The sequence below is a fragment of the Martes martes genome (genome assembly GCF_963455335.1).
Source record: "Martes martes genome assembly, chromosome: 7".
NCBI classification, from domain to species: Eukaryota; Metazoa; Chordata; class Mammalia; order Carnivora; family Mustelidae; genus Martes; species Martes martes.
Genome location: NC_137894.1, coordinates 98,433,932 through 98,578,110, shown reverse-complemented (window position 1 = coordinate 98,578,110; position 144,179 = coordinate 98,433,932). Strand labels below are relative to the sequence as shown.

At 42.6% G+C, this 144,179-nt stretch overlaps 2 protein-coding genes across 2 annotated transcripts; one reads left to right on the top strand and one right to left on the bottom strand.

The window, feature by feature from the left end:
- Window positions 1-50,965: 50,965 nt before the first annotated feature.
- NID2 (nidogen 2) lies at window positions 50,966-111,244 on the top strand (the record flags this gene model as incomplete). The annotated part of the gene is given in 21 exon segments (XM_080808232.1): window positions 50,966-51,288; window positions 51,953-52,261; window positions 62,220-62,452; window positions 67,456-68,177; window positions 77,706-77,855; window positions 78,297-78,542; window positions 79,712-79,912; window positions 81,214-81,444; window positions 90,519-90,662; window positions 91,380-91,508; window positions 92,342-92,485; window positions 99,711-99,830; window positions 100,577-100,807; window positions 104,249-104,470; window positions 105,081-105,250; window positions 107,466-107,595; window positions 108,043-108,214; window positions 108,706-108,863; window positions 110,075-110,198; window positions 111,089-111,204; window positions 111,207-111,244. Coding segments are annotated over 21 exon segments (4,221 nt in total). The 5' UTR covers window positions 50,966-51,057.
- A 1,068-nt stretch (window positions 111,245-112,312) lies between these two features.
- Window positions 112,313-127,921, bottom strand: RTRAF (RNA transcription, translation and transport factor). Its single transcript, XM_080808229.1, has 8 exons — window positions 127,770-127,921; window positions 126,117-126,241; window positions 123,611-123,710; window positions 118,473-118,559; window positions 117,497-117,585; window positions 115,049-115,117; window positions 112,756-112,804; window positions 112,313-112,640 (listed from the first exon to the last, which is right to left on the bottom strand). Exons 1-8 carry the CDS (start codon window positions 127,828-127,830, stop codon window positions 112,486-112,488), a joined length of 735 nt encoding a protein of 244 aa, XP_080664355.1. The 5' UTR covers window positions 127,831-127,921; the 3' UTR covers window positions 112,313-112,485.
- Between the last annotated feature and the right edge of the window lie 16,258 nt (window positions 127,922-144,179).

Sequence of the window (144,179 nt, the reverse complement as noted above, 5' to 3'; positions counted from 1 at the left end):
GAAAGCCCGACGTGGAGCTTGATCCCAGGACCCCAGGATCATGACCCAAGCCGAAGGCAGCAGCTTTAACGCACCGAGCCACCCAGGCAGCCCCCATTTTTAAAACTTTTGATCAGCAAAAGATAGATGCATATTAAAGTATTTCTAGATGGGTTTAAAAATTGGTGAAACTGGGTAGTAGGTAAATGTGAGTTCCTTATACTGTTCTTTCTACTTCTAAGTTCAAAATTTTCTACCATTTAGGTTTTTAAAAAATAAAGAAAAAGAAAAGTTCTTGGTGAATAGTTGAAATCTAAGTTATCTCTAAATAAGAATAGTTTTTAAAACAATAGGAAAAACAAATCTTGTTTAACATAGAACAGGGACAAAAAAAGAAAACTGGATATTTCCAAAAGAAAATTTAAATGAACAAAATAATCTGACAAACTATCTCGTCTACTTCTGTCTTGCTTGATTTCTCTGTTGTCATTACCAGTGTTCTAGATCTCAACTCCCTCTCTTCCATATGATTCTGGTAACACACAAATTCCGATTTTTCTGACTCTTTTTTCCTAAAACTATCTCCCTTCTGTCTGTATTTGTAATGCCACGTAATCCATGCCATGGTGCAATTTCCCACAATTAATGTGATTTGTAGGACTTCAGTTTGTCTTCCGTGGTTAGGGGTTAGATTTATTTTTCCTGCAGTCACTAACGGAGGCACCTGAATTGCACAAGGAAATCCTGTTTGGATAGTAATCCAGGTTGGGGCACAGCTCACTCCTTCTAAGCTAAGTTGGCTCTTCTCCAGTGGTGAATCTTGACTTTGTCACTTCTTCCCTGACATGGAAATTTGAGGCCTCTTTTTCTCCCAAGCCTATTACCCACCATTTACTTACTATAGTGACTTTAAGCAGAAATGAATTTTTGATTTCTGAAAACTAGCCTTTTTCACAACAACGCTAACTTGGCTGTCTGAAGAATGAGAACTCTCCCAGTACAGACTTCTCCTTCTTTTCAGAGGCAAGGGCTGGGGGGTAGGATGGAGAGGGGGGAGAAACAAATGAGCCTTGTGTTCCGCCCTTAAGGTCAACAGATTGAATGTGGCCTTGTGTGTGTCGTGAATGTACAGTAGATGACATCATGCATATTCAGTGGGCTTTTCCAGCCGGCAGAGTCCCGCTCATACCCAAAACTCTCTTTTTAAAAAGACTCTCTTCTGACTTTTGAAGTTATTTTTCTATCCTGGTGCTTCTCTCTCTCTCTCTCTCTCTCTCTCTCTTTTTTTTTTTTTTTTTTCCTGTCATGGCCATGATTCTTCTTCCTTCTGACTTGCTCTCTTTTCCCCATCTCCTCTCCTCAGTTCTGGGCTCCTTTTTCCGTCCTTTCCTTTCTTTTCCTCTCCTTGACTCTCCTTGCTGTCTCTTCCCACCTTTTTCCTCTCCCTGTTGTCCTTCCCATTCTTCATGCATAAATCTAATAAAGACACCCGACCTCAACTTCCAGTTTTAGGAGGGTACATTGCAACCTTCTCTATCACTTTCACCCACATTCCAATCCTGCATCTCTGTGCTCGTTTCAGCAGCACATATACTCTAATCCTGCATCTCCAATAGACTAACTGGTATTTATACTTGGAGATCCCATTCCTAAATCCAAAATAAAACTTAGAATCTCCCAAAGAGATTCTCCCTCCCATTTTCTTTCATGTTGTGAGTGACACTTCTGGTCTCCAAGTTACCCAGACATGGAACCTCATACCCATCTCTTATTCTTCCCTTAACCAGTCTAATGAGACATCGTTATTCTCTCAATCTTTGAAATGCATCCTCGCCCATCCCTCCTCACCATTTCTACCAGCACCACAGTGATCTGGGCCCTTGTTGTGCTGAATTATAATAATGACTCCTCTACAGTCTATTCCCCCTTTTATTCATTTTTTCCCTTGGGTTCCCTGCACCCAATGCCACCCCAGACGATTCTTGCTCAAACACTGCCTGGCTTGTACCATACCTAAAATGTTGTGTGAATATCTAACCTTCTCTGTAGGAACCCACATCCTCAGGCTGGCATTTGAAACTTTTTGTTATCATTTCTACCCAATGTGCCCATCCTTCTCTCTATCCAGCATAGCGTCCTCCTGGCTGTGTATACACTGTTCGTTTCCTGTCCAAACCTTTCCTTATCTCATCCTCATTTCAGATGCCACACTGTTTCCTCTCCACTGATCTGTGACCCATCCATTCTCCAAGTCCCTGTGAAGACCCTCTGACTTCAGAACGGGTTTATGGATGAAAGACTAGATGCCTGGTTTTTCTTTAAAATAATCCAGTGGCCAATGGGAAAGTGTAGGGAGGTATATATGAGATGACCTGGACACAGGTCGCCATGTTAGGTATACAGGGGTTCCTTAAACCTATTCTCTGTACTTTTGTATATGTCTGAAATCTCCCATTATAAAAAGTTTAAAACTAAAAATGAAATAGAAGCTAGGAGTCTGGTTTTGAAACATGGTGTCCTAGACAAACAGAACTCATCAGCTGTGGGGGAGGATTCCCGCAGACTGTCAAGTTGGTCTTGGGGAGGATTGGTGGAAAAGAGGAGGCTGGTTGTCATGTAACGGCCTATAAAATTAGATTCTACAAGATTTGTGTCTGTTCTGTTTGTTGCTGTACCTAGGCTATAGAATGTTCCTGGCCCTCCATAGTATTTGTTGAATTAATTTTGGAGTCAATAGATGATCTATAAGTCAAGGTAGGTCTGAGAACAGCCTGCAAATCCATTCTGTCAAAGAAAACAGCCGTGTTTCTCTTGGGCTCTAAATCCGTTCACAGTGTACTACAAAAGTACAGATAAAGGCATCAGAAAGCTCATCTATCCAAAAGGTTATCATTGTACACTTCCCATGCTTCATGTGTGAATAAAATAGAGAACAAAGAAGTCTCTACCTTCTGGGGCTTGTATGGTAGAGGAGGTACAGACAAGACAACGCATGGTCCGGAGAGAGAAATGCAGATGAGATACATAGTGTCACGGGAGGACAGAAGAGGCACCCCTGACTCTGGAGGCCCAGGAAGACTGAAAGCGGAAGGATAAATAGACGTTTGCCTTGTGAAAAGGGAAGGAAAGGCTGTTTCAAGCAGAGAAAGCGGCTTGGAGAAGAGAGGAACAAATGAAAGAAGTTTGCGGAGGGTGGATCCTAGAACAAAGGGGACCAGGCAGAGCGGCTGTGCCAGGTAAGACTGGACAAGAACAGAGAAGCCACATCCTACAGAGTATTGGAGGCTAATTTAAGGAATGTGAACTCAATATAAAAAGCTAAGAGAAGACCTTGAAAAGTTCTGGAGAATCTAGAGTGACGAACTCAGATTTTGCATTTTAGGAAGTCCCCTCTGGCTAAAGTTTGGAGAACGGGTGGGAGGGTGGCAACAGTGGAGCCTTGAGATAGCAGAAAGAGTTACAAAGCTGTGGGGTCTTTTTTTTTTTTTTTTTGGCGGGGGAGGGGTGAGAGCATGCATGGGAGTGGGGACTGGGGGTGAGAGGGAAGTAGGGGCGGAGGGAGAGAGAGAGAGAATCCAATCTTAAGCAGCCTTCATGCCCAGCACGGAGGTGCAGGGCTCCATCTCACAACCCTGAGATCATGACCTAAGCCAAAAAAATCAGGAACCAGATACTAAGCGGACTGAGACCCCCAGAGGCCCCTCTAGAGAGCGGTGATGGCAACCTTGCCTATGGATGGATGGGGTGTGGGGGAGAGCATGATACAGACATTTCTAGGTGGATGGGGAGGTCCTTCTTCAAAACAGGAAATGAGGAAATGAAGTAGTTACCTATCTGTGTGGCCTTTCCCCACTCTAATGTAAGTGTTTTTTCCAAATTGCTTTTATTTGGGAAAATAAAGAAATGTCTCAAAAATGTTCCTACTGTATAGGGCATGCCAGTTTAGGAACAGAGGGCAACGTGAAGAAGGGGAAAGACCAGTTGGTGGCCAGAGAATGAAAAAGCTGAATTCTGGTCTGTAAGTATTGCTTTCATCGTTCGCTAACTGCATTTCCTCCTACATACATTCTTCTACTTCTTTAGTTCATTGTATCCTTCATGAAGGTTGAGTTTCTTGAGCACTTCCTATATCTCGGCTGTGGGCTTATCTGTGTGGTTGAGATTCCCAGTCAGATTCTCTGTCACATCTGTTTGCAGGGTCTGCCTGGAAGAGAGGCAAGAGTTGTCCCAGTGATGTGCTTGCATTCTGGTCTGCTTTCAGGAAGAGGGAGGACAGGATGTGTCCCCTGGCAGGGTACCCTACTGGCTTGTTAGATGTTAGCACTCACCACTCCCCATGAAGGTCATCGGCCACCTGCTGCCCTGTCTCTGAAACTCCGTCTCTGCTCCCTGGCTCCTGTCACTATGACAGGAGTTCCTGTCACTCTACCCTGCCTCTCTTGCGCAGGACCCCTTCTGCCTCAAGTTTAGACAGCTCCCATGTGTACACCCCCTTAGTGGGATTCAACTTTTCTCAGCCATGACCACAGATTTCCCTTTCAATCCTATCTTCTCGGTTTTTATTCCTTTTCAAAAAGGATTTTATTTTTAATTAATCTCTACACCCAACGTGGGCCTCGAACTTACTACCCTGAGATCAAGAGTCCCATCTTCCATGGAATGAGCCACCCAGGAGCCCCTGAATTTTTATTCTTTAAGTTATTTGTGACCAAAGTCTTATCTCGTTTTTAAACACAATTATTTCTAGGAATTTGGAAGAAACTGCAACTTGTACTTGGTCCACCATTTTGAAATGGAAGTCTCTTCTCTGGCTAAACCACCCATGTATCTCAGAAGGCAATCTTTGATGGTCACTGGGATTTGTATTTATTCACCCATCTTTGCTGAAATGAACAGAGGACATGGAAATTTGGTTAGAAAGCAGGAACGATGTATTTTGTTAAAGCCGATTTCTTATTAATACCTGAATAGGGAGTCAGAAGTTTGTATTCAAAAGAGTGTTTTTGCTCATTGGAAAATAGGTCACTCAAATTCAGAAACACACTCAATGTCAGAAAAATATCTCTATTCGCCTTTTGGGGTTTGGAATCATATACTCTCCAAATGAGTGAATTTCAAGCCCTTGGAGCTGACAGAGCTGCCTCCTCTGGGCTGAGAAATGGTTTGGTTCCAGGCAGCTGGAGAATTTATGGACATCTGAATCCAGTCCAGCTGAGCAGGAGAGAAGCTTGGGAAGGAGCCAGCCAGGTGCATGACAAAATTAAGACTACAGCTGGAGAGAGGGGATTCCATGAGGGGGAGGGTCAGTCTCAGGGGCTGAGTCAGCAGGGCAGAGAGGATTCCAAGGCCTCTGGAATTCTGGTTGGGCGTTGGTGGTGAAATGAAATTTTGGCTTTGATCCTCTGGGAAGGGGCAGACCCTGTTGAAAGAAATTCCTGTCAGAGGCTACTCTCTATTTCATGGAAAAAATGGAAAAGGGGAAAACAATTGCAAGGTCCTGAACAAAGAAAAAAAGGTATTCATTTGCTTATTTGTTTGTTTAGAAGTATTTTAGTCTATTCACGTACAATGTAAACAGAAACAGGATTGAATAAGTTAGTTAAGAAATCATTGCTTTGTTTCCTTTCAAGAAACCAGATAAAAAGATTCAGGACCACCTGATCATGTTCTAAAATTTAAATGAGTGTGGTCTGCAAAGGGTGGGAGCAGGATATGGTGGGGACAGGGGGTACTGACCATGGAAGTATTAAGTGAGGTGCTTGGACTTCAGGGCTCTCTGGAAGGACCCCTTTCAGGGCCCTGACAATGTGTTCACTTGGTCATATGCTTTTGTGAATTTGTGAAATTTGCAGAGGTAAAAGGAATGTCTCCTTCTACCCTGACTTCCCTCCATCACCATCCTTTCATATCATGTGGCGGCTAAGGGTAGTTCAGAATCTGACTAAAGGGGTGTCAGAGCAAAGATACAGTGAATTTGGTTCAGTGTGATGTTATTTACTTAGTTTGCAGGCACTTCCGGGAATAGTTCTTTCCAGCTGTTTGTAGGAGTGGCTTTCTGGAATGCTTTTTTAAATTTTTTATTTTAATTGAGATATAAATCCTATTACCATAAAACTGAATCTTTTAAAGCATATAATTCAGTTATTTTAGTACATTCACAAGGCTGTGCAACTGTCACAACTATATGATCCTGGGACATTTTCACACCCCATCCTCCCAAAGAAACCCCATTAGTCACTCTCCATTCTCTCCTTCTTGCAATGCCAACCAGCTCCTGATCTCTTAATCCCCTCCTAATCTACTTTCTATCTCTATGAATTTGCTTATTCTGGTCATTTCCTATAAATGAAATCATACAATATGTGGTCTTTTGTGTCTGGCTTTTTTTTTTTTTTTCCTTTTTTTTTTTTTTTACTTAGGACAATGTTTTTAAGGCTCATTCATGTTATAGCATGAATCAGTACTGTATTCATTTTTATGGCTAAATAATACTCCATTTTGTTCATCCATTCATCAGCTGGTAGCCATTTCGGTTATTTCCAGTTATGCTCCTCCTGATCAAGGTGTGAACTCAGCAAACATGAAGGTCCAGGGCCAGTTGTAGTCTCATGGAGGTGGCAGAGTGCCCGATGTTGGAAGTGTGGAGGGCTATGGAAGAGAAACACTTTGAAATACACAGTCAGAAGCTATCATATTAGAGGAATGACTAAATCTATCTCTTCTCCATATAGAAATGATATTAGAAAATTATTGTCAAATAAAGAGGTTTTCAAAATTTGTGCAGCCAGAAAATGTAGAAAGACCTATAGAAGTGTGTCAAGTAGTTGGTTAATTTAAAAAAAAAATTGGGGGGTGTGTTTTGGTATAGTTTTGTTGATCAGTTTTTTTCAAAACATGAACTTTAACACTTTTAAATATAAGTTTACATTTGTAATTTTGATTTCTTTTCTCAAAGCCCCTAAATCATAAATTGTAAGCCCCTCAAATCAGGATCCTCCTTGCCATTAAGAATACTTTTAACGCCTTCACTTTTTTCCTTTTCTTTTCTTTTCTTTTTTTTTTTTTTTTTTTGGTAGTACTACTTCGAGGTGGCCAGGAGCCTGTGTGAGAGATTTCCTTCTAGGGAGTGATATGGCAAGTTGCTCGTTTTGTTGCTTTTCACCTTCTTGTCCGTTCTTTTCTTTCTCAGCTCAGGAACACTTTCAGGAAAAACTAGCTCAGGCAATACCTTTTTACCTCATTAAATATGCAATACCTTGAAGATTTCTATGATTGAATATTGTTAAGCAAATATTTACCTCTAGGCTCCCTTCCTTCTGGGGCAGAGTCTACTTCCCCGCCCCGCCGCTTCCCTTGGTGGGCTTGGTCATGTGACCCACTTTGGCCAATAGGGTGTAGACAGAAGTCCACGTGACAGTTCTGCGCGCCAGAAGCCCTATTAGGTCACATTCTGGAAGCCCGAGGTCTTTCAGCATGGGTCCTGTAAGAAGACGCACAGAGAGACGCGCATCTTTCTGAATCCCATGTTCAGCCGTTGGAGAGCTGCGGCCCCTGACCTGCAGACCGTGAGTGAGAAACATTTCCCGTCTGAGCCACTGAGTTGGGGGTTGTCCGAAACACAGTGGACCTGCCCCGGGAGCCCACCAGTACAGATGCACGTGCCCCATCCGAACAGCAGAGCCAACATCGTTTCTTTCTCAGCAGGCAGCTGAGCTTGGTCCTAACGTTCAAACTTCCAAGATCCTTGACAGCCGACCCTGCTCTACCACCTTCCTAGGTTCCTAATTTAGCATGCTTTCCCCTTTCAAGGAAATCCATTTCTGGATTGAGGACATGCCTCCCTTTTCCCACCTCCGTTCAGCTATAATTTTAAGTACAAGTCATTTCATTGTTTCTCCTCTCTTTAATAACATTTTGGTCATTTCAATTAAACTGCTTCCAAAAGCCGCCCACTGGACTTCTCCTACCGGCTAATCTACAACTTCAGTTTGACACCCCAGTCAAAAATAGAGAAAACTCTGGAACTCTTTGATCGAGCAGTTGCACTTCTCCCAACTACTTGACCTCACGACCCCTGCCCACCTCAGTGCCCCATGACTCCCCCCAAAACTCATCTTCCCAAACCCTGTCTTGTTATGCCTCAGCCCCCCAGGGCTCTTAGAACAAGCATGAAAACAGAGCATATTCTCAAGGAGAAGCAAAAGAATGAATGAAAATATGACTCCTGCCAAGCCCGGGGCTTGCCACCTCTAAGCACAGAATGAACCGTGAACAGTCCCTTTGAACTTACAGGGAAAATATAAAGGAAATTAAAAAGGCCTTTAGGATACTTGACTTGTAGAAGGGCAAATCTAACTTCCTTTCTACTTTTTCTCCATCTGCAACTCTGTCCCTCGGAGAATTGGAGATGGTGTTTTCTTACTTTTTTTTTTCTTTAATGTCTAGAGAAACGGCTCAGCTTTCAAAGTAGAATTATTAAAATAATTTTGGGGTAAGATGTAAAACCTTTCACTTTTTCCAAGTCATCAACCCGCATGGGTGGTTCAGTGGTAGAATTCTCGCCTGCCAAGCCATCAACCCTCCCTGCATTTCCTAAGTTCTCGTAAACTTTAGCTATTGCCTCTCCTCCCTCCTCCTCAGCTAGGCTGTTGGAATAAAAACAGGCTGGAGGGACGTAATTCCTTTTGATTGGGTTTGGGGGTGTGGGGACAAAGGGTGGGGAGAGAGAGACTAGGCAGTGACATCAAAATGGCATCCTGATTTTACTGTCCACTGGACATGGCTGTCATTTTTTATGCTGATGGCTTTAAGTCTTTTATCTGTTGGTGCTATTTATAAAAATCCCTTTAAGAATAATTAAAAGCTTAATTTAATGGCTATAACAGGCAGAAAGGAAAGAGAAAAAGCAGCTCCAGATCCTGAGAAGTCTTCAAAAAAGATAAGCTCTGTCTGTACTTGGTGAAAAATAATGCTTTCAAATTTCCATTATAAGAACATCTGTGCATATTAGAGAAGATTTAGGATATATGAAAGCATACAAAATAGTAGGAATCACCAGAGTCCCATCTTCCAGCCATGATGACTGCTCCCATTTTGGTTGGATTCTCCCTAAAGTCTATTTCTCTGTGTGTGTATGTTTATTCAGATATAGAGCAGAAGATGCAGATGGGTAGCCTTTCGGATAAAAAAAATTGGGGGGGGGGGCGCCTGGGTGGCTCAGTGGGTTAAACCTCTGCCTTCGGCTCAGGTCATGGTCTCAGGGTCCTGGAATTGAGCCCCGCATCAGGCTCTCCGCTGAGCAGAGAGCCTGCTTCTCCCTCTCCCTCTGCCTGCTGCCGCTCTGCTTACTTGTGTTCTTTATCTCTCTGTTGAATAAATAATAAAAATCTTTTTTAAAAAATGGTATGTTTTATCTGCCCCATGCAATATATTTATAATTTAAGTTAGATTTTAACCCACAAAAATGAAGAGATTTTTACATTAAATCCAGATTTAGTCTTTTTCTTGAAAAATTGAACATGGGATTGCCTGGGTAGCTCAGTGGGTTACACATCCAACTCTCAATATCGGCTCAGGTCATCTCAGGGTTGTAGGATTGAGCCCCGTGTTGGGCTCTCCACTTAGTGGGGAGTCTGCTTTTCTCCCTCTCTCTCTGTCCCCCCCCCAAATAAATAAATAAGTCTTAAAAAAAAGAAAAAAGAAGTGTTGAACCTGTATTTTCAAATGGCAGGAGTTGAGGAGAGAGTTGCCTTCAAAAGGAACGCGTACTTGCCAATGTGCCATTGTCCCAATGCAGTTTGTTTGTTTGTTTGTTTCTTTTTTTCCTTCCTTCCTTTTTTTTTTTTTTTTGCTGCCTATTTGGCTCCTATCTGTATTTAAGTTTGATGCCCTTAATGTAGAGTGTTTTTTTTTTAATCATTGCATTCATTTTACATATACAATTTTATGTTCAGCTCTTTTCCCTAAGCAGTTTCTCACTAACCTTCCTCCCTGATTATTCCAGTGTACTTACAGTGTTACGTATCATGTCACACCGTACATGTTTTCTCCCTGATTATACTAACATATATACAGTAGAAAGTATCAAGTACGTGAAAGTATGAAGAGGAAATTAACTATTATTTGGAATTTTTCTTTTTACCTATGCAAATATACTATACATACAATTTTGTATCCAGCTTTTTCACCTTTTCTTGTACTATAAACACTAACACTCCTCATCAACTATATGCAGCTTAGTTAACAATAGTCTTCCCCTGTGGCTGGACATTCAGGTTTTCCCTTTTCTGTCATAATTATGTTATAATGAATATCTTTCTGCTGGAAGCTTTTTTCTTTTCTTTTCTTTTTTTTTTTTAAGATTATTCATTTATTTATTTGACAGAGAGATTGAGATCACAAGTAGGCAGAGAGGCAGGCAGAGAGAGAGGAGGAAGCAGGCTCCCCGCTGAAGAGAGCCCGATGTGGGGCTCGATCCCAGGACCCTGAGATCATGACCTGAGCCAAAGGCAGAGGCTCAACCCACTGAGCCCCCCAGGTGCCCATGGAAGCTTTTTTCTATACTGAGGATTCCTCTGCTGGGATATATTCTTAGAAATGGGCGATGCAATTAAAGGATACAAATAATTTTAAGGGTCTTGATGTATGTTGTCTAATTGTATCCCAACAAGGCTATCCTGTTCTCACATTATGTGAGAATATGCTTCCTGACACCTTTAGCAGCATCAAATATATGTATGTAATACATATAATGTGTATATATATGTTTATATTATATATTCATTATTGATTTGATACAGAAACATAGTACCTTCTATTTTTGATTTGCATTCTTCTCATCCCCAAGAACCCAACTTTGTCCTGTGAAAAGAACAGAACAGCAAGGAGACAGTCTCACTAATTCAAAAGGACAGTCATGGGACCATGGCAAGGGAAGTGGAAGTGAGTGTTAGAGGTGAAGACCTAGAAATTCCCAGCCAAGGTAGAAGAAGCCAGGAGCAGAGGCACCTGAGAGCAGAGTGAGGCAAAGGAGTAGAGACCACAAGAGTCGGCCCTGCAAAAACCAGGAAGGTTTAGACAGCAGTCTACAATCCAGACCTCATAGCTAAAGCCCCAAAATAGCTAAATCCACAGGAAACAGATTTTTTTGTCTTCTAGTGCGTAACGTTTTTAGGTTCAAAGTCCTAATGAGGCCAGTAGTCTGGGAGGCTACTTTACAGTTTTCACCATAGGTAATTTCTCCATTTTTTTATCTTTCTTCCCAGTTCATCCTGCCAGCTTGAAATTCGTCTTGAGAAAGGATTTCTCCAGAACCTACTGCCCGAATCTAAATCATTTATTTAACTTACAGAAGCGTGTAACTAAACTAGAAATCAGGTACCCTGGATCTGGACTGTGGGGCCTGAATTAAAATCACTCAAGACAGGAAGGAGAAATCAACATGGCCAATCAGACTTTGGAGCCAAGGGTAACATCAGGAGGAGCCAGCGTTCACTGCCTGGAGTTATTTATTATTAAGGTGGAGTATAAAATCTTTTCATATATTTTTTTCTGTGAATACTTCATAAAGCTGAAGCTTGAAGGGAAAAGGGAAATATGAAAATCTGAAACCTCATAGGAATAAATGAATATTCTTAGCTATAGTAATATGGAATTAAACTTGAAGGCAGCAGTTTTTTCTAGATTTTCATTTCAAATTTATTTCATCGAAGGCATTTTGATTAGTTTTTATCTCTAGTCCTTAGGATTTGATTCTAATGACTTTACTGTCTGGGAAAATGAGAGTAGGGAACAGGAAATTTATAGATGTCCCTAGCTTACAAAATGTTGATATGAACATTCATCTCTGTATTGGGGCCAACAAACCTTGCCAAATTCTGGCCTGCTTTTATACAATTTGTAAGCTAAGAATACTTTTTGTATTTTATTTATTTATTTTTATTATTTATTTACTTATTTATTTTTAAAAATTTTATTCATTTATTTATTTGAGAGACAGGGAGAGAGACAGGCAAACTCTGTGCTGAGCCCAGAGCCCAATGTGGGGCTTGATCCCCAGGACCCTGGGGTCACAACCTTAGCGAAAGGCAGACGCTTAACTGACTGAGCCACCCAGGCACCCCTGACTTACTTATTTTTAATTAACATATAATATTATATTAGTTTCAGCTATGCAATGTAATGACTCAACAATTCTCTGCATTTCTCAGTGCTCATCATGGTTAGAGTACTCTCAGTCTACTTTATCTCTTTCACCCATCTCTCACCTACCTTTCCTCTGGCAACCTTTTATTCTCTGTGTTTAACAGTCTGCTTTCTTTTGTATCTTTTCTTCTTTGGCCGCTCATTTGTTTTGTTTCTTAAATTCCACATGTGAGTGAAATTATATGGTATTTGTCTTTGTCAGTCTGACTTATTCCACATGACATTATGCCCTCTAGATCCATACATGTGGTTGCAAATGGCAAGCTCTCATTCTTTTTTATGGGTGTATAATATTTCACTATCTAATTTGTATCTCTATCACTTTATATACACAGTACATTTTTATCTATTCATCTATGGATGCACACTTGGGTTGCCTTCATATCTTAGCTATTGTAAGTAATGCTGCTGTAAACATAGGGGTGCATCTATCTTTTCAAAATAGTATTTTCATTTTGGGGAGTAAATATCCAGTATTTTCATTTTTGGGGGGTAAATATCCAGAGAATTACTGGATCATGTGGTAATTCTATTTTTAATTTTTTGAGGACACTCTACACTGCACCAATTTGCATTCCCAGCAGTGCATGAGGGTTCCTTTTTACTTCCCATCTTTGCCAAAACTTGTTATTTCTTGTGCTTTTGATTTTAGCCATTCTGACAGGTGTGAGGTGATATCTCATCGAGGTTTCGATTTGCATTTCCCTGATAATTAGTGCTGTTGGCCATCTTTTCACATTGGCCATTTGTATCTCTTCTTTGGAAAAATGTCTATTAAGGTCCTCTGCATATTTTTAATTAACTAATTGTTTTTTCCCCTCTGCACATTTTTAAATCAGAATATTTGGGGGTTTTTGGTGTTGAGTTATATAAGTTCTTTATATGTTTTAGATACGAACCCCTTATCAGATATATATGTCATTTGCAAATACTTCTCCCATTCAGTAGGTTGTCTTGTTGTTTCAATGATTGTTTCCATTGCTGTGCAAATGTTTGTTATTTTGGTGTAGTTCCAATAGTTTTATTTTGCTCTTGATTCCTTTGCCTGAGGAGACATCTAGAAAAATGTTTCTATAGTTGTCAAATAAATTACTGCCTAGGTTTTTTTTCTAGGAGTTTATGGTTTCAGGTCTAACATGTAGGTCTTTAATCCTTCTTGTGTTTATTTTTATGTATGGTGTAAGTGGTTCAGTTTCATTCTTTTGCATGTAGCTATCCACTCTCCCCAAGACCTTTTGTTGAAGAAACTGTGTTGTTTTCCCCCATTGTTTATTCTTGCTTCCTTTGTCATAAATTAATTGAATTTATATGTTTAGTTTTATTTCTGGGCTCCCTTCTGTTCTTTACAGTTTTTTTAAAGATCTGTGAGTTTATTTTTGTGCCAGTACCATACTGGTTTGATTACTACAGCTTTGTAGGGTATTGTAAAATCTGGAATTGTGATACTTCATTTTTGTTTTTCTTAAGCTTGCTTTGGCTATTTGGGGCCTTTCGTGGTTTCACACAAATTTTAGGATTAATTGTTTTAGTTTTATGAAAAATTTTGTTGGTATTTTGACAGATTGCATTGAATCTGTAGATTATTTTGGGTAGTGTGGACTTTTTAACAGTATTAATTCTTCCAGTCCATGAGCATGGCATATCTTTCCATTTCTTTGTGTTATCTACAATTTCTTTGATTGGTACTTTTTTTTTTTAAGATTTTATTTATTTATTTGACAGAGAGAGACACAGCGAGAGAGGGAACACAAGCACGGGGAGTGAGAGAGGGAGAAGCAGGCTTCCTGCTGAGCAGGGAGCCCGATGTGGGCCTCGATCCCAGGACCCTGAGATCATGACCTGAGCTAAAGGCAGTGGCTTAACCCACTGAGCCACCCAGGTGCTCCATCTTTGTTTGGTACTTTATAGTTTTCAGAGCACAGGTCTTTTACCTCCTTGGTTAAGGTTATTTCTAGCTATTTTATTATGTTTTGGTGCAATTGTAAATGGGATTGTTTTCTTAATTTCTCTTTCTGCTACTTCATTATTAAAGATATGTAACAGATTTCTGTATATTAATTTTGTATCCTCTGGCTTTATTGAATTTGTTTATTAGTTCTAGTAGTTTTTTTTGATGGATTCTTTAGGATTTTCTATATATAGTATCATGTCATCTTCAAAGATGACAAAATTTTACTTCCTCCTTACCAAATTCAATGCCTTTTATTTCTTTTGGTTGTTGGACTGCTGTGGCTAGGACTTCTAGTACTGTATTGAGTAAAAGCGGTGAGAGTGGACATCCTTGTCTTGTTCCTGATCTTAGAGGAAAAGGGGATTTGGGCTTTGTTTGTTCTTTTATTTAGCTCCTTTACATGTAAGTTTAGGTGTTTATTTGAGATTTTTCTTTTTTCTTGAGGTAGGCTTGTATTGCTATAAACTGCCCTTTTAGAACAGCTTTGTTGCATCCCAAAGATTTTAGACTGTTGAGTTTTCATTTTAATTTGTCTCCATGTATTTTTAAATTTCCCCTTTGATTTATTGGCTTGCTCACTCATTGTTTAGTAGCATGTTCTTTAGTCTTCATGTATTTATGTTTTTTTTCCCACATTTTTCTTGTGATTGATTTCTGGTTTCCTACTGTTGTGGTTGAAAAAGATGCATAATATGATTTCAACATTTTCAAACTTATTGAGACTCATTTTTTGGCCTAACATGTGATTTATTCTGGAGAATATTCCATGTGCACTTGAAAAGAATGTGTATTTTTGGATAAAATGTTCTGAATATATCTGTTAGGTCCATCTGATCTAATGTGTCATTCAAAGCCAGTGTTTCCTTGTTGATTTTCTGTCTGGATGATGTCTCCATTGATGTAAGTGGGGCGTTAGAGTCCCCAACTATTGTATTACTCCCCAACTAGTATTGTATTACTGTTTGTTTCTTCCATATATCTGTTAACAGTGGTTTTATGTATTTTTCCTTCCTTTTATATACTTTTTCTTCCTTTTTGCTCCTGTGGTGGGTGCATAGATACTTATAATTGTTATATCCTTTTGTTGTATTGTTCCCTTTGTCATTGTGTAGTGTCCTTCTTTGCCTCTTGTTGAAGTCTTTGTTTAAAGCTGTTTTGTCGGGCCAGAGTATTGCTACCTTGGTACCATGGCTTTCTTTTCACATTCATTTGCATAGTAAATGTTTTTCCATCCCTTCACTTTCAATCTGCATGTGTCTTTAGGTCTGAAGTGAGTCTCTTGTAGGCGGTGTATAGATGGGTCTTAGCTTTTTTATTCATTCCATCACCATATGTCTTTTGATTGGAGCATTTAGTCCATTTACATCAAAAGTAATTATTGGGACACTTGGGTGGCTCAGGGGGTTAAGCCTCTGTCTTAGGCTCAGGTCATGATCTCAGGGTCCTGGGATCGAGCCCCGCATCGGGCTCTCTGCTCAACAGGGAGCCTGCTTCCCCATTTCTCTCTCTGCCTGCCTCTCTGCCTACTTGTGAACTCTGTCTGTCAAATAAATAAATAAAATCTTTAAAAAAAAAAAGTAATTTTAGATAGGTATGTACTTATTGTCATTTGTTACTTGTTTTACAGTTGTTTTTGAGTTCTTTGTTCCTTTTTTCTCCTGTTGCCCTCTTCCCTTGCATTATGTTGGCTTTCTTTACTGTTATGTCGGATTCCTTCTTTTTATTTTTTTTTATATCTATTATGGTTTTTAATTTGTGGTTATCATATGTTCATATGCAACATGTTACACAGGTAGCAGTCTATATTAAGTTGATGGTCGCTTAAGTTCAAACCCATTCTATAAAGCACAAAATTTATATTCCACCCCCCCTATTTTATGTATAGGATTTCACATTTTACATCATTTTATTTTGTGAATGCCTTAACTGAATTTCGTAGATATAATTGATTTACTGCATTTGTGCTTTAACTCTGGCACTGGTTTTACAAGTGATTAATCTACTACTTTTATTATATACTTGCTGTGAAATTTTATCCCTTTCCTAATTTTCTTACTCCTGATTATGGCCTTTTCTTTCCATTCAAAGAATTCCCTTTATCATTTCTTCTAAGGCTGGTTTAGTGATCATGAAGTCCCTTAATTTTGTTTGTCTGGGAAACTGTTGACCTCTCCTTCTATCCTGAATGATAACCTTGTTCTACAGAGTGTTTGTAGTTGCAGGTTTTTTTCTTTGAGCACTTTGAATATATCATGACCCTCTCTTCTGGACTGCAAAATTTCTACTAAAAATTTACCTGATTGTCTTATGGGGTTCACTTTGTATATAAATCTTTTATTTTCTCTTGCTGCATCTAAAACTCTCTTTTTTCATTACCATTTATCATTTTAATTATTGTGTGTCTTGGTGGACCTTGTTGGGTTGATTTTGTTAGGAGTTCTCTGTGCCTCCTGTATCTGGATGTCTGTTTTCCTTCCCCAGATTTGGGAAGTTTTCAGCTATTATTTCTTCAGATAAATTTTCTGCCCCCTTCTCTTTCCTCCTCCTGGGATCCCTATAATGTGAATATTGTTACGCTTGATGATGCTGTTGAGTTCCCTTAACCTAGTCTCAATTTTTGTTTTATTTATTTATTTATTTTGCTGTTTATCTGGGCTTCCTTTTCTACCCTGTCTTCCAAGTCGCTGATCCATTCTTTTGCCTCCTCTAATCTGCTATTGATTCCTTCTCATGTATTTTTTATTTTAATTATTGAGTTCTTCATCCTGATTGCTTCTTTGTAATTTTTTTGTATCTTAGTTGTGGGATTCACTGAGCTCCTCCACTCCTTTTTTCTCATGTCCAGTGAATGTCTAAACTTATGTTTGTATATGAGGAAAGTCAGCTATGTCTTCTGTACTCGCAAGTGGTGGCCTTATAAAGAAGAAGGCCCTGTGGCACAAGGCCCCGGTTCACTAGGACCAGGCACTTCGGGGGTATTTCCTATGTAGGTTGCCTGTGCCTTACTGTTGCGTCTGAGTTGCATTTACCTTCAGTGCAGTTGGCTGCCATGGTCACTTTGCCTGCTGTGGGTACACCAAGAAGCTTTGGTCCCTGTGTTGTTAAGGGGCCAGTCTGGCACTGCTGTGGGTTTGTGATTGGGCAGTGTCAGCCATCAGAGCAGAAGCCTGCCCTCAGCCCATTAGCTGAAGCTGCGGTCACACCAACCTGGGGGGCACTCTGTGTGTTGTCCTCTGAGAGACTTTCACTGGTGGGTGGGCTGGCAGTCAGACCAAATGCCCAGGACTGCAGCTGCACTGATCTGCAGGGTTCTCTGTCTATAATGCAGATTATTTTAAGTTTCAGCTCTTGGGACCCGGTACATTGGTGCATGTGTTTATCTTTCCCTCTCCCCGGTGCAGGAGTCACTATAGAGTGGCACTGTCCTTGCTGGGGTTACTTGCAGGGTGTGTTGGGGCTGGCGCTGATTTGAAGGGATGCCTACTAGTGGGGCAGGCTGGTTGGGGGTGGATCTACAAGAGAATGTGGGGGCGGGTTGCCTGGTGTTACCAAGATAGGTGGAGAGTAATCACACTGTTTCTCCTAAGTATCCTGCTATCTAGTCTGGGGTGTGTGTGGGGGGCGGGGGGTGGTTGGTGGGGATATGAAGAGAAGTGGCACCGGCCAGTACTTTTGTTCTTGGAAAAATCTCCTAAATATTCCCACTCCTCCAGTTTCTGTCCTGAGAGAGTAAATAAATATTCTCATATACCCCAGGCGCTTTTCCAACTGCTGCTTCTGTGCTGTATCTTAAGGGGCTGTTTAAGGGTGGGGACTGTTTTCTATCACCCTCTGGCTCTCCCTGAGCTAAGCCTACTGATATTGAAAGTACCCAGAATTAAGACCTGCTGATTGTAAAAACTCACAAAATTAAGCCCCACGGGTTTTCAAAGGCAAAATATTACAGGGACTTCCCAGTGCAGGTCCCCTGAGCCTGGTGTGCCTGGTGTGGGGTCTGCTCTTCTCCCTTCTTATGGCATCCCTCCTCTTGGTGATTAGTCTTGCCAGGGATTTGGTTCCCAAAAGTGCCTCTGCCCCTCCTTTTCTTTCTGAAAGAAATATATCTATATCTATATCTATCTATTTATATAGATATATCAATATATATAAATATATAGACCATATTTATTTATTTATTTTTTATAGATTTTATTTATTTATTTGACAGGCAGAGATCACAGGTAGGTAGGCAGAGAGGCAGGCAGAGAGAGGGGGGAAGCAGGCTCCCCACTGAGCAGAGAGCCTGATGCGGGGCTCGATCCCAGGACACTGGGATCATGACCTGAGCCGAAGGCAGAGGCTTTAACCCACTGAGCCACCCAGGCGCCCCAGACCATATTTATTTTTAATAGAAGCTTCTTCCACCAAAGTGTTAATTTCCCAAAAGGAGTGCATCTTCCTTTTTCACGTGTCCTTTATTTAAGTTCATAATAATGGCTAACAAATACTTCTTCAATAAATGATGACTATCTATATATGTAATATTTATCAATATATAAATAATACATTGAGTAGATATATTAGAGTAGACTCAATTACTTTGGGCATCTAACATTTATACAGTATTTTATTTATTTATATTTCAATGGCATTTGATAAGAATATATCATCCAGAGTACTTACCTGTGTATAAAAATAATAGAATATTTAAGAAAGATAGTAGACTTATTTTTCTTTTTTTGTTTTCTGGTTTTACTGAAATGCAATTGACATGAAACATTGTAATAGTTTTAGGACTACAACATGATGATTTGATATATGTATGTAGTCTGAAATGATCACCACAATAAGTTTAGTTAAAATCTATTACCTCACATAGTTATAATTTTTTTCTTGTGATAAGAACTTTTAAGATCTACCCTTTTAGCCACTTTCAAATGTATGATACAGTGTTGTTATCTTTAGTCAGCATGCTGTCTGCACTTTACATCCCCAGACCTTTTGCATCTTATACCTGGAAGTTTCCTCTTTTGACCACCTTCATCCACCCCACCCACCCTCACCTCTGGCAGCCACCAGTCGATTTTCTGTTTCTAGGAGTTTGGTTCTTTTAGATTTTAGATATAAGGGAGATCATAGAATATTCATCTTTGTCTGACTTATTTCACTTAGCATAATGCCCTCAAGGTTTAGCCATGTTGTAGCAAATGGCAGAACTTCCTTGTTTTTTTATTGCTGAATAATATTCCTGTGTGTGTGTGTGTGTGTGTGTGTGTGTGTTTGCGTGTATGCACGCATGCGTGCATACACCATATTTTATCTATTTGTCAATGGGCGCTTAGGTTTTTTCCATCTTGGCTAACGTAAAGAAGGCTGCAGGGAATAGGGGGATGCAGATATCTCTTCAACATAGTGATTTCATTGCCTTTGGATAAATACCCAGAAATGGAATTGCTAGATCATGTGATAGTTCTGTTTTCATTTTTTGGGGGGGGATCTCATATTGTTTTCCATAGTGACTCCACCAATTTACATTCCCACCAAAAGTGCACAGAGTTCCCTTTTTTCTACATCCTTGGTAACATTTATTATTTCTTGTCTTACTGATCATGGCCATTCTGACCAGTGTGAGGTGGTATCTCCCTGGGGTTTTTGATTTGTATTTCCCTGATGATGAGTAATGTTGAGTACCTTTTCATGTATCTGTTGGCCATCTGTATGCCTTCTTTAGAAGAATATCTATTCAGGGGCACCTGGGTGGCTCAGTTGGTTAAGTGACTGACTCTTGGTTTCAGTTTGGGTCATTATCTTAGAGTCCTGGATGGAGCCCTGCATCAGGCTCCATACTCAGCATAGAGTCTGTTACAAAGTTTCTCTCTTCCTCTCCCTCTGCCTCTCCCCCATCTCCCCCTTACACACATGCATGCTCTTTCTCTCTAAACTAATTAAATAAATCTTTAAAAAAATAGATATTCAGTTCCTCTGCCCATTTTTTTAACTGGATTGTTTGGGGGATTTTTGCTATTGAATTGTATGAGTTCTTTTTTATATTTCAGATATTAACCCCCATCAGATATATAACTAGCTTACAATATGTTAATATTTAAGCATTGCTCTCTATCAAAGCTACCAAACCTTGCCCAATCCTAGCCTGCTTTTATATAGTCTTTGAGCTAAGAATGGTTTTAAATGTTTAAATGGTCAGAAGAAAATTGAAAGGAAAATAATATTTTATGACATGTGAAAATTATATGAAATTCAAATTTTAGTGTCCAAAAAATAAACTGTACTGGAACACAGTCATGCCCATTTGCTTATATATTGTGTATGGCTGCTTTTGTGCTATAATGGTAGAGATTGGAGTCGTTGCGTCGTTGCCACAGAGACTGTGTGGCCTGCAAAACTGAAAATGTTCATTCTCAGGCCCTTTGCTGAGAAGGTTAATGGACTCCTGCTCGAAAGCATTTAGAGATACAGCCTTATACAACTGAATATCCTTATAGAGGAGTTTTATCAATAGTAGAAGACATAAGAGAGATGTCCCACATGACTTGAAATCAAGTATTGAACTTATGTTGGTTAAATTTATAGTCTTGCTAAATCAGGTAGGAGGAAGAAAGAATTGTTAATCAAATATCAGGAAAAGTATTAAAAATAAATATGATAAATGATTAAGTTGAAGTGGCCATTTATGGTCTAAAATGAAATGCTATAGGTACAAAATAAGGAAGACCTGAGGGTATGGCATTAACAATTTAATGAATGTTTTCAAACTGCAGTGTTAAGTAGTAATGCCATATTCTCAAGAGAAGCAAACACGGGTAAGGTTTAATAGCAATGACATGCTTATCAATTTGAGATCAATACTCAACTCAAGCCTTGGGGCTGCACTTTTTAGTGCTTTGGGTCCCCTCACAACACACTCAGTCTGTAAAGCCTATTGACACATGACTTGATCTATGTTAGGGTGTTGATGTTGGCTCTTGCTTCAAGTGCTAGAAAGACATGGGACTGAGGGTTCTACAAAGATGATTTTAAAGTGGGAAGAAACAGATATATGAAAAATGATCAATCTGGCTTGTTTAAATGGGAATAAAGAAAGAGCAGCTCTAATGCTGTAGAGCAAGGACATTGTGAAACAAAAGACTTGGTCTCTAATGCCCATTCTTGTTCTTCTAGTATGTACTTTAACCTATCTAAACTTCTTGAAGTATTAGAAATAGCATCTCCTTAAGTGATTCTTGAAGGAATGAAGGAAGATAATATTAAAAGGGCTTTGTAAATTCTAAAACACAGACAGATGTGGAGCAGTGTTACTGCTAGGAAGCCAGGCTGTGACAAAACGTTCCTTAAGTACTGATGAATTATTCTATACAGTTGTAAGGTTTGCACACTGCACAAAGAGTTGCAGCCATGGAAGCCAATGGGAGCTGGCCAGACTGCTCTGGCTCAGGCAGTATTCATCAGTAAGAGGAGCACCTTTTTCTCATATCGTGGCATCTTCTGCTCACCAGAATATGTGCACCCATGCAGAGGATATATCTTTCCTCATTCATTCTCATGAAGGTGGAGTTTTTACATATTGATATATAGATATACAGTAGCATTGTATATTCTGACAGTAGTCAAGGGGATAATTCTAGATAGTTTGGTTTTCATCTCCTTAAGAGGAGATGGAATATTTGCTCAACTTACAGCAACAAAGAGCTCAACCAGGCAGAGAAGCTGCCTGTTGATCTGAATTAAGAGCTCAAACTTTAGACCATGCGAGATGAGAATAGAATATTCATCTTTGCAAAATCTTTTAAGAGAAAACAGAAAACGTTCCAAATATTTGCTATTTAATATCTGCCTGACACTCCTGGTTCTCTGAATCTCACATTATCTTGAGATTAAAAGGTATGGAACCTGTCTTGTGCCTTCCCTGTGCTTCACTCACCAGAAAATCAAATTCTATCTTTTTCTTAATGAGATTTGCATTTATCAAACACCAGACTATACTGTATGATGATAATAAGAAAAGCAGAAAATATTCGAAACTTTTTGGAATCTTTATAAATATTTCCTGTGCATTTATCTTACTTAACAAAATTTTTCTGACATTAATTGATTAATTCAGTTAGTCTTAAACATGTTCTGTAGAAATGTTTCCCATGTGATGCTTCTGCATTAGCAAGAAGCTGAGGGTAACAGTGAGCAGTATCGTCTGTAGGCATCAGCAGCAATCATACTGTCTGCTCTGAACCAGGAGTCAAAATAAAACAAACAGGTAAGTTGTCTGCCTGAGCCAGATATAGTTTTCAGTGATCCCAGCATGCTTTATTTCTCAACTGGAAATCCTGAGGAAATTGTATCTGAATCTTTCTGCATCTTTATGCAGAGGACTCTTAGCTTTCAATATATTTTTGCAAAACAATGACCTTGTCATCTGTATAAATTTGTACCATAGAGGATCATCTGTTTTTTTCAGTGATAGCAAATGGCCCACAGCACAATACTGCTTAAAATGCACTCAGGGGGGCGCCTGGGTGGCTCAGTGGGTTAAGCCTCTGCCTTTGGCTCAGGTCATGATCTCAGGGTCCTGAGATGGAGCCCTGCATCGGACTCTCTGCTCAGCGGGGAGCCTGCTTCATCCTCTCTCTCTGACTGCCTCTCTGCCTACTTGTGATCTCTCTCTCTGCCAAATAAATAAATAAATAAATAAAAATCTTTAAAAAAAATGCACTCAGGGACTAAAGGGCTGCTAGAACACTTTTAATATAGAATTGTTTACATTCTAAATGCCTTCCCATAATTATATAATCTTTTATAATAACTCTGTGACACGGACAGATATGATCCTTGTTTACCAAAGGAGGAAACACATTTGGAAAGAAGTTGAATACTGGAATCAGGATCACCCAAGAACTCATCAGCTAAATCAAGTTTGACCCATTACTCTTGTCAAGTTCTTTCTGGGCTACTGTCTTTGAATAAAGCAGGAAAAAAGAAGCTTATTTTTGGCTATTCTGAAAGCAGATACCACCACCAGATCACACTGGATGTTAAATTATATTAAAGTAGTCAACCTCCTTGCTGCTGCCTTTTCCCATATCACATGGCTTAAAAATTATTTTCAGAGGCCTTATGAGTAGAGCATGGGTTAAGAAAGGAAGAGCTTGACCTGCTTTTAATTTTTCTTCATTTCTCTACACTCAGATCTGTAGGGGTTATTTTCATTCCATCATCAATCAATAAAATCCCTCATTTATGTTAAATGCCTGCCCTTGAGAAATTAAAATTGAGTGAAGGGGGCTGATTATACATATTCAAAATGGAAAATATAGGTGTAATCTTAGTGTCTAAAGCTGGTAACACAACTGTGGTCCCATTGACATACATGTCCACCTTGATGGGAATCAATGACCAGAGGTCCAATGTCTTCCAGTGTCTTTCTCTCCAAATAAATCTTGGGATTGCCAGAAGTGCACACTTTTGTCCAAGACCCAGGCTTGGTTACTGAAGGAACAGTGGGTGACAAAGCCAAGGTTCTGAGCTCCTAGTTCTGACAGCTCCCAGAGGTCTCTGTGCTGATAGGGGAAAACTACTGGCTCTGCATGGCCACTGACAGGCTCTACATGTGGACCCTACCAAAACGCAGCTGGGCTGTTCTTCCAAGTGTTGAGAATACTTCTGTATTGTCCTCCATCAATGCAGGAGAGAGACCCCTATTTGTTCAAGTTCTTATTGACCATCTATTACATGCCAGGCACTATTACATCTAGGCACTAAGGGTACAGTGGTGAAGAAGACAGAGTCCCTCTTCTCATGGAACTTATGTTGCCAATGGAAGAGAAAGACAACAAACAAACAAAGACACAATATTATCAAAGCAAACTCAAGATTGAGTTTTCTTATTTTATACTGGGGGTCATCATCAGACATAAATTATGAGTATTACATTATAGTTCAGGAATCCTTGTGTAAACCAACAAAATCTATATTGGACAACTCTTGGTAAGTTATTGTGGAAAGCTCTCAATAAAATATGAGTAAATGATAGAATGGTTTTAAATGCTTGGAAAGACCAGATTATTATGTCCCAAAACAGATGATATTTTAGTATGGTAAGGACAAGAAGACTGTTTTATTATTCAGGAAGAATAGACTTAAGAGTATTGAGGTGCCTGTTTTTTGTTTTTGTTTTTTTTTGTTTTTTTTAAAGATTTATTTATTTATTTATTTGACAGACAGAGAACACAAGTAGGCAGAGAGGCAGGCAGAGAGAGAGAGAGGAGGAAGCAGGCTCCCTGCGGAGCAGAGAGCCTGATGTGGGGCTTGATCCCAGGACCCTAGGATCATGACCTGAGCTGAAGGCAGAGGCTTTAACCCACTGAGCCACGAAGGCGCCCCTGAGGTGCCTGTTTAACGAGAATATGTACTAATAACAATCTGATCTTAATTGGTCTAATTATAGAGGACAAAATCCTAGGAGAGTTAAGAGAAAATCATGCAGTGATTCCTGCATAGTTTTGTGGAAAAATAATTTCGACCAGTTTGCATAATTAGTCACATGTCTCCTTATTTTCTAACGCCCTTGTATCTGTTTGAAGCTCTGAAAAATATCAGTAACAGCAGCTAATTGATGGGGATCTAGAATCCCACTGAAGTATAGAAAGTTTCAAAGTTAAAATATATATATTTTAGTGAATTTTGATAGATTAAATTTAATATTTAGAAAGTTTGGTGGCCATTGCAATTCTTTGAGAAAGGCAAATTTATTTCAGAGAATTCTATAGGAAAGGAAGTAATTGAGAAGAGAGCAAAAGAGATTAACACAAAAGGAATGAAATAAAGAAGAGACAAGAAATCTTAAGCTCAATGATAAGTCCTTTGACCAGTCACAGATGTTCATCCAAAGTGTTGAAAGGAAACTGTTTATACTTAATGCCACTTTATTCATCCATAGAGGGTTGGGAAGTAAACTGATGACTTCCAGAAGTTGTCTTGCTCCTGAAGGACTTTTAGTGAGCCTTGAGTCAGATATACAGTGGTCTTGACTTTAGGATACAAATGGAGGATCCTAAGTACATTTACTGGCACACATGTGTCTGCGATATATGTTTTGGAACTTAACAGTATTTGTGGTTAAGGGTACCTGAAATAACCCCTTTTCGATGTAGTTTTTTGTTTTTGTTTTTGTTTTTTTTAAGGAGGCTCCACACTCAATGTGGGCCTCGAACTCAGGACTCAGAGATCAAGAGGTCCATGCTCTACCAACAGATCAGCCCCGCACCCTGAAATGTATTGCTCATGACCCTGAGATTGAGACTTGTGCTGAGATCAAGAATTGGACACTTAGGGGCGCCTGGGTGGCTCAGTGGGTTAAAGCCTCTGCCTTCAGCTCAGGTCATGATCCCAGGGTCCTGGGATCGAGTCCCACATCGGGCTTTCTGCTCAGCAACGAGCCTGCTTCCCTTCCTCTCTCTCTGCCTGCGTCTCTGCCTACCTGTGATCTCTGTCTGTCAAATTAAATAAAAATCTTTAAAAAAAAAAAAAAAAGAATTGGACACTTAACCAACTGAGCCACGCAGGTGCCCTGCATTTTTTTTTTCTTAAGTAAGCTCTACACCCAACATGGGGCTTGAACACAGTTTTAAGGCTGACCTTCATTGGGGTCTGTTTGAATATACTTGGTCTCCTAAATCTATTCATGTCGTGATAAATTCAACTATGTACCTTTTGTAATGGCAGCTCTCATCTGTTGGACCTATGACCACATATCTTACCTGATCATATCTGACAAGACCAAATAGAATCTGCCAGGGGAAGAGTCAAGCTGAGTCTCATAAGGGTTTATGCAACAACTTGATTTACAATTTTTTTTGCAGTACATATTTATGGAGGTTTTGACAGATCCCATTAAAAAATGGAAAACTGGGACACTTTTATTGTCAGGTACCATTAGCTCATTTTATGTTCATTGAGTTTCAGGAAGGGTATGTCAATAATATATTTCTTTAAATGTTTCTTCAAATACTTAAACTATAAAGTGAGATTTTTTTAAAAGAATCATCCAGGGATGCCTGGGTGGTTCAGTCGTTTAGGTGTCTGCCTTCAGCTCAGGTCATGATCCCAGGGTGCTGGGATTGAGTCCCACATCGGGGGTCCTTGCTCAGCAGGGAGCCTGCTTCTCCCTCTGCCTGTTCTGCCTGTTCTGCCTACAGCTCTCCCTGCTTCTGCTCTCTCTCTGACAAATAAATAAATAAAAATCTTCCCCCCCAAATCATCCAGTTTTTCCTGGATTATGATAACTACATATGGCAGGATTTGATCATCTATTGAATCTGTCAGGTAAACTTCTTCCCAATCAGTTTTGTAAAATCTGATTCAGTTTGGCCCTGCCACTGTCACTTGTATGTGGTTTTTTTTGTTGTTTTTTTGTTTTTTAATGTGTAAGTATAAAAACTTAGAGATATGGTTTGGAAACACATCAAGGGATGTAAAAAATTTTTGAAATAGTATCTTTTCTGTGGAGAAAATTGTTCTTTTTTGTTTTTTGTTTTTTTTAATGTTCAGTTAGCCAGCCTATATAGTACATCATTAGTTTTTGATGTAATGTTCAACAATTCATTAGTTATGTATAACACACAGTGCTCATCACAACACATGCCCTCCTTATTTGAGAATGTCTGTTTTATTCAGAAATCAGATTGAACCACTGTATTTTAATGATAGTAACACCAGAAAGGGATGTTTGTTTTGCATAATTGCAGGCTGGTCTATTTTCTTTTAGAATGGGCACCAGTCTGAATTACTGAGAATTCCTTTAGATATTAGATTGTTCCAATAAGTAGACATTAATTTACTTTTTAAGTTTCAAATTGGAGTTCTCAAAGAGGTTAGAAAACTCCCTTTTCTAGAACAACATATCAAAATCATGCAAAACATTAGCTTAGGCCTCTCTTAATTGTGGCATACTCATGTCTGAACTATCTGAAGAGAATAAACTGTTGATAACAATATCTAGAATCTATTACCCAGACAGCACAAAGTCTACACTGATTATTCGTAAGATGGGAGCGATCACCAAATACATAATTGTCATGACAGTTGAACATCAGTCAAATTAGAACAGAACGTGCTTAGAGCAGCTCTTTGATGTCATGAGATTCTCTTGTATTAGGAAGAGCACGGGGCCTCTGGCTGACTCAGTTGGTAGAGCATTCGACTCTTGATCTTGGAGTTGTGAGTTTGAGCCCCATGTTGGGTATAGAGATTACTTAAAAATTTTTAAAATCTTTTAAAAAAAGGAAGAGAAGGTAGGGTTACTGGGTTGAGATCAAAGCAGCATTTAACTGTTATGTTGGAAAAGAATTTAATAGGTGACAGATAATCAAATGGCCTAAAGTGTTGGTTATTGTTGGGTTGTCTGTTAGCAGATAAATAAGGTGTGTAAGCCTTAGGTGAGGGGTCAAGAGAAACATAAGCAATAGGCTTATGATAAGCTCCTGACTTACGAGTACCCTTAAAATATAACCTTGTCCTTTATGCACAAATTGTTAGAAGGGGTTAGTATAAGTCAAAATGTCCGAAGTAGGGAGTTAGTCTAGTTTTTGCTTAAGAAAGGAAAGGCCCATGGGGCACCTGGGTGGCTCAGTGGGTTAAGCCTCTGCCTTCAGCTCGGGTCATGATCTCAGGGTCTTGGGATCGAGCCCCGCAGCAGGCTCTCTGCTCAGCAGGGAGCCTGCTTTCCCCTCTCTCTCTGCCTGCCTCTGCCTACTTGTGATCTCTATCTCTCTGCCGAATAAATAAATAAAATCTTTAAAAAAAAAAAAAAGAAAAGAAAGGAAAGGCCCATTTGGTATCTGGATCCAGAAAGTGAGCATTGACACAATTATTTCAGTTACTTGTATAGGTGATAGAGCTAATTAAAATATAGAGTATGAAACATACCTTATTATTTTAGCATTGCTCCTTTTATAAGGGGAGGGGATAAATCCTTTTAGTCACCTAGGGACTATCTAGAAAACCTCAAAGGTAGTTTAGATGTAAAAGAATCTTCACAGATTTTTTTAAACAAAATTTGAATTAGGGGTTTAAATTTGGGAAAAACAAGAGTCTCAATTATATCAAAAACTAATGATGTACTGTATTTTGGCTAATTGAATTTAAACTTTAAAAGTCTCTATGCATTTAGGAATAATGATGCAGCATCTATAGGATGATTTGTAGTGGAGAAGGTCCAAAGCCAAGAGATTATTTAGGAAAATTGTCTAGGTATGAGGTAAGGAGGACCTGAACAAGAATCTGTCCTTGAGTTTGCAATGGAAGGGAAAGATGTGCAGCAGGGAATGAAGTGGGAACTGGTAGATCTTAGTGACTGCCTGAGAGAGAAGGCACAGGAGAAGCTGAAGATGATGTCTAACTTTGATCCTCGGTCACTGGGAGACAGCCAGGAACCCAGGACAGAAATGGGTTTAGAGTACAGTGGAGCTAAAATTTAAAAGGCAAGGGCAAAGGCATGTGTAACCTTGTAAAGGAGGAGATAGAGAGTTAGTGTGTTTTTTCATTCATTCATTCATCCATTCATTCAACACATCACCTCATTCCACAATGGATCTGAAACCACTGATAAAATTACATAGAGCATAAACAGACAAGAGAATTAGTGGGTGAGAGAAATAGGCACAGGAAATATCAATCAGATGTGACATCAGCACATAGGTTTGCATGCTAAAGCACTACATTGTATGTTACTAGGTAAATGTAAATGTGGCTGTAGACTTCTCAAGGACCTGTGCAGGTACAGAGGCTCCACCAGTGGAGGGTTTCCAGTATCCGTGAAGACAAATCTATTGCTTGGTGGGAGCACAGCTTTTTATGGTACTGACAAATATTTTCTTGTGTTCACAGAAAGAAGCATAGTGATTTAGTAGATAATGTACTCTCTAGTTTAATCCCTACAGGGACTGATGATGGTGCAAATTTAATAATATATGAATGCTGCTGGCTTTCCCTTTTCCTGTTCCTTAAAGAGTATCATGGTTTTGCTCACTAAGCTTCTTCTCCCCCTCCACCATTTGAAGACAATTCTGCCTTCGCAGATCTTTTCCCCCTAGATTTTGTTGATGACTAATTGGGAGGAAAGGGAGAAGGATGGGAGCCAAGATATATGTGAACTAAGATTGGGAAATAAAACCCTCTAAAGAGTTTTGGAGGAGTTTTGGTTTGAAGAAGCCATGAGGTATGGAAGAAACACAGAAGAACAAGGTGCTTTTCTTTTCTTTTTTTTAAAGATTTACTTACTTATTTTAGAGACAGAGAGAGTGAGAGAGTGGAGCAGGAGGAAAGGAAGAGAGAGAATCCGAAGCATACTCCCCACTGAGCATGGAGCCTGACAAGGAGCTTGATTTCATGACCCTGAGATCATGACGTGAGTGGAAATCAAGAGTTGGATGCTTAACCGACTGAGCCACTCAGGGGCCCCAAAGAGCAAAATGCTTTTAAAAACATTACTGTTTTTAAAACACTCCTTCATAGTGTTTGAGAAATATTAGTCAGGGATTGCTTCATTTAGAAATCTCAGTTGGTTGCTACAGCTTTTTCTGTGGATGTTGGTACCACTCTGAGACTGATGGAGGTGGGTCATGGTGTCATTGGGGATCTACGAGAGGCTTCGGGTGGGAATGTGGACCCAAGTGCTGGACTGAAATCACCAACGCAGATAAGAGCTGAGAAACAGTTTCACTCTGATGGTTAGACCAAGAGCACAGGTGGTCTTAAACATTGGAACGGGAGCCAAACAAGACTTGATCCACTTTGAGTTGCACTGGTGTGTGTTCACTTAACCAGTGTTGTTTCATTAGAAAGAAAATGAGGACTGCTGGGGTGGCTCAGTCGGATAAGTGTCCAACTTGTGATTCTGGCGCACATCCTGATCTCATGGGTTGTGAGATGGAGCCCTGGATTAGGCTCCCTGCTCAGCGGGGAGTCTGCTTGAGATTCTCTCCCTCTGCCTGTCTCCCCACTCACACACACATGCTCTCTCTCTCAAATAAATAAATTTAAAAAAAAAAGAAATAAAATAAGAACAAAACAGGAAGTCTCAAGAAATGACCAATTTGAAATTGTTTTCTATGTCAACATATAGGAATGCCTTCTTTTAAAAAGAGCTCCAAGAAGATGTATAGGCCAGATTCACATTCTGCATGATTGTGATTGTTCCAGTAGCACATTTAATTATAGGACATTTCTTAGTGAGGGCTGAAAAAAAAAAAAAAAAAAAAAAGAGTGTCCTAGCCTCTCCTCCATGCTTCTGTTGCTCCCAAAAGAAGATTCTGGCTTTAGCTAGTGAGCTTCCTTCCTCCTGTCCTGTTGTCTAAGCAGTGTCCTGCCTTTAGTAGACCACTGCTTCTGAGGCTTCATGATGAAAAATCTATAGGAAATGAGGGGTAGGATGGTAAAGAACATTGGAGAGGCAGGATAGGACAAGTCCAGAATTTTCCTAGAGATTTAGGAGTAAAAGACTGAGTAGGAACTATAGGGTAAGATGGTTGATCACAGATGGCATTTTTTCCGATAGCTTTATTAGTTTCTACAACTTCTTTGGGTTATAATTGACATCCAGTAAACTGCACATATCTAAAGTGTACCATTTGATGAGTTTTGCTATGTGTAGAGAGTCATGAAATTATCATTACAATCAAGGTCATGAACTTGTAAAAATAAAGAAAACCATAATGATTAAAAATTAAATCAGGAAGCACTCAAGGAGGAACTCTCACACACTACCATTCATACTCCAGCAGGAAGAGGGGAAGAATTTCTCCTTGTCCAACAACAGACCAACCAATGAGAAATTGCTACACTCAGCCATTGAAGAGCCATTACCTCCTAACTTCCTCCTTTGCTCTATAAAAGCAAGCTGGTCTCCCCTGTTTTCCAGTCTTGCCTCTGGTTTTCTGCAGTTTGCTTGTCCAAAATTACAATTCTCTGGTATTCCCAAGTAAACTCATTTTGCAGCTAAAAGAGCTGGCTTTTTTTTTTTTTTTTAAGGCTAACTAACTTATAGATGACATGTTAGAAAATATTGCTATGAACTGTGTATTAACTTTGCTGTGTTTAAGAAACACAAATTAACAGTCTGCATTATTTTTAAATTGCTTTTTGGTTGCTGGACTATGTTTCTTTGACTAGGACTCTGCTCAGATTCTGGGCCATTGCTTCAGTGGGGTTACATATAATACAGAATTTAGATGGCTGTGTCTTTGAGATTCTTCAATTGAAAATATAATTTCAAAATGTGACTTGAAGGAGAGGAGGCCTAACAGTACAGCCATGTTTGCTGGACAGTCAGCTTGAGCTGAGGGCAAAATTTTTAATCTCCAACAGAATGATGGATTATGTGCTTTTTGCCAGTCTCCATTATTGTAGTAGAACTTTGGAGTCATCTTGGACCACAGAGAGTTGAAAGTTCTAATATGTGGCAAGACTTGGAGTGGGGATATTCTGGATTGCTAATTAAAATCAGATCCAAATGCTTTGACAATCACTAGACTCAAGGGTAAAATTATGATCCTCTTACTGAAATTAAGGAGGCTGACCAAGACAGTTATTTGGACAAAGCCATGGTAGAATGGAAATCATCCTGAAGAGACAATTTTGGGTCCACTCTAACTTATAGATAATCAGCCAAGACTCCAGAATTCTGAAGGTCTGTGGCATGGAAAAGATCATTTTTAGATTGGAAAAATTTTAAAGAATATACTGTTAATTTCCCACCAAAATCACAGAAAATTTTAAATTAAATTCTTGTAGAAATTCTTATTTTAAGCAATGTACCTTTCTGCTGTGCTCACCAGTATAAATTAATTGTAAATTGCACAAAATATACTCGAAAGCGAAGAGGATGTCTGGTTAGAGAGTGTCATGAAGGCAGGGAGTCAGGAAGAGGGTATTGTTTTATAATCTGCCTGTCTGGCTCTGTGACCTTGAACAAATAACATGTCTTTGGATCTCTAGTACGTTGTCTCTAACATGGACATAATATTTTACCTACCTGAAGGCAAGGCATAGGCCAGGTGCACTGAAGCACTCCTTAATTTCTGAGCATCAGTGATCTTGATTCCTTCTCTGTAGAATGAGAGTATTGAATGACATAATCTTTAATGGATCTACTTGTTCTTAATATGCTGTAAATCAGTTCTCTAGGTTTTTTTTTTAAGATTTTTAAAAATTTACTCACTTGAGAGAGACAGAGAAAGTGCATACAAGCAAGGGGAGGGGAAGAGGGAGAGAGAGAAGCAGACTCCCCGCTGAGCGAGGAGCCCCATGCAGGGCTCAATCCCAGGACTCTGAGATCATGACCTGAGCCAAAGGCAGACACTTAACTGACTGACCCATCCAGGTGCTCCCAGTTCTCTAGGCTTTTTGAGAAATGGGGGCAGGCAGGAAGACTGTGAAGAGGACCAGGCAGGAAGCCCAGTCTCAGTGCTGAAGTAAGCACACAGAATGATGAGCAAGAGGATTCTGAGTAGCACTTAGGACCTAGCTATGGTTGTATGAACCCAGCCTGGCCCAGCAACCTGAGATCATAGTGGGAAAACTTGAGGGCTGAAGAGACCTAGACAAGGCCAGTTACATAGGGAAAACTATGAGCCAGACCCTGGGGTCTAGCCTCTGCTTGGGGAGAAGTGAATCCAGAAGGAAGTTGGTGTTCAAAGCAAATGAACCAGAAGGGATATTGCTCTGTAGGACTTTGCTTCAAGGTTACCTGAAGGAGCAGAATTCTGAAAGTCAATTCAGAGAAAGAGTAGACGTTTAGGTCTTGGCAGTGAAAAGCTGCTGTCAGGTGCAGCCTGGGGAAATTGCACTTGGAGGAAAGAAAAAAAAAAAATCTGTGCTCTGGGCACACAATCAATAAGCTGTGAACCTCAGAAAAAGGATTTCACCTCTTGGAGTCCTGTCAGTAGAAAGGCGTGTAATTCTGAAGTCCTGTTTGCCTTTCTGGCTTCCATAGTAATGGGGCAATGGTGGTACAGCTCATGGTCAGAATAAAGAAGCAGCTGCCCATAGAAAATCTTGATTTTACCCCGCTATAGAGTATATCAAAATATTACATGTCTCCAACAGTCTCTCCAGCAAAAGGAGGAGGTGGATGGTGGGGATAAAGAAGAAGTTGTAGAACTTCCCCAGAACACTGGAGGACCTGCAGGGGACCATCTTTTCCACATCCTTCCTTCACCAGCTTATAGGGTGTAGCTTCCGGAACTCCACCAGTGCTCTTAAGTCATGTCTGCTCTCTCCTTTTCCTGCCCCACCCTGGCATGCCCTGGCAACAGACTGAAAAATGAATGGATGACCCTTCACCCAACTGCCCAACAGGACTGCCTTGAGCTATTGTGCCTCCCCCAAAGGACAGCAACAGGAGGGTGACAAGCTACTCCTTTAATGATGTGGGAACTTAGAGAAAGGCTTGGGTGTAGACAGGAATCTAGCCCTGTGGTTGTCTGAATTATTCTACAGTATGGCAAGGGGAACCTCAGACCCAGGTCCTTCATCTGCATGCCTCTGAACTAAAGATTTTTACGTTTTGAATATTTATTTTTCTGGGATCTGTGCTTTTGGATATTTTGAAGTGTGTTACACCCAAATTTTTAGCTCCTCTTTTTTTTTTTTTTTTTTTTAAGAATAACAAAAAGGATGAAAGCTTTAAGATATTCTAAGGAGGAAGATTCTCTTACTGGCATTATATCAAATTCTTTTCTCTGGGGGAGGCCTGCTGTTGGGGCAGGGTGGGGTGGGTTCAAAAGGGTTGTAACATATTCTGGCTTTGGGCCCAACATTGTTGAAAAATGCTCAGAGGAGACTGAGAGCACTTAGATGTTTGGCTTTAAAACTTTCTTTGTTTAGATGTTCAAATTTGTTTAAATATTTTCTAAAACAGAAACAATAAAAGAACTTGAATAGAATTTTTTTCCATGAAGCAAATTCTTTCCTAACTTAGACTGGCAAGTTCACTCTAAAATCAAATTGATGTCTTTATTAAGTATCATGCAAAAAGAAGTGAAATATATATAGGATTTCGTTAAGTTTTAAACTATTCCAGACTCTCCACAATAATAATAACAATCACCATCTACTATTTGATGTTGGGTCCTAGGTCCTGTTTGAAGTGTTTCACATTACCTTATCTCACTTAATCTTCTCTATAGTCTTTAAACTCAGTAGTAGTATTAGCTTCACTTTTAAGGGTCAGAAATCAGAGACCCATGGCTCCAGAACTCGCCTAGGGTACGTTAGTGAGCGTCCAAATTCAGGTTTGGGTGCCAACCTAGATTGATTTGACCTCCAAGCCTGGTCTCTACCAGCAGTGTGCTGAGGAATGTTCAACATCCAGCTCTCTGGTAAGGGAGGGGAGGTCTGCTTTATAGCGTTTGCCAGTTTCCAGTAGTGTAAATATTCAACTATCAAACATTCAACCACCAAACATTCAAGCCACCAGCGTGACCTCAGTGAACACGGAGTGGGGAAGAAATACACAAAACCAGCTCTCACTGCTTTCAGCTCTATCAGCTGCCTTCAGCGCACCACAGCTTACCTTGTAGATTATGTTGTCATCAAATACATTTTGGAGCCTGGAGCAAACTCACGTCACTCACCATTGAGTGGTAAGGTCCGCAGTCTTCCCACTCCTCGTATTCCCACACACTTACTCTTGTAGCACGCCTTCTTGGAGCACTGCCCCTGGGCCCTTCACTTGGCCAAGCACTGCCATAAAGGCTTCCCACACAATTTTCTCATCTGATTTCCTCTGTAGCAGGAGACTGCTGTTGCTTTCCTTCTTTCACAAAATGAGGAAACAGGCCAGAGTTTAAGTACTTTGGTGAAACTCACACAGCTTCCAAGTGAGTGAAGCATAGCTAGACTAAGGCTAGACTTGAGTCTGCCGATCCCACAGATGATGAACTTTTCAGGAAGAACTGGAAAATAAAGGTGAGAGAAGGGTCATGTTGGCCAAGTAAGATTTTACATAGACGAAGTTTATATCATGCAAAAAAAAAAAAAAGTTACGAGTTGCTTGTATCTGGATGGTAGTAAATATCAAAATGATTAGCCGTGTTTTTTAATTTAAAAAATCTGGATAATTTGGGGAAAGGAGTTTGTGGTACGATGAAAAGAAAGTGAAGAAATCGAAGGGTTTGGATTGAGTTCACTTCAGCCAATAGATAGATACATGATCTCAGATGTGTCCCTTGACCCTTCCTAGCTTTGATGATCTCATCTCTAAAATGGTTGAATAGGCATCAACTGCTACAATTTAAATGAATGGCGTTAATCATTCAAATGTTTACATAATACTAAGTTTTGGTGTTAAACAGACATGGCTGAACAAACGGAATTTCGTTTTGTTCACAGCTTCTGAACTTTCAGGGGAAATGTTAAAAATCAAGAATTAAGGGCACCTGTCTTGCTCAGTTGGTAGAGCAAGCAACTTGATCTCAGGGTCATGATCTTGAGCCCTAGGTGAGTCATGGAGCCTACTTAAAAAACAAATTGGGAATTAGATCAATTATTGTGTAATTTGGGTTTTGAGGATAGAAAAAAAATGATACATTATTTCTTAATCTTCAAAAGCTTTAAAGAATATGTCCCAAAAGAGTATTTTTCGTGGAACTAAAAAGTTGTGAATTTATGGATAAATATCTGGAATCAGTCTTCTCCAGGAGAACTTGGTCAGTTGATTGATTCTGTTTCTTAGAACTTTTGGTTCTTGCTGATATTTAGGATAGAAAACCACCTGAATCTAGAGGGACTAAACTGTTGTTCCAGGTCCCTTCTTAGGGCTCTCTAAATTTACTTCGCACAGAAATGGTAGGTGAATCTAGCCACAGGCTTATGAAAGTTTTCTCATACACTGATACATGCAAATCGCAGGCAGTATCAAGACTTGATGCTAAAGGAATTAAATCCTCTACATTCTTTTTTAACCAGAAGGAATGTTGAGAAAGAAAATTATAGCCCTTTTCCCTCATAGATGTGATAAAGTCTGAGCCTTGCAAAAGGGCTTAAGTAGTACAACTTGTGTAAGAAGAATTCTTTGGGTGCAGTTAGTATAAACAAAGGGTCCTTGGCACGAACAGAGAACTAAGCAGCTGCAAGAGATTTGCTTTAAAAACCAAAAGATTAAATGCTCTTAGGAGAGAGGGAGAAGAAATACCCACTAAGGTCTCTGATATTTCCTTTTTCTTTCCTACTTCTGTATTGTCTTCTAGATTTAAATAATGCCTATCTGTGATTAAAAAGACCAAAAGAATCTTCTACTTAAGAATGACCATATTATCAGCATTTTCTCTTTATCTCTCTCAGCTTAAGCAAGCATAGAAGTCTAAGGTTAAGTCACAAGAAATAAATCATTTACATTCCCTTGCCACCATATCTATTCTCCATGAGATCATCAATGAAAGGATAGTGATAGTAATTTGACCCCCATGAGAATATTATGAGTTAGTGGGAGTGATTGATGTAGAAGGTAATTGCCTTGAAATGAAATAATTAAAAGCAAAACAAACAGGATTGCTGAGGGGAGTGGGGTATGGAGAGGGTGGTTGGGTTATGGACATTGGGGAGGGAATGGGATATGGTGAGTGCTGTGAAATGTGTAAGCCGGAAGATTCACAGACTTGTACCTCTGGGGCAAATGATACATTATATGTTAATAAAAATAATTAATTAAAAAAACTAAGTTCAAAAAAAAAGTACATGCCAGAACCAGTTTGTTTATTATGGAAAACACTGGTGAGCAATAATACAGTGTAATAAATTTCTTTGTAGTCTTGCTATTCCTTATGATACAGCAGCTACTCATACGCCAAGTTTCTTAAGACATAAACATGAAATTGACTAGACTTTGTTTCATATTTCCACACAATTCAACTGATCACATCTTTCTAAAACAGACCTTATTGCTGCAACATACCTCTCAGTTCAAAGCTGGGAAATGTGCGGTGTATAATTTCATCAGGAGTTTGTACAACTTTAAGGTTTACTCGAATAGACTAGAAATATAATGGCTATTTCATTGAAGCATATGAAATTTGAAAATGTGATCTTTTTAACATTAAAAACACAGAAAATTTCTGTTCTATTAGAAAATATAACACATTAGATGATTGAAAAATCATACAACTGACTACCATGACGTGGAAGGCTAGCCAAGATTATTGTTTTTTGGTTTTTTTTTAAGATTTTTTATTTATTTATTTGACCGACAGAGATCACAAGTAGGCAGAGAGGCAGGCAGAGAGAGAGAGGAAGGGAAGCAGGCTCCCTGCTGAGCAGAGAGCCCGAGGTGGGACTCGATCCCACGACCCTGGGATCATGACCTGAGCCAAAGGCAGAGGCTTTAACCCACTGAGCCACCCAGGCACTCCATCCAAGATTATTGTTAAGTTGATAAAGGCAAGTTTTCAAACTGTACATATAAAATGCCACTGGTTTTGCACTGATATGAAACTATACTATGTACATAGTATAGCAAATACATGGAAACTATATGGAGGAATATACAGCCAAGCTGTTAATAGTAGCTATAATAGAAAGTAAAATAATTAAAAGAAACTTTGGTATTCAATATAACATTTCTGGAACATTTTAATTTTTTAATAACAAGTATATATATTGTGTTCGAAATCAGATAAAGTGTTTTTTAAAATCTGTATATATAGCTGACTAATAGGCATATGAAAAGCTGCTCAATATCATTCATTATTAAAGAAATACAAATTAAAACCACAATGAGCTGCCACTACACATCTATCATAATGGCTAAAGTGAGAAATCATGGTAAATCAAATGCTGGAGAACATGCGGCAAAAAACAGATAGCAGATAAATTGCTGGTGGGAATGTAAAATGGTACAACCCTTCTGGAAGACAGTTTGGCAATTTCTTATAAAATTAAACGTACACTTAGGATGTGACTCAGTAGTTCCACTCCGAGGACAAAAGAAAGAAAAACTTACTTTCACTCAAACACCGGTACATCAATGTTTGTAGCTGTCTTATTCATAATCATCAACATCTGAAATGGCTGCGTGTCTTTCAGCTGGTGAATGGATAGACTGGTATGCCAATAAAATGAGCTACTCTTTAGCAGTCAAAAGAAACAAGCTATTAATACATGCAACAACATAGGTGAATCTCAAATGAATTCCACCCAGTGGAAGAAATCCAACCCAAATTGCTGTGTGATTCCATTTATAGGACCTTCTGGAAAAGGCACCACTGTGAGTTGGTATACAGGGATTAGGGGTGGGTGAGGGGTGTGGAAGCAGTGGGAAGGGTGTTAGAGTGATGGAACTGTTCTGTATTTTCATTGCAGTGGTGATTATACAACTCTAAGCATTTTTAAAAAAGATTTTATTTACTATTTGACTGAGAGAGAGATATCACAAGAAGGCAGAGAAGCAGGTAGAGAGCAGGGGGGGGGGGGGAGCAGGCTCCCTGCTGAGCAGAGAGCCCGATGCAGGGCTCGATCCCAGGACCCTGGGATCATGACCTGAGCTGAAGGCAGAGGCTTAACCCACTGAGCCACCCACGCACCCCAACTTGAAGCATTTTCAAAACTCCTAAACTATACACAAAAAAGTGACATTTACTGTATGTAAATTTAAAAATATACTTTAAAATGCTATTTAAAAAAGATCTCATTGATGCTTTATTATTATAAGTCCACAGGTCTTGACTGGTACTATACATTTTCTGGATAGAGTTAGGAGAAACTGCTTTTAAACAGACAGAGGTGCTTGCCACTTGTAAATGAACTGTGATAGCCTTGCTACTTGAGGAGAGATTGGGGGTTCAGAGCCATAGCTGGCAAACTGTCCAAGTGTGAACTGTATGAAGTGTGGGTCAACACTCAGTTATTCAGGAGTAGACTCTACAGACTAGGATGCTGTTCACTAAGGTTTTAACCCCCTTTGCCCCAGAGGGTTGCCTTGCCCACCCATCAATTAGATGCAAAAAATTGCTGATCACATTTGTCTCAAATTCCTATGCTGTTTCTTCCTTTTATGCAAACCGTGAGTAAAGAAAGCCCTTGAGGGCCAGAGGAAGCAAAGTTCTCTCTCCTCTCATAGTTCTGTGGACCCTACCTAAATATACTGCTTGGACTCCAAAATTAGAATAATTAGAATAATCTTTAGCAGTTACATGGCACTTGGCAAAATAAAAGCACTGCTTCCAATTATATTTTCCCTTTAAATTTGTGTGCCTTGTGAAAGGGCAAGAAAATAAACAAACACGTTTTTAAAAGAGGAAAAAGAAGCAAAAGGAGAAAACCAAAGAACAAAATCGGCTGGCCTAAGGCTAGAAGCCTGAGCTTTTCTTGGTCACATCCATTTTCCAGCTCAGCCTAGAAAGGAAGCCTCCCCTTTTCACATGGTTCATTAATGAGTCAGGCTTGACAAATTTGGGTTTGTTAATAGAAGAGGCTGAAACAGATTGTTCCGTATAAATAAGTCTTTATAGTGGCACCCTAAGTAATGGTTATGGGGCACCAGATGTTCTTAATGAAGTGACCACTTCACATAACAGCATGCCCAAGCATCTACACTGCAGGAAGTACCCTCCCCTAAATGCCTGTCTATCATTTTCTTTCCCTTCTTCTAATAGAACGTCTCCTCCTGCCCCCTCAGAAAATAACAGTGGGAAACTAGCTTGCTGCCTGTTTGATTCTGTTTGGTATTGTGTTTCCCATGGCTCCCAGCTGCTTCAAGTAGGTGCTAAAAAGGGGGTCTTTTTAACCCAGAGCATCAAGTTAATGCTTCCCCATCTCAGTCAAATGAACAGGGTCTATTGAACCCTTCCTACATACTTTGTCTTTGATGGTGGACTAGCCAGACAGCTCAGGAAAGAGAGTCTCACCGCTGCTTGGACTTGATCTGAGAGAGGGTGCTTCTTCTGATCCTGACTGTCTATCCTTGGCAGGCCTGGGTTGGGACAAGCAAGGCCTGGAGCTCCGGCTCAGTGATTGCTAGCCTGGGAACTAGACTTGGTTTGTTCCTACTGGTGCAGTGACGTGTGAACAAGTGACTGTAACTTTCTGAGTCAGAGTTCTGTCACACTAAAACAAGGAGATTAGATGACGGGGTTTCCTGGGCCCCTGCCAAGTTCTAAAAGGCTGTGAGTCTATGAAATAAGGGGGGGACAAATTAGTAATGGAGCTCAAGGAAACACAAGGCCTAGGATTCTTCCTGAATCATTAACCCCCATACTACTCATTCAATATATAAAATACAAAGTCAAGCAGTGGCAGACGGAGACAAGTGATACTATGAGAAGAGGACAATTTGGAAAGATGGGAGGTGTTTCTAAAGTTCTCAGGCACACGGCATAGTGATGTTAGATACTCATGTTTTCAAGTCAGCCTGCCCAGGTTCAAGTGTTGGTCTCAGTACTCGGTAGCTGGGTGTCCTTAGCCACATTTCTTTCTTTGGGCCTCTGTTCCTCAGATGTAAAAAGTGATAACAATATTATTCTCCTCAGAGAGTTGCTCTGAGGATTAAATAAAATAATGCCTGCTGGCTGGCATTGTGACACATTTGAAGTCAATTACCAACAACACTTCTGCTGCTGTGTACAGTTTCTGGTGAATGACTCTCTCCAGGACTCCACAGAGCAGCGGATGGTGGGCGGAGAGGGGAAGGGATGACTGTGGTGGACTGACTCAGGCACCAGACTTGGCCTCCAAAGTCGGGTTTTAGCTCAAGATAACGCAGACCTCAAGAATGTGCCCACAAACAAATTCCACAGTATAAATTACATTAGGCGTGTACTGCCACTTCCTAGCTGGGTGACTGTGGTTGTGTCCCCCAGCCTCTCTGAGACTTGGTCTCCCCATGAGTGTTCTAGTGCTTATCCCTCAAGGATGTTGGAAGGAGCTCGGTGAGGCAACACATGTGAAATCCTCTGCAAATGCAAGGAATGTTAGGAGCCACTAAGATTTCTTAGGACAGAAGTCTTTCTCAGACAGATTGAAATAATGTGCAGGGTTTTTTGATGACTCAGGGTTCTCTTCATGAACATCTATGACTGACACAACATACCCATCTGTGGCACTTTACCATTTTAACCTGCGTTCACGTACGCGACCTCCTTCTCTTCCCACGGAAAGGCACATAAGCTGTTTGTCCCCATCCTGACCCCATGCTTCGTTCTCATCGGCATCTTCCTTCACAGCTGCTATGGTCTGGCTGCTGCTCCCACTTCTTTTCTTTCATACCGCATAGTTATTATTGGAAGCAGATGTAAGAATCGTATCAAACATTCATCTCGAACACTAGGTCAAGGGGAGCCTTTGAGTAGGGAAGAGGCACATTCAGGCATTTTAGAAACCTTACCTAGTAATAGTTGATTTGACAGACGGGGGTCAGAGCAGAGGTGTGTTCTTTACTGACGAGGAAAGGTGGGAAGAGCCTGTACTTGAATGATGGCAGGAGGGAGCAGGAGGAGGGGAAGACTAAAGAGAGTAGGAGGCAAGCCGGCAAGGCTATAGAACGTTATTCATTCAATAAATATTTAATGAACCTTTACCCTGTGTCAGGGATTGCTCCAGGGAATACATCAGTGAGTAGCATAGGCAGAATCTTGTTCTCTGTGACATTATGGTCCGTCCCATTTGTCGGGTAACTGGAGGTCAGTGAGAAGGGAAAAGGCAGGAATCCAACAGAGGGGACTGAGGTTTCCAGCTTGTGTATCTGGGGAAATGTTGGTGCAACTGACAGCAATGGAAGGCAGGAAGAGGCCTGGGTCAGGGTGAAAGGTGACACATTCAGTGCTCAGCACAATGAACTTGAAGAATTGATATCTAATTAAAATGCTTTCTAGAATGAAATGAACTCTTGGGTTTTGTGACTGGCACCAGATGATCTATGTGGAGTGGTACAGTTTCTCAGTGTCTAATCAAAGAGACATCCATATTAGACTAGAGACACTCATTACTGGTCCCAAATTATAGGAGACTTTTTTTTTTTTTTTTTGTAAACCTAATTTGAGAAAATTCATTAACATAGAGAATACCTGTAAGTATAGTTTTATAAAAAGATACTAAAAGATATGTCAAGTAGACTTTTCCCATAACGACCTTCTATAAAAGCTGAAAGGCATAAAAGTAAGTCTTAACTAAGTCAAGGTATTTTTTGGAGGCAGCAAGATAAAATAATCCCAGTACATTTATTCCTAATGTTGTAAGTTATTGCAGGGATGTAATATAGAGACTATGTCCTGTAGGTTGTGTTTCAAATATCAGATGTGTTGAGGAAATTGTTGCCAGGGGCTGGATTTTGGTTAATTCCTGGCCAGATTCTCTGCCTGCTACCTAACATAGCAATATTCAGTATGGCTCATCAAAGAAAGCTCTGTAGGCCAAAGATATATACCAACAGAGTTGACATGCTGCTGGGAAAATTTAGAAGCCTTACATTTTTTATTCTTTCCCAGGCCAGAGATCATTCTACTTCATCACAGAGGTGGGCCACAGAGATAGTAAGATCATAGTTTCCTCCCCAAAAAATGTAGAGTGAATCTGCTCATACTAGTATAGGATTTGTTTAAACCTTACTGCTTTGTACCATAGCTATAGAAGAGAGACCATTTTATCTTGAAAAAAATATTAAGAGCAGGTTCAAATAATCAGTGGCTTATGAGTAGGTTTTCCGTAGGTCAAAGTGGCCAGCAGGCTATTTCTAAGATGTCTGTAGAACAGTGGTTTTCAACCTTGGCTATATTTTGAATCACCTTGAGAATGTTAAAACATATTGATACCTGAGTCTGACCCCAGGGGCTCTGTTTTAAGTGGTCTCTGAGAGAGAAAAAATTTCCCAGGTAATTCTCATGGGCAGCCATTGTTGAGAACGATAGCTGTAAAACACTGGATTTGGGAATAAGACCATATACCAGAGGGCCTTGCCAACATAAGCTGACTGACAAATAAGGTCCAAAGAGAGATTCTTATTTACCATGACTGTGTGCTAAAATGCTGCTTTTCACTTTGATGTACCTTACTTTGTCAGTAGAAATGCACCCTAGCCAATTCATGGGCTATCTTTATCAGGTTACATGTCCACGGTAGAAACAAAACAACAAAAAAGAGGGCAGCCATGGGACATAGTCCACTGTACTCCATTTGGAACTTGAGAGTTTGTTCTTATGCATGTTGACCTTGGTAGTAGTATTATATTATTAAAAAATATGAGTGGTGTCTGATACGGACATGTTACTGCTTGGGGAATCTATCAATATATGAATGGAATCAAGCACTGAGAAGATTCTATAGCTTTCACATTTTTGTCTTTTCTTCATTTATTTGTCATTTTTGTTATTTATTTCTGTTGTATGCTTGGAAGATTGGTGGCTCATTTTGGTGCTCATAGTCGTTCTGGATGACTTATGTATCAGGTTCCTGTCACTGGATAAATGAAACACAACCATATTTACATTTGATGTGACTACTGGGGCCATCAGATCCTAGCTCAGCTACGGCTAGTTGTTAGGGCCTGAGCAAGTCTGTTAAAGTCCAGAATCTCGTTTTCCTTATCCTGTAGAGTTGTTGTAAGGATTGCAAATAATATATTACAGTGTCGGGGCGCCTGGGTGGCTCAGTGGGTTGGGCCGCTGCCTTCGGCTCAGGTCATGATCTCAGGGTCCTGGGATCGAGCCCCGCGTCGGACTCTCTGCTCAGCAGAGAGCCTGCTCCCCTCTCCCTCTCTCTGCCTGCCTCTCTGCCTACTTGTGATCTCTGTCAAATAAATAAATAAAAAATCTTAAAAATATATATATATATTACAGTGTCTGTTGCATAATAAATTCTCCATAAGTTAATTACTGGGGCACCTGGGTGGCTCAATCAGTTAACCATCTACCTTCTGCTTGGGTCATGACCTCAGGGTCCTGGTATTGAACCCCATATCAGGCTCTCTGCTCAGTAGGGAGTCTGATTCTCCTTCTACCACTCCTCCTGCTCTTTCTCTCCCTCTCTCACTTTCATGTGTGCATGCTCTCTCTCTAATAAATAAATAAAATCTTTTTTTTTTTTTAAAGATTTTATTTATTTACTTGACAGAGATCACAAGTAGGCAGAGAGGCAGGCAGAGAGAGAGGAGGAAGCAGGCTCCCTGCTGAGCAGAGAGCCCAATGCGGGGCTCGATCCCAGGACCCTGGGATCATGACCTGAGCCGAAGGCAGAGGCTTAACCCACTGAGCCACCCAGGCGCCCCTAAATAAAATCTTTTTAAAAAGCCATAAAAGGGAGAAATTTTTAAAAATGCTCCATAAATTATAGCTACTATTATCTCCAAATCTGGATTGCAAACTCCTTAAGGGTATTGGTCCATATTTTCTCCATGAAGTTTAGGTATTTATAATTCCCTAAACATGCACGAGATGGTTTTCAATAAAGATAATACAGTTCCAACTTTATAAGTTATAGGGAATATTAGAACTAATTACCTTTATCAGGCCTACAGAATTAAAGGTACTGTCTGTGAACACATTACTGAGCAAAGTAACTGGTCTACCAGAGAATCAGATCCACAGTCTTCAGAGGTTAAAAGTTTGAGTCCTGGAGTCAGACCACCTGAGTTTGAATTCTGGTTTCAGTTCTTGCTGGCTGAGTTTTTGATCAGGTTGCTTAATCCCTCTGTTCGTTTCTTCACCTGCAAACTGGATATGTTGAATGGATTAATGAAATAATGTATATGCAGTCCTTAACTAGAACCTGGTACAATATAAAGGTTCAGTTAAGGCTTGCTATTATTATCTTTGGCTTTATTAGCATTGTTCTGACTCATGCACTAACTTCTTGAGCAAGGGACAATGGCCAGTAGGTCACATGCAATAGAAACGAGGTGACTCAGTTTGGTAAGAAGCACAGGATGTCTAGGAAAGACAAGATGAAGCCAAGGACAACAGCCTTTGGAAACACAACCACAGCCACTACCCAATGGAGACAGCACACACTGAGCTCACCCTTGGGCAGTCACTCAACTCATTAGAAGTTGACCAGCCCTATTTATTCAACATTGTGTCAGATAGTGGTGGGTGTATTTAAAGGAAGTGAAAAGTAGACCCTTTGAGGAACTTGCAGTTTGGGTGGGGAGAGAAGTCTTTGTGAAGAAGATGGATGCTGATGTTAAGGGCTTACTTGTGAGGTTCAGGCCATGTTTGCAATGGAGTTGCAAGGAGAGAGAGAACAGGTTTGGCCTTTCTGCACCGCTCTTTCTAGAGGAAAATAAGGCCGTTAGCCATAATACCTTCAAATATAATTAGTAGTGAAGGTATCCTGGCTACCATCATAAAAGCCACACCTGTTAATTCCTTTTATTCCACAACAATCCTGAATATAACTAATAGGTGAAGAATCAGGGAGAAGATTATTCAGGAAAAAGTGTGGGAGTCAAGGAGAATTTCCATTGATTGATTGATTGATTGGGGAAGGTCTCTTTACAACACTTTCCCAATTCAAATCAACAGTGGTTTACTAAACAGCCCAGAAGGTTGTACCAGCTACTCTGCTAAGCCTGGAATGTTCAGGATGAGGAAGATATGGTCCCGCCTTCAGGCTCAGTTCACATTCTAGAGGCCTATCAAGGCCTGCCTCTTTCTCTGTGCTGAGGCTTTTGGTAAAAATGATCTGAAATAGATGTACCAAGTCCATTAGAGGGCATAAGAAGAAGAGAAGACTAAAGTGTGCCATTATATGGAAACCAGCCCTGAAGCCCTTTTAACCAGTTAAAGGGACAGATAGAAATAGACCACTTCAGTATTTATGGTGAGGCCCCGAGATGGGAGTGTGCCCAGGTGTTCCAATCCCTCAGAGCCTGCCAGAACTCTGGGAGGCTGCTGAGGTGAAGTGACGTCTGAATAGAGTGCTGGAGGCCGTGAGAGATCATCAGGAGATCAGAAGGGGGTTCCAGACAAGGAACAGCATAAACGGGCACACTGGAGTCAAGTTCTCTGTGTGGATGGGGGACGACTAATAGTTCAGTTTTGCTAAAGGTCTAGGTAGGAAAGGGCAGGAGATGGCAGACAGAGGCCAAACCTCAGGGTCTTTCCAGCTCAAGGTTCAGCCTACATGTCAGGGAGGATCGACCCAAGGGGCCTAGACAGGAGCGTGTGGTGGTCATATTTGTGTGTGAGACAGATGTAGAGAAAGAAGTTAGCCAAGTATCAGGATTAGGTACGGGGGCACGTGACAGTGGCTTACAGCAACGCAAGTTGGTTTTCTCACCGAACAGACAGTCTGGGGATAGGCAGTTACTCACCAACTGAGACACTCATCTCCTATCTGTCTTTTTGCCTTGCCATGCTTTTGTCCTCATAGTTGTCACTTTACGGTCTGAAGAAGACGGTTGTCCAAGCTCAAACCAACACATCCACATGTAAGGCAGCAAGACTGGAGAAAGATGCAACTATCCCCAGGAATCACCCAGGTAAGGGCTCTCCTGGAAGTCACCAGCCTTTCAGCACACTGCTAGCGGGTTGGCGAGGACTCAGCCAGATGGTGACTGTAGCTGTGAGAGAACCCAAGAGAGCACTCCTCTCCTTCGATCTGTGGTGGATTCACACAGGGGAGGAGTTTGGGTATATGGGTTGGGGAGCTACCCTATTGTTTCTGTCATGAACGCTAGTAGGTGAGAGCCGATGGAGACCAGAGACCGGGCCATGGTAATCAAGGAGAGGCTCTTGCTGCCACTACTGAAAACTGAAAACTCAGAAATTCTGAGTAGAGGATCTAATTCTAGAAGTGGGTTTGATGTGTCATCCCGCCTGGGGAGGGATATAAATGAAAAACTCAAGCGAAAGCTTAGGGGTCTTTGGGGTCTATCTGGAGGTCATTAGAATGTAGGGATCCCACCAAATCTATCCCAAGAACTACTCAGAACTTCTAAACAGTGCACAGTTTTTCTTAGGCCTAACAATTTCAATTAAGCCCAAGTCTGAGGAGATGTGTTGATTTGCACAGTCTTGTTTTTCCTACATGCTAGGATACCCACCCTGGAATTTAATGGATAGTAAAGTTATGCAAAGAATCACTGTGCGCAACAAGAACCAGAACATTTTCTGCCAAGCCCACCTCCAATACAAACATACACACATACCAGTCAGGGCTATACATAGACCTTGGTCTTGAATCCCCACATCTATTTGCCACACTGTGGAGCAAATGTGTTTTCATTCTTTTGATTAAAATAACAGGAAGTACCATCATTCTTGAAGTCTCGGTATTTCTAACAGACACATAACCACACACACACACAAATAGAACTGTGAAGACTCTTGACGAGGTCTGTTGGCAGGGGGTCTGGTACCATTCCTGGCTTGGGATAAAAAGTTCTGCACCCGAATCATCTTACCTCTCACGTAATGCTCCGAGCCACCATGCAGATGAATCCAAGAGGACTAAGATGTCTACAGAGGTCCTCTCATAACTGCCAACCCAAAAGGGGCCTCTGCCTCCTCAGCCAGTCTGGCAAGTCACGGAAATTCTACTCTGGGACTGGATACAAGAGAAGTATTTCTTCAGTATTTACTTTGACCAGGGAAATTACTATGACAGATTTTTTCTTTTCCTGAAGACACAGAGTGACATTTTAAAGGAGAAACCACTGGATGCCATTTCTTTTTAAAAATAATATTAGAGGAAGAGCTCAAAGGAATGTCTGCCCAAGCACCAGTGTCTATAGCCTCATATTTCAAGAGGAATTCGGCCACTTGAAGCAGCAGCGAGCCAGCACTGCTCACTTCAGCTCCTGCCCTCTTGGATCTTCTTTGTTGTGCTCAGCATCAGATTCGAAACTGGTGACATCCTGTGGGTGCCACAGCTCTTCTTACCTGTTCTGTTGTTAAATCTGTGCTAAGCTTGTGATGTTGCTGCTTTTTCATATTCATGCTTCGTCCCCCCTCCGCCACCAGATCAAGAGTTTCTTCAGCTCAGGGGTCACACTTTATACTCCTTCTGTCTTGCCTAGTTGTGTTTGTCTTGGTAAACACAGGAAATAGCTGTTGGATGGATGAATGAGAGAATGACAAAGGCTGGAAAACAGTGGAAGGTGAGCTGCTCTGCTACCTGGTAAAGAGGATTACAAAACTCCAGTCAGATTAGCAAGGAAAGGTGGTGTTTCATTTGTGTCCGCAGATAGGGATCTTAGCCCCAGGGTTGCTGGCTTGCTTTCACTCATTCAACAAACACTTCTCTAAGTTTCTCCAGAAGAGCCAGGCAAGCATTGCGGTGGCAGGCCTCCAGTGAGACAGAGTCCCTGTAGGGGTGAGGGAGACATGGGGCATCACGGACTCCGGGAGATACAGTGGGGTTGGCAATATGATCATGGCATGCACATGGCACATGGAGATTCTAAATCAGATTGTGGCTTCCAGGGAAGCTTCTGGAAAGAGAAGAATTTTTATTCATGTGTTCAAGGATGAATGAGTGTTGGCTAGAGGAAACTGATTAGGAAAAGCATTACAGGTAGAAGAACTAGCATGGGAAGGTGTTCTGCGCCATAAAATAGAAGGTTACATTGAGAACTAAAGTCTCAGCTGAAATGGTAGCTGTGCCTAGAGCTAAAGTCAGAGAGCTAGGCTGGAACAGCCTTGCAGAGGACCTTGTGGCAATATGACTTAGTATTTCAGAGTGGAGGTTTAGAAATCAGACAGAACTGAGTTCAAATCCTGGCTCTGGTACTTACAACCCATGTAACTAACTGATTTTTTTTTTTTTTAATTCCTCAAAGTCTTGGTTTCCTTAGCACAGTATCTAGCTGTATCACTTATCTATTGCTACGTAAGAAATTATCCCAAACCATAACAGCTTAAAATAACACACATTTATTAAGTTCTCACAGGTCCAGAATCTGGTCTTTGGCTTCAGAATCTCCCATGAGGCTGCAATGAAGTATTAGCCAGAGATGAGGTATTATCTCAAGACATGAGAAGGATCAATATCCAAGCTCACTTACATGGTTGCTGGGGGAATTCAGTGCCTGGATGGCCATTGGCCAGAGGCTGCCCTCAGTTCCTTGACATGTGGGCCTCCCCAGCATAACAGCTTGCATCATCAGTCAGTGACAGAGGGCCTGTGACCAAGACAGATGTAGCCCAATCAGCAAAGTGCCTTCTTGTCACCATTGCCACATTCTGTAGGGTAAAAGTCATTGGGCCAGCCCACACTCCAGGGAAGGGGATTATACAAGGGAATGAACACCATAAAATGGGGATCTTTGGGAGTCATTTTAAGCCAGTAGCCTACAGCTGGTAGCCTATGTTAGTAGCTGATAGCTTATATTACCACCAAATAAATGTCAGCTTTTTTTTTTATTTTATTATTTTATTTTATTAAACTCAGTTGAGAGTTTTGGAAAACCTAGAGAAAGCTGGTGAAGGATTTTATATCAAAGAGTAACTTTAGGTGACCTTGGCTAGGTCAAATCACTTCATGTCATGTCTTCGAGCCTTCCTTTCCTCCTAAGTATGGTGAAAATATCTATCTCCCATAGAAATGAGAACATATATGTACAAACAGAAATACACTTTGGTAAAAACAAGCATACAACTCTTCACAGTGGGAGGAAGCTAACTGCCTTGGGCCAGTTTTCCACTTTGTGCTGATACTGGGACTCCCACAGTTTGATATCTTCAAAGTTTTCAGGGCTTGGCCTGTGGGCCCAGAAGGATTTGTATAACTGGAATAAACACCCACAAAAAAGAAATTTGTCTTTTGAACATCGCTTAAGGCATTTCCAAGGGTTTGCTTTTTTCCATCTTTTTAAATACCTTTGCTTCCAAGGACCCCATGGGGGCTAGAGAGAGAAAACAGACTATCTGGGAAATTTCAAGCTCTTGATAATAAAAGTGGTAATAAAATCTCGTCTGGCTCCTGATGCTTCACAGAGCGGTTGTTTGTGGTGGATGGGGTTCCCCCACATCTAGCAGCTGGTTTCCAGTCCCAGGGAGCGGCTCAAGTTACCACCCCCTTGCCCACTGCAAGGGCAGCTCCCTGCCTGCAAGGTACCCCCACCCTGGCGCCTCACCCATTTCCGCTTGGTGCCCAAATGGGATACTTCATTCCATGCTCCACACGGAGCCCATCACACACAGGAGTGTTTCATGGTCTTTCCAGGTCCCGTTTTCCCTAGGAAAGGTACAAAGCAAAGAACTCTCTTGACCCAGACCCAGACTGGTGGTCATTTTCGGCGGGTAGCCCAGTCTTTCCAGGCTGTAGCCTTAGGAAGGGGGTCGGAACTTGGGAATTAGACTTCCCCCACCCCCCCATCATTCCGGCTTCATACAAAAGCGCGCTTCGTGGCAGGACGTCTCTGGGTGGAGCAAGGGAGCTGAGGCTGCAACAATGCTTCGAGTGCGAGGGGCGCCCAGGACCCCACCACCACACCCTCGCCCTGCCAGCATGGCGGGGCGCGTCACGCCAGCCAGCAGCTGCACACGCCGCTGCGGGGTTCCCCCTTGGCGCTGAGGTCCTCTCCTGCAGCGCCGCTGCCCTCGGACTAGGCGGGCCATTTGGTCTCGGGGGAGGGGCTCGAGGGCCCCGCGGAGCAGTCCCCGCAGGAGGGCGGGAGCGAGCCCGGCCGCTCACGAATTGCGGAGGCGGAGCAGCACTCCGGGCAGCCCTGGCCCGAGGCTTCTACCTCGCCAGCCCCGCCGCTCAGGCGACCGCTGCCTTAGAAAACTAACAAAAACCAGATGTGGCCGTGGCTGTCGAACTTTCCCCGAGACGGTGATTGGTCTCCGGCCGAGCGCCGCAGCCAGTCAGCGCGTTGGGAGGGCCCGGAGTCCCCGCCCGACCGCGCACCCGCGGGGATCCAGGTTGGAGGCTGGCGCGGCGCAGCTAGTGGGCTGGCGGGCCGGGCCGGGACGCGCTCTGCCGCGGGGCAGCCCAAGAGCCGAGCCAGCATGCGGGGGGACCGGGTCGCCCGGCGACTGGCGCTGCCATCGCTGCCGCCGCCGCCACTGCTGCTGCTGCTGCTGCTGTCCCGGGCCGGGGCGCTGCACCCAGAGGAGCTCTTCCCCTACGGTCAATCGTGGGGGGACCAGCTCCTGCAGGAAGGCGACGACGAAAGCTCTACCCCAATGAAGCTGGCGAGTCCCCTGCGCTTCTATGAAGCCCAGTTCAGCTACCTCTACGTAAGTTCAGCCCCCGCTTGGTGAGGGAACCGGTAGAGTTCTCGCAGATTCTTCCCACGGGTCACTGCAGTGTGGATCTCACCGAACCCCTGCCTTCCGAGCGGAAGAAATAGTCCGCACGCCGGGCTGTCCCCGAGCGCCCCTGGGGTGGGGACCTGGCTCTGCAGCGATGCTGCTGTCTGACTTGCTTTTCTTTACCTCGAGAGGAAGAGCAAGAAGTCAGACCCAGATTCGCAGCTACATAAGCGTCCCAGGCAGAAAAGGAGGTGGGGATGCTGGGGCGGCCAGTGGGGTTTCCAGTAAGGACCGCGAGCAGGCTGTGCACCGCTGCAGAGCTGGTGCGTTCCCTCCTGGCACCCGAAGGTTTCCTCCAGCGTTGTGCGGGAAGTGAGAAGATAAGTGAACCAGGAGTTTTAGGGCTCTGGACCCATCGCACCAAGCTGTGGGGGTAGAGGTGGCGGGCGACAGGCGGGCCGAAGTTGCGCTGGTCGCCCTGAATCAGGAGTCCCGTTCCCAGCGGGGAGGGAAGGGGCAGCTTCAAGCCTTCCCGACGGTTCCTCTCCATGCGTAGGCAGGGTGGGCGCGAGCACATTTGGACTTGTGGCCGCCCGATGGCCTCCTGGCGCGTACGCGACCATCACCTTTTGTCCATCTCCTCCCACAGGTGGGCACCAACGGTATCATCTCCACTCAGGACTTCCCTAGGGAGACCCAGTACGTGGACGACGATTTCCCCACAGACTTTCCGGCCATTGCCCCCTTCCTGGCGGACATCGACACGAGTCGGGGCCGGGGCCAGGTCCTGTACCGTGAGGACACGTCCCTGGCCGTGCTGGGCCTGGCCGCCCGCTACGTGCGCGCAGGCTTCCCGCGCACCGCGGCGCACTTCACCCCCACCCACGCCTTCTTGGCCACCTGGGAGCAGGTGGGCGCCTACGAGGAGGCCAGCAGCCGGGTGCCGCCCTCAGGAGAGGTAACTGACCAGGGATGCTTGGCCGCCGAGCGCCGGTGGAGGGATGGGTTTGAATTCTGGGCTGGAACCCAGGAACTGGCTTGGAATTTCTTTTGAGTCCGCTCTTGTGCTGAGCCTGATGTATCCTTTGGTGGCACCAGGGCTGAAGTGGCTTGGAAGTGAAGGCTGTTTTCTCCAGGCGTCCTCTAAGGATCTGAGAGGTGGCTACTTCTAGTAAGGGTATGAGGGCCCCAGTGCAGTTGTGGAAGGCCCTCAGAACACAAGGCAGTTCACTGTTGGGTTGTTTATTTTTAGAATCACCTCTAAGTATATAAGAATTATTTCTAATTATATGTTCGTTGAAGGAAAAACATGAGCAAATACAGGCAATTTAAAAAAGAACAACCACTCATTTTCCTACCACTCAAAGATAATCAGTTAAACATTTTCATTTGTATCTTCCAGAAGTTTTTTCTTCCTATTAATGTCTGTATTTATCTGTCACTGTCTATTAACATTAATGGGTTCACACTGCACATACTGTTTTGTAAACTGTTTTTTCACTCAATAGTATATTGTATGTTTCATTGTCACTAAATATGTTTCTACAACAGCATTTATAGTATCTGCATAATATTCCACCCAGTGAATTTACCATATGTCCAGTGATCATTAAGGTTATTTCCAATTTTTCATCATTATAGTTTTGTGAAGTGCTTTTTTTTTTAAGTTAATTTTTCCACATGTCCTTACTTGATATTCCAGGAAGTGGAACTTGTGGGCCAGAGAGGATCCAGTTCTTGATAGCTTCTGCCAAATTGCCCTACAGACATCAGTTTACATGCTCCCTGGTTTACAGGGGACTGTCCTCCATTTCTTTTACAGTCTACCTGAGAAAGTAAAACAATCCAAGCTCCCAGTCTTTAGGCTGGGCAGCAACATTTTTCTTTTTTTAAAGATTTTATTTATTTATTTGACCGACAGAGATCACAAGTAGGTAGAGAGAGAGGAGGAAGCAGGCTCCCTGCTGAGCAGAGAGCCCGAGGCTGGACTTGATTCCAGGGTCCTGGGATCATGACCTGAGTGAAGGCAGAGGCTTTAATCCACTGAGCCAGCCAGGTGCCCCTGGGCAGCAACATTGAAAGTACTCCAATGGACGTCAGGTGGGACCAGGGTGGCTTGGCAAATGGTGAACTGCCTCATTCCTGGCATAGGTAAGGGCTTCCTCCTGTGAAATAAGATCTGAATCTAAAATGTCATACTTGAAGGGCTGAAACTCTTACAGTTTATTTCTATTTTAACTCATCTTAGTATTTCTTAGCTATAGGAAGATGGCACATATCCTCCCTGAAAGATTATGCAGCTTGCCCGCTCTCACTGAGTAGTTCAAGATGGTGGCCATTCCTGTTTTGTGTTCTGTAAGAAAAATATCCCTAAAAGGCTATTCTAAGAAGATCTAGAAATACAAGATATTTCAATTTGTGATTTTTATTTGACATTCATTTTTTTGTCAGACATTTAGTTTTATTTAGGTTTTTTTTTTTTTTTACAGATGTGAGTTTGACATTTCAGTTATTCAATTCAACAGAATACAGTCAATTCGAACAAATATATTGGGCACTTCCTTTGTGCAGGGCATTGGGCTAGGTGGAGGGTTGGAGAAAATGAATAAGATAAGGCTCCTTATCATTATGTTGCATTCATTCATATTCACCCATTCATTCATTTTATATATAAGTTTAAAACACTTATTTAAAATTAGAGGGGCACCTGGGTGGCTCAGTGGTTGAGCAACCAACTCTTGATTTCACCTGAGATCATGATCTCAGGGTCCTGGGGTCAAGCCTATCTTCAGGTTCCCTGCTGAGCAGGGAGTCTGCTTCCTCTTTTTCTCTCTCTCCCTCTGCCCCTCCCCCCACTTGTGCGCTCCCTCTCTAAAATAAATCTTAAAAAGTAAAATTCAATAGAACATACCTAATAATAAAAATCTTAGAAAATAAGAAAATATAAACATAAAATATAAAATATAAAAAAAGAAAATTATAAACATTATTTGTAACTCCACTAACCAGAGGTTACCACTGCGAATACTTTATTGTGTTTTCTGCCAATCTTTTTTTTTTGGTAAACATATATGTGGCATATGCATATAAATGTGTGTTATAAGCAATTTATATTTAAATGTAATTAAGATTTATTCATCCAGTAAACTGTTTTTGCACACTTACTATAGTTCAGAACTGGTATAGACACAGTGAAAGGAAATACTCTTCGCTCCCAAGGAACTCATAGTTTAGTGGGGACGTTGATCATGTTAAGTGTAGCAGTATCTTGGACACTGGGGAGGGTGTGTGCTATGGGGAGTGCTCTGAATTGTGTAAGACTGATGAATCACAGACCTGTACCTCTGAAACAAATAATACATTATATGTTATTAATAATAATTTTAAAAAGACTAACTTTGGGGACCCAATCTGGGAAAGTTTTAATGAGGAAGTAGTTTTGAATCTGAGTTGAACATAGTGAACCAGTCTCAGAAGAAATAGCATGTGATGGATCACCCATGTGCTGTAAAGTATAATGTGTTTTGGGCCTTACGTGTGGTGCATTATTACTGAACAAGAAGGGTGGTCAGACACGAGGATGAAAAAGCCATGGGGCTGGGACAGAGCATGCTCTGATGGGAGTCTGGAATTTTTCTTTGACAGTGGGTAGGTTTTGAAGGATTTTAAGCAAGGGATTGAATCCTTCCCCCACTCCCCCCACCCCCACCCCCGGCGGAGTTCTTTTTGTCTTTATTGAGAAGGTAAGGGCTCAAAGGAAAGACTACTAAGACAATTATTATATATGTTGTTTATTCAAGCTATCTAGTTAATTCTTAAAACAATTATTTCATCATATTGACTTCCTACAATCCTATAAGTACAACAAAGATTATTGTTTGCATTTCACAGATAATGGCAAACAGAATACAATGCAATTGTTGAGAATTCTGCTCTTAGTGAGGCAAAGGCATGTTTAGAGTACACATTTTTTTTTTTAAGATTTTATTTGTTTATTTGACAGAGAGAGAGAGATCACAAGTAGGCAGAGAGGCAGGCAGAGAGAGAGAAGGAAGCAGGCTCCCCACTGAGCAGAGAGTCCGATGTGAGGCTCGATCCCAGGACCCTGAGATCATGACCTGAGCCAAAGGCAGAGGCTTAACCCACTGAGCCACCCAGGTGCCCCTAGAGTACACATTTCTTGATTCTTACTTTTTTTTAATTGCCTTTATTTTTAAGTAATCTCTACACCCAATGTGGGGCTTGAACTCACAACCCCAAGATCAAGAGTCACATGCTCTACCATCTGAGCCAGGCAGGTGCCCCAGTTTTTTGTTTTCTATTGCTTTTAACCCAGATTAAAAAAAAAAAAAAGATTTATTTACTTGAGAGAGAGTGAGAGAGAGAGCATGACAGGGAGGAGGGTCAAAGGGAGAAGCAGACTTCTGCTGAGCAGGGAGCCCAATGTGGGACTCAATCCTGGAACTCCAGGATCATGACCTGAGCCAAAGGCAGTCACTTAACCAACTGAGACACCCAGACACCTTTAACCCAGATTTTTCATGCAAGATCCCTTTCCTTGGCTCAAGTGATGTAGGTGGACACAATAATTGTGCTTTTCCCAAAGACTTGCAATAAATAAAGCTTGATTTGCTCTTAGTACCAGAAGAGTACTTGGAATCATATTTCATTCAAAGGAAGAATGAACTTACAATGGAACTGGCTGCCAAGGATGCTGCTGATACCTTATTACTTCCAAATTAGTATTCCAGTGCTTTGAAGAGAATTCAGCTGCATCTGTCTCACTTTTTCAACAGAATAATGATGAAGTTGAGTTGAGTGAGATGAATTGGAGATGAAGAGTTGCACAGAAGTGCTGGGATGGTGAAATCACACCAGAGCTTTAAGATTCCATTTTTTTCACAGCTTATTTGAAACCAAAAATTATATAGACAAGATGACTTTGTCAATTATTGTTTCAATTTCATGTGTAACACGGGAATACCACTCTTTCACCCAACTTTCAGGGTGGTTGTGAAGACCATGACAATATAAAAACATTTTGAAAGAAGATGTGCATTATGAAAGGTTATCTGGAGACTTTGGAAGCAATGACAGCCTCATTCTTATTTCCTAACCTGCAAAATGGGGAAGCAATGCCTACCTTACAGGATTGTTATCAGAATTAACTATGGTGGCATTTTTAAGTAGGGTGATATTTTAAAGTAGTCATTCTATTCTTTTAGACCTAGTGGGTGTGGATGTTCAGCCAATCTGTGCTCCTCTATGTTGGCTTGATAGGAGCAGATTCTGCTTTTTAAATTTCTCTACCTTGTAAGGACCCTGTGATGTAAGGCCTTTGCATAAAGACTCTTTTTAAATACTAGGTTTTTGGAACTGCAGCTTCTCTCTCTTTTGGGTGAGAAGTACAGAAAGATTTGTAGATTCCATCTCTCTTACTTTTCTAGTTAAAATCCTTCTTCAGACATTGCCATATGCTGGGTTGGCTTCAGAATTTGTTTCGTTTTGAAAGGAGATAAGGGTTCTGTTTGGAGAGAGGATGTTTTTTCAATTACCCACATTGAAGGTTCTTCTGAATACTTGAAAGAGCCCTGTGATTTGAGTTCTTATTTTAATAGTTCTTTGGAGATAGATTTTGGCAAACAGTAATCTGCCTTGCCTGAGGGCTGTGTGAGTTCTATGTGGCTTTCTTAAACCTTGACACACTAACCCTACGTTGCAAAGTTACTGGAAACTTGAACATGTCAGAGGAATGGCATCTTTAAACCATTTAAAACTATTTCACGTGTTGCCCTTTCTCTCCATGGATATTCATGGTGGGTATGACCGGGTGTTTTATCTGATGTTGCAGGAATGGCAAAGTGTAACCACAGATTAACAAGAGTGAAGAAATATGGGGCACTCGGTGGCTGAGTTGGTTGTGTCCGACTCTTGATTTCAGCTCAGGTCCTGGTCTCAGGGTCATGAGATCTGCCCTGTTGGGCGCCTTGGGTGTGGAGCCTGCTTAAGTGCTTAAGATTCTCTCCCTCCCCCTGGCTTGTCCAGGAAAGGGAGGGGGGCGGTGCACTCACTCTCTTAAAAAAAAAAAAAAAAGGAACAAATTGTGTTTATCAGTTCAGTTAATCTGAGAGTCCTCAACTGTCATAGGTACCTTACGGGGCAAAGAAGTCATGGTACTGATCTTCAAAGAACTTGTTGACAGAGACATAAAGAGGACTCGTGTTTACTTCAGCTGTGGTTTTGGGGGGACGGAGAGAATTGTTTTGTTGTTGTTTGATGGACGGGAGTTGTGGGGAACTGGGCCACACAAATCTGTGTGATATGGGGGATGTTTTGTTGACCTGGAATTTAAGTTGAGCGGAAAGAGCTGAAAGAATGGGTCCTGAGAATGAGGCGGCAGGAGAAACTGTTCTGGGCAAGGCCTTGTCCTGGGAGCCGGCTGAGAGAGCTGAGGCAGGAGACAGGGATGAGGGGAGTCGTGGAGCTAGTCACACGACATGAGTGGAAGGTTGTCCATCAGAGGCCTCAATGTGGGGACTAAAGTGTGTTGGCTTGTTTCAAAGGATGATTGTTGTTGATGGAGGGGGGTGAACCCACAGAGAGAATGAGAGGTGAAAGAAGGACTTTGTTGTGACTTTTGGATTTCTGGAGCTCAAGTCCAGAAGAGGGGAGGTCTGGAGTCTATCTGAAAACATTTAACCTGAGGCTAAAATAGAGCTCCGAAGAGGTACCGCATAGAGACATATTTGGAAATTGGTTAATGAAATGCTTAAGTTTTGCTAAACCCCAAGTATCAGGAAGGATGTCACATTAGAGACTAGAGCATAGATCTTTGGATTTGGGGCAGGATCTGTAGGGTTTAAGGCATACAGATGAATGAGAGGAACACATGCCTGTGACAGTGACCTACAGGTGCTGGGAGATGGAGAAGTATATTAAGGAGTGGAGGTTAGTGCTCACCCCAAACCCTGGAGACCAGAAGTCAGTGATGCCACCACTGTGGAGAGCACATGACCCCAAGGAAGACAGGAAAGAGAACTCCTATAGGAGTCACCCTACTTCTTCATTTTCATTGTAACTTTTGTAAGCCACTATAGGCCAACCTGTTTGGGACGAGGCTGGTACTGTTCTGTTGCTTCGCCAGATGGCTGCGATTAATTAAATGAATTGCAAATTTAGAAGCTTCTAGAGGGGTATGTTTTGTATCCATCAGCCTGGCTCTGCCATGTGTCAAGGCAACATTGCTTGGTGATGTCCCATACCTGAAAGGGAGAGTCAGAGCCAGCCTGGTTTCTGCTAACAACTCTGGCTTTTCTCTCTTTCAGATAACAGGATGGCAGAAACCCTGAAGCCAGGCAGCCACTGGCCCTGATCCTCTGTCCTATTCTTCTTTCCATGGAGGCCCCTCTCCCCGAGGAAGTTGGGAACCGGTGACCCTTTTGTGGGGTTTGGCAACCCATCTGAGGGTTTATCTTCAGAGACAGAGCATGTGCGGTTCTTGCAAATGCGCTCTCGTCTCCAGGAATGTGAAGACCTTTCCGGTCTGGAAGCTAGTCGAGGAGTGCTCTGGGAGGAGGAGTACTTGGGGACTTTGTGAAGTGTGCTCTTTAGCGGTTAGATGTAGAATTTTGTAGAGCCAAGAGAGAGAACTTTAACAGTGATCATTTGGTGTGTGGGTGGTTTTTAAACAGCCAAACTCTTTTGGCCTGTACTTTGGGGATCATAAATTCTATCTAAAATCTTCTTTTTTGCCTATTTCAGTGGAGACAAGTAAATTAAATAAAGGCTTGCCACCTGTGTAAGTGCTTGGCTCAGGGATGGCATATAAAAGGCACTGAATAAATTTTCATCAAAATGGATTTACTGACTGACTGACAGAATGAATAAAGCGCTAAAGTCCCAGACTCCACAGTAAAAGCCAGACCCTCCCTTTCATAGTTCTGTTTATTTTCTCCCTCCCCTCCTCCCCCATCCTCTTCAGTTTCCTCACAATCTGTGGGACCCCCCCTCCTTATCTTAACAGAATTTCTCTAAACTTAGAACCAGAATTCTTCCTATCTTACATTTGTTTTAAGTAATCAATGCCAGGAGCTTTGAAAGCTTAGCTTGTTACAACAGGTCCTTTCTCTGTCTTCAAGTACTATCCTTTCCCTAGCTGAATTTTGTTGATTCTGACCAAAGGAGTACTCTGCGGTTAGGGAATCAACATTAATCGATGAGGTGGTCTATATTAGGTATGGACATGATACAGAACAGGCTTTGTTTACATTTGGCAGAAGTTATGGTTTCCCAGCTTTGAGAAATTCTAGAAAGCATCCTTTGCCTTTTGTTTCTGGAATAGTCAAGATTTGCCGATGAAACAATCAACAACTGCAAAAATAACAAACATACCAGCCCCCCACCTCTGCCATCTTTGAGTGTGTGAGCTTAAAGTAAGTAGGGGTGCCTGGCTGGCTTAGCCAGTAGAGCACGAGATTTTTTTTTTTTTTTTTAAGATTTTATTTATTTATTTGACAGAGAGATCACAAGTAGGCAGAGGGGCAGGCAGAGAGAGGGGGGGAAGCAGACTCCCTGCTGAGCAGAAAGCCCGATGTGGGGCTTGATCCCAGTATCCTGGGATCGTGACCTGAGCCGAAGGCAGAGGCTTTAACCCACTGAGCCACCCAGGCGCCCCGAGCACGAGATTTTTGATCTCAGGGTTGTACATCTGAGTCCCATGTTGGGTGTAGAGTAGAGATTACTCTACATACTGGGTGTAGAGAGTCTTTAAAAAAAGAAAAAAAGAAAGCAAAATAAGGCAAGTGTCTATGTTAGAGAATAAAAAGAAAGGTTGTATGCTTCTTTTTTTCTTTAAAAGTGTTTAAACACCTGAATTGGTTTGTCCTATCAGCAAAGTGTCAAAACTATACTTTCAAATTCAACATTGAAAGGAATAGAAAACATTGAATGATTCTGAGCACCATATGGGGAAGGGTCCAGGACAGAACAAAATGCAGGATACCCTCCTGTTGTTTGCTATTTTATTTAGTAAGATATGATGTTCTTCTCTGAGCCACTTTTGTCTGCCTAGCAAAATGGAGAAATAATAACCTTTACCAGTAAATAACATTTCTAAGAGTCACATTATTTAGGAAGCAGTGGCATTTATAAATACCTTCCAGTTCCCTACCAAATTGTAAAAAGAGGAGGACTTAAAAATTTTTTAAAAATTAAAAAAAGAGGGGGACTTAGCAAGAGAGAAGAGTTCTCAGAGTCCTAAATATAATACCTTTTTAAGACAAGAAGTTACCACTAACAGATCATGTGAAGGTGTGGGTGGAGATAGCATTAGGTAGGTAAAGGCAAAAGTGTCTGGCTAAAATACAAGAGTAAATTGAACTTCAAGGAGTGATTTTACAAGGGCCTGGGTGCTGAGTTTGCAGCTAATTCAGACTCCTGGTCTCCCACTCTGGCCTGCTTTGGCTCCTCCTGTGTTTATGAATGTTCACAGGCCGCCTCTGTGACGCCTCCCCAGCCCAAGCCTGACGTCTCACACACCTTCCTCTGGCCTCTACTATCTTCTCCAGTAACTCTCCTGAATTCCAGCCATGGCTGTTCCTGTCTAAGTGTGAGACTGCCCCGGGCAGAGTCTCCCTTCCTTTGCTCCCTTTTCCTTCAGCACCAAGCATAATGTCTAGCTTAGTAGGCACTTGGCTGAATTAAGGTGCAAGTGAATTATTAATTAGTGGAGTTTCCAAACAGTTAACCAGGCAAAATGAGGTGAATGGTAACCAGAATGGTAACTAGAAACACCAGGTGTAATAGATGGTCAGAGAACAGATATAAATCTACAGGGAATCATCGCAGAAAACCTCAGAAGGGCAGCATTAGAAGGTTAGGAGGGCCCGGCACAGGGAAACATGAGCAAAAATACAGAAGCATTAAAGTACATGGCACAGAGTGGGCATGTGACATAGTCTGATGAGGATGCAGGGGATCTAAACCTGGGGAAAGCATCTGGGGCAGTTATAAACCACCTTGAATGGGATGCTAAGAAGTAGCTGGGGTGGCCTAGCGGTGCTGGGCAAGGACTCTGGAGCCGGCTGGCCTGCTACCGCGTACTAGCAACCTGACCGTAGACAGATCTGGAATCCCCCATGTCTTGTTTCCTGGTCTATGAAAGGAGGGTCAGTAACTCAGGTGCTGGTGTGAAAAGGCAGATGCAAGAGAAGAGTGAGGCTGTGCAAACAGTGAGGAGGCCTTTTGATCAGCCAATGGCTAACACCGTGCCTGCCCATAATAGGGGTTCAGTAAAAAGGTGAATGAATGAATGAATGAATGAATGAGCCACATGAGGCCCAGTGTAGTAAACTAGGGCAGCGGTGGTGGGTATATACCGGTTAATTTTGGTACTGACTCTTAGCTCTTAAAGAGGTTTGAATGAGAGAAATTTTAAACCTTAAAAACATTATTTCTATAACCTGTGGTTCTTACCTATGCATCTTTTAAGTATTAACCTAAATGATAAAAGAGGATTATGATAATAATATAGCTTCCACAATTATAGCTTGGAGAAGAAACTGAAAAGAATATAATGTATAAAAGCAATTTGGGGGTGCCTGGGTGGCTCAGTGGGTTAAAGCCTCTGCTTTTGGCTCAGGTCATGATCCCAGGGTCCTGGGATCGAGTCCCACGTCGGGCTCTCTGCTCAGTGGGGAGCCTGCTTCCCTTTCTCTCTCTCTGCCTGCCTCTCTGCCTACTTGTGATCTCTGTCTGTCAAATAAATAAAATCTTAAAAAAAACAAAAAAGCAATTTGGAGGAATCCTAAGAAGGGGGAAGACCCTTGTACTTTAATGATGCTTTGCCTGCATTCTGTTTTGTTTTTCTTTTCCTGTTTGTTTTATTAAGAATATTTCCTATTTTTTGTTTTTCATAGCTGAACACTTTCCAGGCAGTTTTGGCATCTGATGAGTCTGATACCTACGCCCTCTTTCTTTACCCTGCCAATGGCCTTCAGTTCTTTGGAACTCGCCCCAAAGAGTCTTACAACGTCCAGCTTGAGCTTCCCGCCCGGGTGGGCTTCTGCCGAGGGGAGGTCGATGACCTGAAGAGAGAGGGACCCTATTTCAGCCTGACCAGCACTGAACAGTCTGTGAAAAATCTCTACCAGTAAGTAAGCCTTTCCCTGTCATGACCCTTTGGAGCTACCCAAACTCGAGTGGCTATAAGACCATTGAATAATATCTTGGTGGCTTCTAAGGGAGGCATCAGGTCAAAACCAGACACTAGATTAGACCCTGGGAGGAGCAAATTCACCAAAATATAAAAGACCTTTTATTCTTCCTGCCCTATTGGGCATAGATACCGGAAACCGAACAGTGTGTATGTGTTTGCACAGCCACTGAGGCTTGCTATGAAAAACATTGCTCTTGGAGCCACATAAAAATGTCCAGTAACATAACTGCCCGGAGTGAGATTTTTCCAGGTTAATCATCTCACAAGGAGGAGATGTTGTGATTTATAGTCTTTTGGACAGATATATGTTAAAAGCTAAATCAAGAATAGTGTAATTTGGGGAAAAGGGAAAACCAGACACATGGGTAGCAGTTAGAGGTCTCAGGGTTTCTGTATTGACTTCATTAACTCAAACCATGCCGGTTGGTTTCCCATGAGGTAGCCAGCACATTCCTGAGACCCATCAGAGGCTTACTCTGCTAGCATAATAATAAGCCCCTTTTGCTGTTCGTCAGTCCACAGAGCCACCATATCTGGGTTAGCACCGGTTGATATTAATTTCAGAGCTTGTGAAAAAAAAAATCTTTGCTTTTATTCCTCTCCCAAATCCTGGTCTAGGAGCCAGGCAGAATACATCAGTTACTTAGCCTTGCTTAATGGCTTCTCCCTTCCATTACATTATTCCTGGGCACTGGAAGACCTGACACTTTTGCATGCCATCTGCTTTGCTCAGCTGCCAGGGAGCGGGCCCCACCACCAAATATGGTTATGTAGAGCTGACATTTATTGAGAGCTTACTATTTGCCCCACACTGTAAAACACTTTCCAGAAGTTACCTTAGTTAAAACTCCTAAGAATCCTAAGAGGTAAGTTCTGCTGCTTTCTCAGTTTGACAAATGAGCTTAGGGAAGTTAAGTTGCCTGTCACCTGGAAGTTACTCAGTGGCAAAAATTTAAGCACAAGCCTGGAGTCCTGAACTACTTCTTTTGTGCGGGAAGCCTGGTCTTGTTTCCCAGTCTTAGGACCCACCTTGGGCATCTTTACGTCTCTGTCCAGGCTGCCTTTTAGTCGAGACGTGAGAAAACAGCTCCTTGCTTTCTCTCCTCCGGTTCCACCTTCCTGTCCCACTCTGGAGCCCCCAGATTCTCTACACCTCCGACGCTCTTGATCACTGTGGGCCCAGCACTTGAAATACAAAGATGTCTGAGGCACAGGCCGCGCACACTAGCAGCCCGCATTCTGGGAGGGTCAACAGATGAAAGGATCAACGGTTTCGGAGCACTGGAATGAGTGCCAACTGTACTTACGGTACAGGGGGCCAAGCAGCCTGTAGGAAAAGGCAGCTGTGCTCCCCAACCACAGTGATAAAGACCCCAGGGCACTAACGCACACACGCGTGCGCATGCGCACCCGTGCACGCACGCACGCACGCACTGGCCTGCGCGTGCATCCTCACAGCGCTCCCATTGACCTTCCTCTGTGCCTGCCCTCGTTTGTATCTTTCATGCTTCCTAGAAACCTCAGAGTGGCTTGATGAGGACAGAAGACGTGGGACTGACAGAGGTATTTTTCCTTCATATAACTTAACATAAAAAAGAAAGCACAAACAAGGCCGAATAATGTGAAATAAAAACACACATTACCCGCTATCACTACTTCACGTGATAGCCAGTATTGATAGCCTTTCTAGGACTTTAGCATTCTGCAAAAACTTTTTTTTTTTTAAAGATTTTATTTATTTATTTGTCAGAGAGAGATCACAAGCAGGGGGAGCGGCAGTCAGAGCAGGCAGAGGGAGAAACAGGCTCCCCGCTGAGCAACGAGAGCCACGTGGGACTCGATCCCAGGACCCTGGGATCATGACCTGATCCGAAGGCAGTGGCTTAATCCACTGAGCCACCCAGGCATCCCTCTGCAAAAACTTTTTAAAACCAATATGATTCTTTCACTATCCATGTGACATTTTCCCATTTATCAGTGTCTTATAGGTATCATTCAGGAAGATGTTTATCATTTTAAGGATAAAATTTTCAGATTCTCATTTTCACGAAAGATAATTTCTTGAAAGTAGAATTGCTCAGAAAAGCTATACGCAGTAGAACATTTTGGTGGACATGAACACACTGCCCTCCAGAAATGTCCAATTTATGTCCTCACCAGTAAGAGAGAACTGTGATTGGCAGCTTCTTTTCTTTTCAATATTTGTGACTCTGGTCGGTGTCAAATGTTCATACTCTCACTCTCATTTCTTTACTAGTGAAACCAAACACCTTTTCTTATGTGTAATAGCTATTTTTCCATCTTTGTGACTTCTCTGTCTGTCCTTTGCTATCCAAAGAGCTCCTATAAATAAGAAGAGCTCCAAAGAGCTCCTATAAATAAGAATAAATATAGTGAGGAAATTAATCCTCTTACAGTGTGAATATTTTTGTCCAGATGTTCCTCTTTAAAATAACTTACCGGGGTGCCTGGGGGCTCAGTGGGTTGAGCATCTGCCTTCAGCTCAGGTCATGATCCCAGAATACTGGGATCCAACCTCACATCGGGCTCCCTGCTTGGCGGGAAGCGTTGCTTCTCCCCCACCTCCCTGCCTCTTGCTTGTGTTCCCTCTCTCATTGTGTCTCTCTCTCTCTGTCAAGTAAATAAATAAAATTTAAAAATAAATTACTTACCACCTATAAGCTGTAAAATTAGGGTTGGCAAAGTTACTGCTCTTTCATGATTTCAGATCTTTGTTATTCTTGGAAAGGCCTTCTTCTCTACCTCCAATAATCTCCAATAGAAGATTAATTTAATCTTCTATTTTTACTTTCCAGTATTTAAGTTTTCAAAAATACACAGAAGACTAGAGGGAATAGCTAAATGAACACCCAAAAGCTCATCATTTAGATTTAGAAGTTGTTGACATTTTGACAATATTCATCATTTTTTTTTTTTGGCTTAAGAATTTTAAAGGAAATTACCAACATCATGCTCATACTAACTACTAGATGCTTCAGTATGTATCTCTGAAGAAGAAAGTTATTTTCCTAGTCAATAGAATCTTTGTCTTCCTCAAACTTGTCTTGTAATTGTAAGCTTAAGGGTAATAAAATATGTAATTCATAATAGATTTGGCATAACTCCTCTTCTGGAAATTTAAATCCAGCCATTTGTATTCTTTGGGATTATACTTTTCTATCTCCTTGAAGACAAATTGCATTTACTAAGCACTAATTATGTGCAGAGCCTCATGACAGACATTTTGTGTGGTTTTCTTACTTACTCCTCTTAATGACCCAGGAAGGAAGGCACTGTCATCCCATTTTGTAGCCTTGTTTTCCTTTCTAGAAAACAAATTAAATTCTATCACTAAGCTTTCCAAATGACCCCGGATTTTAGGATAAACTCAAATTGGTTACTTTTCCATCATGCACAATGACAAAAGCCAAGATAGTGATTTATATTTCATTAGGAGGTTATTTTGCTTAACTTCTTTCTGCCATGATTTGTATTTCCCTATTCTTTGAAGCTTTTATAGTTTTCTCTAACTTCAAGAAGAAATTTCACAGCTGCATCACCTCTGATGTGATAATAAATGTGTATCCTCAGATCTTCAGGATTCTCTCTTATCTTCTTACTAAAGGGTTCCTTATTTGCTTGCCAAGGAACACCAACATGAAGTCTTTGAACATACTAAGTATACATAGCATGTTGCACAAAGGATCGCGGTTTTGCTTTCTCTGCTCCTCTTTCCCTAAAGTAGCTATAATTACAACAGAAACAGCTATGCATGTGCACGTGCACATGCGTGTGTGTGAGCATACACATGAAGGAGGGAGAGGGAGAGGTAGAGAGAAAGAGACATTCTCAGAATTGTATTGAAAACTACTACTGCTGTAGAAATCCATGTGAATGTGATCATTACCTACCCAAAGCAGGAAAAGTCTCTTGTTATTATAATGATTTGATAATTTTTTTTATTATCTTATTAGTCATTAACTCTTATACCTCACTGACTGACTTTTGAGGCAATCCTGTAACATGGGGGACTTTGAGCCTGGTATTTTCACATAGACCAGAGAAGAATAAAAACTGGTGCATTCAAGCTAGCAAGACCCTCGTTTGTTCAAAGTTGCTTTTAAAAATTTTTTTAGAAAATTTTTTTAACTACATATAAGATATGTAGTTATCTCTTTAGAATGTATCATTGGCTAAAATAATGCATCACTGGAACATTTGGAAAACTGAATGGGGTCCGTGTTAGTTAATTGATTAATCCATATGACTAAACAGGGAAATGTCTGTAACATTCTGGAGACCAGTGATAATTCAGTTGCTGACTGACTGTAGTATATTGGTTTTCTGACATAATGTAGATGTTTAGAGCATGGGCTTTGGTGGAAGTGCTGAATTCAAGTCCAAGCTCTGCCAATTATTCATTGTAGGACCTTAAAAAGATTTGTTAACCTCTCTAAACGTTTTTTCTCCTCTGTAAAATGGGGTACGTCACTGCCCCTACCCTGAAGATCATACTGAAGAACATTAAGCATTTTGTATATGACTAAGTCTCAAAAGTATGTACTAGTCATTACTATTTAAGTGTTTGGCACAGATTTTTAAGTATACATTTTCCCAAGTGTGTTAAAAGTAGAGAAGGTATAAACTATTCCCACATTCCCTATTTGCTTTCAAATAGCTAGATTTTAGACAAAATGTGTGAATTTTAGAGCAGATTTCTGATTTGATGGTCTAGTCTTCTGAAACCTCATGTTAAGAAGTAGTTTATGTCAAAATTCCAGTATACTCCTTTTAGTTATCATGTAGGCCTAGTTTTATACTTGTGAAAACTCTGAATCTGATCTTAATAGTCTTCCAGTTTTCAAATAAATCGCTCACTGTTGTGGGATGCTTGGTAAACGGACACTTTTGTCATGCGCTGTTTCCTTTTCATTTAGACAGAGCAACCTGGGGGTTCCTGGAGTGTGGGCTTTTCATATCGGCAGCACCTCCCCACTGGACAATATCAGGCCAGCTACTCTTGGAAGAGACCTTACCAAAGCCCGCCCTTCACCTCCCCTGGAGCAGTCCTTTGGCCCTACAGCAGCTCCGGAAAGTGACTACACTGAAGACAATCTGGATTATTATGATGAGAATGAGGGAGAAGTGGAGTACCCCCCAAGTGAGCCAGAGGACACATGGAAAGGCCATAGCAGCATTGAAGTTTCCTTCCAGCCGAAAGCTGAGTCAAGACCTTTAGGAGGTGGGATATCTCTACCAGATTCTGATCCGGCGGCCTCCCCTTTGCCACAGCTGACAGCTAGCGATCGGCCCCTCTCGTCTGAAACTGAATCGGCCATCTTGGACCCTCAAACCAAAGAGGGGAGAGCTCCGGGTGGGGTAGATGCCCCAGATTTAAATGGCGCAGTCGAGTTTTCTGAACAGCAAGAGACCAGAAGCCCAGCTCCTTCAGAGATAGAAGGAGATTCACCGGGTCCGACCTGGGGAGCCCCGCCTCCCCACGCAGAGGGACCATCCCTGCCTTCAGAAGAGGATGTCCTTCCAGCCCACCCCGAAGGAAAGCCCGTTCTAAATTACCCCGTTCTAGCTCACACTCCACCACTTGGGCTGGGGAGGCAAGTGCTAGGCGTGGAGGACGTCATCGGTTCCAGCACCGAGGGTAAGTGCTTGAGAAGACCGGGTGCTGGGATTTCATTTTGCAAAAGCTGGTTTGCATAAGAGTTGTGATTTTTCTCTCCAGCGAGTTGGTGCAATGTTTAGCAAAACAAAGATTGAAACGGACTTTTTAAACCTATGTTTCAGAAGATGGAGTATCTTTGCCAAATAAATCTTGGCAGGCAAATTCTGTTGGAATCTCTTGACCATTAATAATGTTTTTTGCAAACGGGCCCCATGAAGCAAGTGGGGAAGAACTGGGCTGCTCGTGCCAGCTACCCTCTCAAGTGTAATGAGGTATTTCAGCTTGAAAGTTCAGCAAAGGTGAAACATTCTGAGGTTGCATATACATTGCGGGGGTGGAGGGGTTAAGGGTGTCGTTTTGAGTGGCTGGGTGTACTGGCTCAGATGAACATTCCAGATTCGTACTCTGTTGTGGGACAATGCGTGTGCTCCCCTTGCTTAGAGATGCATTGCTGGTGTGTGGGAGCAGAGACCCATGGGGCAAGAAAGCTGCTAACCACCTGTGTCTTGTCATTTCTGGTTCATGGCTGTGCAGCTGTGGTATTCACCTCCCTGGAGTCTTGTCCTCATTTCATGATTCAGTGACCAGAGCGAGGGGCCAGAAAAGAAATGCCGAGAGGAGGCAGTGGTTAATTAACACAGACATGGAGCCATTTCGCCTTCTCTTCCTAGTTGAGACTTGTCACATCAGTTCTTTCTTCCCAGTCAGGGATGTAAACACAGGAGTGGGAAACCGAGCAGGGACTCATTCCATTTGTTCCAGGGACTGCTCATCTGATCTCTAATAGGAGGAAAGGGGCCAAAGGTGAAAGCCCTCTTCAGGACTTCTTTCCCCCTTCACCCCCCACCTTTTCTGTGTCCCATTCTTCTGTAGTAAAAACATGTTGACCCAGCAAAGGGGACCTTCTGGGTTCTTCTGCTGTGGTAGTGATCTGCAAGAATATGCTTGAAGAAATGTCTATTTTAGGAGGAAAGAAATTCTTTTGTGATGAAAGTGGCATTGTGCCGTGAGTAGAGGGAGAGCACTGGTGTCAGAATTAGGTTTGAATCCTAGCTGTGCTGCCTTGCTTGCTTGTGTGCTTGCTGCCTGGGTGACTTGAGGCAACTCATGGAACCCTCAAGTCACTCGGATTTCTCCTAAATTTGCCGAGGGAACAAAATGAGATAACCAAGTTCTTAGTGCCTGCACGAGTTGATCCTTTATAAATGGTGGCTGCTTTAACTCTTCAACAGGCTTGTTGAATCTCCAGGCCTTCATGTGTGCTGAAGGGCCACATTTCTGTCAAATCCAAGATGTGAATTTGATCGGAAGGCTTTAGAACCTCCACACCCTTCTGACAACCTCCTGACTTTTCAGCGAAAATTCCGTGTCCAGCCAAGTATCAAAGATTTTTGGTAAAGGGATTTTGAAGTGAAGAGGAATCCTAAAATGGTCTTTTCACTTGTGATTTCCTGCCCTGGGAAGAGGTTGGAATATTAAGAAGCAGATTTGTGGAGTGATTTATTAAAGAGTTCAGAAGAAGGGGCTGCACAGCCTGCTTTGAGCTGTGAGAGTTGAGCTCACTGGAGTGACAGGGGAGGAGGCTTAAGGGACACTGAGAACAGAGGGGGCAGCCATCATCCTTCTGGGGCATGAACGCTGATATTTAGCAGCTGCTGGAGGGCGACTACTCCTGACGCCTTAGAAGTGGCAGAATGCGTATGAAAAAGCTGGTTAATGTACTAAGACATTTAGAAAAAGAAATCTAACTAGATGTTTTTGAACCTTTAAGGACAAAAAAAAATCAGCAACCGCATGTTAGAAAGCACAGAGAGACGACTTTAAAACTTGAAAGCGGAGAGGGAAAATGGGGGAGCTTCTGTTTTCCCTTCAGGCTTTAGGAAGACTGTGTGGATTATGGAACCATACAGTTGTTAGATACTTTTTTTTTTCCCAGACAAAACATGGGCACCCCAGAGGTCCGTCAGGCAAAAGTAGACTTCCTCTGGGATAGCTGATGGGTGTGGTAACAAAGACGCCCACAGAACATGGCCTATGAGTGCCCAGCTCTGAGCCATCCTGCCTGGCTCTTTCTACTGACGGCATGGAGAAGCATGGATTTTGGTGCTAGGTGTACTTGAGCTTGATTCCCAGCTCTGCTGGGTGGTTTGGGGTAAGATGTATACTCTGTTTGACCTTCAGTTTCCTCAGCTATAACATGGAGGAAATGTGGACCTCGTGAAGCAGCTGTGAGAATTAAAATTGAATATGGGCAGCACCAAGTCCAACACATTTTAATTTCCCCTTTAAACTTAGAAGTCATCTTGCCAAACGAAGATACTAAGATTTAGTTAAAGAACCCCCAAATATCTCTCCCTTTCTTTTCAAAAAAATTTTCCCCTTAGGGACTCTTTTCATGGACTTTTTTTGTTGAGAAGTCTAGATTCTTTTCAGAACATGTGTACACCATTCAAGAATGTCCCAACCACACTCCAGTTCTGGCCTCAAGTGTATCGTTTGCTTTGTTCTGTTTTCATAGAGCACATAACCAGCAATAAAATGGAAATGCAAGCATCCTCTGTCTAAGGTGCCTTGTTTCTCCAGGGAGCTCCAGTAGCATATCGACAACCCAGAAAGTTCCCTGTGTACCTGCCACATGCCCTTCTCTGACTGAGGCACTAGTAGAAGTTTGGACTGGCATTTCCTGCATTCCCGATGGGATGCAAAGTGGGACCTTGGCTTTAGTTTGTGCTGTCACCATCAATCTTCTGAACTGCCCTATGAAGTAGATACTGTCATTCTTCCCATGCTACAGAGGAAGGAGCTGAAGCCTGGAAATACTGAGTGACTTGTCTAAGAAGCTAGGAAGCCGTGGAAGTACTGGCCCAAGCTGTGAGCTAACCAGTAGAGGGAAGCCCCACGTGTCCCTGCAGTCTGGGAAGTCTTCGTGGAGGAGGAGGGCCTTGAGCCAGCTCATGGGGTCAGAGTCTGGGTCTAGAGAAAGAAACTGGGGAAACAGTCCACACAGAGGACTAACGACTGTGGAAATGTAGAGAGGGAGAGAGTTGAGGGGGTGGGTGAGCAAGGCGAGGACGACAGCTGACCAGAAAGGACCATCTGTGTGGTAGGGAGCAGGGATGATGACTTTCAGAGCCCGTAGATATCCTTACCCCTGCGGAGGTGGTGCTGTGAGGAGCAGGATCTTGCCTCTGTCTGCGTGGTGAGTGAGAAGGGGAGGGACAACTGGCTTTCAGAACCTCTTCATACTCCATTGTGGTTTCCTCGTGTTCCTCCTTAGATGGCAGCGGAGCCGGGAAAGCCCGGGGTGTCACAGGAATCTCCCTGCGGCTTCTAGTCCCGCCCTACTTTTGGCTTCAGGAAAGGCTACAGGAATGTGTTCCTCATGTGGCTTCCACCCCGCGATGGACTGGAGCAGGCTCTGCCTCCCCATCCAGGCTTCCAGACGAGGAAGCCTCTCTTGGGGGCCCAGCTCCACGTGGCTTGGGGTCTGTGAACACCAACACCTCCCATACCTGTGAAGACACCTGCATGGGAGAACCTGCTGGGGTCACGGTCCTAATAATTATTTGCCCAACCAGCATCGCTATACACTACACACACATGTGTGTGTGGCAAAGGATACTACTGTTTTTCATTACAAAGTTGGATGTAGTTTTTCTTATTAATCAATCATTCTTCAAGGCAGGGAAACTTAGATCTTTCCTGCAGTGAAAATGTAGGTCCTTTTCTTGAGCAGTAAAAGCTGTTAAAAGTAAAATTCGCTCCAGCTGCCAGGGGCAGCCCCCTGCTGGATGCCCTCCGTCCCCTCTGTGCTCCTGCACTGTGCCTGGAGCCTGCCCCCCTTCCATCTTCCACGTGGCTGGGCCAGAGCCCTTAACAAAGGAGGGCGGCCCAAGGCTGAAGACAGGCACTTAAAGGTTGCCAGCAAAATGAAGACTGAAGGACACATCAAATCTTGGGTAGAGTTTTTTGCTTTTGTGAGTAACTTCCAATTAGGACAAATCTCAAGTACTTTGGCCATGCCTTTGCTTCTTTTCTCTTATGTATCCCCATCCCATTTTTTCTTTCTATTAAGGCTATGAGAAGAGTAAAAAAGCATTAAATGGAAAAAGAAATGAGATTTTAAAGTCGTTATGTGAAGGTTGCTTTACCTACTATGTAACCACACTTCACAAAGCCTGTGCTTTGTGAAAGCCTCTGCCCTCGTGCTGTGTCCCGAGAAGCCAGCAGACTGGTCTCCACTGTGTGAGTCTCTGTGACAGGTGTTCTCCGGCAGAGAGTGGGTCCCAGGAGGGTCTGAAGGCTTGTGGGGAAATTCAGGAGACAGGAGACCATGGGAGAAAAATGATTTCTCAGTGTGGACTCTACTCCCCTTGCATCTCAGTCACCTGGGGCCCTTCTTTAAAATGCCAATTTCCACACCCCTCCTTTACCTTCTGAACCAGAATCAGGTCCTTTGTGGATTCCAAAGGCCACACCCGAGTACTGCCCGAGTAATGGAAAGATCATGGGATTTAGAGCCGGAAGACCATCTCATCTCCATGGGCCTTAGTTTTCTCATTTGTAAAATGGAGATAATATCTCTTTACCGGAATAGGAAGAAGTGTGTGAAAACGCATCCAAAACTCTGCTGCGAAGAAGCATACGAATGATCACTGAAAAAGAAAATTGCCACTTGGTTTTGGGATACGCTCATCGCACATCTCATCCAGCTGGGATTTCAGACACGGATTCTCTACCTTCAAGGCGAGCAGCTTTGGATCTATCTGCATTTCCCATAGAAATCTGAGAAGGCCCATTGGCCAGAAGTCTGGCTTTCCTTGCCTGGGATTTGATAGCTGCATGTGGGATCCTATTTCTAGGTCCAGTTTTGCCTCTTCTCCAGGAAGGGGCCTGGCTACTGGGCTTCCTCCAACAAAGGATCTGCACGTTGCATGCCTGTGGACCTGCGCCCAAGTGGGAATAAGCCTTGAGTCCTGTTGCTCAGCTGGCCAGGGATGAACGTGCAAGTGTTCCCTGAAATCCCAACATCCCAGGAGCTGCTGTCAGATGAAATTCATTAACTACGTTAATGAGCATCGCTAGCTCAGAAGTGGAAGGGTTACCAACGTCCTGAACATCATCATCAGTGGGCACAAGAACCTCCAGGGGAGTGGCTCGGGAGCAGACACCCGGGCTCCACCTGGAGTGTGAATTGGTAGCACTAAGATGTGCCTTGGGAACTGGCATTTTTAACAGGCATCCCAGGTGATTCTGATGCACTGGTCCCTCCTCCCCAATCCATGGAGAAATGCAGCTCAGCTTCTGTGTGGTTGGATGGGGCCCTGCTGAGGCTGTAGGTCCTGTCAGAGGGGGGCAGAGCTTCCCAGACGCCTCCAAGCTTTGCTGGGACAGATTGCTCCCAGACCTGTTCCGCCACAGTGTCCCCTGTCTCAGGAGATGGCCGCTTGCCAAGATATGAACATCACATGGACTTCTCTCTCTCTGTTCTGTCTCCTCTCTCACAGCTCTTTCTCCCTTGCTATCACTTTCTCCCCCTTCCTGCTCCCTTAATCGGCTCCATCCAGCCCATTAGTAAACACTGCCTGCTCCTTCAGAATATTCCATATTCTGGGCCCTTCTTTTCCCAACAGCACTTCCGTCTGCCAGGGCGCCGGCTTACTGGCTCATTCTCGAGGTATCGTAAGTCTGATGTCGTCACTCCTCAGCTCCAGATGTCCCAGTGGCTTCCCTTCTCACTCAGACTGAAGCCCAGCTCCTTCCCGTAACCTACAGGGCCCTCTGCCAACTGGCCAGAACCTCCCCGGGCTTCTCTCGCTGCCCCTGCTCCTCTTCCCATGTCCCTGTGTCCTGCTTGTCCCTGCCTCCAGGCCAACGTCCGGAGGTCACCTCCCAAGGTCTTTCCTGATCCCGCTGCTTTAAAGAGCAAAGTCCCCTCCCCTGTCAGCCCTCTTGACCTTCCCTGATTTAAGATTTTGCGCAGCTCTTAATGACAACCTCTGTACTAAATAATTTACCTGTTTGTTCACTGCTGCCTAGGAGAATGTGAGCTTCGGGACACAATGTTTGTCTGCTCCATCCCTAATTTCCTAGGTCAGAGCCAGGCCCATAGTGGGTGCTCCCATTATTTGCTGAATTAATAAATGAAAGAAAAGAGCAAGAGGCATTTACCACTTTCCCCTAACAAGCTGATGTTAAGTTTTAAGTGCGTGTTTCTGTGAAGGCAGGCACGAAAAAGGGATTGTAAGGGGAGCCCGTGTTCCCCCTGTTAGGAGCAAACCCATCTTCTTTCCCTATGGGCTGTCATGGGCGCTGGAAGGCTGAGCTTCTATTTTTAACTCAATAAGCTCCATCCTGAGAGTGCAGTATCCCACAGAGCTGCTTATGAATGTCCCTGAGCCAGCTTCCCAGTAACCTGTCATAATTAGAGTTTCAGTTTCCTAATGGCCTTTCATGGGAGCCTAAACACTATTTTTTTTTTAGATTATTTATTTATTTATTTGACAGGCAGAGATCACAAGTAGGCAGAGAGGCAGGCAGAGAGAGAGGGGGGGAAGCAGGCTCCCTGCTGAGCAGAGAGCCTGATGCGGGGCTCGATCCCAGGATCCTGGGATCATGACCTGAGCCGAAGGCAGTGGCTTTAACCCACTGAGCCACCCAGGCGCCCCACCACTATTTTTTGTTGTGAGAAAAATGCAGTCCGTATGGCAATCAGCTCAAGCTTTTGCCCAGTCGCCTTTGTAAGTTGCTGGCTACATCGCTGAGCTCCTTTCCTTTTGCCCATAGGAAAGCCGTGCCTGCGCCTTTTAGGTAAATTAACCTAACCCGCCCTATCCGTGGTCTTCCTGCATCCCATCTCTCCCTGTTCGATTGACCCACTCTTGCAATGGGGACTGAGGGCAAGGACAAGTCTTCCCCAAATAACAAATAGAGGGAATATACCATAAATCCACCATTTCTTTAATTCTGGAGAACAGTATTTAGAGTTTGGTTTTATTTTTACTCGACTTAACCTGAAAATGACTACCCTTTAGACCTGTATCAGATTGCGTCTTTACCTTAGTACTTAGAAGTGTGTTCAGAAAAAATGTGATTTCTGGCAATGGAGGTGTGAGAGGGTATCACCCTGATTTTAAAGAGGAGGGAACAGAGAGACCATGACTTTCTGGGGTTTCACAGAACCACCTGAGTCATGGCCAAGGTTGAGTTCCAAGGGTTGGGGGCCCCTGCATTTCTCCTCCACCCACAGCCACAGCCCTCCCCACCTGTTCTAGAGGTGAGTCCTGCCTGAGCGCCTGCCTGCATGCGAGTTTGTCCACACACGCTTTACACTTAGCAGTTATCTTCAGAGCTGGAGAAACAGGAGACTGACAAGATACACTGGTTTCTTTTTCCTTTTCTTTTCCTTTTTTTTTCTTCTCCCCCCGCCATTGGTTTTCTTTTACTCAAACTGGGTCCCTCTAGACTTTTTTTTTTCCCACCCCCTGGACTTCTTAAACCAATGGTAGACAGTGATAGAATTTCCTTCACAAGAGAGTCTATATTCACTATTCTGGGGTTTTTTGGGGGTAGGGGGCGGCAAAAGGGGAATGTGAGTTCTATATCCCTTTCCTATTTGAAAAAAAAAATGTTCAGGGTTATGCCTAAATTTCTATTTTTATCAAACTGGAGTTTTTCAGCAGTATTATTAAGGCACTATACCAGGGCTTGAGTCCCTGATTTCATTCTCCTGATGCTCCCGGATGTTGTGCTTGAGACTGTATTACCTGTCTTGCCAACCCCTCAGTCTGCTGCTTTCTCAGGAATCTGTAAGCAGCAGACAAGTACTGTCCAAAAGTTAATGCTCCTCCTGTGCCTCTCTCCCCACCCCCACCCAGCGTGCTGTAAGCCCTGTCAGGATCATCTCTGTTCCCTCCTACCATTAGGCTTGATTTATAAAGTATGCCTCACGTCGGACTTGCCAAACCCTATGCTGATAACCACAAACACCTGATAAGGTCCTTAACCTTGCTCCCTGGGGCTAGGTACTTGGGTTCCACAGGAGTGCAGCTGTTAGGAATCTGGAGCCAGACCTCCTGAGTTCAAGTTCCAACTGCTACATACTGCCTGGGTGACTTCAGAAAAGTCCCTTTCTTCTGTGCTTCAGCTTGTTCATCTGCAGAAAGGGAATAAAAATGGCCCATGCTCGCATGCAAATTGAAAGCCTGAGTGAATTTCATAGAGCAGTATCTGGCATAGAGGAAGCACTATTTAAATGGTAACTGTTCTGTTTTCATTGGTTGATACGTCTCTGGCTCTGGTGTTACGTGGTGCTACATCTTTCCTCCCTTGGAAGGGAGGTTTCCTCCTCAGACCTAGACCTGGAACACAGCTGCCAGCTGGGTTTGCCCGGGAGTAGGGTATCTGTCTTCCTCGGGAGCTGGCCCCTCACAGCGACAGTGGGGTCCAGCGCTAGGCTTCTGTGCTGTCCCTGCTTGCCCCTGTGTGCCTGGAGTCTGCCCCCCAACTCCTTCCCCCAGGGGAGGTTCAGGCCAGGTGTGCCCCGCTGCTTTGCTTCCTGGTGGCCACGCTCGGAACTAGCATCATCCCTGGTGTCCAGAGAAAGCCCTCTCTTCTCCATTAGCACCCCAGCCACGCCCCACTCCGTTAGCCATTTCCTTTATGGACAATGGCATCTGCTCCAATTTCTTTGTTTCTTGGTAGTACAGATGGCCCTCTTTTTTTTTTTTTTTAATGGGGAGAAAAAGTGGGAGATGGAAGGAGTCACTACTGGTCCACTCAGGTCTCCTAGAAGAGCTGTGATTGTGGCCCCCACTCTCATACTGGGTGGCAATCTGCTTGTGACATACCGGCCACCGGAAACCCTGCACAGGCATTGGGCATTTACCAGCTGGATCCCCCTCTTCCCTTCCCCCTTTTCCCTCCTTCCCCATAGACTTTCCTTGTGTGTGCTCTTGAAGACCCTTCACAAAGAAAGCCTACTTCCCTGCACGGTGAGACAAGCTACAAGCTATTCTCTCTAGGTTCAGGGTACCCCCGGAAGAAGACAGTGCTTGGACCCGAGACCGCATTTGTGATCTCTCTCTCTGGTCTTCCTCTTGGGGTCATTATTGTCAGGGTCATTACTCTCAGGTCGAGCCACATATAATTGTTGCTATTTGACCACTGTATACCCACAGGACGGCAGTTTGGGGCAGTTTGGCCTAACACGTGCTTCCTGGTTGGTTTTTCTGTTCCTGCGCTCACACCAGAGGGGTGAGCCTCCTCCCACTTCCCCAGGCCTGAACTGAGAGCAGACGGGAGCCGTCGGCCGTCTTCCTTGCCAGAAGACCAAGCAAGTTAATTCCCCTGGGCTGGATGTTGTTCGTAACTCTTAAACATCAAAAACCCGTCTGTTTGTTACCATTTAAACTGATTTTACAGAGCAGATGTGCTGTCCGTAACGAAGCTTGACAGCAACGATGCTGGAATCAGTCCTTTTAACACAAGTTGGTTTCTGCTTTCCAGTCTTCACATACAATGCTGCCAACAAAGAAACCTGTGAACACCACCATGGACAGTGCTCCCAGCACGCCTTCTGCACCGACTACGCCACCGGCTTTTGCTGCCACTGCCAGTCCAGGTTTTATGGAAATGGGAAGCACTGTCTCCCAGAAGGTAAGGGGTGAACCCTTGACCGGGCTGGGAGCCGTGCTGTGTACATTTTGCTGCTCGCTTGTTTGCGACTGCCACTGTGAGCTCTGCATCTGGACCCTGCATTTCCACTGCATGAATCAAAGTCCTGGCAACTCGCAGGTGCTGGATACATGTTGGAGAAATGAACCCATTTGGGCTCCTTTCCCAACTTGAGGATTAGGCAGAAATCTTTCCTCCTTTTTGCCAGCTCATTAGAGTCCAAGTGGACAGGAGAAGGGGAGGATGGGAGAAAAGAAATTGAAAACAGTTCTGTTTTATATTTAGATGGTTATTTGGTCAGTTATGAGATCATGAGAATGGCCAAAGACTGAGTTTGGGAATTGGGAGAGGAATAATTTTCTGTGCACCCATCACCAACCTGCACGACGATGGTCCAAGTTGACGGGATTTGCTCTCTTTCAGGGGCACCTCATCGAGTCAACGGGAAAGTGAGTGGCCACCTCCTCGTGGGCCACACACCCGTGCACTTCACGGACGTGGACCTGCATGCTTACATCGTGGGTAATGATGGCAGAGCCTACACGGCCATCAGCCACATCCCTCAGCCCGCTGCCCAAGCCCTTCTCCCTCTCATACCGATTGGAGGCCTATTTGGCTGGCTCTTCGCTTTACAAAAACCAGGCTGGGAGAACGGCTTCAGCTTCACAGGTGAGTAGGAGAGGCCTTTGATGGGGCTGCTGGTCACCAGCCATCATGCTCTGGTCTTTATTCCATGAGTGAGGATTGGTTTGTTTTGTGTTCCTGAGCCTCAGGTGTCTTGTTTTCTGTGAGGAGATAGTTGGGAACAGTTTGGTCTCACAGGAATGTTTTTGAAAGACTGATTTCTTCCACGTTGTCCTGAGAAATAGGATGCGTCCCTTTGGAACATGTAGGTCCTCTCACCTGAATTGGTTGAAGCTTGTTTGTCAGGCTATGTTTGCTTGAGTTGTTAGGCTCAGATCTGTCAAACGACGATGCACAAGTGGTGATTAGAGGGCATCTGGAGAGGAGTTTCCTTCGTGAGTAAACGTCCTTCCTCCTCTCACCTCCACCACTCTGACCAATAATGGTACAGACCAGTGCTTCTGAGACTCTATCCTGCACACAGATGGCCTGCAGCCCTTGTGAAAAGACAGAATTCTGGGTCTGTGGGCGCCGGGATGGGGTCTGTGATTCTGGTTTCCTAGCAAGCTCCCCAGAGATGCTCATGCTGGCCTAAGGACCACCCTTCGATAGAAAGGCGTAGAGGATACTTTGGGGCTCCTTCCTCCCTACCTGAAAAGGCTTGTTTCCTCCTGGATGTGTCTTCATCGCTGAGAACGTACTGAGAGAAAAGTTCTTCTCCCACCTCCAGCTATAGACTCCAGAGCTGTTTGGAGGATCTTGATTTTCCTCAAGTTTTGAGTAAAACAATCATCATCTGAGTAGCTTAGTAAAAGTATGTGCCAAATATTGTATGAGACGTCATATACTAAAATATATTCATCATTTATCTGACATCGAAATTTAACTGGGGGTCCTAAGTTCTTCGTGCTTGTTTTTCAAATGTGGCAGCCTTACAAAGAGAAAGGTCAAGTTGTTCCTAGTAGCTTCTCACAGAAAACAAGCTGTTAGAAGGAGAAGCGGTGTGAAACGAGGCAGGATGAAACCACTGTTAAATAGAAAATTTGGGGAACCATTGAAATCAGCAGCTGATCGTACCTGGTCTTGAAATCAGATGCTCTTCTTAGGCGCCATCTCCGACAGCAGTAGAAATTCAGAAGCGTGCATGGTTAGTTATTGCTGGAAGAGGCTACAGCTCATCCTTGCTCTGTGCTGAATTCTTTCTTCCTCCCCAGGTGCTTCCTTTACACATGAGATGGAAGTTACTTTCTACCCAGGAGAAGAGAGGGTTCGAATCACTCAGACTGCGGAGGGACTTGACCCGGAGAACTATCTGAGCATTAAGACCGACATTCAAGGCCAGGTGCCTTACATCCCAGTGAATTTCACCGTCCACATAGCTCCCTACAAGGAGATTTACCACTACTTGAACTCGGGTATGTATCGCCAGTTGTGACTCGTATCCCATGGGGATAGTAGGTAACGTACAGGATAGTTGTAAGGATGATGAGTTATTACATGGAATGTCCTTAGAACAGCGTGTGGTACATAAAAGGAGGTCCATGTCCTTCTTATTACTCTTATCAAATACACAGTGTAAGTGAGAAGTGTTGGCTACCCAGATGAATACCAGTGTCCCCATCCCGGGACTAAGGTAATGCCGGTGATAAGGTCAGCTACAGCGACCTTTCCTCTGGGGGTGGGCAGGGCTTGTCTAAGTACATACAGTTTTTAACCATCCGGGCCACAGGAAAATAGGGATTTTTGGAATTTTTACTCATCCTGTACCCTTGTTTCAGCCTGTTTGAAGATGAGATGCCTCACAGTGTTGTAAACAAATGCTAGATTCGGAGTCAGAGGATAGACATTCATATCACGGATCTGTAGTTGAAAATATACAGGGATAAGGTCACTGACCATCAAAGAGCCTATTTTCTCCTCTTCTGAATGAGTGCAAGAGTACCTCTTCTCCTTGCCTTCCGTGGTTGATACATGTCAGTCCTGATGAGTTCTAGAAAACCAGCTGGATGCGAGATGCTGGTTTAGGCCTGGTTGCTGTCCTGCAGCAGAACAGTCTGCTTTGAGCTGTGCCTTTCCTCCTGTGGTGTGAGAGTTGGAAGCTGTGCAGGAGATGAAGGGAGGAGAATGGGGTAGTGGAGACCCGGACAGTGAACAGAACAGCTGATAGCCAGAGCACTGCCCCGGGCTTCTGACTCCACATAGACTGAGAGAAACGACCCCTTCCTTTGCCCAGAACCCTTCAGACTTAAGTGCAGAGTGCTGGGAGCGGTGACACCTGTGTCATCTAGAGTGTGGACCGGTTGAAAACGTGAAGTATAGAGTCAGGCTGACTCGTGTTCCTGGTCCAACTCTATCACACATTAGCCTCATGTCTTAGGCTACTTCCTGACCTCTGTAAGGCTCCCTCTACGTGGTCACAGAGCCCAGCGCGCTGGTATGAGGCATGAACAAGGCCATGCTTTAGAGTGCTTGGTGTGGCTGGCGTGTAGTAGCAGAATTAATTCCTTGCTAATAATGACAGCAATGACAACACTTTGGCTTTGCATCTGCTCAGATTCCCAGAATTGCCTCGCAGGTTTTCCATATAAACTCAGCAGTTTCCCAAAGGAGCGTGCTCTAGGCATTAGATGAAAAACTCTACAGGAAAAAATATCTACCTCACATGAAACTCTCTGATAGTCTAAACACTTACCAGTTGGACTAATATCTTTTGCAGCTGTGACCTCCACAAGTTCCAGAGACTACTCGCTCACCTCTGGTGCCATCAACCAAACACGGTCCTACCGCATCTACCAGAACATCACTTATGAGGCCTGCAGACACGCCCCCAGACACCTGGCCGTCCCCACCACCCAGCAGCTGAACGTGGACCGGGTCTTTACCTTGTACACGGATGAAGAAAGGGTGCTTAGATTTGCCGTGACCAATCAGATTGGCCCAGTTGAAGGTATGTTTCCTTCTGTTGTTCTGGACAAAAATGGAATCTGACATTTCTTTGTTTTTGAGTCACCTCAGAATGATTCACAGAGGTTCCAAAGGGTTACTGAGTGCCAAGCTCTGTTAGGTGCAGAGGGTAAGGATGAATAAAGTAGGGGTCTCGTCGTGGAGGTGGAGACAGAGGTAGAAATGGAACTTTTAGAACAGTGTCCCTGCCAAATGAATTAGAGTACAATATGTGAAGCTGGTCTGTAGTCAAACACCGTATGTGTGCCGGTCTGTGTTGGGGAGACACCTATGAACAAGGTGAGGCCAAGTCAGGAGGGAGAATGATGCTGACGAGTATTTGTTACAATTATCATGAGAACAAGTTACTAGGAGCCTAGTCTGGAGGTTTAGGGAGGAGGTCACTGGAAAGTGACATTTTAGCTAGAACTTAGAGGAGACGGATTTCACCAAGTCAAGGTAAGACAGAGCCAAAAGAGAGAGAGAGAGAGCGAGCGAGCGAGCAAGCCAGTGCCTTGAAAAACAAAATGAACCGCATGTAAGAAAAACCCAAGTTAACATCGTGCTCGAGGAGGAGAGATTGGATGCTTTCCCTCTAAGATCAGGAATGAGACAAGGACATGTGCTCTTGCCACTTCCGCTCAGCACTGGATTGGAAGTTTTAGCCCAGGGAAATTAGGCAAGATAATAAAAGGCATCCAGACTGGAGAGGAAGAGGTAAAATTATCTCTGTTCCCCTGTGATATAATCTTATATGTAGCAAATCTAATTCATTAAACTGTTAGAACTAGTAAGTTCAGCAAGTTTGCAGGCTATGAGTTTTGTATATTGCTCTTGTATTTCTATACAGTAACAATGAGCAAACTGAACAGGAAATTTTAAATGATTCTGGTCCCCAAAGTGTTTAGGAATTAAAAAAAAAAATCTAAGTATGGTACTTTTCCATTAAAACCTATAAAGCATTTTTTGGAAAAAAAAAATTAAGGCCTAAATAAAAAGAAAAAAAGAAGACCGAATTCCATGTTTATGAATCAGAAGACTTAGTATTAACATGGCAAGGCTTCCTAAATTGACCTATAGGTTCAGCACGATCCTATTAGCTGGCTTTTTGGCAAAAACTGAGAAACTGATCCTAAAATTTAAGGAACCCAGAGTAGCCAAAACAATACTGAAAAAGAATAAATTTGGAGGAATTCCACTTCTAATTTCAAAACTTAGAGTAATGAAGGCCATGCGGTCCTAGCATAAGAATGGATTTACAGATCAATTGCATAGAATTGAGAATCCATAATTAAACACATTTACCATCTGTTGGTTTTTGACAAAGTTGCCAAAACAGTTCAGTGAGGAGAGTAAGTTTTTTTTTGTTGTTTTTGTTTTTAACACCTGGTTCTGGAACAGCTGGATAAGCTAAAGAATGATGATGGACCCCTATCTCATATGATATACAAAAATTAACCAAAAATGGGTCAAAGATGTTAATGTAATTTAGCTAAAATTTTAGAAAAAAATATAGGGATGAATTTTTGTGATTCTATATTTGGCAATGGCCTCTTTAGAGAGGATACTAAAAGGATAAGCAATGAAGGAAAACGTTGGGTGTCACCAAAATTAAAAACTTGTGCTTTGGAGGGTATTATCAACAAAGTGAACATACAACCCACAGAATGGGATAAAAATATTTGAAAATCCTATTTTTTTGGTAAAGATTTTACTTGAGAGAGAGTGAGCGCAAGCAGGGGGGAAAAGTGCAGAGGGAGAGCGAGAAGCAGGCTCCCCGCTGAGCAGGGAGCCTGATGCAGGACCTAATCCCAGGACCCCAGGATCATCACCTGAGCCAAAGGCAGACACTTAACCAACTGAGCCACCTAGGCGCCCCTGAAAATCCTTTATTTAATAAGAGACTTGTATCTAGAATATATGAAGAAGTCTTACAACACAATAAGAAAAAATTTGGATGAAACATTTGTCAGCAGATACACAAACACCCAAAGCACGTGAAAAGATGCTCGGTATCATTAGTCATCAGGAAAATGCAAACACTATCAAAACCAAAATGATGCTACTTTACATGAATGTGGATAGCTATAATAAAAAACAGATAATAACAAGTATTGGAGAAGATGTGGAAAAAAATGAAACCCTCATATACTATTGGCGGGACTACAAAATGGTATGCCTCCTGTGGAAAACAGTTCGCAGTTTCTCAAAGTTAAACTCAGAGTTACCCCTTGAGCAATTGTACTCCTAGCTGTATAACCAAGAGAAATGAAAGTTTATGTCCCCACAAAAACTTGTCCACAAATGTTCATGGCAGCATTATTCAGAATGGCCAAAAGGTAGAAACAACCCAAATGTCCATCAATTGATAAATGGATTTTTTAAAGATTTTATTTATTTGACACAGAAAGAGCACAAGCAGTGGGTGAGGCAGAGGGAGAGAGAGAAGCAGGCTCCCTGCAGAGCAGGGGAAGCCTGATATGGGACTCAGTCCCAGGACTTCGGGATCATGACCCGAACCGAAGGCAGTGGCTTAACCCACTGAGCCACCCAGGCGCCCCAGTGAATGGATTTTTTTTTTTTTTTTTAAAGAATTCAGTTGCTAGTTATTGGGTGTTCTGTCCCATCAGCCTGAATTGAGGCACTGGAGAATTCTTTTTTTTTTTTTTTTTTTAAAGATTTTATTTATTTATTTGTCAGAGAGAGAGAGAGCGAGCACAGGCAGACAGAGTGGCAGAGGGAGAAGCAGGCTCCCCGCGGAGCAAGGAGCCCGATGTGGGACTCGATCCCAGGACGCTGGGATCATGACCTGAGCCGAAGGCAGCCGCTTAACCAACTGAGCCACCCAGGCGTCCCCAGTGAATGGATTTTTAAAATGTCCTATAACCACACAGCGGAATGTTATCAACACATAAAAAGGAATGAAATACTGATAGGAATGAATTTTGAAAATTTCCTGAGTGAAGGTTAGTAGTCACCAAGGACAACATACTGCTTGATTTTATTTAAGGAAATATCCAAAAGAGGCAAATGCACAAAGACAGTGGTTAGTGGTTGCCTCGGGCTGGGGAATAATAAGATAAGGAGTGGATAGCCAAAGGGTACAAGTTTCTTTTGTGGGGGATTAAAATGTTTTAAAATTGTTGGGGGTGATGGTTGTGTCACTGTAAGTATCCTAAAAAACATTGAATATTGTACTTTAGATGTGTGAATTATATGGTTTGTGAGTTCTATCCTAACTGGAAAAAAAAAATAGTTGTAGGGGGAAAAAAAAACCAAAGGAATATTTCTCAAACTTCAGTTAGAATCAACCATACCTGTGAAGTTTGATAAATATGATGGTAAAAATGTTCTAGGCTTATGAAGCATTAAGGACGTGAGGAACCCGAAACACATATTGCTAAGTGAAAGATGCCAATCTGAAAGAGCTACCTCAGTGTTGTTCCAACTACAGGTGACCCTTGAACAACACGTCTGAACTGGGCATGTTACTCCTATGTGGATTTTTTTTCAATACAGTACTGAAAATGTATTTTCTTAACATTTCTTTAGCTTACTTGATTATTAGACTATATGCATGTAATGCACAAAATATGTATTATTGGGAAGGCTTTTGGTCAACAATGGGCTATTGGTTTTGGGGGAGTCAAGAGTTACTTAGATTTTCAGCTACGCACGGGGTCAGCGCGCTTAATCTCTACATTGTTCAAGGGTCAACTGTATGGAACATTCTAGGAAAAGTGAAACTACGGAGAATAAAAAGATCCGTGGTTGCCAGGAGTTCAGGGGGAGGGAGGTAGGGTGAATGGGGGAGAGCACGGGATTTTTAGGACAGTGAAGCTATTCTGTATATTGCTGGGATGGTGGTCATGTGTCTTTATACATCTGTCCGAACCAATGCAACTGCGTAACACAAAGAGTGAGCCCTAACATAAACTAGAGACTTTATGTAAAAATATACCCGTATTGGTTTATCAGCTATAAAGGTACCACACTAATACAAGAAGCTAATGAACTGCAAACTGGAGGAAGGAGAGGGTATGGAACCTTTACTTTCTGCTCAGTTTTTCTGTAAACCTCAAACTGGTCTTTAAAAATAAAGATTAAAAAAAAAATTGTTTAGGCGAGCTAGAAGATGAGCCTGCAAAGTCCAAGAACCCTAGCGGGGAGGAAATTATCAGATGAAGGGAATTTATTAATTTATTTATGTATTTATATTTAATTTTTTGAGAGCGAGAGCATGAACAGAGGGAGAGTGAGAGGGAGAAGCGGACTCTCAGCTGAGTAGGGAACCCGATGGTGGGACTCGATCCCAGGACCCTGAGATCATGACCTGAGCTGAAGGCAGACGCTTAATTGACTGAGCCATCCAGGTGCTCACAAGGGACGTTTTAATTCTGAAAGCCAGTAGCTAGTGCTTGCCCCTAGAATGTGGGGGCACAGGAGGAGAAAAGAGGGGGTCTCCCACATGTGGCTCCATACTGATACAGTTGAGGCCCGGATTGGTGCCTCTGAGAGGTGATTCTAGGACTTGGCATGGGAGAGAAGGGCTCCAGAAGCCTCCTCCTGCTCAGGGTGTGACGGTCACTTCAGCAATGTGGTACTGAGATTAAGGTCAGAGGCCTGGACTCTTCAAGGACACAGGGATGACTTGAAATGTGAATCTGAGCTTGCTGGTGCGGGGTGAGTGGTGGTTTGGTTTTAGGAAACTTGCTTGAGGGTGCAGGCATTGGGCGCCCAAGGATTATAAGGTATTGAATTAATAGCATGAAAATGTCAGTTGGTTTTAAAGAAAAGTACCTTGGAAGAAGGGAAAAGATTATTGCCTCTTTCTCAAGAAAAGATTTGAACAAAAACAACCGAGGAAAACCTTCTGCCTTTCGCTGAGTGTGAGGTGTCTGATGTGTAAAAACAAAGATTAGTGAAGAAGCCTCCTCGGGCCAAGGAATCCCACTGTGATTCTAGAATCATGTAGGGAAAAGATAAATCTCTGGGTGTATTTTTCCTGGAAACTGACCAGATAGGAGTAACAGAAAACATGCCAGCAAACTGGCAGGTACGAAGCTGCTAATTTGTCTTTAGAACTTTTTGTGATTTTCCTTTCCATGCAAGTCAGATCCTAACACAAGCAAAGGATAGGTTTCTTGGTGCCCACCCCTATTCTGAGTACTTTCATGACCTAACTCTTTTAGTCCCACACAACCCCTCACCGAGTAGGGGGATCATCATCCCCCATTTTATAAAGACTGAGGTATAGACATGAAGTAACTTGCCTAGTCATAGCTATAAAGTGGCCAGCTGGAACCCAGTCCCAGGCACCAGCTCCAGAGCCCACCCCATCCCCTTGCCTGGCACTGCTTTCCCACATGGACTCTGCTGGCCCAGGACAGCCTCAAAACTTGGGCTGAATTTCAAGAGGGAATGTGTGTTTTATTTAACCCTTTGGGTTTTGTACACTGTCGCATCCACCCCTATAGAAAATTGCAATATGGTTTATGCTTCTTGAACAGGAGAAAAACGGCTGTGTGGGGGGTGGGGGACAAACGACAAAATGAAACCTCTCCCCTTAGCCCTGCGCCTGTCTCCCCCACCCTCCATGCAGAGCAATGTCATCTTGAGGGTTTCCCTCTTTCCAGGGGGGAGTAACGGTCAGGCTGGGACGTCTGGGACACAGCATGGCCTCCTCACTGATGGCACTCGTGGTTTCCCAGGGCTGGGGAGGTCGCGCTGTTGGGTCTGTGTCTGCCCCTTGAGCCATCAGAGCCTGGGGCCCAGCCGGCTCCCCAGCCGTGGCCCCCACACCTTGCCAAGTGTTTGGGTCGGCGGTCTCTCCTGGGCTTCTAGAATGGGACCCCCTTGCGCCCACTTCAGGGCTCCTTCTGGCGAGTTGAGGAGACTGGGCCGAGGGTCACGTGGGGGAGTGGAACGGATTGTTCCTTGAAGGAAAACCATTCTTTTTCCTCTTGATTAAATGAGTAAATTAGTTCCAGATCTCCTGGCAGGGAGTCAAGCTGTTGGAGAGGGTGAGGGCGAAATCGAACTCGTCGTGAGGAGGTTGCCATTGTCCTTGCTGTAAGAGGAGAAAGCCAACACGCTGTAGAGAAGGCACAACCACGTGGCTTTAGTACATTTTTAAAGATTTTATTTATTTATTTGATAGAGATCACAAGTAGGCAGAGCAGCAGGCAGAGGGAGAGAGAGAAGTAGGTTCCACTGAGCAGGGAGCCTGATGCAGGGCTCGATCCCAGGATCCTGGAACCATGAGCTGAGCCGAAGGCAGCCACTTAACCCACTGAGCCACCCAGGCGCCCCAGAAATGTATTTCTAAAACAAGGGTTTTGGAAGCCAAATTCCGTGAACAGAGCCTGTGCCCAGAAGGGTTTAATGTTCAGCTGCTGTCCTCTTGAGACTCTTAATTTTGGAGCAAGGGGCTCCCCAGTCTTCGTCCTGCACCAGGCTCTGTGAATTATGTGGCCCGTCCTGTCAGTGACGTATATTTTAAATCAGTGTCCTGTAATTATGGACCCCTTTTGGCCTCAGTTTCAGGTGGGCCAGGGTATCCCGTCCAGGTTGGAAAGTCCACCTCTGCACTGCAGGTTTTGCATGCCTGGCCGGGTGGTCCGCTCTCGACATCTCTGCACGCTTACTCATCTTTGCCCCAATGTGCCGCCGTGCAAATCGGGTGCTGGAAAGTACTGAGCAAGGAGGTCAGACATTAGTGTGTACAAACAAAAACGTGTCAGAGCTCCCTTCCGACTTTGGCTGGGTAGGCCAGGCATTTTATACAGAATCTTCTCCTAAAATGGAGAAGTCAGTATTGTCTTGCATCAGGCCTTCAGTGAGGACACGACCTTATTGTTCTTAGCTCTAACCCTGCTGGGGACTGTCACAGGGACTTGGTCTGTACTGCCCTGTAACCCCAGCCTTGTGCTTCCATCCTGTCCACAAGGAGACCCAGAGGGAAGAACGGGGAACACACAAGGATGTCTGTTTGCTATGCGGAGCTGGGCTCACGGTGACCTACTGAAGTTCGTCAGGTTTAAAAAGTGCCAGAGCCATTTGTCGGTCTTTTTTTCTTGGCAAAGATTCTGTAACCTACTCCAGCCAGCGTCACCGAGGCAATCCAAGGATAAGCCGGTGGCCCTCCTTTATTTCATTTTAGGCCACAATATGGGAATAAGAATATTCCCCTGCAAGAACACACGGTGGGGTTTTTTTCTAAGGCAACGGGAGGAATTTACCAGAATGCAAGGAGGTCCCTTTGGAGACTCAGCCAAGGCGTCCCAGTTCACAGCAGACTAACACAGAATATTGGAAGAGTCCATGTGGGCAGTGGGGCAAGTGGTGCTGGACCTCCTGAAAGACAGGGCGGGGGGGCGGGTAATCCAGTCTGGGGCATGTGATAGCAGCAAGCACTTGGGTCTAGACTAGGAGTTACTTGGAAAAGGCCCAACTGCCTGAGGTAAGAGGGGTGAGGAGGAGGAGGTGTGGGTGAGCTAGAGAGAAATGAGAGGGAATCCAGGAGAAAGTGGTACTAGGAAGTTAAAGTAGGTGGTAATGTCACCGTGTCTACTGATGCTGAGATGCTGGTCTCTGGTGCCGTGAGAGCAGCTGAGGGCGAGGCAGGACTTGGGGTGTGCTGAGCTGGCTGTCAAGATAGGGACTAGGGCACAGGCAGAAATCCAAGGCAGAAGCTCAAGTTATCACAGAGGAAGCCCCATTGGTAGCCAGGATGGCTTGACATGAAGCCTGGGAGGTTTGGGTAAAGCTCCTGAAATCTTTTAGATCTAAGATCAGAATTAATTTTAGGGACTGAGACAAAGCTAAAACCAAGTGAGGACAAGCAGGGGTCCCACTGAGGAGGAAGAAGGAATGTCATCCCTGGGGACTGGGTAGGCCTGTCCACAGTGGTGGTGGGGGGGCAGGAGGGGGGAAGAGGGAGGATTGTCTTTTACATATATTACGTCAGGTTTTCTTTATTTTCTTCAGTTGTAGCAGATTTAAGTATTATCTTTATTTCTATTTTACACCTGAGGAATCAGAGAAGTGAATGGAAGTGCCCAGAGTTAACGGATTCATTGTGTCTGGGGTTCTTTCCCACATCATCTCTGTGCCCTTGGCTTAGCTAACTTTATGAAGTTCCTTTGGTGGTGGCTTAGCTAACTTTATGAAGTTCCTTTGGTGGTGGCTTAGCAAAGTGGTGGCAAGCACAGAGAGCCTGGCTTTTTATCCCTGCTCCAGCTGCTTCTGACTGTGTGACCTTTGCCAGGTTACGTGGCCTCTCTGTGCTATAATAAAAATGAAGATATTAATACCTGCCTCATGATATATGTAATGATATATGTAAAGGTTTTAGAACAGTGCGTGGCAAATAAGTTTACAGTGAGCATCAGTACTGTGTTCTATCCAGAAACAAAACTCTCTAGGGAAGGTTTCAGATATTGAGCATATCTCTACCTAGTGGATGGATGGGTCTGTGGCCAGGTTAATCCTAACAAGTAATACCGCAAAAATCATTCCTCTTTAGTCTTCCCGATCTTAAAAAAGCAAGATTTTCCTAGTTATTAAATTTTGACTTAGGAATTAGTGAATTTTAGTGAGAGACTGCCCAGTGTAGAGGCAGAAATTTGGGGTATGAGCTCTTGCTGTACCACTTCTTGGCTTTGTGAGCTGGGGCAATTTTTCCGATGTCTTGCACTTCTCTGCAAAAATTACCAATCATGGGGATGATCGCCCCTCACAAAGTCATCCTGAGAATCACACGAGGTGATCGAGTGAGAGCGCTTTACAATAAAATTATGCCGTGTATTGGGATGTTTTTATTCCCCGGACACAAGCCTACCGTAAGCAAGAAAAGGTTAATTGTTTGTAGGGTAGGCCATTCTTGAATTTAATACTGCAACTTAAATAATCCAGCCCAGCTTGGGGTATTAATAATTTAGCAAGGTCTCCAGGTGGCCCCCCCAGAGAGAGGAGTATGCGGTCGGTCCCGAGGAGTCCTTGATTTCCTGTCCATGCCATTCTCTTTTTAACAACCACATTGTGCTTGTGTGATCTGTTTCCTCTCTACCCACGCAGGGGACTCAGACCCCATCCGCGTGAATCCTTGCTACGACGGGAGACACACATGTGACATGAGGGCTCAATGCCATCCAGGGGCAGGGGTAGACTACACTTGCGAGTGTGCCTCTGGGTACCAGGGAGATGGACGCAGCTGTGTGGGTAAGTTGTATGGGCTCTCTCCCTTTGCGGGCTCCTCTAGCTCTGTGTTACTGAAGCCCGGCGTGTCTGTTTAAGGGTCTCCGCTGATGCACCAGACATGTTTAGCAGCTGTTAACCTAAATCTCTTATTTCAACACTAAAGCATATTCTAGTTAGAGTTGAGAGGATAGTTGGGAGGTGGGTATTTGGGGCTGGGACTGGGAAAAGGAGTCACGTATTGCAATTCCTGCATATTTTGAGCTCTCAAGTTTGGTCATTTTAACCCTGTAGCAAGTATTTCTTATATTTACTAAAACATTTCTTTTCTGGTTGTCTTTAGGTTTTAGACCTTATGTTCCTTTCACCCATGAAAGGCCTTTTACCCACAAGCCATAGAAATTCCTTTACATTCCTAAAAGAAGAATTGTTAGTGTGTTTTTCTTTTAAATGTTGAGTGGGCTTTATTTTTTACTGTTCAAAGACTTCTCAGAATATTCAATTATTTTCCCTGTGACTTACACTTTTTTTGAATGACTTCAAATAAAGATTATAACCTGCAACATGAATTCACATCTGATGCTTAGAAATACTACATTTTAACTACCCCCCTCCTCCAAAACACACTAATTTATTTGTTCTGTTGGAGCTTCATGGCAGTGAGAAAACATTGGGTTTTCAGACCTGCCACTTGGGGAACTTTTGATTTAAGCAATACGTTTCTGTCCTATTTCTTCTTAGATGTAAATGAGTGTGCAACTGGCTTCCATCGCTGTGGCCCCAACTCCGTGTGTATCAACTTGCTGGGAAGCTACAGGTGTGAGTGCCGGAGTGGTTATGAGTTCGCAGATGACGGGCACACTTGCACCTGTGAGTGATAGGACGCTATCTGTTTGGCCAACATGGCACTGAACCTTGCTCTTTGATTCTTTAGTGTTTCCACTCTGACCTACAGGAGTTCTGCCATATGGTTTTAGAACACAGTTGACTTTGAAATGACCCAAAGCTATGGACCGGTTCAGCCCTGTGTTGTTGTTTTCCCCTAAATAGATACTTTTGGTGTTGAGTTACTAGAAGGTGTTCACCCAGTTGGGATTCCCGAGTGTCTTGGTATTTGGCCCAGTCACGTAACAAGACTCTGAACCTCTAATGCCACCAATTCTAGATAGAAGTAAAATAGTTCTCAAATTTAAATGGAATGGATTATAATTCAAAGATGCTTGTTCCATGTGCCCAGCTATAGATCTCCCTCTGTAATAAATCTTTCTAGGGTAAAGAAAAAGAAATCTTTGGACCTAAAAGTAGATCCAAAAGAACTAGGATTCCAGATTCATCCCATTGGTAGAGCCAGAGGATGATAGAGAAAATACAATTTTTAACCCAGTGGAATGGAAAAGTAGCCATGATCATAGAAACTGTGTGTGTAGCTCTGGTGAGTTATAAACTTTAATCAAGGGCTATTTTAATGACTGATCTCATACCTAGTGTTTTAACCACAAACCCAGAGCAGTGCTTCTCAAACTTAAAGAAGCCTACAAGCTATCTAGGGGTCTTGTTCAAAGTCAGATTCTGATTTACTGGCTTTGGGATGTAAGCCCTCAGATGTCCTGATGCTACTGGTGTGGGGATCACACTAGGAGGGTCAAGTCTCACTCATTTGCTGGGCTGAACTCTTGGATGTTCTTGCCGTCTTCTCTTTTCAGTAATCAGCCCCCCTCCCAACCCCTGTGAGGATGGCAGTCATTCCTGTGCCCCCGCTGGCCAGGCCCGGTGCATTTCCCATGGAGGCAGCACGTTCAGCTGCGCCTGCCTTCCCGGTTACACGGGCAACGGGCACCAGTGTACTGGTGAGTAACTGTGGGTTGTCAGCCTCAGTGACTCTGGACAGTCGCCTTGGATGCAACATCCCCACATTGCTGGAACCCTTCTCAAAAAGGTCCCTTCCTCAACTCACACAGCCTTGGTATTGTCTGAAGGGCAAGAGAAAAGCTGTCCTTTGAGTCAAAAAGCAGAGCCAAGGGTGATTTCCCTTGGACTAGATTGTTGAGCATATATGGCTGTCCTATGAATGTCTCCTTGGTGGAGACATTCCTGGAGCACTAGGAAGCCTCCGCCAGCTTGTAACCTCCTGTTCCTGGGAGCTAGTGTAGGCTGCAGGAACTTTGGGAAAACCCACTCACCTGTCCGGAAGTCTCCATCCGTCAGTGTCTTCGGTTAATGGCTTAATCTAGCACTTCAGCCAGGCCTGACTTTTAGTTGCTATTCCACTGGCTGAAGCGATATTTTAAGCAGTCTCTAACATACATGCAGTGCTTTCCCTCTAATTTTTTCCCACCCTCTTCTCTCCCTGGTGGGAGGGGGGAGGAGGAAAGAGCGAAAGAACCCTACCATTATAAAAGAGTAGGAATGCGTATCTAAGCACTTACAGTTTTTTTCCCAGAAATCTAAAGACGTTTAAGATGGTTAAGGCTTGATATAAATCACTAACCTGAAAGGCAGGACTAACTTAAAATTTAACTTGGTTAACTAATAATAATGATGCATGAGGTTGTTACTAAACTAGGTATAATTTTCTTACAAACTAGGTATAATTTTCTGGGTATAAATGTCCGTGAAACCGGGATTAGTAGTACTTTAATATAGAGATTATTCAGCAAAGCTACATGATCCGTTAAAGTTTTTCAGAATGTATCCAGTGACGTGATAGAATTGAAACTCGATTTCATGCTGTCAGTAGTACCCCAAAATCAGGGTAAAATGAGACACTGGGAGCGAGAGAATGGTGGGGAAAGGGTCTGGGGATAAACCTGGAGCACAGGTTTTCCCTCTTTCTTTAAATCTCTGCTTGCATTGGCTGGGCCACTGTACACCTGGGCACCCTGAGCTGATTTGCTGGAACAGCTGTGTAACTCCCGGGAGCTTTACAGCAGCTTAAACACCATCTCCCCCCCCCACCCCCTGTCCTTACCAGATGTTTGCTTCTCATCCTTCTCCCATTCCTCTTCCCTTCAGTTTCAGTGGAGGGGCTGCCTGAACCAGCAGACAGAAGCCATATGTTACGGACGGAACAAATGTGTCGGGCAGCACAGCCGTTCTCTCCCTCCCAGATGTGACAGGCCATTCGGTATTATCTGAATTGGCCCTTTAATGTTCCCACTTCTGTTGTACAGAAGCTCTGCTGTAGGGTTTCCTTAAGAAACATAATTTATACTGAAATGACCCAAAGCCGTGGCTCAGTTCAGCCCCATTTGGTTTTCTTTCTCCCACCCCCCAGACCAAAAATACCCCCTGCTTTAGAGCTCAAGGGTTTCTCCAGTTAAACTGAGGGAGATTTGGAATTCACAGATGCTTCTCTCACTTGACCAGCCCAAGAGCTCCATCTGCCCTAGGACTCTACAGACAGAGGGCAGCCTCCACAGGTGTGCGGGTCAGGGTATAAGGGGGCACTAACTCCTCCTTGTTCTGTTATTTCTCACAGTGGGAATAATATCTTTTCCACTCTTGTAGAATTTTGTCTTTTTTTTTTTGTAGATATATTTATTTAAGATAGAGGGAGAGCACGAGTGGTAGGGAGGGGCAGAGGGAGAAGGAGAAGCAGAGGGTCCAACACACAGCTCCACCCCAGGACCCTGAGATCATGACCTGAGCCAAAGGCAGGTGCTTAACCGACTGAGCCACCCACGCACCCCTGTCATTCAGTTTCATTTAACACACTGCTGGTTCTAAGAAATGAGACTGCATGGAGAATCAAAATCTTGTCAGAATTTCATATTTAAACATCTGGTTGCTCAGGACAGCAGAGATGGTGGCTTTAAGGTATTTAACTCCTTAGGTCTTTGGTTTAAAGCTAACAAGTTGAAATTCATTGCAGCCTGGATGTGATGAGTGTTAATAATCAGAGTGTTCATTGAGTTAGATGCTTCTTGCCCTAATCCCTTCTAGAATCATTCCCTTTTCCTTCTTTTAACCTGTAAGACTTTTAATCTGTAAGACTTTGATTACCTTGGGGGTCATATTAGGACCCTGAAATTGGCCATTTTTCTGTGTTGAGAACTCTGGAATAATTCCATTCATTGTTACTACTGCCCTCTTGCTGATTTCTACCATTTTTAATTGTCCCTATTCAATCTCTGCTTCTCTACTTTTGAGATTTTCTCTGGAACCCACAAACTTGAAAACATGCCAAACTCATCCATTGCTTCCCTAGTGTATCAGTTATCTACTGCTGCATAACAAATTACCCCCAAATATAACAGCTGTAAACAAAACACATTCCTTGTCTATAGGTCAAGGACCTGGGAATGGCTTAGTTTGGTCCTCTGCTTTAAAAGGTCCTACAAGACTGCAACAAGGGGTGCGGTAGGCATGGGGTCTCATGTAAAGGCCTAACTGGGGAAAGATTCTCATGTGGTTACTGGCAGGATACAGTTCCTTGAGGGCAGAGAGCCTTGGGTCCTTGCTAGCTGTTGCCTGGAGATAACCTTCAGCTTCTTGACACATAGACCTTGAACAAAGTAGCTTACTTCCTCAAAGCCAGTGGCAGAAAGTCTGCTAGCAAAATGGAAGCTAAAAATCACAAAAATGATATCCTCTCAATATTGCTTTGGTGTATTGGTCAGATGCAAGTTACCCAAGGGAAGGAGATTACACAAGATCGCAAATACTAGGAAGGAGGGATCTTTGGGGTTTCTTAGAGGCTGCCTTCCAGAATCAGTTGCCATTCCAGCTTTTCAGACTGGAGTAGTAGAATATGAATAGTCATTTTCCTGAAGACTATGCCATGCCTAAATTGGTCTGGGTTAATCACGAAGGTGACTTTCAGGTTTGTGTGTGTGTGTGTGTGTGTGCATGCACACATACACACACACACACACACACACACACACACACACACACACACACACACATTTTTCAAGGTATTCCACAGTGTACATGTGTCTCTGTGACCACAGAGAGAGAAAACAGCAAAATAGAGAAAAATAGACAAAAAGGCTCTATTTTGTGGAAAGTGTGCATTCTTGAAGCATACTTATTTTTCTCTACTCCATTAAAGTAGCAGTAAAAGGGTGTGTGGGTTTTTCTCTAGCCAGTTAGTCAAAAATGGAGTTCCCTGGAGAGGCTGAACTTGGCTTTGGGCTCTCAGTCTAGTCTGAGTCACTAGCAGGAATTACTTTTATCCAAGTAGAATTAAATCTTTTCCAGCTTCCCTCAATCAATCCCAGTTTCAACAGTTTCAGGATTGATTTCAACCTTGTGTTGGCGTGAGCCGATATTTCTCAGGCCGGTTTGTCCTCCTAGATCTTGGTGACTTTGCTAGGTGCAAAAACAGATTGTTTTGAGTCAGGGTCTTTTCAGAGAGGAGCAAGTGTGAGTTGAACAGGCGGGACATCCCTCTGAGCCCTGAGTGCTCAGGAGGGACATGAGAAGACGTTCTTAGAGTATTCTCTCTCAGGTCTCCTGTTCTAAGAATGGAGAAGTTAGGTGAGGTATGGTGCTGTTGATGTAGACATAGGAGGAGAAGAGATGAGGCTGGGAAGGAAGGAGTTCTCTCCACTCATGGGCTCCAGAGAGAGGGTCACCACATACTACACGCAGGCACTACCAGAGGGTGCTTGATTGAATAGATGGGGAGTGACAGCTTGTGGCCCGAAGCCTTTCCTGGGGTCTGGAAATTTCACTGGATTGTTTGGAAGCAAAGGGGGTGGGGTAGGGAGTGATGGGTTAGTGGAGAGTTAGAGTCTGATAATCCAATGACTGGGTTTGTTTCAAAGGGACTTCCTCTCGTTTTGGGTGTGGGCAGAAGGAAGGCAGTGAGAAGAGTGTTGAAACACTGAAGTATGAATTCAAAATTGAGGATTTTAACACATTTTCCATACAGGCTTTTGTTTTGTTTTTGTTTGTTTGTTTGTTTGTTTTTACTAGCTTGATAGGTAAGAGAATGGAGAATTATGCTGAGATTCAGCCATGTTTCATTATCTCAATAGCAAAGGAGATCTACTATGCTTTGAACCTTGTTGTCTTGACCTCAGTGTCCTAACAGCCCCTGAAGACCCCTGACATTGGTTGTTAAGCATAAATGGCAGCCCCCTCCCCCAGTGGTACAACAAGGAGTCTCTCCCTTGCCAAGGGGCTGAAAGTCATTCCATGCTTTCTGTCCTGACACTTGACATCCTGTGACATAGGGAAGAGCTCCCCTTCTTTACTCAAAAGCTCCAGTCCCCTCCAAACCTTCCTCAGTGTTAGCACTCCTGAGGAGGAGCCATCACCTGCTCTGAGCTCAGACCCTGGAGTGGCTGACTGGACTATTTTCTGTCATGGTGGGGGGTCTTTCAAGGAGGCATCGAGGACTGTTCTGAGGACTGTTCTGTGCTTTGGGAGCCTTAACCTCCTCCAGCCTTAGGGGATGGACGCTCCTCATTTGTGATGCTTTCCATCCCCTCAAGGACTTTTCTCCCTGTTGGTCATTTATAACCATTACTGTCCCCTGTTTTGGGGAGGGTGACTGCTCTTTCATTCTGACCGGAATTGCTAGGCCATGGGCTTTCGGAACATGAGATAACTTGGTAGCTCTGGGGCGTCCCCTCTCTCTGAGTTCAAAATACTCTCAAGGAGCTGATCCCTCGGTTCTAGAAATAGGCCCTGTGTCTCAGGAATTCCTGCTTCCTGTCATTGCCTGGGGTTCCTGTTAGCATGAGAAGTACTTTTAGCATATGTATTATGAATAGCTTTCACTTCCTGCATTGACTTTCCTGGGGGATGTTCATTTTTACAGCTTTGGTTTCCCAGCCCTTTGCAGGCCTGGGGAGCTGGATGGCCGCAGGCTTCCCCTAGCGAGGTACTGGGGTTGCCCTTTTGAAGAAACAGAGAGCCAAACTCAGGGATGATTAAATATGACAAGAGAGAACCTGTATTGATTAGCTCGGAGACAGATTTTTGTTGTGACTAGTTTTGTTTGGTTTCTTTTTGGTTACCTGAGGAGCTAACCAGAAAACCCAGTTTGTTTCTGACTTTGCGGAGGAATGTGTAACTACTTTCCCGCCTTTGTAGGTGGACAGGAAGTGTGCTCCTCTGGACAGAGCCTTTCTGGGTAGCATTGAACTTGGTTGTGTCAAGCATTCAGGATTCTTTTGGACTTAAGGGAGCTCATTTATTTTGACCAAGTTTCCCCAAGACTGAGGTCACATAGGATGTGAATTTGCTAATGACAATGTAAGAGATTCCTCTCCTGTGAACAGAACATCTGGGTTTCCCGTCCTGCATATTGTCTCACTGGTACCTGGGAAAGGTGTAGAGCCACGGAAAGGGGGCCCAGTGAAAGCATGGTCGTAGCAAGGCTGGGGCTGACCGCCCTAGAGCAGATCTCACTGGGTGCACGGGAGGCCTGGCGAGGAGCCACCTCTGTCCCCAGCCAATTCAGGTCACATTCAGGCGGTCGCTCTCCAGCATCCTCGGTTCTGTGTGTCTCTGCTGCGGGCTGTAGCAAATGGATGCAATTCACTCCTGGGACTCACCACCTTGTAGGTTTCACACTGATCATCCCAACCCACATTTTTTCCTATTCACACATTTTTTTTTTTTTTAAAGATTTTATTTATTTATTTGACAGAGAGAGAGCACAGGCAGGCAGAGAGAGAGAGTAGGAAGCAGGCTCCCCGCTGAGCGGAGAGCCCGATGCGGGGCTCGATCCCAGGACCCTGGGATCACGACCCGAGCCGACCCAGAGGCTTAACCCGCTGAGCCACCCAGGCACCCCCCTATTCACACATTTTTATATCATTTTTTGGGCGTCTTTGTGGAAGCGACTGCTTGCTTTTATTTTCAGCCAAGCCTTGATCAGACCTCCACCTTTATCTTCCTTTTACTCTGGAAGATTTCCTGTCTTTGCAGATAGCTTATCTCAATCACTGGCCATTGGTTTTATTTTATGTATTCAAGATTTTTTTTTTTTAATTTTTAAGTAATTTCTGCACCTAACGTGGGGCTTGAACTCACAGCTCTGAGATCAAGAGTCGTATGCTCTCAGGGGCCAGTGCCCCTGGCCATTGGTTGTAATAGTTCGACTCTCAGAGGTTTTTTGGGGGGTAGGGGAGAGTACCTTGCTATTGTTGGCATATGCTGATTGCGGTAAGTAAAAGGACTATAAGCTGGAATTTGAAGTTCTAGGATGTTGCAGTTTTGAGAATTATGAAAATCTGGTATCATGAAGGGGGGTGTGCTGAATTATTGATACTGACAAGCCTGACAAATTCAGATTTTTTAAAAAAGATTTTATTTATTTATTTGTCAGGGAGAGAGAGAGAGAACACAGGCAGGCAGAGTGGCAAGCAGAGGGAGAAGTAGGCTCCCTGCTGAGCAAGGAGCCCGTGCGGGATTCAGTCCAAGGACACTGGGATCATGACCTGAGCCAAAGGCAGCCGCTTAACCCACTGAGCCACCCAGGTGTCCCCAATTCAGATTTTTTTATGTGTTGCTTCAAAACTTCTGATAATATTTTTCTTACACACTTTTCTATTTCTTCTAAAGGTAGACAGTAGAGATAATTTCTGATTACTTGGGCATTGTTGCTAGTAGGACTCTGATTACATGAGACTGAATGTGCTTCTACCTTAGTTGAAAAAGCACTGGGGCTTCCCCGGGCTGTTCTGCATCTGCATGTTGATGCTATAGGGACAGGGGGCCAACCGGGCCAGAACAAAGCCATTGTTAGGGTATTTACTGCTACCGTAAGGAAAGGAAGTGAATGATTTACAGTCTAGAGGCCAGTTCAAAGGTGATAACTTCCTGGAATTCACTGTGGATGAAAGATGCTCTAGAAATACACTGCAGGATATTTTTTTCTGGAAGTGACCACACGTTTGATTTCTACCTCATACATTCTTAACTCTCGTGTCCCCCAGCTTTGTACATTAAGCTTGCCTTTAGCTCTTACTCTATTTCTGCTTGTGCCCAGAGGTCTTCTGAGGTTGACCCCTTGTGTACTAAGGCTGTGCAGTAGCCCCGGGTGTGTGCAATGAAGTCATGCTGTTCCTTCCTCCCTCCTCCTCCCCCTCATCTCTGTTCCTGCCTCCGCAGATGTTGATGAATGCTCGGAAAACAGATGTCACCCCTCGGCTACCTGCTACAATACCCCTGGCTCCTTCTCCTGCCGATGCCACCCTGGCTATCATGGGGATGGATTTCAGTGCACACCTGGTAAGGTTTGGAGAGCCAGATGAGGCATAGAAAACCCTGGCTCCTTCAATGTGATTTTTCTATAGCCTTTAGTTCACTCTTCCAGGAGACCAAGGCTTTTCCTGTCCCATCTAGCTGCCTAGTCTACTGAGTGCTCACTGGTTCTTAGCGTTCTGGGAGGCCAGGAATGTGACCCATCCATTGTCCTACCTAGGGTCCCACCCATTGTGTTCAGCGCCCTTCATGAGCGGCTTTGCCTGGAGGAAGTACTGAGATCAAACTTGCTGAACGGGAGCCCTGTGCGCTAGTGAGCTGGTCCTAAGCTCCAGGACTGTTCTAGGAGGTCTTGGTCCGCATGCTGCGATCTAGTGATTGCCATTGACTTGGAACTTCTCAGACTTACCATTCTGGACTTCAGGGGCTGAACAAAGTTTTACCATCTTCTCCCAAGTCTCTTGGGAGACTTTGGACAGCGGCTATGGGTGGCTCTTCATTTTGCCCAGACAGCAGTGAGGAGTCAGCCCGGGACAGGGTGAACTGTGAGACTTAGGGAGAAATTAGGGAGATAGTGGCAGAAACAAAAGAATCCAGGAGTTCAGAATCTCAAGGCTTTGCTATTTTTCCCATGCGATGCTTCCTTCCAAGTATATGGAGGGGAAAACAAAAAACCCCTCGGCTAGGAGACATTGACGCTAGCTGTAAGAGTGGACGGGTTGCAGTGTCTTTTATTCCTCCTTTGTACATCTCCTTCACCCGGACCTCAGAAGACCCCTCCTCGGGGCTGAAACCCTGCGAACAACAGCAGCGCCAGGCCCAGGCTCAGCACGCCTATCCCGGCAGCCGGATGCACATCCCCCAGTGCGATGAGCAGGGCCACTTCCTGCCGCTGCAGTGTCACGGCATGACCGGCTTCTGCTGGTGCGTGGACCCAGACGGCCACGAAGTCCCTGGCACGCGGACTGCACCTGGCTCCTTGCCACCACGCTGCGGACCACCAGGTGAGAAGTCAGGGAAGAGAGCTGGTTCCAGCCTCAGCCATGGGCTCGAGAAGCGGAACGGAGGTTACTGGGGGGCAGATGATCACCCCTGTCCAGACTGAGCAGACACCAGACCCTGGGCCCATCTCCACCCTGTGGAGGCTTCTTCCTCCTAGGAACCCCGGAATGGTCTGTGCACACCTGTGTGCACATTTGTGTGACAGGGACGGACATAGGTACATACGTGATCACTGCTGCACCCTGGGCTGTGGCCTCACACTTGTCCAGGACAGGCCTGGAAGTGGAGACTGAGTGTGTCGGTCAGGCTGAGGCCATTCCCCTCCATCTGTTACGGCAGCTTTGGGAGCATTTGGAGCAAGAGGATCTTGCCAGACCAGCCTTTCATCCCAAAGAAAAACTGCCTTCCCGTATTCCCCTCTATCCCTTCACTCCACTTTCGGAATTGCAGTGAACAGTATGAAGGCCACTTTAGTATTGATGGGAAAAAGAGGTAGGACACCTGTGGGGGGGGGGGTCCAGCTAGTTTGCTCTAAGCTAATCACCCCAGCTGTCTCCAGCCAGGCCTGGCATGTCGACAGGGAACCCCCACCTGCCAAGGCCACTGTCAGAAGAGGTACAGGAACCTGTGATGTTAGCCCATGCGGTGACATGCCGATGGTGAGCATGTCTGTTACCGTCTGAGCGCTCCCCCTGCCTCCCCTCCACCGTCTGGATTGTTCAGAGTGGGAAGACTTTTTTTTTTTTTTTTTTAATACAGAAGAATTTTATTATGAAGAACATAGGACTGAATTGAAACCTTTTTAGCCAAAATAACTCCTATAGCCCTGAGCCTGCTAGTCACAGGTCCATTTCTACTACTGAAAAAGATAAATACTAATCTTGACTTTTCATGTACGAGAGTGAGAAGAGTTGGAGAATTACCACCAGTTTTGATCCCTTCGGTAATACCATTATCGCTGGCACATTAGGGCTTCTAAGAGTCATACAGGTAAAAATTGGTAATGCTTGATTCCGATGTATGTCCTTGTTTCCACAGTGACACTCCCAGTTCCTCTCTGTCCCTATTTTTAGGAAAAGATTTTGCAGGTCCAAAAAAAAAAAAAAAAAAAACCCACCCAGAAATACCCTGTTTCACTCCTGCCTACTCTTTAAAAAGTCTTGGTTCTGACTCCATCTGGGATTTAAAGAAATCAGATGGTTGGGACACGCCTTAGGGAACGGTTCAGTTCTGTTACACTTACTAAGACAAGCATGTGTTAAGGACAGTGATTCAGAAGGGAGCCAAGAGATTGAGAAGTTAACGACTAAAGGAGGGACGTGTTCTCTTGTGCACACTCTTTCCTCATGGCCCAGACTTCTCTCTTGGTGCTGGTTCGGCCTTGGCTGCCATTTCTGACTAGTCACCTCTGTATTAATGGGGTTGGCTTGAAGGGAGGGAAAACACTCTGTGTCCAAGATTTCAAAATATTTAAAGCCCTGCCAACCAAAAACAGAAAAGAAAGAAAACTGGTGATTTAAGAAGGAGCTTCAAATAGTAAAGAACGAGAGGAAGGCACACATATCAATGATGTGAGGTGCCCATTTCCCAGAGGCTGGGTGTGCTGTGTCTGCATTCCAGTGAGCTTTGCCTCATTGGCTGGTCCCCTGAACCAAGAATGTCCCCTCTGAGTTTGCAGTGTGGGCCGGGGGCAGCGTTGGGAACTTCTGCAGGGAATCCCAGTATGAGGTGGATAGCTAGTTTTTGAGGAAGTGACATTTCTCCGTCTGGGGTCTTTGAGACACCTCTCGGGGAGGAAGCGAGAGACTGTCCTTCTCCATGAGGTCTTAAAAAGAGCTTGGCTTCCCACGGGTCATAAGCTATAGAGATGACCTGAAGAACATCCACGTCCCCCAAATCCAGCGAGTCTTGTAGTTGAGCTGGTCGGCTTTGGGCTCTGAGGATTTTACTTAGCACCCTCCTGCTTTCCTAGAGGTGCACTTTGGTATTACAGCCAAAGTGTAATGTTTCCAACTTTGTTCTTTGAAGCCATTGGAGGTTTTGACCTCCAAGAAATCACTATGTTTTAAAGGGACTCTCTTCCTGGCTGCTGGTAGTTTACACTGGGAGGCAGGAAGGAGAGGGTAGGTCACACGAGTATGAAAGCTTTGGTAATTATCCTAACGGGAGACCATGGGGCTTGGACTAGGGTCATAGGGGTGGATGTGGAGAGATTGATTTTCTGAATGTATTTTGAAGGGACAGCTGACATTTTCTGACCTATCAGATGTGGAGAATAAGAGAGAAAGGTGTCAAGGATGATTGGGTTTGGATAATGGAAAATGGAGGTGCTGTTGACTGATAGGGAAATGTCTAGGAGAGAGTTGTCTAGGGCAGTGTTGATGGTGGAAACCAGGCACCCTGTTTTTGTTTTTGTTCTGAGATGTATGTTACACATCCAGGTGGTAGTATCAAGTAGGTACTTGGCTATATGGTTCTACAGACCACAGGCTTTCAGTTGTACAAATTAAAGGAGAAGCACCTTCTATTTTAGTTCCTTTAGATGAGCCTATGCTAGATGGGTGGACGAGTTATCTAAACATCCTGCCGCAGAGTCCCCGCAGACTGAGAACCGCCATGTTTGTGACAGAGTGACAGCCACGTGGAAGCAAGGCTGGGAGAAATCAGCTAGAGAAACTGCTCTGCAAGGGCTCACAGGTTAAGCCTGGTGGTGAGCTGAGAGGGGGAACAGAGAGAGGAGGATGCTGGAGATGGGAGGGGGCAGAGCTACATGGCGGGAAGCTGGAACCTACTGGAAAAAGGTTCAGCTCTGAGCCAAAGGGCTTCCAGGAACTGGAGTGCCAAACAGTCAGCAGGGAGCTGTTGGCCCCTTTGTCTGCTGTGTTCACCAGTGCTAACAGCAGCAAGTCTTACTCTGTATAGTTTTCCAATGAGCAGACACGAGGGCCACATAGGTAGAACACTGAGGGATAGTTTCTAAGACACATGACCAGTCTCAAGATTGCCTTCTTGGGTGTGGGTCCTGGAGCTTGCACCAACTAGGAAAGAGTAAATATTACCTTGAAATATCACGTGGGCCACTGAGTCCCTGAGGAGGGTTCCCACCAAGTGCTCTGTTAGCAGAGGCCCTGGGCCCAGGCGGAGTAGTCCCCATGAACCTCTCCCGGCCTGAGCATGCCCTACATGATCTTCCCTCCTCTGGCCCTCTACTGATGTGGCTGGCCTTGATGACAAATCCTCTTGGCCCAGGAGACTTTCCTTCTCCGGATTCCTGTGGAGAGCTTCTTAGAGCACTTGACTGTTGCGGTCCCGTGTCCAGGGGCTTGGCCGAGGCTTTGCTGGCGGACACTAGGAGGAGGGAGGCCAGGTGTGGGGATCTTCAGCCACATGCTGTATTCTGTCCTTGGCTCACCATCAAAGGCTTTTTGTCCCCATCTGCTCAGAGCCCACCCAGAGGCCCCGGACCGTCTGTGAGCGCTGGAGGGAAAGCCTGCTGGAGCACTACGGTGGCACACCCAGGGATGACCAGTATGTGCCCCAGTGTGATGACCTGGGCCACTTCATGCCCCTGCAGTGCCATGGGAAGAGTGACTTCTGCTGGTGTGTGGACAAAGATGGCAGAGAAGTGCAGGGCACCCGCTCGCAGCCAGGCACCACCCCTGCCTGTAAGCACCCGGGGACTGCGCCCATTCGGCACACCGCTTGGAGGGTTTGCTGGAGGTCAACTGCCAGCTGTGGGTGAAGGTGGGGGAGCCAGGGGGTCACCAGGTCCAGTGAAAGAAGTCACTAATACACTGTGTTGATTTACATTCTGGTCTACCCGAGATCCCAGTTTGGATTTCGTGTTTGGTTTTGTCATTAGCAGTTTCTGTAGTGAGAACATCTGGAACTCCGTTCAACATGCAGTTACTCCTCCTACCCAGCCCCGGGGTGAAAGGAGACACGTGTCACCCTGGGGCCCCAAAGAAAAGCGGACACAATACTGGCTAGTTTCTTTCCTTAAAAAGGAAAAAAACCTCTTGCTTTGTTCTGAGGGAAATGTTTTGTTGTCTTCCTCCCTAGTAACTGGCAGTGTTTTTATATAATCTTTCGGGGGGGGGGAAGCCTAGAAATTAGAATTTCTTTTAAGGAACATCTGGAACACATCTGTCTAGGGTAAAAACCTTTTGATGTTTCTGGAGGTTCTGCTATGTGGAAAGTAACTTCTTCCCCTCTCCCCACCTACCCTTGTTTCCCATCCTGTTCTTTATACCCTCCTGCTCTTTGCCACGGCAGGCATCCCCACGGTTGCTCCGCCCACAGTCCGGCCTGTGCCCCGGCCTGACGTGTCCCCTCCATCTGTGGGCACCTTCCTGCTCTATGCCCAGGGCCAGCAGATCGGTCACTTGCCCCTCAATGGTACCAGGCTTCAGAAGGACATGGCCAAGACCCTGCTGTCACTGCATGTAAGTGGATTTCGGCTGTGGGGGGCGGGACTGCACAGGGCTTTCAAATCACAGCAAGGGCCAGAGGTAGAGGGAGGTCCTGGAGGGTTTCTGGGCTATAGTCCAACACTGTCATAGGTCTGACATTGCTCTCACAGGAAGTGGGGGTACTGTTGCCAGGAGTCACATCTCACTGGCCCAGGCTTTCTCTGGTGGTTCATGGGGTTTCAGATACATGGAGAGGGAGTTTGAGATTTGTCAGGATACTGAGGCAGTATGACGAGTCAAGACAAAATTGACAGAACCTTGACCCAAGTCCCCAGGATCCTCTCCATGCCAGACCTCTCCAGAGGGTCCAGGAAGACCACCCAAAAGGTGTGGTTTCTGTGGTCAGTTGAGAATCCCAAGTGGAAACAAATTAATGACTGCCTCATTGTTGCAGTCCCCTCCCCTCCCATTCTGGTTCTGTGGATCAGTGTCTTCTCTAACTCCTTCACAGAAGCTCTGGGCAGAGGGCTGGGAAAGGAGCTTTCCCTAGATGCCTGTTGCTTCCTGGGCCAGCAGCATCCCTACTGTCAAAGCACTCCATTTTGGAGGAGCAATTTCTTCTCTAAAATGGAGAAAAGAGAAGGGAGTTCACCAAAAAGGCACTGCCACTTATAAAGGGAAGCCATCTGATTCCATTTCTAAACCTCATGCAGCAGGTACTTGCTCTTCTAGGGTACAGAACAGTTATAATGTCCATGTTTGCCTTTACTTCTGGAACAAAGCTTTTTTTCAGATTCCAAAGAAAGTTTAGAAGCAGCCAGTATTCAGAGGAAGATGTGTTTTTCCTTAAGATTTAGGTTTTGTAGTCGTGCTGGCAAACACGGGCATGCTCCTGTGCAAGTTTCTCTAAAAGATGTAGAAACTGAGAAATTGCCAACACCTCAGTCTAACTATCCACTGAGTCTGACGGCTGTGCAGCATTTCTGAACTTGCCTCTCCTAGGGTGGCGGAACTGACAGAGTGTAACATGGGCTGTAAGCATGTCTTGGGGAAATTTATTTAAAATGACTTATTCTTCCAAGAAACTCTGAAATCAAAACATGGCTTTTAACAGATCCCATGATTCCCTAGATCAATGGAAGCTGACATGGATGTGCACTCCTGCCTGACACAGAGGACTTTTACTTTTCAAGTAAAACACACTTGACCTTCAGATTATTACATATATACTGCCTTTTCCACAGGAGCCAAATCATGCTTTGTTCGGTGTTTTTTATATTGACTCCTCTCCCAGAAGCATGTCCAGTCAGCCCCAGGAGGCTCTGTTAGGCAAGCCAGGAACCGGTGTGACCTCAGGGACAGCCAGATGGCCCCTAGATGTTGGCTTTGCACATCTGTTCAGTTTCTCAGATCAGGAGTCGGAGTTGGAAATTGTATGAAGCAAGTACTGTGCAGTTCTGCAAAGAAGTATCACAGCCTAAGCATTTGAAAAAGAAGACTGCTTTTATTTAGCAATAGAGGAGGAAAGATCTCCCTAGCCAGAGGTTTGGTGACCACCAGTCTTCAGTTTCTTAACCCACCCAACTGAAGACTTTCTTTTACATAAGCATACAAACCGTTTGCTTCATAGTAAGGCAGCAGAGATAGGGGTGAGGGAATTACGCTTCAGGGAGAAGATCATATTCACAGGGGAAGAGGGAGTAGATTTTGTCATCAAATGTTGGTGAATTTTGGAAAGACTTTCAAGAGTGCTGATACCATTTGGAAGGAATAACAGATTTTTTTTGCCCGGTAAAACATTAAGAACTTAATTTGCTGAGCCTAACATTTGTCCTTTAATCACTAAAGGGGCTGATTTTTTTTTTCATGAAGTCGTTTTATTACTGCTGACAGTAACAGCGCTTATTAAGCACTTGCTGGAGACTAGGGACCGATCAAGACACTGTACAGGAATTTACGGTATTCATTTTCAAAGCAGCACTATGAAGTAGGTACTGTTATCTGCATTTTGCAAGTGAATAAATCCAGGCATAGAGAGGTTAAGTCGCACACCTAGTCAGTAGCCAAGCCTGGCTGGGCCCCCAGAAGTCAGCCTCCAAGCCCACTTGTGTAACCATGCTGCTTATTAGCTGCCCGGGAGACTATATTACGGGGTATTCCCTACAGCCATGCGTGCAGCTGCTGAAAGCAAACTCCAGGGAAATGCAAAGTTCCTAACTCTTCCAGTTTCATGTTTTGGTCCACAAAGGGCTCCATAGTTGTGGGAATTGACTATGACTGCCGCGAGAGGATGGTGTACTGGACAGATGTTGCTGGACGGACAATCAGCCGTGCCAGTCTGGAACCAGGAGCAGAGCCTGAGACGATCATCAACTCAGGTTAGTGACTTTATCCAGAAGACACTTTGTATTTCATTTGACTCTACTAAGTGCAAAAAAAAACAAACCAGTGCCATACAAGTTGCTTCACTGAGAGGTAACATACCAGCCCCTCTGTAAACACACATTCATATGCAAGAAACGAGAAGGTGATTCTTACTCTGAGCCTGCTGAGAAATAGGGCTCCCAACAGAAAGGGCTCACAGTAGGAACTCAGGGTGGCCACAGCTGCTGCTGCATATGCCTGGTGCCATCGGGCCAGTGGGTGTATCAGTCTAGAGGAGAATAAGAGGTGGCAGAAAAAGTTCCTCTGTTAACCTGCTGCTTGCAACTGAGCGCCTCTCAGGACTTTCTTTTTTAAACTTTTCAAACCTAATAGATCTCCCTGCTTCAGGTTCCCTTTTCATACCTGCAAATGCTCCAGTCCTGCCATTGTTCTATTTCCAGGTCTGATAAGCCCGGAAGGACTTGCCATCGACCACTTCCGGAGAACAATGTACTGGACGGACAGTGGCCTGGACAAGATAGAGAGAGCCAGGCTGGATGGCTCCGAGCGCCAAGCCCTCTTCCACACGGACCTGGTGAATCCTCGAGCCATTGCTGTGGATCCAATCCGAGGGTCAGCTGGGCTATTCTCCTGCTACCTAGAGATCCTATTCTGAAGCCCTTGGATTTTAAATGCCTTGTGGAGAGGGTCAGAACAAGATGTAAAAGCTCCAGTGCATGAATTTAACAGTATTTACATAGGATCTAATAGGTGTAGACACTGTTCTAGAAAAAGACAAGGTCTATTCTTTCATGAAGTTCATACTCTAGAAGTTAAGTTAGTAAACTAATGAATAAACTAGGAAATTATTAAGACTGTGGTACAATACATAGAGAATTCAGAGAGTATGTGAGAGGGACTAGGGGCTGATGCTGATCTGATGATCTGGCTAGGCTCCCTCACATTTAACCTGGAATGAGGTGGGTCTCCTTTAGCAATGCATTAGGAAATCCTAGTGTTGAAATCCTAGGTTTACCTTCATTAAATGCTGGAAGCAACCAAAACTCAGAGACCGACACTTATTTCTTAGACTGCATTTTCACTGTATTTAATTTATCCCATAGCAACTTGTACTGGACAGACTGGAATCGAGAAGCTCCTAAAATTGAAACATCTTCTTTAGAAGGAGAAAACAGAAGAATTCTGGTGAATAAAGACATTGGACTACCTAATGGTTTAACCTTTGACCCCTTCTCCAAACTGCTCTGCTGGGCAGACGCAGGTATTACTGATGGCAGCGAACACACCGCGCTCCCTTACTGTGGGAGCCGCTCTCTACCTCAGATTTTACAGCAAAGCCAGATCCCATCACATAGAACTTCTGGCTTAAATTTTTAACAGTACAGCACAGAATCTACTCCTTTAGTTGGTGAATAAACTGTTAAAGAACATTTTGTATTGGTATTTATAATCTTCCTTGAGTTTGGGGGGGAGGGCGGTGGTCTGTGATTTAGGTGATAATTTGAGGGCTACTACTATGTCCAACTCATTTTTGTAATGCTTGCCCACAAACACCTGGCCTAGTTTTTAAAGTAAAAAGAAATTTTACTGCTAAAACTGACAAACTTAGATAACTGAACAAAGTTTTCTCTTTTTTTGCCAGTATTAGAACATTTTTAAGTATCTGTTGCTTTACCAGTCAATAGGCTATCATGGTGAGGACATTTGGAAAGTGATGTGGCAGCATGGCCTTCAGTAGTAAGTCTGGGTTGCCAATACCCAAGTTCTCTCTTTCTGTAGTGTGATTTCCTTATTAGAGCAATTTGAAAAAAATGCTGTATGTCTACTTTCATACTAAAAAATATGAAAAGGTTCATTCTTAGAGTTTATAATCTAACAAAAAGAATTATAATGTAGATGAGTTGCATTTTTAAAAACTATTTGAAATTTAAAGCCAAGTTCCATAAGAAACTTGTTTAAGTATTGCAAAATTTTGAAGACTGCTTCCTTTACACTGAAAAACATGAGCCATGTTACCATTTTAGCCACTTTTAATTCCTATCTAGGAAATAAGAGGTCTTTAAAAAATATTTAAGGATTTTAGTTAAAAGGCATTATACATTGCTTATAAAGGGCAAGTATTTATCTAGATACTATGTTTACAACAATTTATAAGGTGAGACTTTAAATAGAACAAAGTTTATCTCTAATGTCCAATTTTGGGAGGAAAAAATGCAATCCTCTCTTCCAAGAAAGGATCAAGAGTCTAAATTCTAAAAACTAGAATGCTGTTAAACAAACTGAAGACTGGTAATAGAAAGGAAAATTTTAGTTTCTAATTTGTATCACTGCATTGGGAATAAAATGTCTTATTTCCTTTTCTACCTTTGTTTCCTTTTGGAAGGCCTCTACCTGCCACAATTATTTTTGGCAAAAAATTTTCTTTCTCATGGTATGAAAGGATCTCATTTTCCCTCCCTGATGTTTTAAAAGGAACCAAAAAACTGGAGTGTACGCTTCCTGATGGGACTGGACGGCGTGTTATTCAGAACAACCTCAACTACCCCTTCAGTATTGTTAGCTACGCAGATCACTTCTACCACACAGACTGGAGGAGGTGAGCCTGACACACCCTGGCCAAGCCTGAAAAGGCAACCTAGTCTGGAAGACATACCACCATTAGTAGCATTTTACCTAATGTTTCTAATGACTTTAGTAATTAAACTCTCCACTGAAGTTTTCATTATCTCTTAATTAGTAGATAACATTGTTCAAGTGTTACTGTTTTTAAAATCATAATGGTATTGCTCACAGGTTGCTTAAAAATGGCAGAGATGATACTAAACTGTTTAAGAAAGGAAGTACATTAATCTAAATCTGATCTTCAGAGAATAAAAGACTATACTTAAGTGGGACCATAAGGTACATTAGCTGTATGATTTAAATTGATTTTTAGAAAATGACATTATGTACATATTAGTTGTCCACCTGGGAGAAGGAAAAGTACTGTAATTTAGACTAGTCCTCCAAGGAGGGATATTAAAAACATATCTAGATGTCTAAGCCTTTCTACCCCATCCTTTGCAGTCTTGATTTAATTGGTCTGGCAGGAGGTCCAGGCATCAGTATTTTAATAGCTCCTCGAGTAATTTGTTTGGCAAGAGCTGAGAAGCACTGATTTATACCAGTGGTTCTCAAAATTTAGGGTAGCATCAGAATCATTCCAAAGGATTGTTAAAAGAGATTGCCAGGTCCCATCCCATAATTCCTGATTCAGTAGGTCTGAATTGGGGCCCAAGAATTTGTATTTTTAGCAAATTTTCAGATGACGCTGGTCTGGGGACCACTTTGAGAACCACTGATAGAGGAAAATCTTTGAATCTAAAGGAGTCAAAACACATTTGGTTAAATTAAAAAAGATATTCTAGAATGCTGGCTAGCAGAGATTTTCTATTGAAAGTAACTTTTTTTCTATCCCACAAATTTACTCTTCCTTTCTGTTACCAGGGATGGTGTTATATCTGTAAATAGAGACAGCGGCCAGTTTACTGATGAGTATCTCCCAGAGCAGCGGTCTCATCTCTACGGGATAACTGCAGTCTACCCCTACTGCCCAGCAGGTAAATAAAATGCTCAGGTTGCTCCTTTGGACCAGCAGGGTAGAGAACAATGTATCTGGCAACTGATTACCCTTGGCTCAAATACAGCTGCTGCCACTGACACCACTGAGAGCCACTTTGAATGGGAAAGTTAATGGCCAACAGTAAAGAACAGTAAAGACTGTTCACCCTTAAGTCCACCTAGCTTGACCATACACAAAAAAGATCAGCCTATTAGGATATGTCCCCTTTAAAATACTTGCTGTGGCAACAGGATTATAAAATATTCACCCACTGTTCTTTTCACCTCTGCTCACAGGAAGAAAGTAAACATGGCATCATAAAGGACTTGGAGTTTACAATCAGAATCTGGACCCTAAAGAACATTTACTGCAAACAAAGGTGAAGAAAGTGGAAAAAGGAATTGGACTTAGAAGTTGGAACACTTTCAGTACAAAAAGACTATCTTGTGAAAAGTTTATACCTCAATCTTTACTACTGTATTTTGAAAAACAAAAGTTACTACAGGTTTTAAAAAGTAACAATTTTAATTATTGCTTATTAAGCAATTTTTTATAAACATTTCTATCCTATTTAAAAGGTCAAATGCATTCAACAAAGAGCCAATAAGAATATGTTAAAACCCTAAATCTAATTTTTGCTAAGAATTCTTCCTGGCCAAGTAATTAAAGTAGGATGATCAGTATAAAGACACAATCCCAAGGATTATAAGCCTTGATCTAGAGAAGGCTATGCAGAACTGGTGGGGGGGGGAAAAAAAACTTATTTATAGTTTCCCAGCAAAAGTTGGTTTTTTTTGTTTTTGTTTTTTGTTTTTTACCTCTGTATCACTGCATTTCTATTTATATTAAAAGGTGCTAGAATGTTTCAATTTGTATCTAATAATCCTGTAAGTCCCTCTATAGTTACCCACAGAAGTTACTACATTTTTAAATACCAAAGATGTAACAATTCTCAAATTTTCTAGATTACTCCAATAAAATATTTTAAGTTTTCCTATGATTTGAGGATCTATATGGTCTATATAACAAAGCTGGGGGTTGGCATGTACCTCAACCACAAAAGAGGATGATTAATTATACAGACACAGAAACATAGCAGTCAAAAAAAATCCACTTTCCTGAACTTTATTAAAGAAAAAGCAATGATGGTAAATCTCGAGAACATAGTCAAATTTCTAGGATTCTTCCCTTGAAAATGTGACATTTGATTTCCAAACACATGCCAGAGCATACATGGTTCCCAATAGTACTAAGTAGGTGAGAAGCTGAAATCCTAAAATGTTCATCTTCCAACTTTCCCCAGTCTGTGGTCTGTCTTTGGATCAGCAATAATTGCCTGAACAGCTACTATGGCTTCATTAATTTTTGTCTGTAGCTCTCTGAGCTCTTCTATATGCAGCAATCGCAGAATTTGAGCAGCTTCATTAAGAACTGCATCTATTTTATAAGAAAACTGCATTAATCAGTATTCAAGACCATTTACTTGCCCATTTCTCCCCCAAATATTCAGCTAGTCTCTAAAAATAGTTTGAGTTCAAACAAAATCACTCACCTCCTGTGTCAAAACCAAGAATATGTTTGTCTAAAGCAACAGGCAAGCCCTTAAAAAAGAAAAGGACAAAATGAAACTTTATAGTTAAGAATCATGTTCTTTTCTCATCTGTAACTGAAAATCAGCTAGCTGTTCTGTTAACCCTTTTAGCTGCAGTGGCAAATGGGGTGGAGAATGTTGTCTAAATTTGCCTTTTGAGGAGTCAAAGAATGGCCTCTGCGTGTAGTGGGAAGCTAGTTCCATCCCCCATTCCCTCCTGTAAGACTAGGCATATAAAGCAGTCGTTCCTTTCACAGCTACGCTCTGTCACTGCTGCTATGGAAGGATAGATGAGCAGGGCTGCTGCTGTCCTGTTTTAGCTCCAGTAAGCAGCAGAGTACAGGGCAAATGGGATAGGATTATTTTTAATATTTCTGAGCACATTAATTTGTCTTTATACAAAATCTAAAATATGTATTACTTTTCTTTCAGCTAGCATGATGATTACCAGATTACCTAGAGTTCTTTGGAAATTACTCTGAAATCAAGGAAAATGAGCAGACTCTAAACCATTTAGTTACCCCATCAGTACCTCTACAGAGTTATGCCAAAGACGGCAACCATGATGCTGAACTCTATGGAATTCACAGTAACAAGAACAGGCAGTCTAAACTCTGCTGATCATACTATATAAAATCTATACTTTCAATGTTATAAAATGCTAATAAGCTGTCACTACTCGATTCTTGCCTATTAATACAAACCTACCCATACTCCAACTACTTTAAAATAATACATTATATAAGTGAAGAAATAAACAGGCATGTAAATTCAGCAAGCAAAACTAACAAGTAGAATTGCACTGAGTGGCTTTCTATGTCAGTCTTGTTTTCATTTTATTTGCCAAGAGACCAAGGAACAGCTGCCCTAAAGATCTTGACCAAATGCCCCCAAAGCTAGTTATGGTTATAAACAAGAACATTCACTGTAAGAACTTCTCCTCTATATTACTATTTTGCATGGTATCTTGAAGGGACACTAACTAAAGACCAGGAGCACTGAAAATTTTACTTTCCAAACAAAAGCAAAAAGATCTGGCTATGCCCTTATTTGCACTGCCTTCAAACCAAAGGCACTGTTTTGCTGCATCAATGAATGCACGAATGATTTTATTATGCCAGAACAATTTGCTGTCTGTTCTACAGTGTGGGTGAAAGAAGCTGATCTTTAATCCAATTTCCAGTGGCCTAATCCATACATAATTAATAAGCAATAAAAGCCTTTAAAACAAACAGTGTTTTTTAGGGGGAACTACACTGCCCTGGCATTAAAAAACCTTTTCACACTGCTGGGCCTTGCTAAAGATGGGATCAGAGGACAAAAGACATTGGGGAATTAGGAGAGACAAAAAAGGACCGGAATCTAGAATGTCCCTTGTGCCCAAGACATTCATCGCAGTATCTATGCACAGTAAGAAGCATTATCAGACAACTGCAGACGCTGCTGCTAATCCCTGAGGACATTTCTCTACACAGTCCAGTCAGTGAGACTTCAGGGGGAATTTGAATTTCTAGTGCACTTCATCTAAAATATTGCAGAATTCAGGGAAAAATAGGGTGTATGGTTTCCTTAGCCTACAAAGTAGGACTGAAAAATGACAGGTGCAGTCACCTGTACCCAGGAACTTACACTCTAATATAGCCTCTATGTCCCTACCCCTTCACCTGGGCTGGTCAACTAGCTCATGTAGGCCTTCACACACAGATCTTTGTCCCTAACTACCGTAAGAGCGCTGGCTCTTCAATCAGACTGCCTGAGCTCGACCACTTACCAACTAGGTGGCCTTAGGTAAATTACTTTCTCATAAGTGATGCTAAGAAATGTGAATAAAATGAGAACAAATTTCTCTGAAGAAACAAAAGAGAAAGGACAGGATTTAGGTCAAAAGAAGGAAATTAATAAAGATAACGTACGTTCTATTTTCCAGCAACTAATCAAAATAACCCAGTAAATTTTGCAAGGTAAGTACTCTTAAACAATTGGGCACGTGCAATGGTTTGTGCTGGTAGACTGTGGGTATACTACCAATAACTGCTTTAAAGTATGAAATAAGTTTATTTTTCACTCAATAATGGCTATAATTTGCTTAAGAACCAAATTCAATCCCACTGAAATAAGCTACCCTTTCTCCAGGCAGTTCTAACAAAGAATGGTTATCTTAAGCAGATACAAACAAAATTTAAACTCATGACAATACCAGAAGAAACTTTCATTAATAATTAATCTAAAATTTATTGGAAAAAATAATGCATACCTCTTTCGTTTGATTTGCTTTAGCAACTGCATCCTGTGTCAGGCGCTCCTGGACCAAAATGCGAATTGCCTAAGAAACGCAAAAGTAGTTTTTATTTTTTTATTGGCTGTTCACCTTTTCTGCTCTGATTCTAGAGAATAAGGATACCCAATTTGATGAAGTTAGAATTACCTAGTTCATTAACAAAATTAGCCAATAAAAACAAAAGCGCTGACAGAATGAAAGTGTTCATTTTAATACTTTATAATGTGGAAAGATGCTCACAACAATTAAAAGCATTTTTTGGAATAGGTAATTTATATGCATGAAAAATCGTAAAAAGGATACGTGGTTTAAAAGAAAGGGGGGGGTCTCCTTCTTACCCAAGCCTCAACCATCCCTCTAGACAATCACTGGAACCAGATTACTGTGTATCCTTACAAGGATTCTATTGTATTACAAGTATGCTCAAGCATAAATGCGCACATACACGCAAACTCCTGACACAAAGGGTAGCATATCATATACACTGTCCTTGACTTTTGTTCACTTAATTATAGTAAAATGTTTTCAGTTCCCTCATACGACACTTTTTTTCTTCATCACCAAGGTGTTTTATTATGGCAGACACAAGTGCATTCATGTGTGTACCTACACACACTCAAAAACTAAGGTTTTTTAAAACGAAATTTTAATTAGTGGATAACAATTGTAACTGAAGGGTAGGAACTTGAAAACTTACTAATATAACAAGCCAAATGCTACATTTAAAAGCCATTATACCAGTCTTTAATAGGAGTCACACATTTATTAATCAGTCCAGTTGCAGAATAGTCAGTGATGTGGCAAACCTATCAAGAGGTTTTCCATCTTGTCATGGATTGTTTGAATGCTTCATGCAGCTTACAATTTTATAAAGCTTTTGATTATTGATTTATACCTTTCCCCTTTGGGTTTTTAAAGTCTAACAAAAGCACGCCAGGTATGCTAGTCTCTTTGTCTTCTCACTCAGTTTATGATTAAAAGTGACATGACCACTGCACAACCGTTCCAAAGCAATTTACATAATTCCTGAGTAAAGAACGAAACCTTGAAAGAGCTAAATTTCAATAAAAACAATTTATCTCATTTTTTGAAGTTTTAATTTATTTATTCATTTAAGTAATCTCTACACCCAAGTGGGGCTCAAATGCATGACCCTGAGATCAAGAGTCACATGCTCTCTACTAAGCCAGCCAGGCAACCCAACTTTTTGTCTCTTGGCATCCAATATGAGTTGAGAAAATCTGAGTTAACATGCAGATTCAGTATAGAGAATTATAATAATCTAGAAATAGTTTTTCTCTTGTTACAACTATCACTTAGTACATACAATTCTAAAAAGTAGAATAAGTTACGGCTAATCTCTTGTGGGTAAAATGGAATTTAACTATAAAATTTACTGCAAAGTAGATTAAGGTAACTTACATGTATAAGGTATAGTCAAATGCTTGTCAATTTCTCATAAAATCAGTAATAATTTCTATAATGATTTCTAAGTCTGGAATCTTAAGTATCTTAAATACTACTCCTGTCCCTCCATACTGGCCCATACTGTCAAAGTTATGTGACATAATCTTCTGAAGTAGGAGTATATTCTTCCACTTAGAAATAAGAGACCTCTTTCAGATCATTGAGTTCCCTGAAGTACAGATATGAACTGAGTGGCCTATATAGGATGGGGACTAAGAAAACAAAAATATTCAGTCCTCAAAGAGAATCTGGGGTATTTTTTTTTCTTTAAAGATTTTATTTGTGAGAGAGAGCAAGCATGAGAGGGGAGAAGGTCAGAGGGAGAAGCGGACTCCCCATGGAGCTGGGGAGCCCGATGTGGGACTTGACCCCGAGACTCCAGGATCATGACCTGAGCTGAAGGCAGTTGCCCAACAAACTGAGCCACCCAGGCACCCTGGGGTATGTATTTTTGACCAAATCTACCATGACTCATTTGGCATTTTCTATTATCTTAGTTAATACAGATCACAAATCTTTAAAAGGACTGACTAAATAGAAGTAGGGACATACAGGAAAAAGAACAGACCACATGGTCAGAGTGCCTAGATTAAAATTCTGGCTCTCTCATTTTCTGTGTCATCTTGGACATTACCTATCCTCTTTAGGTCTAAATTTCTTTGTATTAAAATGAAAGGATACCAGCATCTACCTCCACTACCTCCAGGATTGTTGGGAATGAAATCCTCTTTGCCAAGGACTGAGCACAGTAGCAGGCACAAAGTGAACACACTTTGGTATTAGTTGTTATTAGATAATCTAAACAGACAAAATCATGAAATCTGCTTTAAGTACCACATTCCTCCACATTCTGGCCATTTAGTCATATATCTATGTCAAACATAGGTAATTTTTAGAAAATGAGGTTTTTCTTCTCCATATAGAGTTTCTGTCAAGAATCAAGAATATGAAACTAACCTTAAGCATTACCAGGTAATCATCATGACGCTGAATCTGAAGAAGGTTAGCCAAAGCCATTACACCAGCCTTAAAATCAGGATTATTTACTATAAAAGATTAAAAATGGAAACTTACAGCTCTGCAAGCATATAATTATAAACACATATATAAACATATAAACTTACAAAAAACATTTTTAATTTTCCAATAACAAGGAAAAAAAACTCTTCGTTTTTAAAACCGCTGCTGCTGAGAGCAGTGTAGGGGCATAGACCATTAGGTAAACTGATGAGGTCAATGTGTTCCCTATTGATCAGCCACATTGACCAAAACCATAAATTACCAAGTTAACTCATGTTAGGATGGTGCTGTAACTTTTTCTGCAAGGCACATTTACATGGGACTTTTAAGTAGTATTTCTTCCCAAAGCTATTAATTTTAAACTAGATCCCTTCAGTGGACAATTTTCCCAAAACCTTTTCTCTAAACAGCTGTAGTCTGTCCAAGCAGCATACTAATTCATAAGGGTAAGGAGCTTATTAATCCATGAGAGTAACTTGTAAATTATAAGTCCCAATTAATCTATCATGAAAGAATACTTTAATTATTATAATACAATCTTTATACTTTTAAAAAGAGAATACTTAAAGGTATCTGGAAATGAAGATGACAAATTTTACCACTTGTCTCATGTCATTAGAAAAAATATTTTACGCATCCAGGAAGGCAAATAATCACCACCACGATTAAATACAAATCAGACCCCCAAATCAGTATGAAGAAATCAAAGAATAGCATTCTAACATTCAGATATTCAGCTATATAAGGAGGAAGAAAACATACTGTAAATGCAATAAAAACAACAGAAAATAAAACATCAACATAAAGCATTCCTAATTTACTAAAACCAAGTCAACCCAGGCTTCCTCATTCTAGGAAATAAAAAAACATGTAAGGGACCAAAAATGTTGATGATATGCACTTACATACTTACCATCCAAATTGATCAATGGCTCTGCATTTTTAGCTGCATTGTCAGCATTTTTTGTGTTATCAGGTACCAAGTCCTTGTATTTTTCAGCTGTAAACACAGGCAAAAATACAGTTTGTAGAACTGTACCTTAAGGTAAAATCAACATTGCTTACTTACGGAATTTAACGGAGCCAAACTGAGTATAAGCATAAGATAACTCACCCAAAGTTATTTTTATGCTATAAAAAAATCCATTAGAAGGCAATGTGATTGTAGCTTTCTGATTAAGCTAAAATGATTACTGAAATATCTATACAAATATCTCTTCATTAACATTTCTAAAAGTAAGACATTTCAAACACCATCTACATTTGAGAAGAGAGGGTGTGCATTTACAGTTTGCTCAGAAACTTGGCAGGGGTAGAAGAATGGAAGGAAAGTAGGTAGAGGTTACATGAGATTAAATACAGGCTTACTAAAAAAGTTTTTTTCCAAATTTTTTGAATGCCATATATGGAATCCAAAAACCTTGTCTTCTAAAAAAAATCAACACTTCAAATACACCATCATCAAAAATAAACCTAAATTAATCATATGGAGACCTGAAACTCAGAATTCCAAAGGCAGCTTTTATTACTTTCACTTGAGAAATACCTAACAAAACTTAAAAAGACTTTACAAATATACATATTTAATAATAATTCACTAAACTTAATGGCCCAAGATGCCATCTTTGGTTACAGTGCTTCTGTGATTTCTAAGTGAAACAAGAGGGAAAATAAAAGCATCAAACTTTAGGTCAGACAGGGGTTAGCGTAAAGGAGTTCCCACTGGCCAAAACTGGAACAGCATGAACATCAAAACAACAAAAAAACATTGTGCCCACTGAGTAAAAGAAGAATCCATGTATCTACACTAATTTAAACAAAAATAAATTGGAGAGATAGTGGAGAGAAGAGAAAGCGCCTCTTTACAGCAAAAAAGCCAACAAATAAATGTAAACAAATGATGAAATTAGAAAAACACCTCTAGCAATCATTAAGATAGTAATTGACTCAGGCAAGAAAAATCAAATGGAAGCTAAAGGTAAAGTTAGGGCTCAAGTTTGAAGAGCAAAAGCATACTAACATCATCTCAAAGTATCTCCCCACAAGATATGTATTTATTACAGAGGGGAAAATATTAGCTTTACAGTAGAAAAAACCTTATCGAAGTCATCAGAACAACATGACCAGTAACAGGGCATATCACTAACTTAAACGAACACATTAGTTCTGTGTTATTCTTAACAAAAGTACAAACCTTGAATCTACTTATGAAGAAACCTCAAACAAACCCAAACTGGGAGACATTCTACAAAATGAATGTCAGCATCACGAAGCACAAATAATGACTGAGTAAATGTTCCAGATGATAGCAGGCTAAAGAGATACAATAACTGAATGAAAAACATGGTCCAGGACTGCTTTTGTTTTTTGCTTTTATAGAGAACATTCTTGAGACAACTGGTAAAATGTGAGTTGTAACTATATATAACAGTATTGAATCAGTACTTTAATTATGTAAGATGCTGTCTTATTTATTTTCTGTATATGTGCATTTAAGTACATAGACAATAAGGCAAATGAAGTAAAATGTTAACATTTGCAACATATGGAAATGTGAAAATTCTTTGTACTATTTTGCAACTTCTGTAAGTCTGAAATTATGTCAAAGTTAAAAGAAAAATATTTTAAGTCAGATTTTAATCACCTTAATTGACAAGCTAATGAAAGGATTTAAAAAATGTTAAGGCACAGATAATAAAAATCCACAATGGTTTCATCAAATAATAAAAAATTTGAATACCTTAAACATCAGAAGAAAGCAACATATTAATGCAAAACAACAATAGCACCTCCTGTTGATAAGAGACAGTATTACTACTTTAAACCCTTTTCCAAAAAAATTACAAACTTGTTTTCTAGTTTAGACTTTAAATATGCTTTTGATACTACTTACTTTTCAACTATAATTCAACTAAAGTTTCAAATAAAATTCAACTACAATTTTTCCATATCAAACATTTACCATATTTCAGATGCAAACTCAGTTTTGTTTCGTTTTGTTTTTTTCACTAAAAAAGACCATGCTATTATGTACTTAAATGTACTTAAGAGCAACTGTCAACTGCAAGGACATACAATCATATGGCATCTACTGTGCTTGGTACCTATGTAACCTAAACTGCACTATTATAAAAACGGGACAAGTGAAATAAAAGAAGGGTAAAACAAAAATAAACTGAGATGTGAAAATAATTTTGGGGGGGAATAGCTGAAAAACACTTTGGAAAAGCTGGAGAAAATTTTGTTGCAAATTAACTAACAGAGTTTCTACCAACTCAGACCACAACAGATTTTGCTGAAGACCCTAAAAATCAACTAATGCTACCAAGGCTTATGATTACATTTATTTATAAATAAAGAGAATCACAAGTGTTTTCTTTCTAAACTAAAACTGAAAGTAAAGAGCTTAAAACTTTCCTTAAGATTTCTGCCATAAGGCTTCTGAAATTTAAGTCTGAGGAACCAGCAAAAAAACAGCTGGTTGATGCTCCGTATCAGTATACATAAGCATTCATACACTATATTCATCAAACATTTATTAAAGTTGATAAATACATCTATTATATCTGAGAAACTATGTCTGATACTGTGGCAGTAAAATCATGACTAGTCCCCTGCCTCTCCACCCCTCGGCTCCAAGATGTCCATTATCCCAATTTCTGGAACCTATAATTATGTTATGTTATGTTACATGGCAAAAGGGACTCTGCAGGTGTGATTAAATTAAGGACGCTGAAATGGGGGATTATACTGGATTATCCAGGTGGGCTCAATATAATCAAAGCATCCTTATAAGGGGGGGGAAGAAGATAAGAGTCACAGAAGATGTGACAAAGCAAGCAGAGTCACAAGAGAGATTTGAAGCTGCTACGTTGTAACTCTTAAGATAACCCGGCCAGAGTCAAGGAATGCACGCAGCCTTAAGAATGCGAAAAAGACAAAGAAATGGAAAAAGCCTCTAAAACGAACTAGCCCTGCAGACAAACTGACTTTAGCCCAGTAGGACAGATGTTGGACTTCTGACCTCCAAAGCAGAACTGTAAGATAATGAATTGTCTTAAGTCACTGAATTTGTGGTAATTTGTTACAGCATCAATAAGAAACTGGTAGAAGTACTACATAGGGAAAAAAAGCTGAGTATCAGCTTTTTTAATTTAATGGGGCAAATAAGACATATAAACAAAATGGCAAGTGACGAATGACAAAAAATATACAAGGCAAAGAGGTATGAAAGTTGAGAAAAAATATTACTGTTGCTAGGTGCCATTTAAGCTGGATCTTACAAGCATGAATAGGATTTAGATGTGTATAGATAGACTGACATAGCATAATGGCCAAGGAAAAGTGTAAGCGAAGAAATCTAGGAGAGATAAAAAGATTTAAACAGGAAACAGCACTCTTATAGTCTGGCTGGGATGTCAAGTACGTGAATACTGGTTAGATGCCAGTTATCAAAGGCCCTGAATACCAGGCCAAAGGATCTGGAGCTCTTTTCATAGAAAAAGGGAAAGCAATGTTGTTTCTGAATATATAATAAGAGATTCTTTGAAAGCAAAGTGTGGCATTCTAAAACATTTATGTTTCAAAATGTAAGCCTGGTGGGCCATGAGGATGAAAACAAAGGATGACACTAACGGGAGATGAGTCTGAAAAATACTACAATAATCTCAGCAGAAAATGATAAGAGCCTAAACCAGGGTGGTAGCAGTGGGAAAGAAGAAGAAAAGGTACAATGGACATCAGAAAAGATGGATGGTGACAGAATGGGAGGAGAAAGAAGACAATGATCAAAAAGGCTTCAAAAGGGGGCACTTGCGTGGTTCAGTTGGTTATGCATTGGACTCTTGGGTTTCAGCTCAAGTCATGATCTCATGGGTCCTGAGGCAGAACCCTACCTCGGGCTCCATACTCAGCAGAGAGTCTGCCTGATGTTCTTTCCCTCTGTTCCCCCACCACCACCCCCTGACTCTGTGTGCACACATGCATGTTTTCTAAAATAAACAAATCTTTAAAAAAAAAAAAAAAAAAAAAAAGGCTTCAAAAGCAGAAGACAAAAAGGACTGGGAACTGACAGCCAGATAAAAGAGAACAACATAAAACTCAGAAGATGCAGGTACAATTAAGATAATTGGATCTTGCATCTAAACACTGGCAGGCCCTTCAACATGAAATAGTCTAATAAGAGTTTTACTAGAAGTTTACTGGAAATTTTTTTAACTACAGGTACTAATATTAAAAAGTTTCCAATATTATTTTTTTAAATATTTTATTTATTTATTTGAAAGACAGAGATCACAAGTAGGCAGAGAGGCAGGCAGAGAGAAAGGGGGAAGCAGGCTCCCCGCCAAGCAGAGAGCCCGATGTGGGGCTTGATCCCAGGACCCCGAGATCACCACCTGAGCTGAAAGCAGAGGCTTTACCCCACTGAGCCACCCAGGCACCCCGTAATGTTTCTAATATTGTAAGTGTCTATAATAAAATAATGTGAAACATATATAATAAACATATTTTGGCCTATAGTACCTATTGGCATTAGATCTATGTTTCAGTCTCTTGTGAAACTACCTGCTGCAACCAACACTCTGAAATCCTATCAATTCTAGGACTCTAACAATTTAATCCAGAAGGCTAAGGTGCAGACTGTGAAAGACAGCAAATTTACCAATTTAATGTTACTTTGTGAGAAGACAAATACCAGGAAACACCATTCCCAAATTCTAAAAGAAAAATCTAAATACCAATGAAAGATAGTTGCTTTTAATGTCTTACGATAAAAACAAAAAAACAAAAAAAAACTTTTTTGAAGAAAAGTCTTTCCTAGACAATTTAGGAGTTACAGGGGATGAGAAATGAACACAGAAGGATGGTTATGAAAGTAAACTTTTCAACAGATGCTAAAAAGGAAAATGAGGATGTATAAAACTTAAAATGAACCAGAGGTGAAACAATGTAAGACAGAGAAACTCAAACTGTAGGTCCCTACTTTGAAACACTCCTTTTGTTCCCTTTCCTCTTCCTCTCTTTAAAACACAAATTCCCCACAAAACATACCATTATCTCCATATTCAAGTCTAACAGCTAAACCAAGAAGCCAGTCAATTGCTTCTTGTCGATCTTGAATCTTGAAAGGACAGTTAACATCTTTGAGATACTGTGAAGAAAAAAAAATATCTAGTTTCATTATTACTATAATGTCACAGAACAAAAAAAATGGTAGAGTTGAAAGAGATCTTAGTTTGGATCTCTAAGAATATAAACAACATTTACATTACTAAGTTGTTGATGTAATTATATAATCCAAAGGAAGGAAACATTTAAGTGTACCACTTAAGGAAAAAAAGTATTTCCATCATGCTTTTTGAAATTTTTACTTTTGGAGATTCCAGGTAGGACGCCACTGATCTAAAACAACTTCCTTATTTTACGATGAGGAAAAAAGGCCTAGATATTAACACTTGCCAACAGTTACACAACTTGATTGAGGACTTGAACATAAACTTTCTGATTCCAGGTCTGAAAACACATGAAATGATTTAAAAACAAACAAACAAAAAGCTTCCAAAAGAAGAATATACAAATAAACCAATTATATCTAAACCAAGTTTTCATATTATGGAAACGCCACTGAATACAGTAAGCCACGTGACACATGTAGAATGTAACCAAGCATTTTAGATGATTGCCAGAAGCTGTATAGCCAAGTGACCACTGTCCTTCAAATGGGTCTCTTAGGAGCTAAAAATCTCGTTTCAGGAACAATGCTATTAGTCAAAACTTCTACAACTCCCCTTGGATATCCTTTTGGCCCTAATTAATAAATCAGTACTTTTTAGCTGTAACTCATTTTCTAACCAAAAATTTCATACCCCTGCTATAAACACCTCATTCACAAGATAAGGTCATGATGCAAAAAAAAAAAAAAAAATGCAAAAAACAAAAAATCCACCTTCAAAGTATAAAAAATTACCAATATTAAAGATATCCAAAATGTCTCATGATCTGAAAGTAATTCCAAAAGTTATGAATATGCTTTAAACAATGACATCATCATTCCAAAGAGACCAACTTGAAAGACGGTATCTGTTTGGATTGTAAGTTCCAATATATTTAAGTTATCCTACTTTACTATCATTTCTAGGTATTTTTCGTTAGAAAAATTTTTATTCTTCAAATACCTTTCTGTGAAACTATGTGTTGTTTCGCACACATGAATGGTCATGAAATGTGATATAAACAAATATAAAATCCTAACAACATATTTCCAGGTCTTAAAAATACCAAAATTTCAAAACAAAACAAAACAAAACACCTTTTTAAGAGCAAAAGAAAATAATCCAATAGTAGTGATAATGGTAGTAGAGGCAGGGGAAATAATAAAGCATATAGCACTTGCTATGGGCTGAGCATAACTATATATCACCCATTAACAATACACACCACTACTCTGACATAAGAACCACTGTTATCCCATTTATTGACAACACAGAGACACAGAAAGCTTAACGAAACTTGCCAATGGTCATAGAATTAGTGTGTAACTTACACAATTCCCTAACTCATAAACTCTTGATTCTAAAGAGAAAGTATAAAAAATTACCAATATTAAAGATATCCAAAATGTCTCATGATCTGAAAGTAATTCCAGAAGTTATGAATCCCTTTGCTGTAGCAAATAAAAATTTAGTCAATTTTCATATATTTTTTTTAAAGATTTTATTTATTTATTCGACAGAAAGAGATCACAAGTAGGCAGAGAGGCAGACAGAGAGAGAGGAAAGGAAGTAGGCTCTCTGCTGGGCAGAGAGCCCGATGTGGGGCTCATGACCCGAGCCTAAGGCTCATGACCTCATGAACTCATGACCTCTGCCTAAGGCAGAGGCTTTAACCCACTGAGCCACCCAGGCGCCCCCAATTTTCATATTTTTAAGGGAAAATACCTTACTCTTCAAAGTAATATAGCTGATTAAAATGTTTAATACAAATGATGATACTGGAAAATATGATTTTTATTCTAATTTGAAAACAATTCTCCTTTCTGCAAAAATGTTACTACAATTAAACTAAGTCAATGGGAAAATTATTCTAGCCACAAAAATAAGCTATATCCACAGACCTTTTCAGGATTATTTATATTGTACACAACAATGGACATCTGTGTATGTTAAACAGAACCACAAAAGAGAAATAATCTTAGTTTTCAAGCATGTTTAAGTGTCTCTCTAATAAAATAAGTGTGTTATTGCTATCTTTTAGTCTAGGAAAAAATCTAATTTTGGTCACCTTTACCATTTATAGAATACATGTGACCACTTATTTAAGAAACCTCATAGTGTTTCCAGACAAAACTTTCAAACACTGAAAACTTGCAAAAGGTAATATGATTTGTTTTAAAGACAAACATAATAAAGTTAAATCCCTGAAATCCAGCTTTTCTAACACTGATCATTTTTATTTTTACTTATTTTAAAAGAACAAAGTAATTTTAAGCTTAACTGTCTTTATATAATTTTTAGAAAAGCTCTCTGTACTACTTTTGTTTAACTTTCTAATTCATTACCTTTTCAAAGAACTTGGGCCAGTCACTGCTGTGGATGTTTCTTAAATTACCTCTGTCTTCAATCTTGTAGTGTCTGATTTTCTGGTCTTCAAGCCAAACAATAAAGTTTCTAAATTCTGTTTCATCTGCAACAAAAACATTTCATAAATCACTAGAAGCACTAGATAAGAACACTTTCTTCTAACAAATAAATGGTCTCGTGGATTTTTTTTTTTTAAACTCAAAGAGTAAATTATCTGAGCTGCCTGAAGTAGGAGCTGAAAGTGCAGGTTTTGGATGAATGGAGTAATAAATATTCTGTTCAAATTCTGGCCTGCATTCATATTCCCCCTACAAACGCTCAGTGGTTGTGTGAACTTGGGCTAATCACCTTAAATTATTGTGCCTCAGTTTGAGTTACAAAATGAGCATAACAGGACTTTCCTCTTGGGGTTGTTATGAAGATAAAATAAAGATAATAGCAGCGTCTGGCACATAGTTTTGCTATTTAAGTGTTGGTTATTATTCCACTTCTTTTGAGAGGGGAAAATGAGGGAGGACTGGCCAAAGTTAAATTTATAGCAAAATAAGAGTAAAGTACAAGAAGCTAAATGACAACACAGAAGAACAGAAAATACCATTGTCATTTACTGTCATAAGTGCAAACGTGAGAAAAGTTCATTCATTTAATTCTCCCACACCTTCCTGAGAAGGTAATATCCCCAATTTACATATGAGAAAACTGAAGTCCAAAGATTCAAATCTAGATCAAAGCTCTACTGCTACTGACCCTTTTTTATTAAATAAAGCAGAAAAACAAGGTTCTATACACTGATATGCTTCTACAGGAGATCAACAGAACACCCTTATACTGCTCAGAAACCATTTTCAACTTCAAATTCAAGCTTCCATTAGAAAGTCTTGAGAATGATACAATGGTCTTAGTACCCCGGGTTGTACAGGATCACTTTCAAAACTTGTTAGTCTACCGAAGGCCAAAAACTCTGGAAGACATGAGAGAAGTGACTGAATAACATGTACTGAATAACGTGGGTACCAGTGTTAATGCATTTTAAAAGTTTAACGCTGAGAAATCCCAAATACCTTTCCATTTACAATTCAACCGCCCTGATCACCCGCTATTAACTTTTCTGCACGACTCAACAAGCCTGTTACTGTGCGTGCTTATCCCAACACTGTCGGTCCTGGACTAACTGTGCACTCTTTTGATCTCAAACTGCTGGGTGGGGTTCCATTGAACCCACCCCGCCATCCCCCTAGTTCCTGGGAACTAGTCTCTAAGTTACTCAGCACCTTCCCCAGATTTCAGCAATGTGCTTAAAGTATCGCCCAATTACCAGAGGAACCACGGAGCTGAAGGGCTAATTGAGAAAGCGAATACTCTCTCGTGTGCTAAGGGTGTGGGTGAGGGTTGCTGGTTGGAGTTTAGCAAGTGCACAAAGTGGCTGTGCCCAGGCAGGAGTGGGTGAGGGGGCTCCGAAGCCAAGCAGGGGCGGCGGAAAACGGGTGCTTGGCAGCTGGGCCAGAGGACCCCCCCGCCCGGGGGGAAACAAGGCCGCGGAGGGTCCGGGTGGAGAGCCCGGGTGAGGGCGCTGAGGGGGCGGCCGCCGACGGGGTCACAGACGCGCGGCCGGCCTGGGACCGCCGTCTCACCTTTGCAGTTGAAGCCAGCCGGGTTGTGGTAGTCAAGGGCCGTCAGCTTGCGTCGGAACATGGTCCCCGCGTCTCGCTCTGGTCTCCCGGGCTTCGGCCGGGAGAAGACAGGCGAGGAGGAGCGGGCGGCGCAGGCACCGGCGACGCGGCGAAAGGGCGGGCAGGCGCTGGGACGCTCCGAAATGACGGCGGCCCTCGCCAATCGGTGCTTAGGAACGGCGGAGCCGGCGAATGCCCACCAATCGCGGCTCTGGCTGGGGAGGCGGGACCACGTCAGGGCACGTCGACGCTCAAATAAACTTTATTGTCAGCTTCCTGGTTGTACAATAGGCAGAAAGCGGCTGAGAAGCCAGTTATCCCGTGTTCCGAGCCAGTTTCCTCTTTTTTTTCTTGTCTTCCTGAAAGAGCAGGCAGAGAATAGTAAATGTAGAATTTTTATTAGCCATTCGTCCCATTGGGCCATAGAAGAACAGTTTAATATTTTTAATGTGTTCATTCATTCATTTATTATATGTCTCCCAGATAATAGGTACTCTTTTTCTTTTTTTTTTAAGATTTTATTTATTTGAGAGAGAGCGCGCTCGCTAGAGAGAGCACGAGCGAGCGGGGACGGCGGGGGGGGGGCGAGGGGAGGAGAAGGGAGAAGCAGACTCCCCACTGAACTGGGAGTCCCACCTCAGACTGGATCCCAGGACCCTGGGATCATGACCTGAGCTCAAGGCAGACATTTAACCGAGTGATCCACCCACGTGCCCAATAGGTGCTCTTCTTACACTGCTAATTCAAAGACTTTCAGCAAGGTCCCTTTCAGACTAGTTGGAAGAGATCCACAAGTAAACATACAACTAACACTGTGTGATGGTTCCAGACATCACCACCAGCTGCGGAATCTGATGCCAAAAACGGAGCCATCCTTTACTACCTCCTACCCCTAAGTCATAGCATCCCATAGATCATCCATTCCTGTTGTTCTCTCATGTCTCAGATCCCTCACCTCCTCCCACCCCACTGATGCTACCTCAAATCAGGCGTTTATCATTTTTGCAAACTCCAATGATCAGATTTCTTAGGGTCAGTCTTGCCTTCTCCAATCCATTCCCTCCCACCCCCTTCAGCAACCATAGTGCCTTTCTAAAACAAAAACCTGTTTATAATTTTTTAATGGTTAGTATCATTGGGTGATTCCCTGTTGCCTTTTGGAAAGAGTCAAAACTACTGTACTTGAGACTGATCAAGTCCCTGTCTATTTTCAGACATTGGTGAGAAAGCAGTGAGCAAGACAGACCAGGCCCCCACTTTCATATAGTTTAAAAGGCCACAGAGGAAGACAAACGATAAAGTTAAACAAGTATAAACTATGGCTTGAAGATGGCAAGGAGTTCACCAGGCAGTCAAAGGGCAATGCGTTTTCAGGGAGGCAAACGTACAAAGGCAAGGAATGAGCAGCAGCATGATCCAGAGTCTGGAGGCAGGAGAGAGTAACAGCTGACATGACAGTGGACAGAGGTGGGGGCCTGATCAAGAAAGGCTTTTCATGGGACGCCTGGGTGGCTCAGTGGGTTAAGCCTCTGCCTTTGGCTCAGGTCATGATCTCAGGGTCCTGGGATTGAGCCCCGCATCAGGCTCTCTGCTCAGCAAGGAGCCTGCTTCCCGCACCCCCCCCACCTCTCTGCCTACTTGTGATCTCTGTCAAAAAAATAAATAAGTAAAATCTTTAAAAGATATATAAAGAAAGGCTTTTCATGCCATGCAAAGAGGAGCTACTGAAGTTCTTGGGGGTAAGCCAACTCTATATGTTTCATTTCATTTCAACAGATTATTATTTAACACTGTATTTGCATTTGTGGGGCATATAAATAAGGTATTTTCAGGAAGTTTAATAGCAAAGATAGATATGTAAATAAATATTTATAATCTAGAGTTAGAAAGTAATAATTCATGAGAAATACAAAGTGTGCTGTCAGATCAAAATACAGGTTTCCCCCACCATCTAAAAGTAGAGTGTTCCTCTGAAAACTTTCATAAGCTATAAATGGTGTAAGCAAAGACATATTTACCATTAATTTACATGGAAAAAAATTTTTAAGTGTTCCCAGACCTCAAAAATGACCTCTCTTAGGCTTTTCTGATACCTTAAAACACATCTCACTAATGAATGTACAAAATAAACTAAAATAAAGCATAGATGCTCACAGATAGTTCAAAGCGCTGAGGCTTGATGCAGAGTTGCTGACTGTAGTTCCTGGGGAAGGGGGCTCGGTGGTGCCACTGTTGCTGCTGTCTCTAGGATGGCTCACTGCAAAATAAATGTTGCAAACGATTTTTGCTTTTCGCCTTTTATTGTAAAAGCAAAAATCCCCTTTCTTTCAGTTAGCAAAAAAAAGGGCTGACAGAGGTCTTTTGTAATGGTTGGTTCAGCTCAGGTCATGATCCTGGAGTCCAAGGATCAAGTTCCCCAGGCGGCTCCCTGCTCTGCAGGGGGTCTGCTTCTCCCTCAGACCTTCCCCCTCTCATGCTCCTTCTCTTTCATTCTCTCGCTAATAAATAAATAAACAAATAAAATCTTAAAAAAAAAAAATGAAGTAGTGTAATGCAAACTTTTGAAAATCAGGGGATACCTGTACAGCTTTAATGAGGCACAGTGAGACAATCTGTGTTTTCCAACTAAGCTGCTCAAAGAGAGAATCAGGAAAACCAATTTCAAGACTGTCTTGCCTCAACTGAAATTTGATCAAAGCTGCAGCAATAGGCATATACTGTGGTACATGCTGGTTATATAATTAATGAAATACTAGTGGGGGAAAAAAAAGAAGAAAAAAATGAACCAGACAAGGAAGGGAAAATAATAAAGGAAAGTTTACATGCAGTTGCAAATAATGGATTTCTTGAACAAGTGGGGAAAAAACAGTTGTTAAGATCTGTTTCCTGGAATTGACCCTTTAATGCAAAACAACAATAGCAACAACAAAAACTTAAGTTGTTTGTACCTGACTTTGTTTATTTCAGGGCCCTAAGTTTCCAGCCTTCCGGAACTATCTCTGGTCATCAGCCCCAACCACCCCCAACTGTAGAGCAGTTGGAAGAGGATTCAGACAGACTGCTGAAGGGACCCACCAGACTTGAGTAGGGGATAAAGCTAATTTTGGAAAAGAAGTATAATAGGTTCTAAGTATTCAATCTCTTTTTTACAAAAAGTCTTTTGTCTTTTTTTCCTGCATTGGAAGGAGTCCTTTGGCCTATCTTGAATGAAATGTCCAATGGGAACTGAAGCATAGACAATTTCATTTCTGAAGACTAACCCCTCTATGCTTCAGGAAGGAGAAACCAACTTTTATCATCAACTAACCTGAACTTCAACCTAGCGGTTGATCTGGGGTTTGATGGGTCATGAATCCATCTGTTTAATTATCCAGCAAAGTTGCTAAGTCTCATCTGTGTGCCGGACAGTCTTTCAGATACTTTGGATGCACCTGTGAACCTATACACGGAAACCCCTGCCCCCAGACAGCTTGCCATCTGGCAAGGGAAGACAATATTATTATAAATAAGTACATTATTTAGTATTTTAGAATATGTAAGTCCTATGGGAAAATCATAATGAAGTAAGAGGAGTGTGGGGTAGAGGTTGGGACCATGGGGGGCAGTGGGAAATGATGCAGGTTGCAGTTTCATTTTTTTTATTTTATTTTTTTAAAGATTTTATTTATTTACTTGACAGACAGAGAGTAACAAGGAGGCAGAGAGGCAGGCAGAGAGAGAGGGAAGCAGGCTCCCTGCCGAGCAGAGAGGCCGATGAGGGGCTCGATCCCAGGACCCTGGGATCATGACCCAAGCCGAAGGCAGAGGCTTAACCCACTGAGCCACCCAGGTGCCCCCAGGTTGCAGTTTTAAACAGGACGGTCAGGTTAGGCCTCATTAAGAGAGGGAAGTGCAGAGACTTGAAGGAGATAAGGGAGTTAGCTACATGAATGAATGGAGGAAGACAGTTTGAGATCAAGCACTTGGGGCAAATGTGACCTAAGAAAGGTTTATAGATTTTTAAATAGTTGAAAAATCACAAGAAGAATAGTAGTTCATGGTCCAGGGAAGTTTTATAAAATTCAAACTTCAGTATCCTTAAATAAAGTGGTAACGGACCTTAGCCACACCCATTTGTTTATTGGCTGCTTTGGTGCCACAAGGGCCGAGTGAGTGGAGTAGTTGTAGCAGAAACCATGTAACACACAAACCCTAAAATATTTGCAAGAGTTCACATGGTTTCATAAATGCTGGAGTGGCAATTTCACCATTATTACCAGGCCAACACATTATCAAGTAAGATAACAAATCAGAGACACAGGTTATTCTTTGAAGGTTATTTTTGCAACATTTCTTTAAGTCTTAGCTGTTTTACTAGACCCCATTGTTTGAATTATTCTTCCAAAGACAGTGAACAGAACAAGTTGGTAACACTTAGGAATATACACAGAAGTCTCTATATTGTACAGAAAGACAAGTTTGATGTTCTAATGAATGTTATCAGTTTAACGCCCCATTAAATCAGATCTTTTTTAACAAGTTGTAAATGTAAAGAGGTCTTTCCTCCTCCCGGCCTACCAAAGAGCAAACATCTCCATCTCTTTCTGAGACTCTTTTTGTTAATTACAAGGACTTGCTTTTTCGTTTTCTTAATTTAGATCAGGCACTGGAATTGCATGATTTAGCATGAAAAGCAAAAAGCAAGCCAGTAGAGCTCAATTTGAATAGTAGAAACAGAACAGGAATGAATAGGAATCTCCTTAGTCATACAAGGATCATGAAGCATTCCTCTTCCATATTTGACAGGGCAGGGGAAAGGCTTGCCTGATAATGAAAACAAAGAGAAAACAGACCCAAGAGGTAGAGAAAGGCAATTTCTGAAAATGTTGTGTGAGGGCCTACACCCAGCTTTTCAGATATGTGAACCGGATTTTAATGCTTGCACCGGTTTGGGTTGGGTTTTGTCACCTAGAGCTGAAATAGTCCTGGGGCACCTGACTGGCTCAGTCAGTAGAGCACGTGACTCTTGATCTCAGGGTTGTGAGTTTGAGCCCCATGTGGGGTATAGAGATTACTTAATAATAAAATCTTAAAACAAAACAAAACTGAAGCAGTCCTAACATGAGGACAGACTCCAGGAAGAGCTAAAAGAGATGACCTACAGAGTTGGTGGGACTCATTGAGGAATGAGAAGGAGATAGATGGCTTAAAGGTGACCTTGGAAATGTCAGACATCACAGGTTTGAAGAACAGTGGGTGCAGGCATAGAAGCAGGAGCACTGGTAGAAGTGAACCAGCTGGGGAGGCTCGGGAATCAAGTTCAAGTTGAATTTGAGGTGATGGGAGCTGTAGCCTATGTAGGAAACCTCTACATATGCTGTTATAACACAAAAATTATTTTGAGCTGAAAGCAATTAGAAGGAGCAAACCTATCAAAATCTCCCCCTTTTGTACCTAAAGACAGGGCATAAATTCTCTTTTTACAGAGAGAGACTCCTAGCAGCCCAGAGATGCAACAGAGGAATCTGCGAACAAACCTTACTCCATTTGTTTCTGCTCATAGATTTACCTTCCCACGGTTTGCTGCCCTTGGAGACTACAACTGCTTTGTCCTGTCACTTCTTTACAAACATATTGTGCCTTGTTGAGGATGCTACATGAGCTTCCATTTTTGTGTTACTTTTGATTTGGCTTTCTGCTGCGTGATGTGTGCTGCATGTACTAATACAGGCATACCTCGAAGATAAAGCAGGTTTGATTCCAGACCACTGCAATAAAACAAATATCAAAATAAAGTGAGGCGAATGAGTTTTTTTATTTCCCAGTGCATGCAAAAGTTATGTTTATACTGTAGCCCATTGAGTATGCTATAGCATTTTGTCTAAAAAAAAAAGTACTTTTTTTTTTTTTAAGATTTTGAGAGAGCAGGAGAGTGTGCATGCATGAGCTGGGGGAGGGGAAGAGGGAGAAGCAGAATCCCTGCTGAGCAGGGAGCTCCATGTGGGGCTCCAGCCCAGAAACCCATCATGACATGAGCCGAAGGCAGATGCTTAACCAACTGAGCCACCAAGGCGACCCTAAAAATGTATAATCTTAATTTAAAAATACCTTAGTTAAAATATGCTAACCACCAACTAAATGTGACCATTAGGTCACTTTTTTTTGCTGGTAGAGGGTCTTGCCTCAGCATCGATGGCTGCTGACTGATCAGGGCGGTGGTTGCTGAAGGTCGGGGGTGGCTGTGGCAACTTCTTAACATAAGACAGCAACGAAGTTTATCACATCGACTGACTCCTCTTTCATGAATGATTTTTTTTCCGTAGCATGCTTGCTGTTTGATAGCATTTTATCTCCATGAGAACTTCTTCCAAAATTGGACTCGGTCCTCTCAAATCCTGCTGCTGCTTTACCAACTAAGTCTGTGTTGTATTCTAAATCCTGTGTTATCATTTCAACTCCTTCACAACTTCTTCCCCAGGAGTAGATCACAACCACGCTCTGCTAGCTTCAAACATTTCTTCTGCAGCCTCCTCACTCAGCCTCCCAAGGACTGAAGAGAGCGAGGGTCTGGCTCTGGATTAGGCTTTGGTTTAGGGAAATGCTATGGTTGGTTTGATCTTCTATTCAGAACACTGAAAGTTTCTCCTTATCAGCAATGAAGCTGTTTTGCTCTCTAGTCATTCATGTGCCCACTGGAGAAGCATTTTAAATTTCCTTCAAGAACTATTCCTTTGCATTTGCAACTTGGCTAACTAGTGTAGGAGGCCTAGCTTTCAGCCCACCTCTGCTTCCAACAGGGCTTCCTCACGAAGCTTAACCATTTCTAGCTTTTGATTTAAAGGCAGAGACACGCAACTCTTGCTTTCACTTGGATACTTAGAGACCATCGTGGGCTGACTGTTGGCCTAATTTCACAATTGTTGTTTCTCAGGGAATAGGGAGGCCTGAGGAGGGGGAGAGAGACAGGAACACAGCAGGTCAGTAGAGAGCAGTCAGAATACAAACAACATTGTCAATTAAGTTTGCCATCTTCTGTGGCACGGTTTGAGGTGCCCTGAAACAGTCAGCAACATCAGTGATCACGGACCACAGGCACCATAACAAACAAATAAAAAAGTTTGAAATATTGTGAGAATTACCAAACCGTGACACAGAGACATGAAGTGAGCAGAGGCAGTTGGAAAAATGGTGCTGAGAGACTTGCTTGAGGCTGGGTTGCCACAAACCTTCAATTTAAGAAATTTAAATTTCTTCTTAAGAAATTTAAGAAAAACAAAAATTTAAGAAATTTAATTTAAGAAAAACAAAAAGCAAAACAAACAAAAGCCCCCTGCAGTGTCTGTGAAGGGTAATAAAGAAGCACAAAAAAACTGTTTTCTCCTGTTCATCTTTTTGTTCCTGGGATCTCAGCCAAGACCTTGGAGGGTAGAGGGAAAACCACGTCTTCTCTCGTACACCCATACACACTTCTGAGACCCAGGACTGAGCTTGAGAGAGTGGTCCAGACTAGAGAGGTCCACGGGAGAGCCATCCACATCAAATTGTAGTTGAAACCACTAGCATGAGCTCCCTGAGAAGCCATGAAAAGAAAAGAGGGGTGATGACTGCAGGAAAACCCAGTAGTCCCATTTGAATGGGTAGGAGAGAGTCATGGAAAAGTTTTCATGAGAAAGTGGTTGGAACGATAAATGGTACGAGGAATCCATCATGTCCCAAAAGGCAGAGAGGAGAGAGTTTGGAGAGGCAGGGCAGGGCAATGGAGTCAACATCTGGGGGACAGAATTCTATGGAGGCTTCTTAAAGCTATTAAAAAGCCACCTTTGAGGGCTTGAAAGCAGGTAAGAAGGGAGAGATTACGATCTCACATAGTAACTAACATACAGTCAAACTTAGGTAGTCTGCTTTATAGGCTCCCACTGCCACTCCATCCCTCCCCTCATCACCCCAGTGAGCACTCAGGCAGATTAGCTAACTCTCAGAGGCAGCCACAAAGGCTTGGCCATTTCCCTTGGTTTTCAAATTTCTGAGAACAGGTCTTTGTCCAGGATGCTGGGAGTTGGCCTAGGGCTACTACTGCAGGGATCCTGGTCAGGCGGGAAGGTCAGGGTTCTCGAAGGACCATGATCATCTGGTAAAAGGCACTGTCCTATTGGGTAGGCTCCAAATTCACTCTGGGACCAGACTTCCCAGGTACCTTCCTGTGAACCACAGCCCTGGAACTCAGCCAGCAAGCAGCAAAGAAGGCAGTGGGTGGTGAACTCCTCCAGATTGGCCTGGACCTCACACAGGCTCTCACACAGGAGGACATTTTAGGGAAAATTCTATTTGGATGCAGGAACACAAGATTTCTCTCCCTTTGGCTTCAAAACTTCACAGAATTATTCTGTGCTCAAGTGACATTCAGATACATAAGCCAATAAATTCCTTTGGGTGCCTGAGCCAGGTTAGGTTGGATTTTGTCAAATTAGGGCAGTTTCGGAGGAAGCCAGACTTGGGTGAGGGTCAAGAGCATTCATTCATTCTTTCAGCAGATATTTACTGAGCACCTTTTATGTACCATGCTAGACCCTTGGGATTATAATGATGAAGACAGACCTGATGCTCACTTTCATGGTATTTACAACCCAACAGGGGGACTGGAAACAACAGCAACAGGCAGAGGAGATGGAGATGAACATGATGGTACTACTTTAGATAGGGTGGTCAGAGGGGACCTCTTGGAGGAGGTGTCATTTAGGCTAAGTCATTGGATATAAGCTGTTATAAGATGTAAAAATGAAGGGGAAAAACACAAACCAGTGCGAGCACAAAGGCCATTTGGTAGGAAGGGCTGGATACTGTGGAAGTGAAGGCACACCAGCGTGGCAGGAAGGCAGTGAGCAAGGGGGGGAGGTGGGGGTTGTGTTCGGGGAGGAGGGCATGAGGACAGGGGAAGGGCAAGTGACAAAGACCCTCACTGTGGCCAAACTCTAGCCAGGGTCCTCTGAGCCCTCTTCTTGACTAGCCGTCAGCCTTGGTGGAAGAAGACCAGTTTCTACCAGCTCATGGCCTCATCCCTAGAATGACTCCAGCCTCCCGCCCCCCACCTTAATGCACCTGCTTAAGAAAACTCAAGGTTGTCAAAAAACTTTACTGTTTGTTCCTGAGCCATCACTCAAGGACGGGGCCCCTGAGCCTCCGTTCCACAGAAAGATACAATCCAAACATGGAGAGTTGCCAGCCAGCAGACACAGCTGGCCTAACCACATTTCTATTATCTCTTTGTAATTCGTCACTTTCATGACTGTACTAAGGCCCGGTTGGTCCCCTCTCCCTGCTCCTTCATTGGCCCATTCACCTCTATAAATCCAGGTTGAGTTCAGTACAGGATGGACCCATTTTTCTCATTATGGTAGTCATTACTGATTAAAATCTGTCCTAACCACTCTAATTAGTGTCCAGCTTTGTTTTTCTTTGACTCAGGCCAGCAGGACCTTGGAGGACATGGCCAGAAGTCTGGGTTTCATTCTCAGTGTAACAGAAAGTCCGTGAAGGGTTTAAATAGGGAAGGCAAGCTGTGACATGGGTTCTAAGATCCCTCTGGCTACCGCGTGCTGAACAGACTGTAGCCAGGAAAGAATGACAGTCAGAGTCCAGTCAGGCACTGGGTGGGTGACCATGCGAGCTACGCCCAGTCTCTAGGACATCATAATCTATCAAGAGGGGATTAACTGTTGCCAATAATCTTTTACGCTCTTTCAGCCATCACTGTGGGTGAGTGAGAGTCATTCCCATGAACTATTTGCCTCCCTACCTCGCCCATGTATTATTCAGCATTGCTGGAAGAGCTGGATTTCTATTTGGGTAATTTTTCAAATGTAGAAAAATAAATTCTAAGGCTGAGAGAAAGAGAACATTAGAGAACATTTCTCCCTTTTGGGAGAAATACAGGGAGAAATACAGCTGGGATCAGTCAGGACACACTATTTCCCAGCTCTCCCACTGTGCCTCTTAATTCAAACAGATTTTCCTATTTCCCAGTGAGATGTTGGTCCCCATTCCTCTCCTCGGCTCAGGAAAAGCATGGTAATTTTCCTATATGCTTTTCCTTTTACAGAGCTCCTGGAAAATACTGCGAAGGCACTACAACATTGAATACCTAGGGCAAATTTTTTCCTCTAACACTTAAACACTGTCTCTATTTTTCACGTTCGCTGGGTCATTCCTGATTTTAGTTTTAGCAAATGAGAACAGCAAGCAGCCTCCAGGGAAGTTAGTGCTTGGTACCTAATACTCCATGCTGGGCATCGGTATTAGCAAGTGCAGGGGACAGGCCATCTCTCCTGTCCTTTCCTCTCCAGTTAAAATCAGGCAGTCTCCCGGCGGCACTGCCGGAACCTGAGACCTGACTTCATCAGTCCCACTAATGACTACATAGGAATAAATAATTGAGATTGTTAATGAGGGTTTGAGTTTTTTTCCCAATGAGCCCAACTTTCTGGCAGCTGCTGTCATTTTCATACCCTTGCATCAGAGTAAGGAAATATTTAGGATTTGGGTTTTTTGATGTGGGCCTCTTTGATAGGGCCCCTGGGAAATAAAGTACATCCCAGCCTGTCCGCTCCAAGCATCACTGGAGAAAGGGAAATAAAAGTAGTGCACAATATGAACCTGTTTTCTGCTTTGAACCTCCTTTCTACACAAGGTAGAAGCTAAGTCACATGTAGGATCTCTCTAAGGGGTGCACCTAAATATGGGTGGGGGGGACTTCTAAAATGCTAAGGAGTGAGGGGCAGGTGGCAGATCAGTTCAACGTTCTCCTTGACCTCCACTGGGATGTTCTCATTTCTGGCCACTTTTTGTTGGTACACAATCACTGCTTTGCCTGCCTCATGCCCACTACTGGGTCTCTGGCTACTCTGTGTCTTGTTGCCCTCCATTGTTTGGGAACATCTCAGGGCTCCTGCCCCATCTAAGTGACAGGACCCCCGTTCCCATGGATGCTGGGACCCCTGGGACCACAGCTTTGATCCTCTGCCACAGCCAATGAAACACTGTAAATCAGCCCTACCTGTTTACACTGAAGTTGGCACCTGGTGGCCCACATGAAGACCTCAGATGCGTTTTGTCTGATGTGCTTTGTCTGACATATTGATGGATGAAAAAACATAAAAATTAGAACCATCACAAAATTCAGAAGATTTCATACATTTCCGATCCTTCTCCCATCCTTTTCTCTTTCTTGGCCTTCTCGGAGCCCCCAAATAGGCTTATATCACCTTAAAAAAAAATCGCCAAAAAAAAAAAAAATCATCACCCACAACATGACTCAATCAATCAGTTCAAGCTTTCTTTTCCAGTTCTGCTTCACAGGTAATGCTATATGATGCTAAAGACCCAAAATTCTTTAAACCCCATGTTTCTCAAACTCTGTGGTGAAGGACCAATTTTTAAACTTTTAATCTATCACATGACAGAGACTTGTGTACAGTCAGCTTTCAACACACAGTTGCTGGGTTGAAGTACTCCAGTGGGGGGAAAAAAAAAAAGCGAGGAAGCCATTGGGTGGGTCACGGAGTGTTACCAACCAAGTGGAAACAGAACTCAGTGCTTTGGGCTCTTAGTTTAATTACCACAAATTCTCACAAATTGAGCCCTAAATGTGAGGTAAGTCAGACAGAGAAAAACAAATACTGTATGACATCACTTACACACGGAACCTAAAAAAGCCAAACTCATGTATGTGGAAATTAGAATGGCGGTCACCGTGGGCTGGGGGTGGGGAAATTGGGGAGATGTCGTTAAGGGTACACACTTGCAACTAGCCAATAAATTAGTTCTGGAGAGCTAACACACAGAATAGTGAATACAGCCAATAATACTGTATCATAAACGTCAAGGTTGCTAAAAGACTAGATCTTAATTATTCTCACCACAAAAAAGAAGTGATAATTATGTGATGTGATAGAGGTGTTAGCTAATCCTACTGCATTATATAAACACATCAAACCAACATGTCCTATACGCCTGAAACTGGCGTCCATCTTGTCCCTTCAGGTGGAAGAATTAACGCTAGATGTCCTATCACCCCTCAAGCTCAGCCCAACTGACCAAGGAACCTAAAGGAATTGCAACCCCACTAACTTACCAGTAGTTAACCAGCATGACCTTAGAGATATAGTTCCCAAGTGTACCTAATGAATTCTCTAATATAAAGAATAAAGAAATCTTCTCAGATTCCAAGTCTCTTGAGAGCAAAAGTCCTCGAAGGACCAGACAAAGCAGTACCAGAGAACCTGCTAGGATGATATCATGGGCATCCCATCAACAGTATCCAGCTTCTCAAAAGATCCCTGCTCAAATTTTGCCCTTAAAACCCCTCCACTTGCAAGCCATCAGGGAGTTCAGCACTTCTGAGCATTAGCTCCTTTTTCTCCTGGGTGAGGCCACATCAACAAACAAGCTCTCTTTCTTCTCTGCAAAAGCTCGGTGTCCATTTTTATTGGCTTGCTGTGCATTGGGGAGACAAACTCTCATTTGGTTCAGTGACACACCTTAAACTTACATGATGTTTTATGGCATATCTGAATTTTAGAAGCAAAAATGTAAAAAACCCTTGAGTTATTATAGAGAATCACAGAAAAATCTGATGAACAAAAGAAAACCACAGCTCTATTTATTGTTGCCAAGTGAAATTTGGCAGTCTGAGTATCCTACCTGAATTATAATGAATGTTCAGACATCTTGAAGAAGGACATATAAAAGTCCCAGAAGTAGAATCCGTGTGTTCTTTGACCTTGGTACATGTTCACCCAAGAATGGGAATTCCTGATTCTTTTTCTGGCTTATAAAAGGAGGTGGGGAGAAGAACTCAAGAGAATCAAGAGATCCAAAAGCCATGTTACTCAGGTGGGTGTGAGAGGGAGATCATCTAGCTTCAAGAGTTTGTTCTGGGAAAAGAACACCTCTCAGGGCTGCAGCAGGGAAGGAACAAGCCAGTTTGGGAGGGATATTGAGGACACATTTAAAATCCAGACTTCCCATTCAGGGTCTCCCTGAAGTTGAGGGAGGTCAGACCATTTCTAGGTGTTGAGGTTTTAGGCTGATTTTGAAAATTAAGGAACTCAAAGCCTTGTAAAAATTGTAGTATATATTAAACATTTAATATATACCAAATCACTACTTCTCTCTCTCTCTCTCTCTCTCTCTCTCACACACACACACACACACACACACACACATACACACAGCATATGTAGCCTGACGTGGAAATTATAAATTATAAGTTTGTATGTGAAACTATTCGGGATTCAGCCAAGATATGGGGGTTCAGGTTATTTGTGGCTGATATTCCCTTCTTTCTGCCCCCCAAATTTTGAATATTTGCTTCTTAGTCTGTCTTGGGAACCATTTGCAGCCATTTAGTTGTGTATAGTCAAACATTCCCCAACATTCTTATTCATTCCAATGGTTTTATTTGCCATACATTTGCTTATTCTCAAACATACACCCTCAAGTCTGGGGAAGTTATTAAACTTTCCATGCCTCAGTTTCTGGATCTGTTAAGTGAGAATGATAATGGCACTTGCCTGATAGGCTTGTGGAGTTTAAAATTTAATTAATATATGTATGAATGTCTATTGTACATATATTATACATGCATACATGTACATATATGCATATACACGGCACACACAAATTTGTATGCAGTGACATACATATCATACGCATGTCTTATGTACATATATACATGCATATAGGTTTGTATGTTAATTCATGTGTACATATATGTATATACATGAATATACAAGGAATGTCCTCATATGTATATAAACTGCTTGCAACATAGTACACATTGTATTATTTTCTTCTCATATTCAATGTTTGAACCACACTGACTCAATAGTGGTTTCCTCTCTTCTCTGCTCCTTACACTTACTCCTCTCTCAGCCCAGAATAGCCTCCTATTGTCCCTCCATTTGGCTGTCTCCCTGACTCAGATCAAGTCACCACCTTTAGGTGGCCTTAAATCACCTTCTCTCCAGTTAGGTGTCCTTTCCACATGAGCAACTCCCTTTGGCATATCACCACTCCATGATATTATTTCTTTTTTTTTTCTCATGTAATTATTTATCTGTCCCCAGCACTAGACTATGAACTCCTTGATGGTAGCACTTGTGTCTTACTGCTTTGATGCACTCCTCTTCTAGCACAGTCTCTAGGCACAGAGCAGGGCTCACAAAATATTGGTTGAACAAGAGCAATCTAAAAAAATCTACAGGCAGAGCTCATAGACACATGTGTAAGTGTGGACCAATGACCCCTGTGGAGAGCCTGGGCCATCGACAGGAGAGGAAGGAGGGCACAGTGTAGGTATAGTGGGAGAAACCCTCTATTTCCCAGGTAGTGGAGGAAGGGGGCAGGGATAGCAGAAACATGGCCAGCTTTGCAGGTGAGGGCCCTGCGTACATTTTGCTGTTCTTATCTCTGCCCCTAATTTGACTGTGATCTTGGAAAAAACAACTTCGCTTAACTTCAACTTCCTCATTCCCAATTAACTACTCTACGGGGGATGACATTTAGCTGGATCAACTTTTGCAGCAGAATGGACTACTTTGGGCTGTGTCCCTTCTGACCCAGCAGTGCCACGCCTTTCTGGTTGTTAGTTTCAAACAGCCACCCTCACCCCTTGCTACATGCTAGGTATAAATGTCAAGTTGCTTTCCTTTTTGTCTCATATTTCATAAATATTAGTCATTTGTAAACCACTTTCTCATTTTTCCTATATTTACATTTTACCTACACTCATTTTTGGCTCAACATTTTTATTTAAATTCATCACTTTTTATTTATGCCTTTAGCCTTGTTTGAAACAAAAATATTCTTAAAGTCATGAATTTGATATGCAAACGGCACTTTTGAATACACTTAAAAATAAAAATATAACTGTAACAATGTATAATATTCATCTCTGTGCTTTCTAAAATGATCTTGGGTGATGGCATGCTCATTACCCCTTGGGGAATCTCAGACACTGGTGGCTCTCAAAGGGGGAGGTCCCTGGTCACCTGGGAACTTGTTAAGAATGCAATTCTCCAGCCCCACGCCAGAGTTACTGACTCTGAGATGGAGGGCAGGGCCAGCAATCTGTGTTTTAACAAGTACCCCCCCACTTCCTGCCCCACCAGGTGATGCACTCAAGATTGAGAACGGCTGTCAGAGAACTTGGGGCACTCCTGTGAGCTGACCTCCTCTACCCAGGAGTCTCTAACTCACTCAGACCCTTTCCCCAGCTTTGGCTCAGCCCCGACTCCCTTGGGGACCATTCATCATCCTGGTTCAGCCACTGAGACATGAGGAACAGTGCAGACGCACCTGCTTTTCCTGTAGCTGGCACAGCCTTCACTGGAACAATTTCCTTCTTGCTTTATTGTTTCCCAATCTTTCAGGCATTGAGTTGATTAAATTCAGAGGAAGAAATAGGTCAAATCCTCTGTTCCATAAAAATGAATTACCTTCTCTGTCCTCCTCATTTTGTCCTGTGAGGTGGGGTAATCTTTTTCCTTCCCTTTTCTCAGCATGGTCTTCTACGTTGTCAAGGCCCTCTCTATAGGGCAGGGTGGCACGAGGACCTCAGATGTGTGTAGGTGCCCCAAGAGGCGTCTCTGATCCTCTGAGAAGAACCACTATCCCTGAAGGGAGAGTCATAGGACCTCATAAGCCATCTTGCTTTGCTCAGCCTTTGATACTGCAGCATATATACCGATGGTGGCAGGACAAGTCCAAAGACCCAGAGTGGGGTCCCACAGAAATAGCCAAGAGGGTCCTTGGCTTTGTGCAGGATGGAAATCAAATGTGAGCCAGCAGGAGGCAAAAGCAGAGTTTGCTGAAAATACATAGAGAGAGAGATTCAGACAGATCATCTGGGACACTCGGAAAGGGAAAGAGGAAGTCTCGTCTTTGCTTGGGCTCTGGGGTTTTTACTGATTGTCTGGTGCACTTGTCCTCTCAGACATCCAGAAACATGTCAGAATGAGGACAAGATCCAAGTGGACATCGTAAGTCACTTATTCCCTGAAGCCAGGGGTCTCATTGAGAGGTCTAGCACCAGTGGTCTGGAATACTCAGGATAACTTCCTTCCTCTGGTCTTGCTCAGGGGGCCTCCTTAGATGTTATCTATTCTAGAGAAATCATTAACTCCTTGTCCCTTAGAAGGAGGACAGCTACTATTTGCTTTACAAGGCATGTGTAGAGTAGGTGGGGGTACAGGTCCTGGCAAGAACAGAAGCCAGAAAAGAAGCAAAGGGTAAAAAAATCCAGCTCTTCCCCTCCCGGGGTCCCTTCAGTTTCTCTGTCTCGGTATCACTGTTTCCTGCAGGGGCTTCTTCACCTCCTCTCCATCTACATCATCA

Excerpts from the sequence above, each read along its gene's own strand:
- RTRAF (XM_080808229.1), bottom strand. The coding sequence starts at position 127,830 with ATGTTCCGACGCAAGCTGACGGCCCTTGACTACCACAACCCGGCTGGC. Across the intron at positions 123,711-126,116 it reads GGCCCAAGTTCTTTGAAAAG|TATCTCAAAGATGTTAACTG; the intron begins GTAATGAATTAG and ends TTTTCTTCACAG. Across the intron at positions 112,805-115,048 it reads AAGCAAATCAAACGAAAGAG|GGCTTGCCTGTTGCTTTAGA; the intron begins GTATGCATTATT and ends TTCTTTTTTAAG.